We start from the raw sequence: 130,233 nt of genomic DNA on the forward strand, positions 1-130,233 counted from the left end.
CGGCTCGTCTATGTTACGGCTACGGTGCATGTGGTACGTTTCTAGCAGGCGAGCTGGTTACTCGCAGGCTACCAATTGAACTTAAGCCAAATTGAGTGACTGCTTATCTCCATCAGTCGTGTTGCTTACTCCGATGTGAGGTGGAGGATGCTCCTTGTGGGCTTAGCTGCGAATGAACACTTCGTCTGGAGTTGTCCACATTGATTATCGAAGTGTGACCCTAACTATAAATGTATGCTCGTTCATGGGCCTAACTGAGAATTCATGCTCCTCCGTGCGCTAAGACCAGAGTATATGCTATCTCGGGGACCCAAGCGGGAGTGTACACTGCCATAACACTCGGTTCGTTTCTGGTCAATAGGTTACTTGGCAAGATGTTGCTAGAAAGGTTCATCAGGACACCTTATCTGGGGCACACTGCATCTCGATGCGCTGCAAAAGCTAATTCACCAAGGTCATCTGTTATGCAAGGGCACTTGTCAACTTTATGACTTGTCGAGACAAGTGTTGTTTGCCATTTTGGGGTGGAAGAGCTTGGACGGTATGCATCTCCTTGAGTGGTGGAAGTGTAATGGACTTCAGGCGTGAGATTTAAGCTGGAATATGTCAAATCTGCATAAAAACACTAAAAAAAGGTTCGAAACACTAAAAAATGGGTCTGGAACCCGAAGAATTGTTTGCAGACCTCATCGGATGGTTGGATCGAGGAGAACGACCAGCTGAAGAGTGAGAACGTTGGATCGAGGCTTTGCTTGGTCAGTGTCAGGCCAATTTTCACAAGTTGGGTTATGTAGATCACTTCTTCGGTAGGCTGTCTGACTTTGAGTTTTGTTGGAAATGACTTTGAAACCTTCTATGTTTCTCTGAAAGACTTTCTTGCCTTTACTTTAGAGGCTTCCATTGGTGAAGTAGTCGGAGAGGTCGATGCCTAAGCTAAGGTAGCTGAGGGTAAAGTTCTAGATAATGCTGAGAGTGTAACGGATGCTGAAGGTGTAGCAACCGAGTAGTAGTGGGATGTCCAAGCTGCTGAAGAGTTGTTTCTTGCGTAGCCTTTATGATTTTCTTTATTTTCCTTGTTGTTTTTTCTTTTGCTCGAACTTTATAGGCCTTTGTTCTTAGTTTATCAATTTTGCTAGAAAATTTAATAAACTTGTTTCCTTCGTTTTTCTTCATCTTTGCTTCTTTTGTTTACGCCTAACCTTTAACCTCTAGACCAGCGGCAGATGTGCTACTTTTCTATAAGCAGACAAGCCCGCGTAGCCTATATAGTCGTAGGTTTCGATGTAGATTTTTTGCAAAGTTGTTAGCCATAGGGTTGGTAGCCAGAGGCCTTACTTATAGAAGCAGACAAGTTCACGTGACTACCTGGCTATTAGCTTCGGCTTTCTTCAATCCCTTGAGCTGTGTGGCCTGCATCACAACATAATAAAGATTTCTATGGCATGAAATTTGCTAAACTTTTGTGGCAAAAGTACATAGTTATGTGGAACTTCATGGGCAAAGGTCCAAAAGAACACTTTGCATTTTATGTAACCAATTATGTAGGTTGTGAAGCAAGTATCACAACACTTTAGGAATCAGTATAGATCTGAATGATCATTTCGCGCTTAGCAAAGATGAAGCTTATCAACTACGTAGCATGTCAACAGTACATAAAGTTTCCTATATGCATGCTAACTGTTCACCTTTTCACAAAAATGTGTAGTTGCATAAGTTTAGCTCGGCTAACTACTCGAAGGGCAAGCCATAGGCAATCTTCTGGAAACCGTAGGCTACCTTAATGCACTCAATAGCACATTTAAGGTTCCAGGGCAGCTGTCCATAGGGTGTACTGCATAATGTGCCTCCTCCGTCTTTGAGGCATGGTTTCCCACGGATTAGGCCAAGGACAAAAAATCTTTTAATTAGCTAAGCCTTGAAAAATACCACTGTGGCTAATTCTACGGATCTTGGCGCACGTCATCATTCACCTAGTTGTACCAGGGTAGCCTGACCTATCCATGTTTGGATATTCGAAATGTATATTTTACCCTCTCACATTGAAGAGTATGGTTGGTCATTAGGGGGTGCAATTCCTGCGATAAATCCCAAAAAAGGTATGATTTTCATTGAAGTGCAGATGAGTTGTTGTAAGCATGTAGCCGAGCGAAGTTGCGAATAACTTCTGAATTCTTCATTGAAAAATGAGTGAAACGAATAAAAACTTAGCTGTAAGGTAAAAATTGCATAACAACCGGATAGTTATTGGCTTGCGAGGTAGTGCCTATCGAACTGCTTGAGTCTTCAAGCTTTAATGTAGCAGAAGGTCATATATGGTACATCCTCAGATTATAGGCGTTCCATTACTTTTCGATCTCTTTGTCGTTCATGATGGCAAGGGTGCAACTACCCTTACCGCCTACTCTACGAATCTTGTACAGACCATCCTAGATAGGATCCGTCCCTTTAAAGCCTTCATTGTAGGCAATGATGAAGACTTTTCTCAAGACTAGATCTCCAGGCTAGAACTGCCAAATCTTCACCTTTTAGTTATAAGTAGAGATGAGTTGCTACTAGTAAGATGCGATTCGAGCAATGGCCTTCTTTTGTTCATCCTCTGCCAGATCTAAGTTTGTGGCCATCTATTTTTTGTTCTGCTCGATGTTTGGCAGTAGAGTGCTGATACTTGGCACAATGACATTAGGAGGATGATTGCTTCTTAACCAAATTCCAAGGAGAAATGAGTATCACCGGTTGCTCATCATTTGGTGGTGCGATACGTCCAAAGACATCCTAGAAGTTTGTCTGGCCACTTTCCCTTTTTGTTTGAGAGGGATTTTTTTGAGGCAGTCGAGGATTGTCTTGTTGGATGCCTCAACTTGCCCATTACCTTGGGGATACCTTGGCTTGGACATGTACTACTTAATGCCATATTTCTAGAAAAACTTCACCAAATCTTTGCCTACGAATTGCGAGCCATTTTCTGTGATGATGGATGGAGGGATGCTGAACCGGAAGATGATGTTCTTTCTTATGAAACGCCCTATGTCCGTTTGAGTTGTGGTTGTCATGGCCTTTGTTTTCACCCATTTAGTAAAGTAGTCAGTTGCCATAATCATCATGCATCTACCCCCAGCAACGGGCGGCATTAGCCCTACCAGGTCGATTGCCCACTGTATGAATGGCCAATGACTTAACTGCAGGTGTAGTTCGTTAACATGCAGTGTTGGTACCATCTTGTAGCGTTGGCAGCTGTCATACTTTTGTACTAACTGCTTAGCGTCATAATGCATAGTAGGCCAGTAGTTGTTTACGTTAAAATCCTTATGTGCTAAGTTCAGCCTCCAAAATAATTTCCACAAATGCCTACGTGGATTGAACTTAGAACCTTCAGGTCATCGAGAGGCTTTAGGCAGCGGAGATGTCGTCCATTGTAAGATCTTAGAACGAGAATATCATTCCACATGTAGTAACGTGCTACCTTCATTTGGAACTTTCTCGACTCCAATCTTTTTATGGGGAATGTGTTAATGACTACCCAGTTTTTTATGGGACTTTGCTAGTTCAGAGTTGTACTAACCTGTGATACCTTATGCTTGGTTTTTCCAGATACTCCACAGGAATAGAGCGTCTAAGTTGATGGTCTAAGGTGGAGCCTGGACCGGCTGGCGCATCCATGTAAGCTTTGTCTACCCACGGAACTTGAGTGAAGGTGTAAATCTGAAACACCTCAAGCTGCTTTTGTACCTTCTCTAGGTATTGTGCCATTCTCGGATGGTTTGTTGTGTACTCTTCGGTAATCTGGTTGGTGGTTAGCTAGGAATCAGGATAAATTGCGAGCTTTTTCATCGCCAAGTCTTTTGCCATTCCGAGGCCTACTAGTAGGGCTTCGTACTCTGCTTCGATGTTGGACGCTTTAAAGCCTAGAGTGACCGCTTACTCGAGCATCGAACGATCTAGGGTGACAAGGACCACGCCTGCTTTTGAGCCCTTGTAGTTGGATGTGTCGTCAACTTACAAATGCCAAAAGTCTCCATTGGGTAAGGCATGTATAGCTATAGTGTACTCGATTGCCTCAAGGGTGTCGTTGGACCGCGCTATTGCGTTGCCTAGGCTAGGCATGAATTTTGCTATGAAATCTACCAAGGCTTGGGCCTTTATTGCATTGCAAGGTCAGTAAACTAAACCGTACTGGCCAAGTTCCAACGCCCATTTCATTACTTCTTGAGAAGTGTCTAGACCATGTATGATTGATCGTAGAAGATACAGAGTCAAAATGATGATTGTATAAGCTTGAAAATATGGTCTGAGTTTCCAAGCCTCAACAACTAGTGCGAAAATTAATTTTAGATCTTCAGATATCTGATTTCCACATCGATAAGAGCTTTAAAAGTGTAGAATACCAGTTGTTGGGCCCCCAGCTCTTCTCGTATAAGAGCAGAGGTCACTGCTACTTTTGAAACTGCCAAGTAAATGTATAAGTCTTCTGCTGCTTCTAGCTTGGATACTAAAGGAGGTGATGTGAGATACTTCTTTAAGTCTTGGAAAGTTCTTTCGCACTCATCATCCCATTTATCTCCCTGTACCCTCTTGATTGCTTCAAAAAAAGCTTGCATCGATCAGTGGGCTGCAAGAAGAAACAGTTGAGTGCGGGTGCTCGTCCAGTCAAGCTTTGGGTCTCCTTTAGGGTAGTTGGAGACTTTATCTCTAGGATTGCTTGGATCTACTTAGGATGTGCTTTGATTAATTGTTGGGTTACTATGTACCATAAGAATCTGCATAATACTCTAAACGTGCATTTGGCGAGATTGAGCTTCATCTTGTACTCTCTAAGAATGCTGAAAGTTTTCGCCAAGTTGTCGATGTGGTCTGAGGGCTGCTTGCCTTTCACCATGATGTCATCGATGTAGACTTTCATAGTTACTTTAATTTACTTCTTGCGCATCATGTTTACTAGTCGTTGATAAGTAGCTCTTGCGTTCTTGAGGCCAAAAGGCATGACTTTGTAGCAGTAAGTACCTCGCTCGATCACGAACATAGTTTTCTCTTTGTTGGGCTCGTGAATGGCTATTTGGTTGTAATGTAACTAGTTTCCTGAAGTTGAATTTACTGGTAAGTCGATTTAGGGGACCGAATAAGGATCATTCGGGCATGCTTTGTTGAGGTCGGTGTAGTTTACACAAACTCTCCAATTGCCTCTATTTTTCTTCTTTACTAGCACGACATTGGCAAGTTATGCTGAGTGTGCTACCTTTTCTATTAACCCTGCCTCCAGTACCTTTTCTATGAACCCTGTCTCCAATTTGGCAGCAGGGTTAACGTGCAGCCTGTAGCAAGCTATCTTGGGGTTGATACCAGGCATGTCGGAAGGTGACAATGCGAAGATATCACAATTCTCCCTAAGGAAAGCCGTGAATTCCTCATTTTCTTTTGGACTCAACTGTGAGCCAATTCTAGTCGTCTTCTCCGTCTGCTGAGGATCAAGAAAGACGTGCTTGGTGTTTTCTTTAGGTTTTCATCCCGTCTCGCCCGCTGATGCGTTGATTTGGACACCATCTTCTTGACTCGTCTGTTGATGTGTTGATTTAGACACCATTTTCTTTGACTCCTTCAGTACTCACATAATGCATCGTCGAGATGTGGCCTGGTCAAGCTTGATTTCTCCGACTCCTCCTCCCAGGATGCGAAATCAAATCTTTTGATATTTGACAGAGGTTACAGCATCCAACTTTATCAGCCAAGGTCGCCCTAGAATCCCATTGTAGAAAGATAAGTTTCTTACTATTGTGAATGTCTGCTTTGAGACAATTGGGGATGTTCTCACGTTAAGTGTTATGTTGCCAATAACAGTCGAGGTGTGTCCGTTGAATCTGGTGAGTACCTCTACTCGACGTATGGTTGTGCTTTCCAGGTCTATTTTTTGAATTACTAAGAACTGAAGCAGGTTGATCGTACTTCCATTATCAACCATCATTCTGTCAATTATAGCGTGGGTTAGTTGGACAAATATCACAAGTGCGTCGTCATGTGGGAAGTCGACGCCTTTGGCATCCTGCTCGGTGAAGCCAACGATGGGTCCAGGTTAATTAAGTATTGATTACCTGGATCTGAGTGACCAATAAAGCCTGTTGGATCTTCCTCTTCTTGGAGTTGTTGGTGGCCCCCAAGTGCTAGGATTCAATGAAGATGCCATTGATCCGAATTATCTTGGTCGACGGCTGTTCGTCGGCGCCTGTGTTTCTTTTAGGCTACTCAACTGGCTTGTTCAAGTATTTATCGATCTTACCTTCTTTCACCAGCTTCTCTAGGTAATACCTCCAAGTGTAGCAATCGTCGGTTGTGTGACCAGGATCTCGATGGAATATGCAATACTTAGTGTGGTCCAACTTGGAGGTGTCTCCATTTGATTGCTTCGGCAGCTTAAACCATGGCTCACTCTTGATGTCGCATAAGATTTGGTGGATCGGGATCAAGAACTTAGTATAGTTCTTGGACATCGGGCCTCCTTTAGTCGGGGATCGGTCCTTGCACTTGACCTCCGGCCTATTTTTGTTGTTGTACTGCTTTTTTTCCTCTTTTTTTTGAGCTACTATCAATTCTTTGCGAGGCTGCTCTAGTGCCTTGTCTGCTCGTCAAACCTCATCCCAAAGTGCATGCTTTTCTGCCAAAGTGAATGAGACTGCCAGAGTCAGATCTTTTCTTATGGTCAATTTTTTGAATAGCCGGTGGTCTGCTCAAAGTGTTTTTTGGAAGGCTGCACAAGTTATCGAGTCGTTGTATCCGACTATCTTCACTTTCTCTGCTTTGAACTTCTTCACATAGTCACGGAGCGACTCCTTTGGGTTTTTCTTAATGTTGAATAGGTGGTCAGACTTCTTTTTGATCGAGCGATAAGTTGAATATTCCTTGGTGAAAACCAAAGAAAGCTCATCGAAACTCCAGATAGATTGTGGTGACAGGGTTTAGAACCAGTCTTGTGCCTCGCCATGCAAAGTAGTGGCTGATATCTTGCACATGAGGGCGTCATTATTCCGATAAAGGATCATTTTATTGCGGTAATGTTTTATGTGCCTCTCCAGGTCTCCATTTCCCTTGAACGATATGAAATATTACATGTTGAATTTGGCTTTTGCGAAGTGTGAATTTTAAGCATTGGTGGAGAGTGGATGGCACTACTTCATTCTTGTGGATCTAAGGCCTTCTTAAGAGCAAGTTGTAGGAAGTTCTTGCATCAATCACGTGGAATATCATGCTTGATTTGAATTCACCAATGGTCATCTCCACTAAGATCATGCCCATCGCTCTTTGTCCTTCTTAGTTAAAACCCTGGATTAGTAGATGGCTTAAGGATAGTTTATCCACCTTAATGCCGATTATGGTCATTGTTGACTTTGGCATAATGTTTATGGTCGATCCACCAACCATAAACATGCAGTTGACTTTGATCACAAAAGTAAGTCTTTGTCAGTGAAGTTGATTGAGTCATGGGCGGCACAACATATGGCATATTCATGTGGCCGAAGCTTCAAGCCTTCGTTCTTGCTTTCTTGTACCTCATGGTTATCGGGACTCGCCATGACCGCTATTAGTGCTTTTCGCATCTCCTTAGGCAATCGTAATGCTTCCTTGATGCTAAAGTGTGTCGGCAGACCTTCTCTGGTGGTGAGGGTCTTCTCCTCCTCTACCGCGATAGCTTTGCTTTTTAAAGGCTCTTCTATCTTTACATCAACCATGTGACAAGCAATGGTAGTGCACTGTTGGAAGAAGTCATTTAGGAAATACTCATGCAAGGAGACAGGAAAGCATGGCTCTTGCTCTATAAGTTCCCCAGCGTATTTTGGCTTAGCAGCTCTAATGTTTCTTTTGGGCTTCCTATTGTTGCGACGGCAGTGCTTTGTCCCTTGCTTCACCTTTGGCTTTGTGGCTTGCAGTCTTGGCTTCCTTATCTTTTTGGTGGTCACCAAAGTCCATCCTTCGTCATCGTCAGTAGGTGCATCTTGGTTGCTTGCCCCCAGTGATGGTTGTGCAGAAAATGCCATGTGATTTGAGCATTGACGGGAATGGTCATGCGTTATTTGAAGAGGCACAAGATCGAAAGATCCAAACACGATCGTAGTAGTGTGTGTTGTGGCCGTGTCTTCTAGGTCGAGTTTGATTCGCCCTTGTTAGCTTCATGATGAGTTCCTTAAAGATGAAGCACTTGCCAATGGGATGACTTACAATACGATGATATTTGCAGTACCTGGGATCGTCAAAGCGATTCATCTCTTCAGGACGCTTGCTTTCAGGCAGCTCAATTACTTTCTTCTCTAATAGGTTATTTAGCATTGCGGCCATGTCAGAGTCCGGGAAAAAGTATGTCTTCTGCTCCAGTTCCCTCAAGGTGTTTTTGTACCTATCTTGGGTGCGAGGAGGCTAACTTCTTTTCATCTCGGTCATTTTGTTCTTAGAGTAGATAATGATAGGTGCGAATGAGGTCTTGGTAGGGGTAGTGTTAATGGTAAAAGCTTCGTTGGCGGGCTTCTTCTAATGATTGTCCACCTTCGAAGCAAACACGTTGTCCTTCTTGAAGTCGATGATTGGCTCATTTTTTCCATAATGGGTGATACTCAACTTCATGTCATGGGCACAGATGGCTAACTTTTCGATGGTTCACGGTCTAATGCCTTGAAGGATGTAGTGTAATCCCCATTCCATTCCTTGAACGCACATCTCGATCAAGGAGATCCCTAAGAGTCTGTCTTTGCAGTCAAGGCTTAGAGCGTGCCATCGGTTGATGTAGTCAACGACCGGCTCGTCCTTCCATTGCTTCGTACTTGTCAACACCAACATGCTTACAGTACGGCGGGTGATGTAGAAGTAGTTCAAGAACTACCGTTTCAATTGCTCCCAATTGTTAATGGATTCAGGCTCTAGGTATGTGTACCAGTCAAACGCATTTCCCTTCAGAGAGCGGACAAACTGCTTTGCGAGGGAGTCTCCTTCAGTCCCCGTGTTGTTGCAAGTTTCGGCGAAATGGACAATATATTGCTTTGGGTTTCCATTTCTGTCAAACTGCATGAACTTTGGCAACTGATAACCCATCGGCATACGCAAGCTATCAATTCTCTTAGTGTATGGCTTCGAGTATAGTAGTGTATCCCGCGAAGTATCTCCCAACTGTGTTTTTACGGCATTGGCAATCATGTCCTGGAGTTGCTGGATGGAAAGATAGCCCATGAGAGTCGTTGCTTGGTCTGGCTTCTGCTTGACTTTTTCTATCAAAGGCTTCTCATCTTCATCATCCTCCTTCTTTAGTGGATCAACCTTTGGGTCGACCTTCACGTCGTGCTACGCATCCAGTTGGTTGACGAGTGTACCAATTTGCAAGTCTTTCTCCTTTGTGGTCCTTGTGAGTCTTACAATTGTTTCCTTTATTTGAGCCAGTTACTCTTCGATTGAAGTCGCCCCGATAGTCATGACTTACATGGCTGAGCTGCTGCTTGAGTCGATATCGGAAGGCAAGGACTCAAAGTACCTTCTCGGGCTTTCCTCCATTGGCGCACTTAGTGAGGCCAGGGTAATCATGGGCTAGTTCCTTGGGTGCTCTTGTTCCTTCGGCAGAGTTGATGCAGGGGTGGAAGACACGACGAAAAGAGTTCTTGCCTTACTTTGAGTTATGACACCCAAAGTGCCACCACTCGTGGCGAGGACGTTCTTATCCTTTGCGTTGGTTGCGAGAATAGCTTAAACCTTCCTTGACGCCATTTGTGCCCTTTTGCGGATTTGAAGATGAAGATGAGAGGTATAGAGAAGTCTCATTGGGCGTGCCAAAATTGTAAACACGAATATTCCTGCAATGAATGAGACAATAACACGTGTACAAAATAATATTTTGTATTAATTTTGCGGTTACAATCTCTTTTACAATTGGATCCTCTGATTTTATCTTCGTAAGGTGTAGATCTGTGGATGGGTTGTTAATCCAAATAGCCATCGGGGCTTGGTCTAGGGATGAATAGTGGTGCGGATTTGTTGATGTTGTTGATCCAAATGGCCATCAGGGCTTGATCTTAGGATGAACACATCTGATGACCAGATCTTCAAGGGCCTTCGGGGCTTGATCTTAATGAACAATTGTGTGGATTTCTTCGAGGGTCGTTGGGTTTGACCTTGATAAACGAGGATGAATGGATCTTCTAGGGCCTTTGGGCTTGATCTTGATGAACGATGATGAACGGGTCTTCAAGGCCCTTCGGGGCTTGATCTTGATGAACAAGGATGAACGAATCTTCAAGGGCCTTCCAGGCTTGATCTTGATGAACAGTTGTGTGGATTTCTTCAAGGATTTGACAAAGAACAAATAAAGCTTTCTTTATCCTGGATTCTTGGGAATTTGGGAGGTTGGATGCTTGAAAGTTTTAGAGTTTCATAGCTTCAAGGATTTGGGAATTTTCTACCAATTTGGGAGTAAAGAAATGTATATGTGAATTGGTCTCCTGAAATGAAAGGCTTGGCCTTCTATTTATAGAATTTTTTCAAGGCTTAATTTTGAATATAATAATTAGATGAAATAAATCATTTCTGCCAGATGTTGACATGTGTCCCTTGTTGAGTCATACACTGTGTGTAAAATTTATGTGACTCGTGAACGTTGAAATTTTAATGCATTGGTCAACATTTACTTCACTGAAATTTCAATGTCTACAACCTCAAAGTGAGAAGAATAATATAACGACTCAAAGCATTCTCTTCTTGGCACCAGAGCCAGGTCGGAAAAAAAAAAAAAAAAAAAAACATGTTCAGTGGGCAATTTAAAACCCAACTTGCCATGCACAACAGTAGCATGGTCTATGATCAGCGAGCGGTGTTTCTGTACCATTGTTGTAGAAAACTGCATTAAGCGACTAAGTGTCGTTGTTGTCCTCGAATCACAGCTAGCGATTCCTCCATCGTTGTTGTCCAGGAACATGTGTAGAAAGTCCAGCAGCCCAGAAAACTCTGTAGTGTGCAGCCTCTTGTTTCCTCTCCGCTTGTCCTCGTATTCCCTTGATCAACACCACCACCTCTCAGCTGCACCAGGGCTTCGGTATGCCGTCCTGATTCTTGATCAGCGAACAACTTTGTGTTGTTACTGCTTCGTCCTGATTCTCAAGCAGCGAGCAAGTTTCTACGTTGTTGCTACCCAGACTCAATCAACACAGCATAAGATCGTCCAGTCAATTATCTGCGTGGTTGCTCCAATAGTTGTTGTCCAATCAACTTGCTACCCAAAATTTTTGTCAACGGATTTTTTTTTTTTTTTTTTTTTTTTTTTTTGTTACCTATGAAAGGTGATACTGACAAGGCCGGGACCATTACTATGGCAGGCAAAACATGTGCTTCCATTGCCAAATCTAAAAACACATCACATTGTATTTTTCTTTTGGCGGCACAACTCCCCTTGCATTATTGGAGCGAAGCCCTAACTTCGGCAACATATCTTATCAACAGTCTTCCACCTCGCACCATTGACTTCCAAACGCCGTTGCAAGTCCTCATGTCTCAAACTAATTGTCCACCAGTTTTGAATCTTTCTCCATGTGTATTGAGATATGTAGAATTTGTCCACCTCCACCCACCATAAGGACAGAGTAGACTTGAACCTCACGTTGCTCGTTGTGTATTTTTGGGATATGCCACAACTCAAAAGGGTTATTGTTGTTATCCTCCTCCAACCAAGAAAATGTTTGTCACAGTTGATGTAGTTTTTCATGAAAATGAGATGTATTATAATTCGTCTAAGTCCTCACTTCAGAGAGAGATACGAGATGAAGAAGTTCGGACCTTTGATTATGTTATCCCGATTGGAATTGACGTGCAGCAGCCCACATTAGTTGAGGAGCCCAAGACATTTGGGCTTCAGAACAGCCAATAGAACCAACCCGCATCTTCTAGCTTTAGGAGCAACAGGATCTGCCCGTGTCTTCTGGGCTTCAAGATCAACAGGACCAGTCAGCGGTTTCTGGGCGTCAGGAACAGTAGAACCAACATGCGGTTCGCGGGCTTCAAGGCCAGCAAGGCCAACCTATGGCTTTTGGAAACATGGAGTATGACACGAATCAGCAGCAACCCATGGAATCTAGGCCTGCCCACAATATGGCATGGACCAAGTGCCAGCAGTAGAGTTGAATTCCAATGCTCCCTCGTCTTTAGTTGATACTCATAACGAATCACATTTCACTCCAGATGCTCCACCTATTCGTTGTCTTCCAGAGCGCATTAATTGAGGTATTCCTAAACCTAGTTATAAGGCTAATCCTAAATGTAAACACAAATATCCTATGAGTGAACCAAACTTAGATTCATGGTGAGATATCCATTGAACAATTATGTGTCTACTCGCCACCTGTCGTAATCAAATAAGTTATTTGATTATCAATTATCTATTGTATCTATTCCTAACAATATGCAAGAGGCTTTAGCAGATGTCCGCTGGAAAAAAGAAATGAATGAGGAATTAAGATCGTTGAGAAAGAATGCTACTTGCAAAGTAATAGACTTGCCAACTGGCAAGAAACTTGTGGGATGCAAGTGGGTCTATACGATGAAATACAAAGCAAATGGAATAGCGGACCGTTTTAAAAACAAGGTTGGTGGCAAAAAGGTATACACAAAAGTATTGGATTGACTACAATGATACCTTTGCACCAGTGGCTAAAATGAACACACTCTAGGTTTTACAATCCTTAGCAGCAAACTTAGATTAGCCACTACAACAGTTTGATGTGAAAAACTGCCTTCTTACATGGATATTTGATTGAGGAGATATACATGGAACTCCCACCAGGAAGTAACGTTCCCGCCATGCATAGACAAAAGGTGTGTAGACTCAAAAAATCATTGTATAAGTTGAAGCAGTCTCCGAAAGCATGGTTTGATAGGTTTACCAAGTTCATGAAAGCATTTGGATATAAGCAAAGTAATTATGATCACATGATATTCTTGAAGCATCGAAATGGGAAGCTTACAACACTCATTGTATATGTGGATGACAAAGTAGTCACTGGTAACGATCCCAATGAGCGTGCAGCTTTACAGAAATATTTATTTACTGAATTCGAGATGAAGGATCTTGAGTCTCTAAAATATTTTCTCGAGATTGAGGTGGCAAGAAGTAAGTCAGGAATTTTTCTATCACAAAGAAAGTATATTATTGACCTATTGAAAGAAACCGATATGTGTGCATGTAAACCTGTGACTAATCCCTTGATAGAAGGAATGAAGCTGAGTATTGATCTGAACAAAGTACCAGTTGATGAAGTGAAATATCAAAGATTAGTGGGACGATTAATGTATTTGGCACACACTAGGGCGGACCTTAAGTGTAGTTAGTCAATACATGCATGATCCAGGAGAACAACACATGAGTGTTGTTCTGAGGATATTGAGTTATTTGAAAGGAAGTCTGGGAAAAGGTATTTTGTTCAAGAAGAATGGTCATTTCAGAATTAAAGGTTATACAGATGCTGACTGGGCTAGTTCGACAGATGACAGGCGTTCTACATCTGGTTATTTTACCTTTGTTGGTGGAAACTTAGTCACATGGAGAAGTAAGAAGCAAAATGTAGTAGCAAGGTCAAGCGCAGAAGTAGAATATAGAAGTATGGCACTTGGTATCTGTGAGACATAGTCAACTGATGAAGTTGTTTTGTGACAATAAGGCTGCTCGTGATATTGCTCACAATTCAGTACAACATGATAGGACCAAGCATGTTGAGTTTGATAGGTTCTTTATTAAAGAAAAAATAGAAGGAAAAATAATTGAAGTTCCTCCGATCTGAACAGAAGATCAAGTAGCTGACATTCTCACCAAAGCAATTTCAAGTTAAAAGTTCTCTAAGTTTGTAGACAAATTGGGCATGTGTAATATATATATGCGAGTAAATTAAAGTTATGATCCCTTAACTTTATGTCAATTGTAGCTTTGGTCTATCAACTAAAAGTTCATTAGATATAGTCCTTCAATTTGCCAAGCTATGGAGCATTGGTCCTACCGTTATGTTTACCGTTAATGTGCTTGTGTGGCAGTACAATTGAACCCACAATTTTGTTAATATGGGTGCCGAATGGAATAAAGAATTAGGTATATAAGTTAGATTTTTATTATAAATATTCTACAAAAGAAACAAAAATAAAAATAAAACATGATTGCCCCCTCCCATATTTCATCCTCCCCATTCCAGGATATCCATATCTCTCATAGCTGCACACCAAAGCCATCACACACCATAGACCTACCCATTCCAAAATTAAACCACCTTCAATCTTAATTATTCGGGTAGATGGGAACCTCAGAATTACAGGTAGTGTTACTCCATTCACTGCCGATTTGGGTTTGTTCTGGGTTTTGAGAACCATATGCGGTGGGGCAAACGAATGGGGTTTATTTTTAGACCGTTTGGGAGGAGTTGGGTGAAGCAAAATTGAGAGAGATGGAGTCAATTGGTGGTAATTGTGACAGTCTTGTTATTGTACAGAGAACTATGTTTTTAGGGTTTTCAAAATTTTTTTTTTTTTTTTTGGTCAAGGGTTTTCAAATACTATTCCCTCTAACCGTACTTGTGGGTTCCATCTGCCAGCCATGTAAGCACCTCAACGGAATATTTGACAATGTTATTTTATTAAGTTCAAGGACTATATCTAATAGAATTTTAGTTAAGGGATTAAAGCTACAATTGACTTAAAGTTAAGGGATCATAGCTACCATTTACTCTATGTATGTGATGAGTCAATTTTATATAATATATTTTTCCCTATTCTTAGTATGTTTTGGTAATTATTTTGATAGAATTTTGATACTTTGTTTTATATTTTCAATATAGAACATTCGACTTCCTCTAAAGGAAAACATGATCAAACGAACGAATTTTAAAGTGATTCAAATTAGAGAACGTTCGTGAGTCCATTAGCTTGTACCTATCAAAATATTAGATTTTTCTACCCAGTGGTTATTTTCTAGCAATAAAACTTGAAAGTGACCTTTTTGTACTTAATTGTGATTTTTGGAGCTCAAGATGACCTCTGATGGGTTCGTGGCCTTTTGGAGAAGTGTTCAGAATAGTACAAGCTTTAAATCTAGGTGTTTTGGTCTAGTTTTGGAGCATATATGGGTCCAAAACATGGCCGTGCAGATTTTGGGCTGATTATCCTAATCAATTTAGGATTATGTTTCCTAATTTATTTTAATTTATTTGGCTTTCTAGTTTTGTTCTAAGTCCTTTTCCAAGAAGGATTGGATTTTCTATGTAGTATAAATAAGCCTTTTGACCGGCCCTAGCTCTTCTTCTTGATGTGATATTGGAGAGAGGAATTTGGCAAAAACTGAGAAATTTTCAGACTTTATTCTACAAGGTGTTTTCACTCTTTTTCTAGTTTAATAAAAACTCTTTTAATTTTAATTATGAATATGCGTAACTAACTTTCGCCCTAGCAGAGAGGTCATGAGTCTTAACATGAATATGTAGTTTTTATTCAATTGCTTATACATGCATACTTTGAATTATTAATCACTATGTTTATATTGTCTCTATATCTTAATGCTTAGCTACCATTAGGATATTTAGATAAGTAATCGGATGCAATTCGGTCGGAATACCACCAGAGGATTGAGTATTGCTTCTTGTGATTGATAGTTGTAATTTCACTTAGGGTGAATGTCATGTCTTAAGGATTGCATGGTTTTTCAATGAGTTTTCACAAAGCGTAACGAGTCATACATGTTTATATTTGATATGAATGTCACAGACAGATTGCATGTTTGATATACGTTCTATCTTGAATATCACAAATAGAATATACATTAGGAAAACCTAACCTTCAAAGTTGCATGGATAATTCATAAGTAATTAGTAAATCTACATAGGATTGTTAAGATGACAGCAGAACTCTAGTGTTTTTCCAAACTTATTTCTCAAAACCTATTCTTTTTTATCTGATTTCTTCTTAATTGGTTACTAGTTGTTTTTCCTAAATTGCTTTTATTAAATTTTTTTTTATTATATTTAAATTCAAAATCAACCCTTTCTAATCTTTGTTTTCAAATAATTAACTAAGATTTTGGTTTTGCTTAATTTGTTTTAGATAATTCATGTGGGAACAACCTTGCATGAGCATTTTTACTACAACTACCTTATTCTCTTAGAAGTATTTTGTGTGATTTTAACCCTCTTTGCATAGGTACTAAAAATCCTATCAAGATACACCAACTTGAGGTGGAGTGTTGACTTGTATATAGTTTCCTACGATTTAAGATTTCCTAGTTACAGTTAATCCCTTGTAATTTGGGACTGTAATTATTGTAATTATCCTTTCCTTATCATGGCAGCTCTAGAATTGTATATTATACCTCAAATTGGGAAGGATAATATAAGGATTCAAAGCATTCTCTTCTCTTTGGCAGTTGTTTAGGCCATTTTGTAGCTTCCATTAGAATTGCTTGTTCTTTAGAAGCAGAGTTGCATGCGGTTATTCATGCCGTGGATTTGGCTTGGGTTAACGGTTGGAATTATTTGTGGATCAAATGTGATTCTTCTTTAGTGGTCTTTTTTCTTTCTTCTACTTCTCACAAGATTCCTTGGCGTCTATGTGTTCGTTGGATTAACTGCCTTGCTCTTCTCTCCCGTATGCACGTTCATGTCACTCATATTTTTCAAGAGGGTAATGCAGTTGCCGATTGTTTGGCTAACTTCAGTGTGGATCATTCTGGGAGCTTATATTAGGACTCTTGTCCTCCTTGTGCAACTTCTGCTTACATTCATAACCTTTCTTCAAGACCTAATTTTAGGTTTTGCTAGTTTGGTCCTTCATGGTTACAGAAGTATTAACTTTCATTGAGGCGGTTTGTGTTGGATTTTGCACCTGCCGCCATACTCGTGACTTTGAGTTTCATCTTATTGTTTGATTTCGTTGATGTTTCTTTGTTTTTCCCTTAGCGGGTTTTGGCTCCATCCCCCCGCTTGTATTGTTTACTTTTCCTTATTTAATAAATTCGGAGATAGGGGACGAGGGGTCGTTCTATCAAGGAGTTAGCCCTTTCTCATCGCTCTAAGCAGGAAGAAAGTAGCCTATTGTAGTTGACGGCTAATCCTAGGGTTTGGTTCTTTCTTTCCACATTGTGTGGGTTTAGAGAGTAAGGTTGTAGTCCGACGACCAAGCCTTATGCGTTGCTCGACTCACCTAATCCATTATCATCCTTATTAAAAATAAATAAATAAATAAAAAAGCATTCTCTTCTCTTGACCCTCATTAGCGGTCAATCAATGCAAGTCTGGGTGGGATATGATGGCACCAAGAAGAAAATCGATGTCACTTTGGCTCCAATCGTTGTTTATAAACCCCACATTCCACTCTTATCTTTGAAGCGCGACCTTTCCATAGTCCATAACAAGATTATGTATGTTGGCATCTCCTCATCCACATGCTCACTCCTCACTTGTCATTATGTTCTAGAATGGCGGCCAAGCACAAGAAATTGTTCTCTCACAACTTCCCCCGAAAAATTATTAGGTGATATTGTAGTACCACGTCAGCTGTGATTCTTCCATTCAAATTTCGATATCTATCTGTCATTATTTTTGCACAGCTGAAATTTAATGTCATTTTAACCTGTTAAATAAATTAAAAAAAAATGAAAAAAATAAAAAAGAGAACGGAAGAGATCGGACGATCTCCATCCGGTAATCCTTTCCGCACACCACCCTGCTTTCCTTATTACACCTGTGTTTTTTTGTCTTTGGAAGAACCAAAACATGCAAGAAAGCAACCCATGATTTCGATCTCTCTCTTTCCCTCCTCTCTCTCAAAGGTTGTGTCTTTCTGCGAAACAATCATCCTCCTCTGGGCTTCCCCTGACCTCTGTACTTGCCCATACTCGGTTGAAAAAAGAAAAAACCAGGATTCTTTTCACCTCCTCACTGAAATTCAAGAACAGAGCGTAGATCACGCGGTGAATTTCGCCGTTTAAGGTTACGGTAAAAACAAAATCTAAAAATGGTAAAAGGGAAAATCCAAAACAGCCCCCCAAATTATAATTTCAACGCGTTTCTGGTCAAATTTTGGCAAGTTGGTAAAGATGGAAACTGGGTTTGATTCCCTTAAATTAGTTGGAATAAAATGCCAAAGCAATAGTATTATTATGCTTGATTAAAACTTTGAATGTAGTCTTGAAATTCGTTAGGAATTACATATATTTGTCGCTTTAAATTAGTTAAACTGGAGAAGGTGTTCAATTTTGTCTTTAATCCAAATGTTACCTTTGAATGTCAATGTAGGTTTCAATGGGGATGGTGCAATTTTGTCTTGCCCTTTTTTAGAACCTATTTCAAAATTGTGATGGTTGTCTGTCATTGTTGTGTCAGAATTAAGGCACAAATAGGCTGCCTATTTGTGCTTGCCTCTTTGAGCACAGAACATCATATTGTGCATTTTGATCAAAGGGCACATCCATAGAGGGCATATATAATATTACCATTGCTGCTGTTATAGGACACATATTGGTGTCCATAAGCCTCTTAGGGCACAACTAATTTTTTGTGCCCAGTGGCTATTTTTCTTGTAGTGAAAGGATTTGAACTCGAGGACAAGATCTTTCTGAGAAGAGGAGTATGATGCAGCCCCCAACAACTAATATGGTCTATATATTATACATGTTGTTGGTGGCTCTTTATCTTTCAAAACCATGTTTTAACTAGATATCTAGAAACCATAATCTTTAGTATTAATATTTAACCTATCAATTATTTTGATCTCCCTATCCTTATGTACTCAAAAGGATGTCAATTTAGTGAATTATAATCAATATAAGAATAGAGTGAGCTTTTCCTCTTAAATCAACTGTAAGACTTAGTTGTGTTGAGTGAATCCACGATTAGCGACATCGAGCACATCCATTACTCCTAGTTGAGTGATTCCCAAGTATTATCTCCATAGTCTTCCCTAGACCCCTTGGCTTTTTTTGCGTCATTTCCCTTTCTTTTTATGATGAATGGGGTCTTGTTCCTACATTGTATGGTGAAGAACTAACTTTGTCATTGTTGGAGGTTGCACCATCACAATCACATATAAAGTCTAAAATTAATTTGAGCTGAGAAGCGTAGAATTATCAAAGAGACGGGTCAATGACCCATTTCCAACAACATTGATATTATCCCTAACTTAATAATTACCACCAGCACAAATTGTCAAGTGTGAGGTTTTATCACATAAATATGGTCTTGTTCCTACGTTGTATGGTGAAGAACTAACTCTGTCATCGTTGGTTGTTGCACCATCACAATCACATACAAAGACTAAAATTAATTTAAGCTGAGAAGTGTAGAATTATCAAAGAGACGGGCCAAGGGCCCATTTCTAACAACACCAATATTGTCCCCAATTTAATAATTACAACATGCACAAATCGTCAGGTGTGGGGTTTTACCACAAAAGGCCTAGTATTAGTTGGAATTGGGTTAGGATATTTAAACTCTTCTTTTCGCAGAGATGCGGTCGATGTGGGATATTTCAACATGCCTTCTCTATTGGGACCCAATTAGTAGGTTACACATGGAAAATTCACACATCGACAACCACATAAAGTCAAGGGGACTCACCCTATTTGCAAGGCCAAGAGACCCACCATCATCGCGCTAGGCACAAAGGACTCACCCATCACGTGGTAGTACGATCCCACTTCCAGGCTCTGATACCATGTAAAATTATCAGAGAGACAGGCCAAGGGCCCACTTCCAACAACACCGATATTGTCCCCAACTTAGTAATTACCACCTGCACAATTTTTCAGGTGTAAAGTTTTATCACAAAAGATCTCGGTATTAGTTGGAGTGAGGTTGGAATATTTAAACTTTTTTTTTCTTAGAGATACGGTCGATGTGAGATATTTCAACAAGAAGTTGCTAACGGTGGCAGTCACTGAATAGTCTGGATTACTATTTTATTCTGCTACACAAAGACAACACATTCAATTAGTGAGGCAATGAAGGGACAGCTCAGCTAAGCTTCATTGCTTATAACAAAGTTCCCAGAGGTTTTGGAGAGAACTAGAAATGGCAGCCATGTTTTTCAAGCTTGTAATACTCATACAAGCAACCCTAGCAGCAGCTCAAAATGTTAGCTTCATCTACAAGGGTTTCAAGTCAGAAAATCTTCGCTTAGACGGTGTAGCCCAGTTCACACCCAACGGTCTTTTGATGGTTACAAATGACTCTCAAGAGATAAGGGGCCATGCCTTCTACCCTAACCCAGTCACCTTCAAGAATTCATATTCTGATACCAATGCTTTCTCATTTTCTACAACATTTGTGTTCGCTATCAGACCCTTGCTTACAACTGGTCATGGAATGGCCTTCGTCATTGCTCCAAAAATAGGGATTCCCCAAGCTGGAAACGGCCCTTTCCTAGGCCTTTTCAATTCAACCAACAATGGCAATGTCACCAATCATATTTTTGCTGTAGAGCTAGACACTACAAAGGAGATCAAGTTCAATGACATCGATTTCAATGACATCGATAACAACCATGTAGGAATTGACATTAATAGTTTGAACTCTGTGAAATCTTCTACCGCAGGATACTATGCTGAAAACAATCGTGGGTTTCGGAACTTGAACCTCACCAGTGGTCAAGCAATGCAAGTTTGGGTGGAATATGATGGTACCAAGAAGCAAATCAATGTCACGTTGGCTCCAGTCGGTGCTGGTAAACCCCATGCTCCACTTTTATCTCTGAACCATGACCTTTCCCCAATCCTACAAAAAACCATGTACGTTGGCTTCTCATCCTCCACCGGTTCTTTTCCAACGTCTCATTATGTTTTGGGCTGGAGCTTTAAAATGAATGGGCAAGCTCAAGAACTTGTTCACTCACACCTTCCCCACCTGCCTCAGATAGGATGTAAACAAGTATCTAAACTTTTAACCATCGGTGTGCCTGTGATGTCTGTGAGTTTGGTTTTGCTAGTAATTGTTGGCATTATTTATGCCATAAGATGGAAGAGGAAGTTTGCAGAGCTGCTTGAAGATTGGGAGCTTGAGTATGGACCTCAAAGGTTTAAATATAAAGAATTATATGTTGCTACAAAAGGGTTCAAGGAAAAGGAACTTTTGGGAGGGGGGGGATTTGGTAAGGTTTATAGAGGCATATTACCTGCCTCTAAAACTGAGGTCGCAGTGAAGAAGGTCTCACATGAATCAAGGCAAGGGATGAAGGAGTTTGTGGCAGAAGTTGTGAGCATTGGCCGCCTCCGTCACAGAAATTTAGTACAACTTTTGGGATATTGTAGAAGAAAAGGAGAGCTTCTTCTGGTCTATGACTACATGCCTAACGGAAGCCTAGACAAGTACCTCTACGACCAACCAGCGGCCACTCTTAATTGGAGCCAAAGGTTTAAAGTCATCAGAGGTGTGGCTTCAGGGTTGTTATATCTTCATGAAGAATGGGAGCAAGTTGTGGTCCATAGAGACATCAAGGCAAGTAATGTATTACTAGACGGGGAACTGAATGCTAGGCTAGGAGATTTTGGCCTTGCAAGATTATATGATCATGGAACAGACCCTCAAACTACTCATATTGTAGGAACACTTGGGTATCTAGCTCCAGAGCATACAAGATTAGGCCGGGCCACAACACACACCGATGTGTTCGCTTTCGGGGCATTCTTGCTTGAAGTTGCCTGTGGAAGAAGGCCAATAGAGCTAAAAGGTCCAGCTCATGATGTGATTTTGGTCGACTGGGTGTTTTCTTGTTGGAAGAAAAACAAAATTCTTGAGGCAAGAGATCAAAAGTTAAGCACGGAATTCGTAGCTGAAGAAGTGGAACTGGTGTTGAAGCTTGGGTTGTTATGCTCTCATTCAAATCCTTCAGATAGGCCAAGCATGCGCCAAGTTGTGCAGTATTTGGATCGTGACATTCCGTTGCCGGAGTTGTCAGTTCATGCGCATTCTTCCAGTGGCTTACTCTTTGCGCCCCATGAAGATTTTGATGATTCTGCAATGTCATATCGGTCTTCTTCGAGGACGGGGTTTTCTTCTGTTGAGTCGACACTTCTCTCAGGCGGTCGCTGACTGCTCTAAGCAATTAGGATTCTGTTGCAAAGTGGTATTCACATAAAATAAAGGGTGCAAACAATATGTCTGTAATGCTTTTTCTTGTTAGCATGTCAATGTAATATATGTTCATCTACTGGTTTGCAATATAGACCTAGCTATTTGCTTGTTAGCTTGTCAATCTTCTTTAATGTTTTATACACACAATTAGAAAATTAGTGCATTGTACGCTTTAGCAGAAATGATCGAAAACGATCCTGCTCAAAATTAATATAAGTCGGATTATTTTGAAGTCAATGGATAGTTTGATCACTATGTCTCGGTTTAAAATGCTCTTTTAATTGCTAATTAGTATGAGATCTTGGAACATTTAGATATCTAGCACCCGGCCGATCATACAAGATTAGGCCGGGCTACAACGAGCACTGATGTTTTATATTAGGCTTTACTGCTTTAATGTATTTTCTTCTTGAAGTTGCCTCTGAAACAAGATCGATAAAGCTATTCCGTCATGATTGTTGGTTCCTCAATGATTTTATCTTCGAGCTTCTCATTATTGACCTTGTTCTAGAGGCAAATTCAAGCAGGCAGTTAAAATAATCCTTTCTAGAGATAGGAAGAAGGTAAGGACAAATGGTTGTGTACTATGAGCTTTTTGAATCCATTTACATTAAATAAAGGGAGTTTTAACAAAATACTATTGGTATTGTTCATTTTTAACAAAAAAAATCATATTTTAACCTTTCCTGGTACCATTCACTTATACCTTTATTTGTTATTTTTCTTTAAAACTAAAGTTTTTGAGGAATTTTAGTTAGTTTACCTTTAAATTAAATAGGTAAATACAAGAACAATGTGTATATTAATTTTTAATATTCATAATATGTGAAAAAATACCTTTTCTTTTTATATATGATTGACTGGGTATTTCCAACCATCGACTGTGACGTTATAGAGAATTTAGTCTTGGTCCCATATTTAAATTAATGCGCTGCTAGTGCTACCGTCTTAAAAAAGAAAGATCAATAACCAACCAGAAAGAGCCAACACCCTTCTTTTTTTTTCTTTTTTTTTTTTTTTTTTTTTTTTTTGGAAACAAGGGAACCCAGCCAAGGCACAGAAGCCAAAAAAACAACAAGAAAGCCTACAGAGAGGCAAACACCAAGGAGACAAACCAGTAGTGAACAGGGATAGAACATAAAGACCCCTCCACCAAGTGGAAGTGTCACCTCAATCACCACCACAACGAGATTAATGTGGACATGGCAAACCATCATTGTTCAAAACATGGATCAACGAAGATGGGGCCGATCGACCCAAACAGAATCACTCATCTCCGGAAAACCAACCGACGCAATCTCATACACCGCACCATTAGCTGATCTGAGCACCCAAGACCAGCGACAATTATGGAACTCCCCCCCCCCCCCCAAGTTGCTTGACCCGAGCCAACCCAACTGCCCATATCCAGAGAACACCAACAACCTTCTTTTAGGTTGATATTTTAAGCATAGTTATGCCTCGTTTTATCTATTATTTAGTTATTATCTATATATATAAAGGGAGAAGACCAGTTTTGTGAAGCATTCAAAATGTTAAGAATGCCCTTACTTCAGGAAAAAAAAAACACAAAATCATCTTAATAGAATACGGTTAAAATCATAATACGCAACTATAATAAGGCTAAATCTATATATATAAAGGGTGACGACCGGTTTGGTGAAGCATTCAAAATGCCAAGAATGCCCTCACTTTAAGAAAGAAAAAAAACACAAAATCATCTTAATAGAATACGGTTAAAATCGTAATACGCAACTATAACAATCGTAATACACACAATATAATATGTAGAGATGTTTTTACAACCGTTAGATGAAACACATCCCCCATTCAAACAAATTGTGACCCTTCAGATGAAAGACATTCTACAAGCAGTTGCTACAATGGAAACTACAACCAACCGCATGTTCAAGAGGCCACAACAGCTTACTCAATCCCCACTATTCATAGAAAAAGGAGAAACGAACTCAACCACACATAGCCATTTCTCACATCGTCTGTTTTATGCTTCTTCTTCGTCCACTTTCATTGTCTTAAATTTCCTATTCATTTTGCTCAGTTTTTGTTTAGTTTCGACAAGGTATTACAGCTCAGAGCCGATTTGCAGATTTTAAAAATGGTGGACGCTAGGCAAAAAACGCTTGGACAGGTAATTCAATTTCACTGCCAAGACCGTTCGTTTCTTTTGGATAATTTTGATCTTCTACTGATTTCGACTAAATTCTAAAAAAAAATTAATTTGCTTAGTTTAATTTGTAGTTGTTCATTTCTGATGAAGAGCTGTGAATGTTATGAATTGCTACAGTTTTAAACTAACAATCTATTCAACAATATGAAATTGCTTTGTGTTTTAAGATCTTCATCTGAAAAAAGTTTCGTTATTTCGTACGGTAACGGACATCTATTTGCAGTTCGGAGCCGATGTGCGTATTTTGAAGATGGTGTATGCTGGGCCAAAACAGCTTGGATAGGTAATTCAATTTCAATGGCCAGACCGTTCATTTTTTTTTTTTTTTGGCGTAAGTTTGGTCTTCTTCTAATTTCGACCCAAAAAATTTAATGCTTAGTTTAATATGTAGCTTCTCTGCACGAATTATCCTCCCTCCTCCTACTACCCCACGTCACTCTCTTCTAAAAGAATTTGTTTACGAATTGAGAGATTGAATTGCTGCTTGGAAATTCGAAAAATTTATGGTCTTTGTATGGTATTTTAAGTTTAGGATACAGAAAGATTGTGTCTTTGATGTATAATTAATATTGAATTTGAGGAACTTGATTAGATTTTGCATTGTTTTAGGCCACTACATATTAAGTCTGTGATAAAAATTAGGGATTGTTTGTGTGATTTTTTCCGTATTCATAATTGTTCAGCATAATCAAAATTAGAGTTTTTTTTTGGTGTGCTGATTTTCAGGTACTCTGTATTAGTAATTGCTTATTTCAAAAGGGAATGCGGGGATATAATAGAGATGTAACCAAATTTCCAATCTTCAACCATTGACTTTTAGTATGTAAATATTTTATCTAGATACTCTATTATTTTTTGGAGTAATTAGTTTAACAATTGATATCTGTTGTTTTGGCATAGGAATATGATCGGTCAAGCACTACTACAAAAGGGTCTTATAGTGTCAGTAGGTGGTGTCGGTTTAATATAATATAGTGGCGAACAAGACAGTTGCGACACTAACTAAACATGAAGTCGGATTTACTATCGCTTATAAGCATCATAAAATGTCTACGTCGCTTTTAAACCGACATAAACATTTAATGTCGCTTATAACCGACATATGTTTTAATAATTTTAAATATTGGCGTCACTTTAAACAGAACAGTGTCGCTTTTAAGCGACACAAAGTATGGGTGTCGCTTTTAAGCGACATAAAGTATTGTTTTTAAATATTTTAAAGCCTGCGTCGGTTCTGAGCAACATAGTTTTTAGTTTTTTTTAAATATTTTGAAACCTGGCGTCGGTTGTAAGCGACAAATTGATGGTTTTTATGTACTCTCCCCCGTGTTTTCGTCTTCATCTCTTGCATTTTTCTTATTCGTTCTTCCAACTTTTCTTTTTAGTTTTTTTTTTTTTTAAATAACCGTTAAATCGTAATCTCTGAATGTTTGTTTTTCGCAATTTTTGGCGTATGCGATCTCGAAGTATATACAAATATACTTCGATTGTTGAAACTAGTTTAGTAAAATACGTTTCTCATCAAAACAATATATTAACTAACACTTAAGTGTTTATTCGTACTTTCATTAAGTATAACATAAGATTTTGTGGTATCCATTAATGTAAATATTTTAAATTGAAGATCAAGTTCATTCATTGTATTCATATAGGGTGAAGGAGTGCAGCTATAAAAAATATCAAAATCGGAGTTAAAATCACTGTTAAATTGTGGTTTTTCGTTGATAACTGTCGAAAAGTTTTGTCCCGTTACTTGATCTCTGAATGTTTGTTTTTTTACGATTTTTGGCGTATCCGATCTCGAAGCATATATAAATAAGTTTGACGGTTGGATCATTGAAATTAGTTTTGTAGAATGTGTATCCTATCAAAACAATATATTCACTAACACTTAGAATTTATTTATACTTTCATTAGGTATAACATAAGATTTTGTGGTATCCACTAGTGTAAATATTTTAAATTGAAGATCGAATTCATTCATTGTGTTCATATAGGGTCAAGGAGTGTAGCTGTAAAAAATCATCTAAATCGGAGTTAAAAAAAACCTTTAAATAGTGATTTTTCGTTTATAACCGTTGAAAAGTTTTGTCCCGTTACTTGATCTCTGAATGTTTGTTTTTTGCCATTTTTGGTGTATGTGATCTGGAAGCATATATAAACAAGTTTGATGGTTGAATCGTTGAAATTAGTTTTGTAGAATGCTTATCCCATCAAAACGATAGATTCACTAACACTTATAATTTATTTATACTTTCATTAAATATAACATAAGATTTTGTGGTATCCACTAGTGTAAATATTTTAAATTGAAGATCGAATTCATTCATTGTATTCATATAGGGTTAAGGAGTGTAGCTGTAAAAAATCATCAAAATTGGAGTTAAAATAACCGTTAAATAGTGATTTTTCGTTTATAACCGTCGAAACGTTTTGTCCCCTTACTTGATATCTGAATGTTTATTTTTTTCCATTTTTGGCGTATACGATCTTGAAGCATATACAAACAAGTCTGTCGGTTGGATCATTGAAATTAGTTTCCTAATATGCGTATCCCATCAAAACGATAGATTCACTAACACTTAGAGTTTATTTATATTTTTGTTAAGTATAACATAAGATTTTACGGTATCTACTAGTGTAAATATTTTAAATTGAAGATCGAATTCATCCATTGTATTCATATAGGATCAAGGAGTGTAGCTATAAAAAATAATCAAAATCGGAGTTAAAATAACCGTTAAATCGTGATTTTTTGTTTATAACCGTCGAAAAGTTTTGTCCCGTTACTTGATTTCTGAATTTTTATTTTTTGCGATTTTTGGAGTATACGATCTCTGAATGTTTGTTTTTTGCGATTTTTGGTGTATGCGATCTCGAAACATATACAAATAAGTTTGACAGTTGGATCGTTGAAATTAGTTTCGTAATATGCGTATCCCATCAAAACGATAGATTCACTAACACTTAGAGTTTATTTATACTTTCATTGAGTATAACATAAGATTTTGTGGTGTCCACTAGCGTAAATATTTTAAAATGAAGATTGAATTCATTTATTATATTCATATAGAATCAATAAGTGTAGCTATAAAAAATAATCAAAATCAGAGTTAAAATATATTAATTAATTTTATGTATTTTAAGTATTAATTAGACTATGTTTCAATTAGAATGTGATGATATTTTATAATAAAATTATATTTCTGTTTTTTATTAAGTATTTTATTTATTAAAATCTTAAAATGTTGGTGTCGGTTTCAAGCGACGCTATCATCTTTTAATTCAACGCGAATTTCATTAAACCGACGCTACGTGAATTTTAAAAAGTGTGTCAGAAGTTAGTGTCGGTTTAGACCGACACCAACATTAATTTAAACCGACGCTGTGATTTCCAACAAAGAATGTCAGACTTCACGTGACTCTCTCTCTCTCTCTTACACACACATCAGTGTCACATTATTTTTATTTTCTTTCTTTTTGGTCGGTTCCTCACATGGGTTCTTTATCTCTCTCTGACACACATGCCTCATTTCTCTCACATTATTATTTTTTTTTAACTGGTTCTTCTTCACCCTCTCTTTTCCGTCTCCATAATGTCTCTCTCTGTACCCATACTCAAGCTTCTTTCATCCTTCTCTCTCTCATTCCTATTCTCTCTCTTTTTCCTTGACTTCTCCATTTCTCATCCCTCCATCTCCTTCTCTTTTGGGCGGGATATTTTCCCTCCATTTTTTAAACGAAAAAGAGGATATCAGTCTCCCTATTTCAAGAGGCTCACCTCCCTCATTTATCTCTCCCTTCTTCCAAGCACACCCTAAAACTACAGCTCCTCTCTCCACATTTTCTCAAACCCTAACCTCCTTTTCTACAAACCAAACCTTAATCTTCCATCATCAACCCATAAGACCTTGCAACCATGGATTTATTGCATCACCAGAAGGGTAGCAGCACCGATCTTGGTGCCGACACACTCAGGTAAACTTCTCACCCTCCTTTGCATTCATGCACTCAGGTTCACGGATTGAAATATACCATACAAGAAAAAAATCTTCAACTCCTCATGCTCGTGTTGTTTCTTTTGCAAGGACCCGACGATGCAACCACTGGTACAGCCCCAAATCGCATCTCAAGGAAAAACCACCAGAGAATTATCTCCGTTCTAGATCCGTCATTTAAAGGTATAACAACAAAATCTATTCTAATTGGATGATTTCGTGGTGAAAAGGTAGGAAGAATAAGTGGAACTCTTGATGTATTTATAACCTTCCATGTAGCTATTAATATGTGAATGCTAAGCAGTCTAATGCATGACTCACTAAAGCTATAATCTCCACTGAGCTCCTCTTTTATGTTCTTGTTCAGTAAGATCAACAGTTCAAAAATCCATATAAAAATTCATGCATCTTCATTTTGGATCTGAAGAGCAAGGACACTGGAAATTTCAGATCCATAATTTTTGAAAGGTATAAAACCTAAATTTAATCTATAGAGATTAGAGCCCTAATGTTGAAGTAGTAAAGTATTGGAGCACTGATCTGATGGCAAGCATGGTTGCATGGAGCTACTAGTATTATATATGGCAGCATGGAGCTACAGAATATGTGGTCTTCGACAAAGGCAAGCATGGGAACGCATAATGGCAGCTGCTAGTATTATATGCAAGCATGGAGCTCTGATTAGTATTATATGTAATTGTTAGTTTTTTTATCTTCATCTTGTAACCGGTTCTCTAATAGCTTTGTACTTGTTTATATGAAATAGAATGCATTTAACAAGAAATTCTACATCCAAAGACCTCAGTTGAATTCTTGAATAAATTAATTGAAATTTATTATTTTGGTTATATAATTTTTTTTAGGTACAATTAATTGAAAACGAATGCAGAGACAGATTTCCAAATATTTTTATTACTATTAACAAAGGTGGTGGTGTCGGTTAAAACCATTACTAGTTTGCATATTTTATGTATTTAATTGTTATCTGACGTCGGTTAAGGGATATTTTATTTGTTTAATTTTATCACGATGTTGGTTAAAACCGACAGTAGGTTGAATATTTTATAGTTGAATTACTAGTACACGCCGCTTTAAACCGACGTAATGTTGAAGTATGCGTCGCTTTAAACTGACACAATGTTGAAGTATACATCGCTTTAAATCGACGTCAACATTAGTGTCGCTTTTAACCGACGTTGTGTAGTGGCGGATTAAGCGAACAAACCGACATTGAAGCCCTTTCGTGACGGTAGCATTAGCGTCGCTATTATAATCCGACATTACATTGTTTTATGTCGGATTTTTGCCATAGTTCCGACAAAAATTGGATTTCTTGTCGCTTTTTGCTTCGCCAGTGATAGCTTATATTGTAGTAGTGAAGCGATGAATATGAGGATTATGAGGACAATGAGGATGGCGAAGAATATGAAGAGGAAGAGGAGAATTCGGAAAAGTTTCACCCCCACTACATTTGCACCTTACAGTTTCCAGTTGATTGAAATCCTCCATCTTTTTCCATATGCTCACCAGTCTCCTCCAACGGAATATTCAAAAGGATAAACATGGGATGAAACTGTAAAGCAATGGGCAGTTTTGCGAGAAAGAACACAAATTGTAGAGCATAACGGGTTCCCTTGTTTCTTTGCAGATGAATGGATAACTTTAAGGCATTTATCATGTGGATTTTTCTTATAGAAAAGGTATGGTATTCTGTATGATCTTACCTACTTTTTTTTCGAGTGTCGTGTGATTGTTTTCTAATAAACTTAGGCTATCCATATTTTTTTTTTTTTAACTTATCTCTTTCCTATGTTACTTACTGTAGGGATGCATTTGAGTAGTTTTACATGAGATCTAAATGGGAAAAATAAAAATAAAAAATCCTTCTGAAGATAACAAAATGAATACTTGGCAAGAGGATCAAAGTGCTCCCACACTTCTGATTCTAATGCAATGCAATATGATTACCCAAAAACCTTACACAGTTAAAATAATTGCACTAATTATACAAGAAAAGTTAAACTGTAAATCATATTCAATCACGAGGACAAATAACCTTGCAGAAAATTGTTCATGCCCATAATGTGGTCATCCGAATTTTGTATTGACTGGTCCACAGATTTTTCTAAAGGAAATCAAAATATATGCATGTTACCTGCGATATGATTGACATAGTTTAATCAGATTGAAAATAGACATACCCATCTACTGTATATGCTGTATGCATTCGTCGTCTTTAGGGGCGTGTAGTGCCCGTGATTAAAAAAAGGCCTCTCACATGAGTGTAAGCATATGTGGAGATATAAGGTTTTGATCTCGCTCATTTTGATATATGATTGGATTTTTATTGTAGTAGATTTGAATTGCAAAATTACAATTACTTGGCTCTTAGTTATCCACGATTGTTTTATCTGTTATTGTTTCATTTCTTTTCATTCCGTGTGTTTTTTTTTTTTTTCTTGACTGGCCAGGAACCAGATAAAGCTTTTTGATTGTTTGGATCAACAAGGAACGATAAGCATTTTTGCAAGCCATATGAAGTCCATCCAAATAAGATTTCAAGACTATGTGTTGTCTTGCTTAATCAGGTTTTTGTTTTGGGTTCTATATATCTTACTTTCAAACAATTCTATATGGCTTCATTTGTATGCTTTTACTTCAATGTTTGGGTGAGAAGTTGGACGTCTTCTTCATTTGAAAAATAAATAAACAAATTTCCTCTTTTCCATGGTGATCAATGCAAAGCGGATGGACCACTGGAGATCTGCTATGCCAAAGAGAAAACAAGTATGGAAGATGGAGATTAGTTCTTGACTGCTCTCATTGTGGAGGACAAAAGTATAAACATTAAACACAAAGGTTTTTGAATTATATGTGGATTGAGGAGAAAAATATAAGAGTATATGAAATATAATTTTGCTTTCCGTGTGTAGTGAATGGAATAACAAATTTCTGTATAATTTTTGTACTTTTGCAAACAAGTACCACTTGATAGCGAATTGTCAATTTTACTTGCAATTGGTGACAAACAACATTTTTAATGTGGACAACGTTGACATGCCAATGTCTAAAACCTAATAGAAATTTATAAGTTCAATTAGCATTTGATTAAAAATTAGTGCCCGTAGAGAAAAGAATATCAAACCAATGTTTTCGGAGCAGCTGGGTGAATTCTAAAAGCCAATGCTACAAATTGCTTTTCAGTGGTAGGATTTCATTTCCTTGCAAACAAAGTTAACTTTCAATTCCAAATATTCTAGATTCTGATTCAAGATCTTTGGTTTCATTCTTATCATCAGACAAGGCCTTGAGAATTTAATGCCAGTAGAAAAAAAAATATAAAAACACTTTTTTAATTCATCGTCTTTGCATACGATTGCAATCACTTATATCTAATACGTAGATCCGACAATCAATTCAGTTTTATATTCAGAGCTTCACCATTTTCTCTTGATACATTTTTTCTGCATTTTGTACTGTAATTGCAATTGTACGCATTCCTTTGCTACACCAATTTCAGAGTGAATTAAGGTTTTTTCTGCATTTTGTACTATAATTGTAATTGCATTTTGTACATTTTTTCTACAAATTCTTTCTTCAAAAATACAATGTCCAAATTCATTTTAGTTGTACTCTATTTGTAGTGATGATGTTGCAGAATTTATTGTCATCATTGAATAAATGAATTTCAAAGATAACAATATGGGTAATGCTAGGGAGACTAAATTTGTAGACAATATTTGTGCATTTTATCTTTCTTAATAGTTGGAAAAATTCAGATTTCATACTTATTTGTTTTGGTGCGTGTGTTAAAAAACGTTTGATAATGTGGCACCAATGATAAAATAATAATAATAATAATAATAACAATAGCTACAAATTGGCATACGTGGTTTCGACATATGTAAAAGTTCTTTGGGTGTAACACCCGGAATTATAGAACAATGAGCCTTGACTATGTGCATTAATTAGAAGGCATGGTTAAAATAATAGTTTGTAACACAATCATAGAGAAAAAAAAATATCATAAGGAGATGATTGAAGAAAAGAAAATAATAAGAAATTGTAATGACATTCTCACATGCATAACCAAAGTAACACATCTTTAGGGACGCGTAACGTCCGTGATGAAAAAATGTCATGCTCGTGCGGTGAGGTTAGTAACTTATAGAAACTGCAATTTCAAACGCTAGAATCAAGGTTGTCTACTTAATGACTATGGGTAGGAAAAACATATGGAAAAGTGCTTCTTGCATAGAAGCATTCCTTAATTGTGATTATAGAGTTAGCATATATTTGGGAATATAAAGTTGTCAAGAGCAATGAAATTTCATTAATGGTAGCGCATGTTTGGCTGTCTAGAGGAGAATAGGGTGGTGCACTGGTGGGGTTTTTTTATTATTTTTTATTCAAATGATAGATTTTATTAAATTAGGTGTTAGATTAGTTACCGGTGAGGCTCGAACTCCCGTCGTCATGCAAATACCAACACTTTTCCACTACTGTGGTAAAAGGTCACATGCACATTGGTGGGTGTTGGGTTTGTTTCTTTCTTTCTTCTTCTTTTTTTCAATTTTAAATAAAGGTAAAATAGGAAGTTCAACGAGAATTCGAAAAGAAAAAAAAAGAGTGTATTCATAAGATTTAGGGTGTTAAAAAAAAAAAAAAAAAAAAAAAAAAAAAAAAAAAAAAAACCTGTTCTCATAAGTGTTGGGCTTTATTTTTGGGGCTTCTGCTCCTTTTTATGTGAGGAATAAGGAAAAGAAAGAGAAGAAGCATGTATAACTCAAGACTCAGGTCACGGTATAAGGATTGAGAGACTCTCTCAGCACCTGCACGCACATACGGAGAGGGAGAGAAAACCCAAAGAGCAAGGAGGAAGATTGGAGGTTCAAGCTTTGCCATGGAAGTGAGCCGAGATGGAGTTTCGGTTATTTCTTTCTATGCTTTTAAATTCAATTATTTTGGACTTTAATATTATGAACTAAATTTTCTTTGCTAGGTCTAAGACGTAGCTTAGCCATCGAAGTTTATAGTTATATTAATTTCTTATTAAGGAAGTATTATTGGCACTCTAAAAATTTCATTCTACGCTCTTCACAAATGTTTTTTTTTTTTTCCAAATATAGAAAGTTTGGAATGTAAAATGAAATTTTTGAAGTGCTAATAACAATTCTCTCTTATTATTATTATTTACCATTGAGTGTTCGAATCTGTTCTTAATGCTTGTCTTATTAATATATAGTTTCTAGTAATGAGTGCCATAAATAGAATAACATGATTTATGCAGTTTCTTTTGCGAATTTCCAGTTGTGCAAAATGGGTTCTTGGTTTTTTTAATTTTTTGCTTGGAAAATAATGGGTTAGTAATGGATACTTTTGGTTGAGTATGAAGGAGAATATCAAAAAATTTAGGAAAAATCAATGGTCAACATGTGTAGTAATTAGGGTTAATATGCTATAGATTTCGGATGGAATTAATTAGGTGAAATTGGCGTCGTAGTATTTTATTTATATTCATTCATCTTTCATGTTTACTTGCATAGTTTCTTTGCACGTCCAATTTTATCATCATAAACCTTGTTATATTTATTTTTATGTTGCAACTATCACGATAATAAATTTAGATTAATCCAATCATTGTTGGAACAACCACTAAACGTTTCATCATAATACTACCTTAGGGATACTGTACACTTGCAATTCTAACAGCTACGTGGCAGGAACATTCACCAAGCCAGCGAAGGATACACAGTGACTATTACGTTGAATAATTCTTCAGTCAAATCACCTTCAATAATTCATACTAGCCGATAAGCACACATTCTGTGTGTGAACAATTTCATTTTATTTTTTGTTTTTTTATTAAGGAGTGTGATTAGTTTTTAAAATTTTAAAAAGAGTATGAAAAAAATGATGATGGCACAATTTTTCTTAGAGCAACTCTACCGTGGTGGATTGCTCGGGGGGCAACCCGGAGAAAAGGGCCCGAGGCCCTGTGGATCGGCTCCAACGTGAATGAGCCCGAGTGGAGGTGGAGGCCCGAGCTCCGGGCCTGCGAAGAATTGCCAGCCCGAGAGCCCGAGTGGATGTAACGCCAGGGCTGACGTCAGGCCTTTTTTTATTTTTTTCTGTCAAGCGCGTGCACCCCACTCCCGCGTAGGGGCACATCGCCGACACAATTTCAGAAAAATCAGCCCACTTTTTCAGATTCAAATGTTACCGTTGGGAAGCAACGTGGCTTCCCACGGTCTGTTTGATCTCAACGGCTCTTTAACTTGGACAGTTCGATCAACAGTAAAAATAAATAAAAAAAAGTCTTATTTAATATTCACCGTTTGATCTGAGATCTACTGTCAATATTAATATGCTTTATAAATAAATAAATAAAAGAAAAAATAGTTTTAAAATTAAGAAAAGTTACCGTTGTGACACGTGGCACAATCTAGAGTGTTGGAATTCAATTTTTTTTATATCCAACGGCAGAGATTAATTAGTTGAATAAAAATTTTAAAAAAATTGTAAAAAATTCGATCTTCTTATTATCATCTACCTTACACCACAATTTCATATTTTCTCAACTACTTTCAATCACATTTCTTTCTTTCTCCCAAAGTTTCAATCCATTTTTTTTTTCAACAAAATGACTACTGATGCGGGTACGAATTGGTCGCTTCTTGAAGATGTTGCGTTGTGTAATAACTCGGTTGAAGTTACTCATAGTTCGCTTACGGGTAATGAGATGCAGTTGCGAGAAATGTGGAGTCTTATTCATACCAATTATCTTGAGAAAATTGGTGGGAAAAGAACCAAAGAATCGATGTCCAGTCGTTGGAAATTACTCAGCCAATTGTTTAGTACGTGGAGAGATATCTTGGCACAAGCTAGTACTAATATTTGAAGTGGGGAAAATTACTCGGATCAGGTAACAATATATTATTTATTTGTTTGTACTATACCCAAATTTACATTATAATTATTTGTTTGTATTATTTGTTTTTTACCTACTTACATTATAATTATTTGTTTGTATTATTTATTTGTTACCTATTTTCATTATAATTATTTCTTCTCCCGCATTGTGTAGGAACTTCAAGCACAAGCTTGGTACGGTGTCAAAACCAAAAGGAAAAATAAATCATTCAACTGGTGGCAATGTTGGAATATTATCAAAGATTGTCCTAAATTTAGAGTTGTGTCCGTCGGTCCAGAAGTTCTCATGAACAGCACCCCTCTACACTCTACACCCGATCATGGCTCGCATGCTCATGAAGATGATGCAGAAGAAGTGCCCAAAACGCCCTTCCCTGAACAAACGTCAGGTTCGACCCGTTATCCAATTAGGCTTCAAGGTAAGAAGGCTTCAAAGAGAAAAGGGAGTGCTTCCAAGAATGATTATGCAAAGTTCATGGAAGAACTTATTCATCAAGGTGAATTGACTTTGGCGAGGGAAATGGCGAAATATGAGGCTGATAAGGCTAGAGAGAACGCAAAAGCTGTAGCTATTGAGAGAGAATTTCAGGCTCATGAGATAGAAAGAGAGCTACTTAGGCAAGAAAGGGAACATGTTAGAGAAGAAAGACGGGCTCAACAAGATCGTGAGATTATGAACAAGCCTCTAGAAGGGAAGTCTCCAAATTTTAAATTTTTTTGGAAGTCAGAGAAAACGGACGTGGTGCAAAGGAGGCATGCAAGAGAAACGAGAGCAAGCCAAGATGGTCCTAGCACCACAAGAGAAGATCATCCTAGCACCACAAATTGGTTAAGTGATGATGAATAGAGTAGTTTTTGTAATCAAAGCCCATAATTTTCCAATCACTTTGGGTTGTAATTTATTATTTATTGAATATAGTACTTTATGTTGTTTCCAATTTATTGAATATTTATTCAAATGAATTTGGTAAGTAATTTATACTAAGAGAATATTTATTCAAATGACAAAAACACACCAAATAAAATACATAAGCATACTGAATAATAAAAAAACTCACTAAATCTGAACTAAAAAAATTACATAAACATACCAAATAATAAAACACACCAAATAAAATTACATAAACATACCAAATAATAAAAAACACACTAAATGAACTTAATTATCTTCAGCTTGTTTCAATGCCCACTGGTGCTCTATCAAGTCATTTTGTCGGGCATTGTGCATGTCTAGCATTTGAAATGCAGTATATCGTTGAATGACCCTTTCATTGTAACGTCCATCCCTTTGTAATGGCTCATGTTACACGAGCTCATCGGTGGCGTCATGAGCACAATATATACGTGTTCTTGAATTATTCATCGTGTCTAGCTCATATTAATCAACGGCTTCATAATCGTACTCATCTTTCACAATCACGTTGTGAAGAATGATGCACGTCATCATGATGGATCGAAACGACTCTACATCAAACAATCTGGCAGCACCCCTAACGATCGTCCAGCGAGCTTGGAGGATACCGAAACAACGCTCCACATCCTTCCTGCACCTCTCTTGACAGCTTGCAAAGTGTTTTTCCTTTGTACTTCGCAAACGTGGCACTGTTTTGACAAATGTTGACCACCTTGAGTAAATGTCGTTAGCTAGGTAGTATGGCCCGTCGTACATACGTCTATTGACCTTATACGTGACTTTTGGTGCCTTTTTTTGCAAGACATCGTTGAACATTGGGGATTGGGTAAGGACGTTGAGATCATTTTGAGCTCCCGAAACCCCAAAAAAGGCGTGCCAAATTCATGTATCAAAAGATGCCACCGCCTCTAAAATGATATTTTTTGCTCATTTTCTGTCCCCATAAGCACCTTACCATGCACTTGGACAGTTTTTCCACGTCCAATGCATACAATCAATGTTTCCAATCATCCCAGGAAAACCACGCATCTCGGCCCTCTTCAGAAGCCTTTGTAAGTCCATGTTTGTAGGTTTCCGGAGGTGCTCTGCGGTGTAGATAGATTCGATTGCTCAGCAAAATCTCATCAGGGACTCAAGAATGGTTGATTTCCCCATCCTCGTTATCTCATCCACTTAGTCTGCAGATGCTCCATATGCAAGCATCCGTAAGATAGCAGTCATTTTTTGTTGAGGAAGGAGACCTATAGCACCAAAAGCATCATTCTTTTGCACAAAGTAAGAATCATGGTTACAAATGGCAATCATGATTTTGTTGAACAAATGCCGTTCCATTCTAAAACGACGTCTAATGTACGTATCAGGGAATGCACTATTATGGACAAAATAATCGTCCAAGAGTTCTGTACCTCGTCGTTGCCAGCTTCTATCAAGGTTTCCAGAACAACTGGGCCTGCAGATCTAAGCAACAGCTTGGATGACTCGACGGGAATGTGAGGCTCTGCCCATTCTTGCTTCGTCATCTCTCATTCTACGCTCCTCATCCTCTTCCCTCTCATTTTTTGCCACCTAGAGATTAAACATTCTTTCTGATTGGTTAAACAATTCTTCCTTTTCCTGATCAAGTTCCCACATCATCCTTGAGGAAGAAGAAGACATTGTAAGAAAGAAGCAGAAACTATGAATAATGATAGAGATTTTTGTGAAGAATGAGGCAGAAACTATGAATAATGATAGAGATTTTGAGAAAATTGGTGTGAGATTTATGAGGATGGATGATGGATTATATGGAGGATTAAAAAAGGATTAGGTTGTAGATAATGCCACGTGGCATGTCGTCATTCGTTAAAAATCTGATGGAAATCTATCCTCAAAGATTGTAAATAGATTATGACACATGACGTGACGTGATTGGTTAATAATCTTATCAGAAATTCATCACCAATAATTGTATTTTTGGATAATGACACGTGGCCCAACGAGTACGATTAAAAATCTTATCGGAAATTCATCCCCAATAATTGTCTTTTCGGATTTTATGACAAGTGGCGCAACGATAACGATTAAAAATCTTATCCGAAATTACAAATAAAATTATTTTGTATTATTTAATAATATTCGAATAATGACACGTGGCGTAACGAGAACGATTAAAAATCTTATCTGAAATTACAATTAAAATTATTTTGTATTATTTTATAAATAAAAAAATACTAATATTTTATTGCCTATTACCAGGGCTATTGAAGTGTAACGGTGGAAATGCAAAAGGCGATTACTGTTCATTAAGGGCAGTTACTGTTCACCAGGTGGATTGAATAGTGAATAACCTGGGGGAAGGGCTCCCACGCTGGAGTTGCTCTTAATAAGTGCATATTTTATTTTACTATTACATAATTACTGTTTTTTTCATCCTTATGTAAATGTTGTGCATAAAAAGTAAAGGTAAAATAGGATAAATAGGAATATATAATTACTGTTTTTTGTCCTCCTTATATAAATGTTGTGTATCAAAAGTGAGGGTAAAATAAGAAAAATAGGGATATGATTGTCATGTTGTCAAAAGGTATAAAATTATTATTTTGACCTCCTCATATCAATATTGCGTATTCAAAAGAGGGCAAAATTGAAAAAAAATGGGAAAAATGTTGACAATGGCTCTTTTCTTGGTAGAATAGAATAGATAGATTAAGAAAATTGTTATTAGCACTCCAAAAATCTTATTTGACATTCCAAACTTTCTATAATTGAAAAGAAAAATATACTTATGAGAAGTGTAGAATGAGATTTTTTGAAACCAAATATCAGTTCCTAAATTAGTCAAACTTATCTTTAAGGTGTGATGACACAAATTTATTTACGCAATCCATTTCCAGGAAAATTCTGGAAAGCAGAACGAGTAATTAGTCCTGTTTCATCTGCCTCCTCCATTTCCCTGTCCCTCTCCATTTCTTTATGCAGAAGTATTTGATGTGTTTCAAGCTTCTAATACTACTTGTATTAATCAGCATAGCAGCTGCTGAAGATCTCAATTTCGCCTACCATGGTTTCCGGTCTGCAAATCTTAGCCTAGACGGCATAGCAAGAGTGACACCCAATGGTCTTCTGAGGCTTACAAATTACACTACATTCAAGATTGGTCATGCCTTCTATCCCAACCCAGTAATTTTCAAGAACTCATCTAACGATACAGTTCTCTCCTTCTCTACCACTTTCATCTTTGCTATGAGATATACAGGTCTCCAGGGCCACGGAATAGCCTTTGTCATCGCTCCAACAAGAGGGCTGCCCCATGCTTCTTCATCCCAACACCTAGGCCTTTTCAACCTGACAAATAATGGCAGTCCAACAAATCATATTTTTGTTGTAGAGCTTGACACTTTTCGGAACGAAGAGTTCAAGGATATCAATGATAACCATGTCGGGATTGATATTAATGGTTTGGCCTCTGAGGTGGCTTCTCCTGCCGGATATTATGTCGGAGAAAGATTGATCACCAATGGCCAACCGGTACAAGTTTGGGTGGACTATGATTGTAGCAAGAAGCAAATCAATGTCTCTTTGGCTCTAGTTAGTAATGGTAAGCCCTATATTCCACTTTTGTCTTTGACATGCGACCTTTCCCCGGTTCTTCACAAAACCATGTACGTGGGCTTCTCCTCGTCCACTGGCCAGCTTACTGCTTCTGCTTACTTGTTGGGGTGGAGCTTTAAGATGAATGGTCAGGCTGAAGAACTTGTTCTCTCACAACTTCCTAAGATGCCTCGGCTAGGACCTAAAAAAATATCTGAACTTTTGACCATTGGTCTGCCTGTGAACTTGGTGAGTGTCGCTTTGCTAGCATTTCTTTTTGGTGTAAACTATGCCTTAAGAAGAAAGAAGAAGTTTGCAGAACTGCTTGAGGACTGGGAGCTTGAATATGGGCCTCAAAGGTTTAAATACAAAGAGTTATATATTGCCACAAAAGGGTTTCGCGAAAATGAACTTTTGGGAAAGGGTGGATTCGGTAAGGTTTATAAAGGTATATTGCCCACCTCTGGGATTGAGATTGCTGTGAAGAGGGTCTCACACGAATCAAGACAGGGGATGAAGGAGTTTGTGGCAGAAATTGTCAGCAATGGACGTCTTCGTCACCGAAATTTAGTCCCATTGTTGGGCTACTGCAGGAGAAAAGGAGAGCTACTGTTGGTCTATGAGTACATGCCTAATGGAAGCCTGGACAAGTACCTCTTTGGCCAACCAGCGGTCACTCTCGATTGGAGGCAAAGATTTAGAGTCATAAGAGGTGTAGCATCAGGGTTGCTTTATTTGCACGAAGAATGGGATCAGGTTGTGGTTCACAGAGATGTCAAGGCCAGCAATGTATTACTAGATGGGGAATGGAATGGAAGACTAGGAGATTTTGGGCTTGCAAGATTATATGACCACGGCTCAGACCCTCAAACTACTCAAATAGCTGGAACATTTGGGTATCTATCTCCAGAGCATGCAAGATCAGGCCGGGCCACAACAAGCAGTGATGTGTTTTCTTTCGGTGTATTTTTGCTTGAAGTTGCAAGTGGAAGAAGGCCAATAGAGTATCACGGCTCTGAGGATGTGATTTTGGTTGATTGGGTCTTTTCTTGTTGGAAAGGAAGTAATATTCTTGAGGCGAAAGACCCAAAGTTAGGCAATGATATTGTAGCGGAGGAGGTGGAGTTGGTGTTGAAGCTTGGGCTGTTGTGCTGCCAATCAGAGCCTACAGCAAGGCCAAGGATGCGCCAAGTTGTGCAGCATTTGGAGGGTGATATTCCTTTGCCTGCAGAGTTGTCACTTCTCAGTGCCTCTGCAAGTGGCCTAGCCATTTCTCAGAATGAAGGTTTTGATGAGTCTACAATGGCCCGGGGGTCTTCAGCGTCATCATATGCTGCAGATTCGTCATTCATCTACAGTGGTCGATGAATCCAAAAGCAACAAGATCTTCTGTGTCTCTGGTATTCATAGCGTATAAAACTGAGTGGCACTCCTAGTACTTATGATTTTTGTAAATTTCAATCCATTCAAGGCCAATCATATTATCATACACAAGTTTGTTCTTTTGTTCTTTGCTATTCTATCTGCAGTCTGCACGGAGCAATATGGATTTTGTGCATTGCACAGAGCAATATAGTCATACAGTGATTGTTCTTGTTCACTCGTGTTCGTCATCAAAATTTAGTATGTCTCTTGGGCTTAGCGTTTCCTCACAAAGAAGGTTTTGACAAAATTGCAATGGGCGCGGGGTTTCCCCATTCATATGCTGTAGAGTCATCACTCCTCTCAGCCGCTCAGGTGGTCGCTGACGCCAAGCACATAGCGTTCTCTAGTAAATATTTTTATCAAGTACAACATAAAATCCACAATCGGGAATCAGAACAATCTGTTGTTTTGTATCCAAGTGCTTATTAGCTTGTCAATGTAACAGGTTCTCTCTGTCTTCGTCGAACATGTGATTGTCTCTATTTGTTCTAACGTATTCCGATGTGTTTCAAATTTCAATATGTGTGGTACGTAAACGATGATTAGTCCATTGCTCGAATATCTCGATGCTAGACCAGAGAAGATGGTGAGGTGAAGGACCAAAAGTAAAAGTACGTTTATAGCAAAAGTGATAATGGAGCACACGTACATAACTATAGTTTACTGTACTGAGATGTATTGAGAGAGAGAGCGAGAGAGACTACAGAGGTTCTACAAGATATTTTGTTAGAATGTGTCCGCTTAAGATTATGTGCAGTCAATTATGATATTATCCTCTTGTTAGAAACGAATTTTGCCCATTTCAAATTGAAAGTGGGCTATGACCCTGATTTGGACATGGCTTTTTTTTTTAAAAAAAAATACAAGAATACATTTACACCGAGTTGAAGAATAAATTGACTTCAACCTCACTATTGACAGTATTCGATGAAAAATAATGAAGTAAGAAAAGGAGGGGAAATAAAATAGTAGGCGGTTACGGGTCGGGTTCATTAGACAGGCGCGGACTCTGGATGGCATATTGGATTGGAGGTAGCGTCTGAGTCGCCTTACTCCGTTCCGATTGAATTAATCAAAGAAATGCCGGTGAGAGTGGCGGAGACCTCCGCGCCTTCTCAACTTTCAGGTACTCCTCTCCCCCCTCTTCTCTCTCGAAACCGAAGGCCACCGCAAACAGCGGTTTGCCCATTTCCTAAAGTTAGGTTTCTTGCCGAAATCTGCACTATTTGGTACATTTTGTAGGATTGAATTCTCAAAGGCACTACCTTTTCTGTAATTTTTCTTCCAATTTTTCACACACATATGTATATGTTTGTGGATGTTTCTCTGTGCAGGTTCAAATTGTGGACAGACAGCTCCTCCAGCTTGCACACTTTTAAGCGTTGGACAGGTTTCTCTTTGTCCCTGTGCCTTTGTAATTCTTAAATTTCTTTCCTTTTTCTTGAAATTGGTTAGAATTGTGGAGTATCGCCTGATCAATATTGGTTTTAAGCACAAGCACCGAAATTTGGAAGCGTAAATGTGTGCCACATTGTAGAAGTAAGTTCATGGTTCTGTGGCAGGCCTTCTCCGGTACGCAGAACGTTTCTAGTCTGCAGAAAGATGAAGCGTGGAGAGTGAATGTTTGGATACAGGGGTGTGACCTTGAGTATGGTTATCTATGTGGAACCATGGAAGCTCTTAACGTTCCTATGGCAGACACACCGGTAAGAAGTTTCTTTCTGCCTGTTGATTACCTGTCACCGTGAAATGTTTGTTTGTGTATTGGTATTGATATTAAGTATTTCCGCGAAATGATTTAAGAACAACAAAAGAGTGAACGAACTGCTGAGTTTTTATCGGACTGTTCTTTAGTTAAGGAGTTTCATTCCCTTTTAGCATTGTAGGTCCCTTTGATTTTCATACTGCTGTCAGTGTTGTGGTTGTCTAGAGTCCACATCTTGTAATATGGCTATATCTAGATGGCAAACCTCATAGTTAAATCTTAAATCAAGCATTCTTTGGGTTCATTAGGTGGCCGCGAGAAACTTGATTTGCCTGATTTTCAATCTTCCTTTCCTAAGATATCAGTACAATATTCACTGCTTATCGTGTGTCTCATAGAAGCCTGCCACTTTCATGCAAGACGTGTACATTAGATTTGACACCGTATCTAATTTTTTGTGGATATGGAAATCTAGTTACTGTAATCCCCCACACTCCCGTATTCTGATATTTTCATAACCTTCATTGGGTATCTACTTTGTTTTCCTAAATGTATGTTAGGTAGTTACCTTTTGGGAAGGAGAGATTGTTGACACCAAGAATTATACTTTCTTCACTGGAAAATGGGAAGCAACGTATGTTTCTTTTGTTCTTTTAACCTGTAATCCATAGTAGACCCTAATTAGCAATGGTTGTGGAATAACGATCTAGTGCTTATTTGTGAAACCCTTTACAGGACAGAGGATGATATAAGGCACTGGACCAAGTTTCCTTCTTTTTCCTCTCTTCTGGTATGGAGTCTATATCTTCTCAATCTATGGAAAACTTCTTTTATCGTCTGATTAATTCTATTGTTTACAGAGCCAAGTGGAAGTTGATGGTGGCAAATCATTAGATCTAAGTAATTATCCATACATATTCATGGTAAGTGATCTAATTGCTTTATTATTCCCCATATAATTACTACTTAACCATCGGATGAAACGTTGATGAATTCTTTGACATTGTCGTGGTGCAGAGATGGAAAGAGCAATACTTTGTGAATGTTGGCACAGACTGTGGGCTGACTATAGCTGGCTTTTACTATGTCTGTTTTTCTTGCAGCGATGACTCCATCAATGGCTTCTATTATGATCCTAACAGCAGGTATACTGGCCAGAGTATTTCCTTCATTTTTTTCATGGGATGTGCGTATGCTTACAAAGTATGTTGCCACTTCCATTATTATGCGCTGTCTTTCTGGTTTAGTATTTTAATCACATTGCAGCAAAGTGACTGATAAGTATTACTTGAACCAACGTGCAGCCCTTTTCAGAAGCTTGAGCTGAAATCCACTAACGAGGAACGATCAGGTTTCAGCTTTTCATCATATGAACTGCGATAGATGAGAAAATATATGTCTAGGGATATGCCTGGTAGGAATTGTACAACTTTTGGTCAATTTTCAAGAACACGCGTCTCCATTTGTAATGCAAGGATTAACGTACAAGTTGTGAAGATGTACATTTGTCTGTGCTTGTAAAAGTATGTTGCGGAGCTGTTTGGTGTTCTTGTATATTGTAATTGCCGATTGCGAGTTACTTTGGGGTGATATGAGATCTTGCATATGTGCCCAAACCTTCAGCTCAAATCTGAATTTGTGATTGTGAATACAAGCAAAAATAGGTCCAGTCAAGTTTACTTCTTTATGATTCTTGGTATTATGATTTAAAGGAAAGCTTAGCAATGCCCTGAACTTTGTACCTTGTTCCACTTTGCCCTATGATTTTTTTTAATTTGGTTGAGCACCCAAACTTTTCATTCCTACCGGTATCTCGGAGACAGTCGATAGTGTCACAATTTACCGTTAATTTCATAGCATGCAATATATAACCAACTTTTAGGAGCATATATGTCATCAAAATGCAACATGGACAAGAAAAAATAGTAAATATTTTGGAATTCTTAATTGAGCTATGAGAAAGGAAAAAGAAAGAGAGTGAAAGAAATGAAACTTAATTATGCATTAAATCAAATGCTTCTACGATACAAAATGGACGAAAATACATTTAATACGACATAATATGTGACAAAACTAACAGGAAGGGGAGAACATTGTACAATTGAAACTTAAAATTTCTTGCATTAAATCAAAGGCCTCCACAGAATGACTAGTCTAATTATGAAGTTTGTATGGTTAAATGATGTCACGTTGTCATTGAAGGAAAAATGACCCCTTATATGTAAAGAACCAAGTATTGTTCGGGTGCATTGGCATGAATAATTTTGGGGGGAGGGGGCTTAAAATGAAATTGATAGTTTACAGGCCTAAGTGGAGTGAAAAAAGCTCAGCTTTGCTTCGGCTTGAAATAGTTCAAACTTACACTAGGTTCGACTCGTTAAGAAACAAGTTAAGTTTGAATATTAATATGTTTGACTTGTCAAGAACAGAAGAAGGGAATAGTTTTCACGAGATAACTTGAATTAGGCTCTATTCAAGTAGTTTGTTTGTAATGAAAGATTATGTTTGAGATTTTTCTTTCGGATAAGATTATGTTCCCATCTTCTTCTGTTTCTAAACAAACAACAAGCATTAACAAGTATGAGGCGTCTATCACTTAAAGTATTACTTTTGAATTTTTGTTGTTGTTGTGTTGTTTATGTTCTATAGTCTTTTTATTAAAATGTGTTGTTAAGTTGTGAATTTTTTTTATAGAAAACTTCATTTTAATTCTTAAAAAATATGACTTTTAGACTATAACCTTGTGTAAGATTAAAATCCAATTTTAGTCCCTAGTACATTTAATCATATCATTTATTAGTTATATTTTGATGTTTTATTTATCGTTTTATTTTTATTTTAATGTATTAATTACATTTAAATATAATTTTTATTTCATTCATCATAATATATTTTAATGTCTACATTCAGGGAACTAATTCTTTTATAATATATATTCCGATAACAATTTTTATGTTCTTCATTTAGGTACATTAATACATTTGAATATTTCGGTATATCCATCGGTACAAACATATAATTACATTGATTCAATATAATGCATTTCGGTCAATATAATGCATTTCATTACGTACATTTTGGTACACACATTTGAATATTGACTTTTAGGTACATTAATTCAATATATTATATTTCGATACGTACATTTAGGTACATACATTTCGGTATTGACATTTAGGTACATACATTTCAGTATTGACATTTAGGTACATACATTTTGGTATTGACATTCAGGTATGTACATTTAGGTTCATTATAATATATTTCGGTACAATCATGTAGGTACAAATATTTCGGTACAAAAAATTCAATTATATATTTCGGCACAATCATTTCTGTACACTTATGTATTTATATATTTTTGTATCACAAATTTCTTTTAATATTTTCTCATTTACATTCATTTATAATTAAAAAACTAAATATGTGCATATTAATAAAATTAAAATTTAATGTGGAGAGATTAAATAAAAATACACATTAAATAACAAAAATTGAATGTAAATTTTGATAAAAGTACACTTTAAGGGATTAAATTGAATATGTAATCTAGCACCAGTTTTTTTTTTTAATTTTAATCTTTTACAAGGATTGATGTTCATAAACCCCTTTTTTTTTTATTAGAGCAAACCAACTTATTGCAATAAAAAGCTCGATACAGTTTGAGCTTGGTGTCAAGTTGAAGTTTTTAAGCTCACTCGAGTTCATATAAGAAGCAAGCCAAACCTAGTTTGAGCTTGAAAAGAATTAAACAAACCAAAAACTTTGAGCAAAGTGTTATTCGATTTGGTTCGGCTGGTTTACAAGCCTCAATGCTGCTGGTAGAGAATATGTGTTGTGGACCTTGTGGTCCCCAATCCAACTGGCCGAGGTTCAAGGATATCAACATCTAAACCATTCAATTAGCAGCTTTTGTTGGTGGAGACCGGAGAGATTCAATTCAATTCAATTCAATTACAGATCATATAGCTTGCAGTAGCGGATTGTCCCAATAGAGAACTGATGACATGAGATGAGCTGAGAATTGGCCATCACCATTCACCACCAAGTCACTCATGATCAAGCGTTGAAGACGATCACGAAGTGGGGCCCAACCCAAACACACACAACTTGTAAAATCAACATTGAAAAGTGGGGCCCACATTTGAGCCCCTAATATTATTCTCAAGTTCAGTGCCAACCAAACCAAACCACCACAGCACCAACACATTCACAAACCTTGGCATTTGCCCTCGTTTCCTGCATTGAAGGGGGACGACGATGAGATGAGAGAGAGAGGGAGAGAGAACATTTATTCCACTAAGTTGCCAACAGAAACATCCTCGTGCATGGACTCACGCAATTGGTAACCCAGGTCAAAATAAAAATAAAAATAAACCCTAATTTAAATAATACACAAAATACCAACACAATAAATAATTAAAATAAAAATCTTAACCCACCACTACTAGCCTACTACCAGAAAAACACTGCATTTACCCCATTTCATGAGGGACGTGTCCCTCTGTTTATTTCTCTATCTGTAAGTTGTAAGTTTGTAACCACCCACCAACTCCTATATAACTTCCCCTTAACTTTCCTGATCATTTCACCATCTTCCATATTTTCCTTTCGTTTTCTCAAACTGTTCATCTCTCACCCGAGTACCCTATTATTGGGGAAGAAGAAACTTATGTACTTTTTTTAGACTGGCCATAGCATCTTTTATATTATCCAAAACATGGTTTGCATGAAAAGTTTGCTTTGTGATGAGGTATGCCCTCCAAGCCCCCCTGCAGTGACTACTGAGCCTTTCGGTTGCAGTAACTTTGGATCCTCAATGTATACAACTAAGGAAGAGTATGACCAGGCTCTTACCATATGCATGGAGAAGGAGATCAGCTACATGCCTGAACCTAATTATCTAGAGAACCTATCTTCCAATTATTTGGTCATTGCTAGGTTAAAATGCATTCAGTGGTTCATCAAGGTCAGTACAATAACATATTTGCGTGTGTGTGTGTGTGTGTGTGTGTTAATATTTATCAAACTACGCTTTTTAATTAATTGAGAAAAAACTACTATATACCTTGTATTAATTAGAAGATGATTACTACGGTAATACAATATAACATTTTAATTCTTTGTTTGTGTTTTCAGTCTGCAGGTCGGTTGAACCTCTCCCTTGGAACCGTTTTCTATGCTGCAAATTACCTTGATCGGTTCATTTCCATGAACCATTGCACTGTAAGGACTATATGTTATATAGTAATAATTTAAAATCATTCGGTGATATATGTATGGAGCGAGAGAGACAGAATTCAATTGGTCTAATTTGGGAAGGGCCACATATATATTATATATATGTGTATCACTGAATGAATTTATTTAATTCAATTCTATGGTTACCTTTCATATTCTTTTTTAAATTTTCTAATTTTCCAATTTCCTAGTTATTTGTTTCGACAACATTGAAAGGATATATGAAACTAATATGTATAAAGGTGTATGTATTTTCAGGGATGGAAATATTGGATGGTTGAATTGGTGTCTGTTGCCTGCTTATCTATTGCCTCCAAGTTCAGTGATACCTGCAATCCTTCCCTGCTTGAACTTCAGGTGATAACTATTCATTAATTATGTGCGTGAGCTGCTGTTATTAATGAAGAATGTAACCATCATATGTTTCTGCATTGGTTTAATTACTGTGCTAATTCATATTGATCACAGATGGAAGATCTGGACCATTCATTTGAGCCAAGCACAATCCAACGAATGGAAATGATGGTGCTAAATGCATTAGGATGGCGCCTTGCGTCTACAACAGCTTACTCTTACCTAGAACTGTTGGAATGGATTCTGGACTCCTTGAAGCCCCAACTTCATGAAAAGCTCATAGGCCGACTTAACAAATTGCTTCTTGGAGCTATTTCAGGTATATATGTATATGCAAGCACATTTTTTATTCGTAATTATTCGATGTATGTTGTACAGTTGTAGTGTATACCCCTGTTGAATAAAGTTTTTCTTTTTAACTCACTGCGTTCTGAGTTCAAACTCTCCCTACTCTCTTTAATCAAGCTTAGAGTACTAATATTGATTATGCTAAAACACTTGTATTATTATTTGCTGATAGTACTTATAATTAATGAAACAAAAATTATTATGAAAATTCCAGATTCCAAGCTTCTGGATTTTAGGCCAAGTGTGGTTGCAATATCTGCTCTAAGGTGCAGTCTGGATAAGATTCAACTTTCAGAAGCCATATCTGATAACGCCTACCTCACGTGTCTCACAAGTCTATTGGATCATGACCAAAAGGTTAATTAATTAATTTCCATCTTCAGTATCAAATTCCCTTTTTAATTTGCCCTTTTCTTTTGCTAATTAATTTCTAACATTTTATTCCTGGTACTGTTTTATTGACTGGTTTGTCCACTACCTGTATATTATAGTGTGAGTTGGTGAAGTGCCATATGATGATGGAGGAGCAATATTCATCGGTTGATTTTTTGGACAACTTAAGAGTTCAACGGGATATTCATTACTGCCCTTCAAGTCCCACAACAGTGCTGTTGAAGAATCGTATTATTTTTTATGATTTTCATGTTGATTTCTCTCTCTTTAAGATGAGAGATCAAACTATAATCACCGGGATTAACAAGAGAAAGCGAGAAGATGACTACCCTAATTAGAAACATATCTTCTATTTATTTATAAATTCCCCGTAGATTGTACGTCAAGAAAAGTTAAATCTTGAGATAGAGTTTGACAGAACGTGTGATATATATCTATGAGAGAAGAAATAATTAAGCAAAGCTGTTTTTCTCTACCTCCTGCATGCTTATTACAACTTCTGCTGGACTGCTACCCACCTCTGGATTTTCCCTTTTTTTTATGTAATGACAGTTGGGCCACGAAAAGATATTTCTGATTGAATATATAATACCTGGTCCTCATCAAATTTTGTTAGAATTTTTCTGGTTAAACAACGCACTCATCTGAGTTTACGCACATTCTTAAATTATTGTTTGTTTAAATTTTATTACAGTTTCAAAAGACAATAAAGGGCATAACATTTTAAAAGCTAACCCTAGTCCACCTATAACCAAAGGGTAAGAAAAGAAGAAAAATGTTATTACAAACTTTGATTCTTATTCCATTGATTAAAATAAAGGAGAAGATTATAAATTGTCAAGACCGCATTATATGCTCAAAGACCGCATTTTTCCGAGATTGGACACATGAAAACAAGAACAAGGTACGAACAAAAGCGGATGCCCAAAAAAACAAGAGAAGCAAAATCGAAATAAAAAACAAAACAAACCCACGACGAAAATTGACAAATTCCCAAGATCTGAACTAGAGAAAACAAACTGAAGGTGAAGTTAAAAAAGAAAAGGAAAAAGAAATGATAAAAATTGATATACCAAACGAGGGGATTGAAGTCAAAATGATGAAACATGCTCTAATATCATGTTAACAAATCAAACGACAAGAAAATAAGAACAGAAAAATGTTAACTAATATTATTGTACTACTTATTTTTATTATAATTGCATGATTAAACATAATAAATAATAAATAAAACGTTATCAAAATTGTCAATGAACACAACCAATAACAACGTAAAATTGTCAAAACTAATAATGAACACAACCAATAACAATGTAAACAATTGATTAAAAGTTGCACACAAGATAAATATATATGTTTAGAATATACTAAAATTTTCTTATCAGAATAAGTTTGGCGGAAAGCTAAAAATTATATAAATAATAAAATAAAATAAAATAAAATAAAAAAACCGGAGAGGGTATTGAACCCGACGTGAATCGAACACGCAACCTTCTGATCTGGAGTCAGACGCGCTACCATTGCGCCACGGATCCGGTTGTTAACCATGTTACATACTATTATATATCCAATCGAATAATCTGTTTTTTATTCTCACGGCGACTTCGTTTGGTTGCTGCTCAATGCTCTCACTCTATATGGCTTATAGCCAAAACGGTTCAAACTTGAAAGAGACATCCCGCCAAGATCAAACTGTAGCTTGAACTTGAGCCTGAAACCTCAGACTTAGAGTCGTCTTCTCCAAGAAGTTTCATTCCATTCAACAAATATCGATATCTCGAGTTCAGATGAATGAGTTGTGCAGTCAGTGCGATATATCTTTATAAAAACTTTCAGTTCTTCCGACTCTGTGAAATAATTCTGAACCTATGAAATAGTGTGCAGTCTGAAATTGAAAAAGCTCATAAAACTTATGGTTTTTCCTTTTGGTGCACTAGCATTTGCGTCTGTTTTCTTGAGCTGACAGAAAGAAGAACTTAAATTTTTCCTTCAATTTATTACTACTTTTAGCTTCACGCTTAAAACTTTTAACTTGGTAAATACGATCATCTGGCTCCCGTGGCCTAATGTATAAGGCATCTGACTCCCACCGGGCGTGCTTTCTTCTCTTCGCAGCATCTGAGAACATACCTTTTAACTGAAAGACAGAAAGGGTTTCAAGTTTGTGTATAGAAAGAAAGAAAGAAAGAAAGAAAGAAAGAAAGAAAGAAAAGCCCCCGTGATTCAAAGGTTAAATGAATGAGATTAATTATGAAGAGAATGAAGAAGTTAATTTTTATGTGTTTCCGAAATACATACATGTTACTTTTTGTTGATGCACAAAATTAGTGAGACTTTGGAACAACGTAAAGTGTCAAGTTTGTGACCTTTGTTCGGTTGTTTCGGTCACCTAGTGATGATAATATGTAAAGAGATAGAGATAGGGAAGCCAACACAAGATGTATATGGTTCACCCTAAGTCTGGCTACGTCCACGAAGTAGAGGAGTACTCATTAATGGTTACAAGAGTTCTCATTAATAGTGAAGGCTTTACACAAATACATAAGTTAAGCATAATTATCATTAATGGGTTCTAATGACTAGTTAAGTACAATAATGACATTAGGGTTTAATTGTAGGGAAAAGGATCATCGTTGGATCCTTTTCATGGGGATCCTAGGGATCCCGTGATCATGACCGTTCATCGTTTATTGTACATCGTGTGGTCAGTTTTCGTTAGGTACTATTTATATTTAAATTTGAAATGATTTCTGACCACACGATGTACGATGAAAGGTCACGATTCCTTCTCCTAATTGTAGCAAAATGGTCTTCTTTTATAGTTGAGGAGAGCCTCCAGCATTTGTCCGCAGTCTATGAGCTTTATTCTGACATTAACATATGTCATGCTGTGATTGGCCTCCTGGTAGGAGGGAAACTCTTGTGCTTCGACAATGGTGCTTGAACATGAACCCCTCAGTGGGTCCTTGAAGGTATGACGTTGACCGGTGCTTAGTAGTTTCAAGATTGGTCAGGTATGGTACAAACACTTATATTCATTTAATGCAAACTAGTCTTTTACTAGCTAGTAGTTTATTTTCAATCTTCACTTAGTTGAATGAGATCTCAAGTTCAACTTACAATAATGATGAGGATGTAAGAATCAATGATTTACCAATTGAATAACCAAAACTTCAAGAACAATATTAAGTAATAAAGCTATAAACTGAAATCAAAGAGTTGCCGAGAAGCTTACCTGCAGAATTGAAACTCGAAGAAGCCATAGCAGCTTCTCAACCAAACAACCTTCTCCTCTTTTGCAAAAACAAAAGTGCTCGCCAAATAATAGGTATTCGGATCAAAACAAACAGCGATATTTGCAAGAGCAGTGATTGAGGTTATATATAGAATTATTCCAACTTATTCTCCTATTAGAATTAGTTTAGAAGTCAACAAAGTATACCTTATCATACTATGAGTGTAGAAGGTTAATCAGCGCAAAACCAAGTCCCACAATCAAGGACTACTATAAGCACCAATAATTCTATAAGGAATAGAATTCCTTTGAGCATATTAACAAGACTTTTCCATTCAAAGATTCATCCAATATTACAGCCAATTCTAAGTCATGTTTCATACTCATATTCTAACAGAGGATGATATATAGTTATCATGAGTTAGACACCTAATTGTCAGTCCTATTATTATAGACAACGGCAGATCCAAAGGTCGCGAGATTCTACAAAAATTTGGAATTATGGGGAGGAAGGATCTGAGGACCTTATGGTCATGTGGTATGAGACTTGAAAATACTCACAAATTGTTCGACAAAATATCTTTTAGGCATAATTCAACAGACCTTGACAAGTGATGCTCGACGGGCTTTGAGATAGGCTTTGAAAGTTGTCGACAGTCTTTAGTTAGTTGAATGAGATCTCAAGTTTAGCTTACATAATGATGAGGATGATATATAGTTGTCATGAGTTCGACACTTAATTGTGGGTACCGGATCCAAGGGTCCCTAGATCCTACAAAAGTTTGGAAATATGGGGAGAAAGATCCTCAGATGACCTTATGCCCATCTGGTATGGGACTTGAATACTCACAGATTGTTTGATAGAATATCTTTCGGGCATAATTTAGTAGATCTTGACAAGTGATGCTCGACACACCGTGAGATAGACTTTGAAAGTTGTCAACAGATCATGGCAATTAACAAGCCCACCCTCGTGATCGACTATATGACTCAACGAAAAAGTTGTACAATTTTCGCACTGGTACCCCTCGAGGCTTGAGTCATGGATCGCCAGTGGCTATGGCACATTGTATTAGAAAAACTCTCTTGCAACTAATATGTTGTCCCAATGGCATCACTAATAACGTAGATGATGTCATGTATTCAAATAGCACACTAGTTATCTGATAAATAGGTCTTATACAGTGTCACCGATTGTAAGAGAGAATCTCGTATTATATATATCTTATCATTTGTTAAAAAATAATTAAAAAAAAAACATATGTTGGTTGTTATTGAAAACGATAACTACACACTTTTTGTTCTTCTCCTATACACCCTTCTTTATTACTATCATAGCTACCAAATTATCAAAATTGTTTTTGGTTGAAAAAATGGTAGACCAATTTTTTCATTTCATCTCTGTGCAAATATTGAATCTCTCACGTCAATTGAAAACAACTGCTTGATTTCATTTTTGTACTTTAGCAAAAATACATTAAGATACTGATCTCTGAGGAAGACGTGCACAATTTCATAGTACAAAATCTCATGACATCTATTAAATTAGTCCAATAACATGAGTCCTCTCCCTCCTCCAGAGGCAAGGCAGCTCTACTACTGAGATCCTGACAGACCAAATCCAAAATCAAAACCATCTTCTTTTTTTTCTTTATTTTTTCCTTTTTTCCATAGATGCGATGCAACTCCTTTTGCGGCTCTAGGTCTAGGTCTACAAACACAATGGCCGGAAAGGCATCCGGAGCCTTCCTCCTGATACCAAATTTGGGGATCCAGACGATTGAAAAATGATCTAACTGCTACAGACAGAGACACACTTAAAAAGTTATAATAACTTTAGCCGTTGGATCATTTTTAATGATCCGGATCTCCAAACTTTGTAGATTAAGAGGAAGGGATCTGGAAATGATCCATTTCCACATTGGCTGACATTAATTACAGTAATTTACAGCCTTTTATAGTTCCAGGCTGCCAGCAATGATTTAAAGGTAAATTTACTCAATGACTTTTAGGTAACCATACAATTTTACTCAATTGCTCTAACAAGCATAGAAGTATAAGCAATGCCTAAACCAATGTCCTTGTTCAAAATGATTATCGGCTTTCAACAATTATTGCATCTGATTATTCGATTGGATTCTCAAGTAGGAGAGCAACTTCGAATCACCGGTACATCATTATTGACTCATTGTAGTGTCTCGTACTAATGAAACAACGTCATGTATAAGTTTTTTGTCTATACAATATTGTATGATTGATACAAAACATTATAATGCTGATATACTCGTGTATTGAAAGTTCTTTCGGAGGAGTAAAGTGCTAAGTAAAGGAATATGCATTGGCAATTGACAAGCATGCACTATAATTTGCCTGTGGCAGCATTAGCACACAAAGAAACTACAAGAATACTATACTAGTCTCTCCTTGTGTAATCAATTGCCATCTAGTGTTTGCCAATAATTATATTTAAAGAGATATTTTGTAAAGTAAATTTCAAATATACTTTGACGAAAGAAACATGTACAGGTGCCTCTATTGAGAAAATGACACGTAGCTTTAAAATGATTAAAAATTCGCATACAGTTTTCTTAGATATATCTTTATATTCTTATATTACTCATCATGTCATCGTCATATAATAATGTTACAGAGAAATATGATGTTCATTTCTGAGGACATGCAAGACTTTCCTTTAAAAGTGAACAATAGCATCAAAGATTAGTAAGGTTACTATATAAGGTTCATGATCTGAAAGTTTAATCTAAATTTGCATTATGTGGTTTAAACCTACACGTACGAAAGAGACAAACAAATTCAACCCCACACTGCAGGAAATTATTGAAATGCATTGGATTGGGACTACAGGTTTCAAACCAATGACCTTCTAAAACTAGCTATAATGAAAGTTATATATATATCATGTATTATGTATTATTGATAACATCGTTAATCACGTCTCTTATGCATGAATGTGAATTCCTTATTATGCAAGTGAATCTTATATGTATAAGAAATATGATTATGATTGAAAGGGTACTTACTAAATTTTCCACATACAGTTGGCTAAGAAGTTTTGGTGTTATTTCCTACTATGGCCTTTGATGTTACTTACATTCACTGCTACCATCGTGATCAATTAAATTATTCAAAAATGTAAAATTGCTAAATATTAGTTTTGTTCTCTTGGTCACCTATTGATCAAAGATTTATGATTATCTATTATTAAATTTAATATTATGAATTGAGATTAAAACATTAAAAGTACATCAATTTATTTCCCACCTTTAATATCAAATCTAAAAGTCATGTATTTTTTTATCATCTAATGACGAAAAGAACGTCTTTGACTTAATTATTGCAAGACTATAATGAGTTGGGTAAGGCACTCATGGTCAGAATAACAAGCACGTCGGCTATCAAAACATATATGCTTGATATCTCTACAAGCGTAATGCTAAGCACCATTGAGGTTGCAAACCATTAATTTGGCTCCATGTGGCATGCATCATGGTGTAGGACCTTATAGTAATAGAAAGCCTTCATGGAAAAAGATCCACCTAGGAACTCTCTTTTTGGAGAGAAATTATTTTAAAACTAATCTTGTTTTAGTGGCACTACCGATGACTTACGACATAGATGATAGTCAAGTAATTAAAAAATACATTTATCGTTCGTTAGATAGTTGTTACATGATGTCATCGATTGCAAAAGAAAATTTCTGCTCTTTTAGATCTTGTAGGATATAAAACCTATAAAATAAGCACTATTTTTAAATGTTCTAGCTAAGCTAGTTGATCCTTAACACACATTCACCTTGGTTGCAGAATTATGAAGATTTTTTGGAAGATTCCTCCTTTTAGGGTAAAGGGACGAATTAAAAGGCATAATCTCGTGAAGTGGGTTTTGCCCTACTTGAACCAAAAGGAAAAGAAAGATATATAGCCTGTTGCAACACTCTCATCAGCAATGTTGGTAAAGAAAAATGTCTATAAATCTAAAGTGAGATGAAGGGCAGGATTTTAACTATTTTTTACTTGGCCCCGTTCTTCAGTATCTATCATCATTTTAAAGAACCCCTACTACTTTTTTTTATACAAGTAATTTCGGTGCAATGGTTTATCTGTCCTTAACTGAGCTGATTCCTACTGCTTTGTTTCTATAAAAAGGGTATCGTCCCCCTCTCTCTCTCTCTCTCTCTCTCTCTCTCTCTCTGAGGTGTGCACTCGAGCACAAAGAAATCTTAACAAATACAGAGGAGAGAAGTCATATGTGAAGACCAATAGAGAGAGCATTTATATTGAGTGACAGCTTAGCACTCCAGATAGTAATAACAACCAAACTAATTAACAGAGTAACCAATAGTCTTTGTATAGTCCAACCACACTAATGATAATACATTCTATTCGATACAAATATATATCAGAAACTGCAGCAAACAATATCCTTGTGTCATAATTAAGCGTATAATATGTCAATTTTGAATAGAATCATGAGTAGAATAAGCGTTTTAATTGTCGATCAGGTTAAACCATGATATCGTCGTGTTTAAGGCCAAAAATGACTGTTTAGGCTTCCAAAAAAAGCGTTTTAATTTCCGTAAATGCCGATTAATGTTGTTTTAATTACTAAAGTCATTTGAGTTGTTCAAAGCAGTTGTAATCCTTTATTTAAGTCGCTGGATCCTTCAATCAAGTATCAATTAATCAATCATCCTTTGGGATTACTCTCCAAAACTGATAGCTAGATTCCAGATTATCGTTCTTCAAGGATTTACGCTTATAATCCTTTTTAGCTTCGTGTGGCGTCACATATGCAGGTCCTCGTGGAATCCCAAATTGGGTGACCTTGTACAAATTCTAGCATATAAACTATGGCTTAAGATATATTAATGTTCGATATAAAAAAATTTAGGATGTGAATGATGAAAATAATAGAATAAGATTTATATATTTTGTATATGTGGCATTGAATAGGGAACTAGATCCCCTCTGTATCCAAATATACAGAGCCTGTTGAGTAAGGAATCCAAGTTGTTGAAATTTGATCCAACAGCTACAATTATTATAACTTTTAGAGGGCCCCATGTTTGTAGTCATTTGATCAAATTTCAACAGCTTGGATCCCTTGCTTAGCAGACTTAGTTTTATTTGGTCCGAAGGGAATCTGTATATTTGGTCCGAATGGGATCTGTAGGGGATCCGGTTCCATTGAAGAGAAGGTCCCATGATTCTGCATGTTGAGTGGACAAATTTATATTGTTCTTTCTTCTAATTTATTAAAACAAATTCCGAATTTGGTAGTATTCATCTTCATTTGAAAGTAAGAGGTATTAGGTTCGAATCTCGTGAATAGCGAATTTGATATCAAATTAAGCTACCAATTATGTAACTTAGCCAAACTTTTTTTTTTTTTTAATGTAAAAATATCGACATACTAAAAAATAAAAAATCTCCGAATCTAATTACGTCTTTGACCTTTTAATGGTAAAGTTCATCAGGTTGGCCGAGAACAAAAGAAAGTGGAAGCTTACGAATATGATTATCATCCAGTTGTTTTGATTTAGCGCTGCCACATGTCCTAGTATGCTTAGAGAGATACTTTAACCTACATTTGGTTTACCTTTTTACCAAATTGGAAGTGACTTGCCCATGTCTGGATAAGTGGAGCATCTTTTCTGCTGAAAGACCATAATGCTCTTCCCAACTTTATCTTCCTTCAACTGATATACTTAAAATTTAATCTCAATTCCAAATGTAATTTTATCTTCACTCTCATCCAATATCCGATATCTAATTCAGGATCAAGAACGAAACAGAAGATGGGATAAAGGAGACTCTGAAAAGAGGAATAAAATACAAAAAAATGTGGGACTGGTGGAAATTTTTTTTTTTTTAATTTTTTGAACAAATGATATTAGGGTTGGGCTAAACCTCATAATGGGCTACCAATAATATGGTTCAAATTCGTCTTTAACGAGAATCGAACCTAAGACCTCTCACTTACAAGTGAAAAGAAACACAACTAGACTGTAATATTAAGTGACGGGAATGGTGGATTAGGGTTGAGATTTATCAAGGAAAAGAATCCTTGCCGGATCCTTTTCCTGGGGATCCGGGGGATCCCTTGATCACGTCTGTTCATCGTATATTGTGCAGTCAGAAATCATTTGAAATTTAAAATTTAAAATTAAATATAAATAGAACCTAACGAAAATTGACTGTATCAATGTACGATGAACGGCCATGATCACGGGATCCCCCGGATCCCTAAGAAAAAATGATCTGGCGAGGATCCTTTTCCATTTAATAAAAACCTAAATTGAAAACATGAGGCATGGAGGTCCAAAATTCTAGAGTAAAGGCTTCAGGATGATAGTGTTGAGAGTATAAATCATACATTAGAAAAAAGAATAAACTTTATAAGGAGTTAGGTTACTACCCACTTTTTCAGTTAATTTTATAGTGGAACCTCAACTTTCTTTAGAAAACATCTCTAACTCTCAAAAACCCTGATGCCATGACAACCCAAAACCCTTGTACCATATCCTTTGAATTTGAATTAAAATCATTCTACTCATTCCTTTGTATCATTTTCATTGTTGAGAGGGCTCTGGACCATCCAGTTGCATCCATCTAATTAAGCTCATTAAGTGGAAAATGAAACATTCTTCTGTAGAGATCGACTTTTATTCGTATTATCATGATGGGGATGGAAGGGATGCTGCTTGACCAATCTAGCCATCAAGTGCGTTTACTTTCACCTCAATCTAAAACCCTAATTTTTTTTTTTTTTTTTCCAGCTGCAGGTATTTCTCTATCATATATTTTCTACTTATTTCTTTGTGATTCTTTTTCATCTAATTTATAAGGAAAGTTCATGTTTTACCATTAATAATCAAGCAAACCCCTCAACCTACGCACCATAACCTAAATCCAATACCTGCCCTTATTTTACTTGGCAATATCTGGATTCTTGGAAGTCCTACTGTTTGGTTGGCAAGAATAGGAACTTCCTATACATACATCTGGTGGAGCTGGGTTTTTGTTGTTGTCCTTTTATTTTTTCTTATAATTATGAGATATGATGAGTGTTGCACAAGTATGCAGACTGTGAAAAATGATGTACAGAAATCACTCTCCATAATTAGTTAAAGAGTCTCTCCCGAAACTTGATCGAAAGAAAGAGAGCTATATATGTTCTTCCTCCAACTATAACAACTGGTTCAGTTGGCAATGCAGGCGTTGCTATAACGGCGAGTATGGGTACAACATCCATGGGATGGGAATCAGTAAGTGAACAGTTCGATTATTAATTACTACTGACTTGACCAGGAAAAAAATACATTCCAATCTCATGGTATTCACTGTCAAACTGAAAGTGTCTCAAGGAAAATAATTTTGAATTTAAATTCAAAATTTGTACTAGCACAATTCAAGTTGGTAACCCATAAAGTTTAGTCTAAGCTTGTTGAGTTTTTTTATGCCAAACTAGTTCATACTGTGATTCCTCAACAAAATATGTTGAAAATAAGATATTAAAGGGGGCGACAAAAACATCAAACAATAAAATTTGCCCCTGTACTAAAAGAAATTAAATTTTTTAAACACAATTAGAGATTAAATGAGAATTATTTTTGAAAATAAATGAAGATTAAAGTAGAATAAAATAAAAGCGAGTCAAACAATCGCAGCACTAATTGGAGGATAAAAACAAAAGAAAAACAAAATTCGAAAACTCTCAAAACTTCTTCTTTTTTTTTTTTTTCTTTTTTTTGAACAAACAATATTATCTATATACTAAGGGGAGGGGGTGGGCTTAGCCTCACAATGGACTAGCAATAATGTGATTCAAATTCATCTTTGTCGAGAATTAAACCTAAAACTTCTCACTTACAAGTGAAGATGAATATCACTAAACCGTAGTAAGAAAACTCTCTTAAAAGTGAAACTTTCTTAATTGTAATGTGGCGGAAAGTGCATGAAGAGTCTCACTCTTAAACAAGTTTTCTTAGCATTTCTCAAGTATGGTAGTAGCGCCACATGTTGTATTTATTCCATGTGTTATATTATACGCAGGCGACATGATTGATATGTTTTATTTGTATGTGATATAATAAAAGATACATACAAATATTTTAACTTCAATAGAATATCATAGTACACCATAAAATTACTAAAAAATTGGATGGATAAGCAATGTATATCATATGTCATCACGTTTACCCTAGACCGAAATCTAGCGAGGTACGCACATCCATGTCAATTCCCCATAACACTGGTCCTAAGCTTCTACTTCACTTTCCAATGAAATCTCAAAAGACCAAACATCCTCATAAGATATCGTATTTTTGTTTCCAAAAACACACGAGCACCCGAAAAATATAAAAACAAAGTAAAATGTCTCATACCCCAACATAATATTAGATTTCCTGGTCCCCCCGCACACCCAAAAACAACCCCCACATCAAGAAAAAAGAACCCCTTAAAAAATAAAAAATAATTAAAGATGAAATTAATATTAAATTTAAAGGAACTTATTCGTATTGTGCTTGGTAAGCCATAAACAAACATATATTTAAACATATTTAATTATAGTTGTAGATTGGATGAAGAAATTTTTATGTGTACTCGGACGTCAAAAGAAAACACTATATATTATTATAAATGTAAACGATAGAAATGATCAAACACGTGATGTACCGATTTGTATTTCAAATACACTAAACAATCTCTCGAGTGGATTGCAACACCCATGCAGTTTGATCATTTCAAACTAAGATTTACTTTCTTAGCCGTTGGATGGGTCCTTAAGGAGTACCAAATAAACGGCTGGGATTAAATTAAAGGGGCATGATTTATGAAGAAGCATCATCAATTTTTGTCACCAAGAGAAAAGAATGATTAGCAAAAACTATATATTAAAGGAAAATGTGGCCTAAAAAGACTAATTATTTATGCATGGTCAGAAGGGTTTACAAATTACAAGACACATTACATATGCAAGGAACCTCATCATTCGATTTCCAAGTCCGGAATTTGAAGTCCCCCTCCTCTTTCAAAAAAATAAACAAAACAAGACATATCTATGAAAAGCAAACCCCACAAATTTCAATAGATTAGAGGTGGATTAAGGAGCCAAGTCAGTAGCTCGAGGATGAAAAGGAGGAAGGAAGAAGCCAAACAACACTCAAATCAAAAGATTATTTAAAAAACTTACACAGAACAAATTTATTATCACGTAACGTTCTGAACTAATTGTAGACATCGAAATTTCAGTAAAACAAATGCTCACCAATGCATTAAAGTTTTGACGTGTCAAGGCATACATGGCATACGCCACGTGTTGTACAAATTGTACACATGGCGTGTGACTCAACAAAATAGGAAGAAATACCCTTGAAGGACTAAACAAGTTTTTCTTCTCATTTTGGGCAATGACAAGGCAAGTACATTTCAATCCATTGAGGATCAAAACAAGTTTTTCTTCTCATGTTGGGCAATGACAAGGCAAGCACACTTCAATCCATTACGGATCAAAGCAAGTTCTTCTCATTTTGGGCAATGACAAAGCATACACATTTCAAGTTTAAAATGGTGTTAAGTGGGAAATTAGGCCATAAGTTAGACCACTTCAAGTTTAAAATGGTATTAAGTGGGAAATTAGGCCATAAGTTACACCACTTCAATTTCAATATTGCATTAAGTGGGAAATTAGGCCATAAGTTACACCACTTCAATTTCAATATTGCATTAAGTGGGAAAATTAGGCAATGGTGCTTGGAAAGGAAAAAAATATTTTGTGGTGGTGATTCATTCTCAAAGCCTATAAATAGGCTTCTCCATCAAGGTATCAAGCATCAAGGAATTCACAAATACATTTCTCTACTCCAAAATTAGAAGAGAATTCCCCAAATCCTTGAAGCTTTGAAACTCCAAAGCTTCCAACCATCCAAATTCCCAAGAATTTCGAAGGATCAAGAAAGCTCTCTTCGTTCTTCGTTAAATCCTCTTTCAAGATCAAGCCCCGACGGCCCTTGAAGAAAGTGTTCATCCGTTCATCCTAAGCATAAGCCCCCAACGGCCCTTTGGATCAACAACCTCAACAAATCCACACATCCAATCGTTCTTCAAGATTAAGCCCAAAAGCCCTTGAAGAAATCCACACAACCATTATTCAAGATCAAGCCCCGACGGCCCTTGAAGAAAGTGTTCATCGTTCATCCTAAGATCAAGCCCCAACGGCCCCTTGGATCAACAGCACAAACAAATCCACACATCCAATCGTTCTTCAAGACTAAGCCCAAAAGCCCTTGAAGATCTGCTCATCCATCAACCTTCAAGATCAAGCCCAAAAGCCCTTGAAGAAATCCATACACCCATTCTTCAAGATCAAGCCCAACGCCCCTTGAAGATCCGTTCATCAACTGTTCATCCTTAGATCAAGCCCCGACGGCCCTTTGGATCAACAACTCATCCACAAACCTACACCCTACGAAGATAGAATCAGAGGACCAAATTTGAGAGAAATCGTAACCCCAAAATCATAAACACAAAAATATTATTTTGTACACGTTATTCTGGTTTCTTGTTTCAAGGAATCTTTCGTGTTCACAAATTTGGCACGCCCGGTGGGACAATCTCTACCTCTCATCTCTGTCTCCATTCAAGATATTCAAGCACAGTCCATGGCTTCAAACAAAGAACAAGTCGTGATTATCGGCACTACCTCCATTGAAAAACAGCTGGTTCAGATGAAAGAAACAGTTGCAAGGCTGATAAAGACTGCAGAGGAGAAAAACTTGCAAACCGCCGGACTCATCAACCGTCTGGAGGCACAGCATGGCGTCAAAATGAAACCAAGCTCTCTTCCAACTAAGAAGACCGAAGAAGGCTTTAACCCAAATGCCTACGAACTCATGTCAAAGGCTAGGCATGACTTTGCTTCCTCTTCAAATCTTGGAAAGAAGGTTTCAAACACCGTCAATGACAAAGATCGTGACCTCACCGAGACTCAAAAGAAGTTGAAGGAGCATGATTACGGAGTTGACAACAACAAAGCTGGACTTGGCTTCACACCAAATACACCCGTGAAGATTTCAAGCAAAGTGAAGAAAGCTAGCCCTCAACACATCAGCGTGAGCATTGAACAAGACCAAAAAGAGCCTAAACCCGCCCCTCGGACGTCGGTCTTCGATAGGATGAGCCATTCAAGCTCCAGAATTTCAGTGCTTAATTGCATTGGTAGTCAAGGCCGAACCTCTGTCTTCAAGAGGCTTAACGCGCCAACATCCCAAAGCTCTGTTTTTGAAAGGTTGTTAAAGCCTAAGAAACAAAGCAACATAGCTATCTCTCCTCTGCGACGATCAGCTTCGGAAAGATTTGAAGATAATGAGAAGCCTTTTGGAAAGAGGAAGACAACACCAAAGGAAGAAAAGTTCGATGGGTTAGCAGAAAAAGGCGACGTTCGAAGCTTGATTCCTTCAAGGATGAAGCGCCAAGCAATCCTAGAGGTCGACACAAAAGGACCACTGAAAGTAAGGAGGCGCATCGTCGTCCACACTGGCAAATCTTCATGCCAACAAACCCAAGAGGACGGCACTGAAGATGAAATCCCTAAGAAAGATGTCACTTCTGGCTCTTTCGACTCAAAGTCTTCACCTCGACTGTTGGGGGCATGCTCCAAGTCAAGTGAAATTGAAGGATAGACTCATGTCACTCTGAAGAAACTGCACAAGAAACATATGTCTTATCCACAAGTGCACCAATCAGAAATGAGGGAAAGCAGCTTTCGCCAACCTCCAAAGCAATGTGAAAATGTTGAAGATAAGAAAATTTCAACACAAAGATCGTTCATGCGCGATCTCTTCTTCATCGAAGACTTATTCAATTTCTCGATCAAGGCTCCTTGCTATGAAGATTGTGAGGAATGCCTTTCGAATATCGCTTCGAAGAAATTGGACAAGCAGCAACCATCTTGTCCACAAGCTCCTCGTTCGCACGAGCCTAAAAGGCGACAACCAAAAGCTCCTCGTTCGCACGAGCCTAAAAGGTGACAACAAAAGCTCCTTGTCTGCACGAGTTGAAACTGCAAACGACACCACAAGCTCCTCGTTCGCACGAGCCTAAAAGGTGACAACAAAAGCTCCTTGTCTGCAAGAGTTGAAACTGCAAACGACACCACAAGCTCCTCGTTCGCACGAGCCTAAAAGGCGACAACCAAAAGCTCCTCGTTCGCACGAGCCTAAAAGGTGACAACAAAAGCTCCTTGTCTGCACGAGTTGAAACTGCAAACGACACCACAAGCTCCTCGTTCGCACGAGCCTAAAAGGTGACAACAAAAGCTCCTTGTCTGCAAGAGTTGAAACTGCAAACGACACCACAAGCTCCTCGTTCGCACGAGCATAAAAGGCGACAACCAACGCTCCTCGTTCGCACGAGCATAAAAGGCGACAACCAATGCTCCTCGTTCGCACGAGCCTAAAAGGCGACAACCAAAAGCTCCTTGTCTGCACGAGTTGAAACTGCAAACGACACCACAAGCTCCTCGTTCGCATGAGCCTAAAAGGTGACACCAAAACGCTCATTGCCTGCACGAGCTGAAACTGCAAACGGCACCAAAACGCTCATTGCCTGCACGAGCTGAAACTGCAAACGGCACCAAACGCTCCTGGCCCGCAAGAGCATAAACTGTGTACGGCAAAATCATCAAAAAAAAAAAAAAAAAAAATCATCACTCATTTTGAACTACGTCATGACTTGATCCCTCCTCAACCAAGGGTACGTAGGCAACTTGAAACTTCAAAACTTCAAGTACAGTCACATCATCAAAAAAAAAAAAAAAAAAAAAAAAAAAAAAAAAAGAGGAAATAACACATCTTGGTGATGTATATGTTTTATCTGTATTTAGCACAATACACTAAATAAGTAAAGCATGTTCATTGATCTCCGAGAAATTACAAGTGCGTACAAAAAAAAAAAAAAAAAAAAAAAAAAAAAAAAAAAGAGATGGAGCTTTCATAAAGGTTGTTCACGTGAAGCCCCACTACTTGGGAAAACTACAGAAGCGGGAGGCATCAAAGAAGAGGCCTCAATACTTGGTGGAACGCTAGATGAGCCAGGAAAAAGGTGCCTCTGGAAAAAAGCAGCAAGCCTTTGACGGTCACTTTGAATTCGACCACTGGATTCTTGCAGCTCATCAAGCTTCCTCTTCATGCCCGTCGAATAGTTATTTGCAAGCACATGCAAACTTCTATTCTCGTGCTTAAGCTGTTTGATCTCTTGCTTAAGAGTTTCCACCTCCGCCATCAATGATTCCACTTGGCGGGATCGAGCAAGTAGGCGTTGGCCCATGTTGGATACAGAGCCTGCGCACTGAACACTAAGAGTTAGGGACTCTTGAACAGCCAACTCATCGGACCGTTCTGAAAGCAGCCTACTATCTTTTGGAGTGAGGAAGTTCCTAGCTACTATCGTAGCTGTTGTTGCGTCCTTCATCACAGAATCTTCACCTGTCAAAGGGCCATTAGAAGATAAGAAAGAAGGGCACCATACATTTACCTGACGCGGCGCACTCGGATCACTGCTGAGACTCAAATCTAAGCAAATGTTAGACGGGTTAGCCATTGTCAAAAGGTTAAAAGAGAAAGGTGGATGGAGTAAAATCAGAAAGGGCCGAAGACGATTTTCACAAACGGGCGATCTTCAAAGTGTGCATGTTGGAGGTAATCGATACCTCTATAAAAAGCCAAGGCGACACGACCACCGATTCAAAAAATCGGATTTTCCTGCGTGAAGTTCGGCGACGCTTTCGCGGCTTTTCAGATAACGCGTTCAACTTTGTCAAAAGATCTCTGACAAAGTTGAAAACACGTGAAGTTTATCATCCCAACTACGCGCCTTTGCCAACAAGCGTGGTGACAGAGCCGCACCCGTGACTATTTTTTCGAAGAGGCGCTCGCTCAGAAATCGAAGAGACGCTTGTTAAAAAATCGAAGAGACGTTTGTCGACAAGGGTAAAAGAACATAACCACCACTTGCTATTGGGAAATCCCTATATATGTCGACCTTCATCTTTTATGGCAAGGCATACCTGAAAAAAAAAAATGCCCAACTCTTCCTCACCTCTGAGGGCGCACTCCCAGCAAAGCCTTTCGAAATACTCAATTTTTTCTTCTTCCCCAAAGAAGATACTAGATGCCTGGAGTACAGATGACCCAGGAGGAAACGGTAGATTGAAGTATGTGGAGACAAGCACAACAAATACATGTGCTGATCCATTCGCCGCTTCTTCAAAAGCAAAGGTATCTCATATCATCAAGGTCGAAAGCAAAGGTATCTCATATCATGCTTTTTCCTTGTCTTTTCCTTTGTCCTTGTTCTTACTCGCATGGCAAAGTGAAAGAAGCAATCAGCCGGCACTTGGAGTCAGTCTTCCGATCTGGAACCGACTGCCTGGAATCTATTCCCTGGTTGCTTACCTAGCGTTGCTCTCGAGTAGTCATCTTCAACGGTTGATACACTTCCAGAGAAGGGACCACTTCTGCAAAGGGGAGCAAGTAAGGCAAGTGAAAATGATACATTAAAGCATGTGGAGACAAGCAACAACTGCATATGCTGAGCTATCCTCTAACCCTCTTCAATACGAATTGGAGAGATTGAACAAAGAAACAGAAAAAAAAGGAGTAAAGCTCAGACCTTTGGGGGAGACCAAAAATATCCTGCTGCCCAGTTCAAGAGTAGCACAAAAGAAAATCAACGATTGGAGGAAACCAGAAAATCTTCCAGTCGAACTCAAGATCAAGCCTCGATGGCCCTTGAAGAAATTTCCTGCTGCCCAATTCAAGAGTAGCACAAAGGAAAATCAACGATTGGAGGAAACCAGAAAATCTTCCAGTCGAACTCAAGATCAAGCCTCGATGGCCCTTGAAGAAATTTCCTGCTGCCCAGTTCAAGAGTAGCACAAAGGAAAATCAACGATTGGAGGAAACCAGAAAATCTTCCAGTCGAACTCAAGATCAAGCCTCGATGGCCCTTGAAGAAATTTCCTGCTGCCCAATTCAAGAGTAGCACAAAGGAAAATCAACGATTGGAGGAAACCAGAAAATCTTCCAGTCGAACTCAAGATCAAGCCTCGATGGCCCTTGAAGAAATTTCCTGCTGCCCAATTCAAGAGTAGCACAAAGGAAAATCAACGATTGGAGGAAACCAGAAAATCTTCCAGTCGAACTCAAGATCAAGCCTTGATGGCCCTTGAAGAAATTTCCTGCTGCCCAGTTCAAGAGTAGCACAAAGGAAAATCAACGATTGGAGGAAACCAGAAAATCTTCCAGTCGAACTCAAGATCAAGCCTCGATGGCCCTTGAAGAAATTTCCAGCCCAGTTCAAGACTAAGCTTGTGGAAAATCAACGATTGAAGGAAACCAGAAAATCTTCCAGTCAAACTCAAGATCAAGCCTCAATGGCCCTTGAAGAAATTTCCAGCCCAATTCAAGATCAAGCCTCGACGGCCCTTGGGTTGACATCTACATTAAGGGACTTCAAAACGCATCTTCTACACGTGACAAGCACATGTATACGACGCGCCTTGAAGTGGGGGCATTTGTAGACATCGAAATTTCAGTAAAACAAATGCTCACCAATGCATTAAAGTTTTGACGTGTCAAGGCATACATGGCATACGCCACGTGTTGTACAAATTGTACACATGGCGTGTGACTCAACAAAATAGGAAGAAATACCCTTGAAGGACTAAACAAGTTTTTCTTCTCATTTTGGGCAATGACAAGGCAAGTACATTTCAATCCATTGAGGATCAAAACAAGTTTTTCTTCTCATGTTGGGCAATGACAAGGCAAGCACACTTCAATCCATTACGGATCAAAGCAAGTTCTTCTCATTTTGGGCAATGACAAAGCATACACATTTCAAGTTTAAAATGGTGTTAAGTGGGAAATTAGGCCATAAGTTAGACCACTTCAAGTTTAAAATGGTATTAAGTGGGAAATTAGGCCATAAGTTACACCACTTCAATTTCAATATTGCATTAAGTGGGAAATTAGGCCATAAGTTACACCACTTCAATTTCAATATTGCATTAAGTGGGAAAATTAGGCAATGGTGCTTGGAAAGGAAAAAAATATTTTGTGGTGGTGATTCATTCTCAAAGCCTATAAATAGGCTTCTCCATCAAGGTATCAAGCATCAAGGAATTCACAAATACATTTCTCTACTCCAAAATTAGAAGAGAATTCCCCAAATCCTTGAAGCTTTGAAACTCCAAAGCTTCCAACCATCCAAATTCCCAAGAATTTCGAAGGATCAAGAAAGCTCTCTTCGTTCTTCGTTAAATCCTCTTTCAAGATCAAGCCCCGACGGCCCTTGAAGAAAGTGTTCATCCGTTCATCCTAAGCATAAGCCCCCAACGGCCCTTTGGATCAACAACCTCAACAAATGCACACATCCAATCGTTCTTCAAGATTAAGCCCAAAAGCCCTTGAAGAAATCCACACAACCATTATTCAAGATCAAGCCCCGACGGCCCTTGAAGAAAGTGTTCATCGTTCATCCTAAGATCAAGCCCCAACGGCCCCTTGGATCAACAGCACAAACAAATCCACACATCCAATCGTTCTTCAAGACTAAGCCCAAAAGCCCTTGAAGATCTGCTCATCCATCAACCTTCAAGATCAAGCCCAAAAGCCCTTGAAGAAATCCATACACCCATTCTTCAAGATCAAGCCCAACGCCCCTTGAAGATCCGTTCATCAACTGTTCATCCTTAGATCAAGCCCCGACGGCCCTTTGGATCAACAACTCATCCACAAACCTACACCCTACGAAGATAGAATCAGAGGACCAAATTTGAGAGAAATCGTAACCCCAAAATCATAAACACAAAAATATTATTTTGTACACGTTATTCTGGTTTCTTGTTTCAAGGAATCTTTCGTGTTCACACTAATAATATATTACCATGTGTAACTTTCTCTTCATGTAGCATTTCATTATAAGACTCAACACCATGGTACCACTGAACCTGCTGCAACTGAACTTCACACACTTTGTTTTGTAGAGGTGGATTGTCTGCCCTTCCATGTTCATACTCTCATCATCCCCTCCTGTTTGTGTGGTCACGGTTAAGCCACGTCAACATTTTATATTCCTATTACTTTTTGTTTTATTATTTCTATAAAAAAAAAATTAATATAAAATGTTAACGTGACTTAACCGTAACCACATATCACAGGAGGGCATGGGAAGAGTATGGAAATGGAAGGGCAAACAATCCACTTTCTTATTTTGTACAACCAACAAGATCCTCTTCGAATCTTTTTGGTGAGGATCTTAGGGATTTGTAAATCGTATCCGTTCATCGTACATTGTGCGGTCAGTTTTTGTCAAGTACTGTTTATATTTATTTTTAAATAAAAATATTTAAAATAATTTATGACCATACAATGTATGATGAATAGATACGATTTACGGATTCCTGAAATTCTTACAAAGAGAATCCGACGAAAATCCATATTCTTTGTACAACAACTTTTGGGGCCAAGGTGGGGCCGAGTAGAACCCAAATAGAATGGGTCTTACTTATTTGTCGTAGCTATCATACATATGACGTAATTAGAGGGCACAGTATGACGTAATTAGAGTGTCCTACCAAAAAATTTCTCATATTGCCTCCTCTCATGCATCTAAAATTGATGATCATGAGCTTTTTTTTTTTTTTGGAACACTGAGAATGAGCAATTGAATTTGAGCTCATGAAAATTTCTTTGTTCCTTTCGTTGTACGTCTCTCTCTCTGTCTCTCTCAATTCACAAATACACATATCTTCCTTTTTTGGGTATTTTTAGGCTAAGTTTTAATTTTTCCCACATCCTGGGGCTGGTTCGGGTCAGGATCCCATGCCGAACTGATAACCCGAATCTCAAACCAATTCATTTCTGGACGGGATCTCAAAACCGAAACTGAACCAAAATTATAGGATTCCCGAATAATTTTGGGGATTTTAGTATCGTTCGGGACAATTGTAAAAATCCAAATTCCAAAAATCAATTGCAAAAATCAAATCCAAATTGCAAAAATTACAGAAAGCCCAATTGCAGAAATCAAATCCAAATCCTAGAACCCAATTTTCAGACACCCTAGAAATCTAATTTTAATTCAAACAAAATTGCATCAACCGGAGAAAATTAGTTCCAACCAATCCGGTGCTGCTTTCGATTCTGATACTAGTGAGTTTGTGATTAGGGCCATCTCTTTCCTACTCCTTCCTGCTTGCTGGATATGCTGAACCTGATTTGCTTGTTATTTGTATGGTGGCTGGAGCGAGATGAGAGGGTATGGTGAGGTGGTCGGAGGCGAGACTCGGAGAAGGTAGTGGTGGTGGCTAGGTTCGAGATCCACTGACGGAGTGGTGGTGGTGGTGGCTAGGTTCGAGATCGACCGACAGAGTGGTGCTGGTGGCTGAGTTTGAGATCGACCGAAGGAGAATTAGAGACGGGGACTGACAGGCGAAGAAATAGGAGGAGGAGTCGAGAGAACAGAGAGAGAGCAGTCGAGAGAGAGACAGTGAGAGTGAGGCCTAGAAAGGTTAGGGTTAATTATAAATGAACGGTTGAGATTAAATCTCAACCAAATCCAACGGTTTATAATAATTAAAACTATATATTTAATTATATATAAAAATTGTTCGGTTCGGTTCGGGATTTTCGAACGAAGGCAGGTTGAATACGAAAATCCGTACCAAAAGTTTCGGTTTCGGTTCGATATGGGTAACCGATCTGTTCGGGATTTGTCGGTTGGGAATTTTTCGGTTTGGGGTTGGGAATTTTTCGGTCGGGATCGGGAAGTTTAGGAATTTTTTTCCAGCCCAACATTCATCCCATTAAAACGATGAAAACGGCATCCTTTTCCCCTCCATAGGAAACACCCATCATTGCTCCCAACAACAATCGTTTTCAACCTTGGAAACCTGAGCTTCCTCTCCTTGTAAGATTCTCCCTCCTTGCCACAATCCCATTCCATTCCCTTTCCTTTCCATCCCTCAACTCCTTCCAATCCTCGCATCATTTAAATTCAAATACCACCCTCTCTTTTTACTCCACGCACCAAAAGAAAAAGAAAACAAGCTAAAACATGGATGATCCTTCCTCCACCAACTCTGTCAATGGCTTCTTTTCCTTTCTGGCTCGTGGGGTGGACGATCTCGAAAGGGTCTATCTTTCCAGCAACTTCATGTCAATCCAATTCCTTCAAGGGGTTCTTACCCTTCTTCGATCTTTCCACTCCCAGCTGACCCTTATTGTCCAGAGGCTCCATCTGCCTGTTGGGGACAAGTGGCTTGACGAGTACATGGACGAAAGCTCCAAGCTTTGGGAAGCCTGCCATGTCCTCAAATCCGCCGTCTCTGCCATGGAGAATTTCTACACCTCCGGCCACACCATCACCTCCACCCTCCTCGACTCTCACCACCATCTCACTCCTCAGCTCTCCCGCCAGGTGGGTCTTCAATTCTGATCACAATCTTCAAACTTCTCTCAAAACTCGTATTAATTTTTTAATGACTCATGCGTTCTGTCATGTCAGCAGGTGGTGCGCGCGATTTCTCGGTGGCGGCGGGAAGCGTTTGGATTGGAGGAAGAGAACAGAGCGCTGATGGAAACGAGAATCCAACCACTCTCACTGAAATTCGACGAAAGGATCGCCGTCGAATCGAAGCTTAATGGATTCAGCGGGTTCAGGGGAGTCCTGTACGCAATGAGAAACGTGAGCTCTCTGCTTCTCATGGTCTTGCTGTACGGACTGGTCTTCTGCTCGCCGGAGGACTCAACCTTTTGCAGGGAAGGAGACGACGACTACGAGGGCCGCATGATCTTCGGATCACCGTTCATGATATCGACGGCCAGACTGCAGCAGCGGGTGGCGGCGGAGATCCAGCAGATAAGCGAGAGGCCTGGGATTCTGGTGTGGGAGTTCAGGAGGTCGAAGGCGGCGATGGAGGAGCTGAGAGGTGAACTGGAGGAGAGGAAGGGCCCACAGGGAGGAGTGATGGATTGGGAGAGTGGGATTAGAGAGAGAGTGGAGAATTTGAGAGAGTGTTTTGGGGTGTTGACTTCTGGTTCTGAGAATATTGTGAGCCAACTTGATGATTTGTTTGATGAAATTGTTGAGGGGAGGAAGAAGCTCTTGGACTTTTGCAGTCACAGGTAAAAAAAATAAATAAATAAAATAAAATTACGTAGCAGGAGGACAGGTATTTACTTGTCCTCTTGTTTTTCTCATCTCATGTTTTTAGCGGTTGATATCGAGGTTGCTAAGTTTGTTGTAATAGTGTGCTCTGTTTTTTAACTCAAGTTCGAATAGCTCATTCTGTAATTTAAACTAGATTATGATCGAATATTCTCATGTCGGAAGAGGATAAAAAGTTACTAGTCGCATATGTGCGTCAAGTCATTGGGTCAATGTGTACTTAAACCTGATCCTCTTTCAGTAGATTAAAGTATTTGGAGAAACTTTGAACTCAGGTATTGTAAAATAGAATTCATTATTAATTATTATTATATTTCATTTTTGGCAAGTGTTGGACTGCCTAGTAAGAATTTTTCTTCAACTTACTGCATTTCAAATTCTCCTACCTCTCTTTTTTTTATAATGCGAATTAAAAATGGAGTATTTTTATATTAAAAAAAAAAAAAAAAAAAAAAAAAAACTGGTGGTTATGAACGAATTATAAATTCGTATTTCACACAGCACGTTTTAGGTTCGATCCCTGGCGTGTGTGAATTACACGATAATGGCTAGGAAGAAGCTGAAAGTCTTCTTGATCTCCAGAAAAGTGAACTATCATGATAAAGCTATTATTTAATCTTTTATTTTTAAAAGAAAAAAAAAGAAAAGAAAAAAGAAATGCGATCATGGGTTGAGAAGACCTAGTCCTAAATCCAATTTTGAACTATATTTTATGCAAGTGCAAGTTCGTCAAAGAATTAATTTCAAAGAAGAAAAAGTGAAAGTAAAAACGGATTGGGTGAACAAAAGAGGAAAAAGAAGGAATGGAAGCTTCTGTCATATTATCTTTTAGACTTCAGGGCACAATCAAAATCCCATTTATTCAAACTTTTTATTTGATAATATCCCATTAATTTATCAGAGTATATGATTCTTTTGGTGATTTGGTCTGTTCTTAAAAAATAAAAAGAAAAAGAAAACAGAAGATTCTTTTGAAAATATCTCCCTTGTTGGGGTCTTGTTTGGCAATTCACTTTTTTCGGTACCTACAAACACTGAGTGTCCTTTCACAATTATTTGTTGGAGTTAATCTAGCAACTTAAAGTTAATGATCGGTGACAGTTGAACTTATCTAATAGTTAAAAAAAATATCAGCACTCAGTGCCTGTAGATGCCCAAGAAAAATCGCTTTCATGAACTGCGAAAGAGTTGGTGGTTAGTTGTGAAAGAATGATGAAAAGGGCGGCTTGGGACTGTAGTCTGATTCCTTGGTTGCTTTAATGTCAAAAAAAGCACCTTGTTTTGATCCTCAGAAGCTTTTGTCTGATTCGGTTCACTTCCAAGTTCGAAAGCAATGGTGTTCATGATGAAACCTTCTCACCACATCATCTTCTTCCTCCACGTCTCTTCTTAACCCTTCTATCCCATCACGAGAAAAACTTACATTTCACGAATTAGTCACCGAATATATAATTGTATAAAACTAATCATGTAAATTCATGCAATTCTTTGAGTCTTTAGATATAAGTTTTTGGTGGTACAACTCTTTCACGAAAAAGACTTCGTACCAGTTAATCTCGTAATAAGTCAAGATAGAGACATAATTGTATGCAACCGTCTTTCACGCAGATGATTTTCTTTCTTCCACCTTCTTTTGGAAATTTGGAGAAACATTACAAAATAAAGGGCAGAAAATTATGGGTCACTTTCTTTGTTTCTCAACCGTATCCCATGCTTCCTGTCCCTTGCCGGAAAAGAAATTCATGTCTTGCCTCCCTTGAAGGAGTCCATGGCAAGCAAAATCAATTAAATATTGGTGAAAGCAAAACAACTAAAATCAACAAAAAAAAACACACCATCCGTTACAATGAACCCTTTTTCTTTTTCAAGATGACGATGTATTAAACTACTCTAATCCACCGAGTGAGAAATTTGGTCTTCAAAGGCAAAGAGACGGGCACACTGTCCTCGTCTATTAGCCTAAACCCCCATATGCATTTATTATGATCATTTGAAGGAGGCAAAAAAATGTTGTCCATTGAAAGAACAGTGCAGCTTGAGGTTTCAGCTTCTTTACAAGGCATGACAAAAAGAACTGCAGAATGTTGAATATGACCAGCAAATGTGGTGTACGTAAAAGAGTAAAATGCTGCACACAAACTTTTGTTACATGAACTGCTGCACCAACTAGAGACCCCCGGTTCGCGTAATAAGCTGCTCGGGAACAAAAACTGAACGGACCCATAGAGGTTCGGCATTGCCAACTAGACGAAGAACAATAGCTAACAAACGAGAGCAAACTCGATACTTTTGGTTACACATTCACATAGATGCAGATTGTTAACAATTACTTTGCTATAATTTATACAAAAATCATAAAGAAATTGCCAGGCAGGGATGTGGGAACAAGGTCTACTTGTGAAAATCGGCAACATATTTTCTGGTATTCCTCTGTAATTTACACGAGATAATCGGAAAACAGAACAGGCGGTCAAAAAGTAAGGATCGTGTACGGTTACCACGAAAGCAAGGTGTAAGCCGCAGAAGCAAAGATAACAAGCTGCACATGCATGAAAGCTGTCACGCGTTTGGACATCAATCATATCCTGGCATTTCAAACTGGTACGCAAATGTTTCGACCCGATTTCTGAGCTCAACAATATCTTTGTTGTTCTGGAGACCTTGGATAAAATCTTTATGACATGTTCCATGTTCCAGCTGGACAGAAGCAGTGATCTTAGCAGCCCTTACAAGAAAGTCTGCAATTGTTTCAAAATCGGCCTCCACACAACCTCTTGTAGTCATAGCAGGCGTACCTGAAAAAACAAAATTACGCCACAGGATAATAAAAAGAAAAACAAGCTGAGAGGCATGCAAGCCGAGTAATTAAATTCATCACATCACAAAGAGACAGGAGGAAAAACAGACAAGGATCCACCGACTTTGAAAAAGAATGGGGAGATGGTTTGATCCTGATGTCCACATAATAAAAACTCAAGCGTAATCTGCAGCTTTCAGAAATAGATCAAATTCAAATGACAAAGGCTACTTACCAATTCTCACTCCCCGACGAGAAGGAGCACCATTATCACCAAATATAGCAGTTTTATTGAGAGTGATGTCGCACAACTCACAGACCTTTTCGAAGTTCTTACCTATATCATTTAAATTGTAAATAGGAAAGGGGTAAGATAGCAAAGTACAAAATTAGACCTTAAAATTACATAACATTGCAAGTTTAAGCAAAGTGAAAGAAAGAAAAAGAGGGGAGATTGGATGCGAAAATGTAGGCAAATGCTTTAAAATTGGAACAGCGAGAAAGAAGATTATATGAAAGATGTTTCTTAAACTATTGAAAAGATAAGACCTCCCACTATCATCCCCATTTGGGAATAAACTAGCTAATAAATAGACTAGTACAGAAAGTGGGCGGAGTATCATGCAGCCACAAAAATTTAAAGTATTTAGAGGATCCCAGAGCATAGACATTCAAAATGGTGATCGATCAAATGTAGCTTCCCCTAACTAGCAGCTCTGCACACATTTCCTCTCTCTATGTTAAAATTATCAATGATCAGAAGTTCACTATTAATGTTTGCAAAAAAAACATATTTATGTTGTTCTTAAAGCAACTCACCTTCTGTTTGGCTTACAAAAGCAATCATGTAATAAAAAGGGAAAAGATGTAGGGCAAACAGATCACACATGCTGCAAAAAACTTGAGCAGCAGAGTGGCCTTGAAGCCCCCAAAGCAACCCCCTTTTAAGAAAGAAGTCGGGTTGTTAATGTGAGCCCAACGCACTAACGTGCGCCACGAATAAACCTCTCCCGTGGAATACCACGCCGCCTCTTCCTTAAGAGAGAAGCGCCCGGCCTCGGGCATGTTTTTGCTTATAAAAGCAATCATGTAATGCCAACATGAAGGGGTATGTAAACTTGAATTTTGACCTAACTATAAAAAACCAATCGGATTAAAATGATAAAAAAACTGGAAAGTTAAACAGTAGATGTTCCTCTAAATGGAAATATAATTTCATAATCCTAGTTGTAAATTGGGCTTGGCTAACACTATAATACCTGTTATACCAAGACCAGTCAGATCCCAAAGCAGCAAGTGATTATCAGTACCCCCAGTAACCAATCTGCATCTTCTTCTTAACAAAGCATTAGCCAAGGCTTGTGCATTTCTCTTCACCTGGTTCATGCATGATTTATACTCTGGAGTGGCTACTTGTTTTAAGGCAATGGCAAGAGCAGCAATATAATTGTTGTGAGGACCACCTTGTAGGGAGGGGAAAACAGCGAAGTTTATCTTTTCCTCGAAATCATAATTGTTACTACCGTCATTAGTATGATGTACACCTTGCTTCCTTAATTTTGTGCCTTTCCTGTAAAAAATAATACCTCCCCTAGGACCCCGGAGGCTTTTGTGCGTTGTTGACGTAACAACATCACAATAATCAAATGGGCTTGCACATTCCTGTAATGAACAGTAGCAGGTATGTAAGAAACAGATTGCAGATACTCCTTTTTTCAACCAATATGAGTATGGCCTATTAAATAGCTAAATCCCACCTTAAGCTACAAACAGATAATCCATACAAGAGGTGAACAGCGGAACGTAAGTCATTCTAAACAAGTATTACAAATCAAAATTGGAAGGCTAACCAACATAACAAAGAAACGAGTTTCACAAACAGCATTAACAGTGTCCTCATCTATCCTAAGGGATTAAAAAAATTCATGAAGTATTATACTTTCTCAATAAATCAGATCACAGCACTAGAGCATTCATGTCATTTCATAACATGATATAATTCGGACATTTTCTCATATGAGGAACAGTTGCGATGCATAAAAAACATCACGTTGAAGAATGCACAAAATGAGACACAAGAACCAAGAAGCATGGAACACAATGCATTATGAAAAACAAGAAACCAGTTTCTAACCTAAAGCATGAAATACTGTGGAGTAGGCACCTTCAAGAAATTTATGTCCTTTGAAACGGAAATTTGACACCCATAAAGAAAACCAGCAGTTATCTAATATATTAGAAAGTCAACATAAAGTCCACTAGACCGCCATATAGCCACCAAAAGAATTACTTGCATGTTATTAACTTATTATACTACTGTTTATGAATAAACAGCTCAACCATTATACTTAATGATAAAATACCGTTTATACCAGTTTCTAACCAAGAGATCGTGATATGCTATGAAGCAATAATAACAGTAATAGCTAACGAATGAAACTTCACAAACTAAATAAAGGAGCTAGAGTTCAGATATCAAATTTCAAACCTTGGCTGCCACAAGACCACTGATATGAGCCATGTCACACATCAACACAGCTCCGCATTTATCCGCAACATGCCTAAACCTGGCATAATCCCACTCCCGGGGGTACGAACTCCCACCGCAAATAAGTATCTTGGGTCGATAATCAACCGCCCTCTCCTCAAGCTTATCATAATCAATGTACCCTGTTTGTGGGTTCACCTTATAAGGGAAACTATCAAAGAATATTGAGGCAGCCGAAACCTTCTTTCCACCAGGAATATAATATCCATGACTCATATGCCCTCCCGAAGGCGAATCCAATCCCATAATTCTATCATTTGGGAGCAAAAGACCGGTGTAGACTGCAAAATTCGCAGAGGTACAAGAATAAGGCTGGACATTGACACCCCATTTCTCTGGATCAAGACCAAAAGCTGCCAATGCGCGTTCATGACAAAGCAATTCAATCTGATCAATATGCTGATTGCCCGTGTAGTATCTCGCCCCGGGCATACCCTCCGAGTACTTATTCGTCAAGTGACTGCCCAGAGCTTCCATCACAGCTCTGCACACGAAATTCTCAGAAGCAACCAATTCAATACCTTTGACCTGCCGATGCTTCTCCTTCTCCATAATTTCATGGACCTCCGGGTCCGCAACCGAAAGGGGCTGGTTCCCCCAAGACCGAACCGCGGCCCGCCTCGCCTCCAGCCCCGCCGATTCCACCGCCAAGCACTTTGACGGGTTCGGGTTCGTAGTGAACCCGTCCCGTTGCCTTTTCAGGCAGATTGAGTGCCCTAAGAGGTTGAATTTCTCGTCCTCTTCGCGATCATCCCCATTCTCAACCCTAATTTTATCTTCTTTCTGGTCGAGCAATTGCAGCGGAACGGATTGGATTGAATTCGACGTGCTCGTACTCTGATGCGAGCTAAACCCTAGAGATAGGCCCGGCTGAGCCTCCGCGAACCTCATAACAACCGCAAAATCCCCAAAATTCTCAAATTTTCCGGATCAAAATTGGAACACAAAATTGCTAAGGAGTATCGAGATGCTATTGATACTATCGAAATTAGGTGCAGCAGCAGCAACAGTAGCATCGACAGCAGCGTCTGAAGAAGCTACAGCGACAGATACGAATCGTCGATGATTGGGCAGTCGTCGCTGATGAAGAAGCAGAGGTTTCCATGCACAAACCCTAAAAGCTTGTGAGAGATTGGCAAGCAAGTTTCAAGAGAGAGAGAGAGAGAGAGAGAGAGAGAGAGGAGCTTTTGTGTATATATGGAAATGAAGTGAATGAAGTGGCCAAAAAACAGTTGCGAATCGTTGTGTAATTCAATTAATTGGCTCGGGAGGATGAACCTGGACGGAGAAACAAGTAGGGCTGAATACGCTGACCTGTTTTCACTATTGTCCCTCGTCATTTTTATTTTGACGATTTCAGCCGTGCAATTTTGTTTTCTGGCAATGAAGTCCAACATATATAACATAAACATAGCTAGCATAAAATAGACGAATTCTTAAAAGGCATGCTTAACAATCAAATGAGAGGGACTACAGTTTAGTGATATTTTTTTTTCACTTGTAAGTGAGAAGTTTTAGGTTCGATTCTTGCCAAAGGCGAATTTGAATCATATTATTGTTAGCTCATTGTGAGACTAAACCCACTCCATTCTCATAGTTTAGATGATATCGTTTGTTTAAACAAAAATAACAATCAAAGGAATGAAAAACTAGCAACTTAGTAATACAGTTTAGTAGTATTTCTCTTTATTTGTAAGTGAGAAGTCTTAGGTTTGATTTTCGCCAAAAGTAAAGTTGAATCACATTATTATGGTTGTCTGAGTGTGAGACTTAATTCACTTCGTCACCCCTTAATGTAAATGCTATCATTTATTGGGAAAAAAATGACAAAATAAGTAGAGCTCTTGATTTTAGGTACAACTTACCTAAAATTTGAAGGTATGAGTCTATAGACAGGCACGGCCCAGGCCCAGTGCGGGTAAGGCAACCGTCTGGGGCCCAAAAAAATTGGGGGCACCAAAATTATTAAGGTGATATATTTATATATGTTTTTATAAGAATATAAATTTATAAAATTTGGTTTAGTGACAAAGAAATTTAACTACTAGTGGTTTTGTTGTTTAAAATGAATGAAGAGATCTTAGGTTCAAAAATGAATGAAGAGATCTTAGGTTCAAAACACCATGTGTGCTTATTTACATTCAATTTTTACAAATTTCTTTTCATAACAGTATAAATTTATAAAATTTGGCTAAATGATCAAGAAGTTTAATTAGAAACAATGGTTTTTGTTGTTTAAAATTAATGAGAGATCTTAAGTTCGAAATGATATGTGCATGTTTATTTTTTTCAATTTTTACAAATTTTTGTTTGGTTGTTAATTTATTTACTAACTAGTAGATTACTTATACATATCCTTAAAGACTCAAAAACATTAATATTTTTTTAGTCTTATATTGACAAGGTTAGTAAATAAGAAAAAACAACTCACGATTTATACAAAAACACTTTAAAAGTTTAGATGGAAAACAAAACTCATATTCTATCTACTTGAAAGCCCGAAGTTTTTTAGTTTCCTTCTCTTGATACAAAATAAATTAATTATTACGTATTTCTAAATTATTGAGTTTGAAGTGTTTTTCTAAATATAATTTTATCGATGTTTTACGTGTGAAAATAAATATTTTTTTATATGAAATGAGGGCACATTTTTTTACGTCGTCCCGGGCCTCAAAAATCTCTGGACCGCCCCCTTTCTATAGACAACCAAGTTGATTAGACAAGATAATCTTTCATCTTATATGATCTTTCGCTTTTAAGAGGAATTAGACAAGCTGATGGTGAATTTGATACCAAATTAGGCTGCCCATTATATGACTTAACCGTACTCTCCTTCCATTTAGTATAAAAAATATCAATGTGGTTTTTCAGAAACTACCAAACTGATAGTATTCACTTTTAACGAAAAACCACATTTTTAACGAAAAACCACATTTTTAACGAAAAACCACATTTTTACCTTTCCCAGATAGTATTCACTACATATTCATTTGTCATTTTTCATTAAAACTAAAGTTTTTTTGGACATCCTAATTTTCATTTCATTAGTCACAAAATATTTTTTTTGTAAACATTTAGGTAAACTAATGTTTCATATAATATCTCGATGCATGTTGTGTTCTTCATTTAGGTACATTTATTCATTTAATATATTTTAGTATATCCGTTTCGGTAGACATTTAGATATATTAATTCAACATAATACATCTTGGTAAATAGATATTCGCCAATTTTTTTTTGAACTCAATTAGATGTCTCAAATATTTGCTTATTTAATTATCACGTTGAAACTTCATTGTTTCTTAAAGAATGAAGTGTTTGTCAAAATTTCTTTGAATTCAATTAAATGCATCAAATATTTCGATTTGCCTAATATTTTGCAAAAATTATTTATGAAGTACAACTTGAAAAAAAACAACGATTGAAATCGGTGAAACTCGACGTGAAATGAAGCCTACAATTAATTCTTGTTTTTATCCAAAAATGAAAGTCCAGGGCCTAATACATATGTTAAATAACTTCTGGCATAAATCGATGTCAATTCATACCCCCACAAAATACTAAAGAATTACGTGGACGTGGAAAGTTGTTTGCCAATTGTTGTGTGGGGTGAAGTAGATAAGTATTGCAAAGAAGCCATAGCTTGAGAGCATGCCATATATCACAACCAAAATAACAATTAAACTAAATAAAAAAATAAAAAAACAACCATGGCAACTTCATCTACCATACTTTCATCTTCTCTCCTCACCACCAGGGTTCTAACGGCAAATCCTCAAACCCAGCAACTCTGCCCAGCTCCCAGGAGGCGTACCAGCTCCTTCACAGTTCAAGCTGCCAAGCTTCCTGCTGGGGTACGTTCTTAGGGCCGGTTTGGAAGTGTTTCTTTAAAATAACACTTCTGTTCATTACAAGCACGTTGAGAAGTTTATTTTCTCTTTAATTATTTTGAAAAGCATTTTTGGTGATCTGAAAGTTTAAAAGCGATTTCCAAACAGGTCATCCATTTGTTCATTTTTTTTTCTCATGGTGTTATAATTCGAATGAAATTTTAGAACTTGTTGCACAAGTATAATTTTGAGAAGGTAGATTAATGTGGATCAAAATTTGCAGGTGGTGGTGCCAAAAGTAGAGCCAAAGTTTAAGGCCCCTTTTGCTGGATTCACCAGGACTGCAGAAATATGGAATTCTAGAGCATGTATGATCGGACTTATCGGAACCTTCATAGTGGAACTGGTAAAATTATGTTTCTTTTGCGTTTTTATGGTTTAGTATTGATACTTCGTTGTTACAGTTGTCGAGAAAGTGCAGTTAACCCCACCCTAGAACGACTAGTTTTTGCTGATATGTTTAATATTGCTTTCATGATTTTCAGATATTGAACAAGGGAATACTGCAGTTGATTGGAGTGGAGATTGGAAAAGGATTAGATATTCCTCTGTGATCATTCAATTTGGGTATTTACTTAAAAAGTAAGATACGGTCTTTTTTGCAACGAGTACTGGTCTTAAACTCAAAGGTTCTAAAAAATAATAGGCACTAATTGGACGGCAGGTTAAAGCCTAATGCTTAAGCGGGCGCCTAGGCGGACGAGACGAATTTAAATAAATCTAATATATTTCGTGTAAATAAATGTCTGTTTATACTTTAAATATATATAATTTCGTCATACACTACAAAATAGAATGACATATATATTATGAAGTATAGGAACATAATAAAAATATAAGGAACAAGCATATAATGTGTGTTTATTTAAGTATTCAACAAGTTTTTTACAATTTATTGAAAAAAATAAAATGCAAAATGAAATTTATCTATTTTCTGTCTAAGTGAGTTGCAACCTAGGCGGGTGCCTAAGCTAGTTTGGGTGTCTAGGCGGTCTAGGTGGGCGCCTCAACAGGTGCAGACAGGGCTTCTTAATTTTCAAATGCCTAAACAAAGCTTAGACGGCGCTAGATAGAAATTTTTTGAACAGTGCCTAAACTGCAGTTTGTGCTTTCATCTTAAGTGGGTATTCCTCTGCTTTGTACCTCAATTAATGCGTCATGATCTGTCCCTTGTAATATAGGACACTTCCGATATTCCCAACTATTTATGTCCAACCCGACGAAGCTTTCTTCCAGATCCCCGGCCAATGCACGGCATAGAATCTGTAATGCTCCTGGTTTAGGTCAATCGAAACTCACACTTGATAGCACATTTATTTCCGAGGGATTGCTCATCTCACCTATATATAGTGGCCACCGTAGCTACCTCTTACATTATCCGAAAATAGGTACATAACGTTTACATTCATGCCAAGATGTCACATGGTGTAAAGATATGCTTGGTTCAAATCCTCAAATATTTGCTGCATCGTTAACGAGTGCAAAGGGCATAAGACGGAATGGGAGCACGTCTTCTCATTCCTTGTGATGTATATCACCAGAGAACCTCCAACTGCGACTGCAAGTATTGGGAATGACGACATTACAGGACCCTGCTGATTCGAGCATCTATAATTGGAACTGCTGAACTAGTATTAGATACGTCCAGTGCTTCGGCCAATGACAGCCGGCGGTTCCTCCATACAGCCTCCGCCCAACTCTTTGCTTTTTCACCTTGATCCTTTCGGTTCTGTTGGATACAAAGCACTTCAGCATACCCACCTACACAATCAATCAACCATATCAATGCAGATAACCTGGTTATAATCTTTAGATTAAAAGGTCAGCACGTCAAACATCTGCAGCGATAAAGGCCATTACAGGTTTCCAAATATCCAGAGAGACCTATTCTACTTGAATGTATTCCAATTTTACAGTATAAGCCACACCAATCAGGTGCAGGAAACAATGCGTAGATTTGATCGACCGGAAACTGGTTAACAATAACATTATGGAATAAAACCCAATTGTAAGAAATCAAGGCTGATTTTCTAAAAATAGTCATTGCTTGGGTATAATTTCTAATATGCTCATGTTGAGGAAACATTCGGATGTTTAGCCATTACCTCTTGCAAGGGCCACTATATCACTTCTATCTACCTTTGCTTCTGTACCTACACAACCCAATAAAGAGCAATGAGCAATTATTACCGGCTCTCATATGGAGAAATTTATGGCACAGTTAACACATACCTTCTGAGTCCAATGGTGGGGGTTTCAGCAACTCTATTGCCCTTCTATAAAGTCCCTGTCATTTTTATTTTTCGGGGTGGAAGAGTTAAGAATAAGGCCATAGAAATATAGTAGCAAGAACATGCAAGATTCCTAAGTTTAGAATTATAATTATACAGTATAAGTTCTAACCTCTTGAATCAAAAGAGCACTAGAATGCTCTAGCATTGCTTTGCGTCGAAACATGAGAGCTATGCAGGTTAAAATAACACCAACCTGGGGGTGACGAGAGCCTACACAGAAATCAAAGAACCAAAAGGACACCAACTTATTGTTACATAAAAATTCTAAAAAATTCCATACCAGTCATAACAAAAGTAATGCCAAAGAAACACACCAAAATGTTCCTCGGTTATAGTTAAAGCTTTAGTCAATATCTCCTCGGCATCGTCAAAGTTCCTAAAAGATCAAAGATTAATCTCTCCACCATTCTAAACAGAAAAATGATAGGGTCAACAGTAGTCAAGGACTTACCCCAAGTGAGCCTCAAGTTGTCCTAAAGCACATGTGGCAGCTAGGGAAACTTCCTCAGCAGACATATTACAGGCTGCTAATGCATTCGGATTACCATACTCTTCGTTCTTGGACAACCCTTGAATAACATTCTGGTAGACATCCTTTGCCAACGAAAAGTTCTGTGTTGCATGCAAGAATTCTCCATAGGATAAAGCAGTACTACCTACATAGCTTTCAATTAATCATCTCATGTTGAATGATGTCTTGTATTAGAGGCACTGATAACCATCACCAACAAAATGAACCTCACCAGTGATTGCCGGGTTGTCCTTAAGTCCTTGAAAGAACGATTCAGCTGCAGAGAACCCAAATTCAGAATTTTCCTTCTTTCCTGACTCTCAGCAGTGTACTAGTTGAAGCAAATGTATATAAATAGACAAAGGCTAGCCTTCAACTGTACCTGATGCAGTATTACCATGGACAAGTTCAACAAGCCCCTTTACTGCTCTAGCGCGAGCATTTATAAAATCTCCACCATTTGATCCAGGCTCATTGTTCTCCAACAGTTCTAAGCATTTATCTGCGAGCACTGATGAAGTATCATCCTATATAGGGAGAACCATTTACATATTTAACTACACAAGAACACAAATAAATATTTTTAATCGTTTTAGTGTTGACTAACCTGCTCTAACTCTAAGTGAAGTCCGACAAGAGCCTCCAAGGCGGCAACTTTAACAAAACCCAGAATGGTTTATTAGTCAACAGGTCATTGTACTAAGGCAAAACTTCACAAATATATGAAAAAAAAAATGTAAAATAATAATCTTACCTCTAACACCAACTGAAGAGTTGGTTAAATCTTGAATCTTTTGCAGCTTCTCCACTGCTTCACCGAAATTTCCTCTAAAAATTTGAAATTCAAGTAATATGAGTTTCTTATTCTTAATCCATCAAACACAAAACTTAATTGGGCTATCTAATCACCCAAAACAAACAAACTTGGCTAGAGCGGATGTTCCCATACGTACCCGAGTTCTAATCCCCCTCTCCGCTATTTAGATTAGTTTAAAGTAGAATATCGCGGGTACGAGATTAAAAGAAAAACACCAAAAAGATAAAAAAGAAACCTTTCAGATGATAAAGTGGACATGGCCAACAACACCATTCCCCTTGAATTATCACCAGCAGGGTCTTGCCCTTCGCTCGGCTGAGTCGAAAGGCACTGTTCCAGTACAAGCACACCTTGCGCATACGATTCATCTACATTTCCCACAATCCAAATTTCAAATTAAACAATTTAATTTCAAAATTTTATGAACAAATTCAAAAATTCAAATGACCGGATTGTAAAAGGACCTGATTTCTGAGACCTAGCGTGAGAGAGAGCGTAGTTGATCATCTGAAGAGCAACGGGGTTGGCGTTCAAGCCGTTGATCCCGTCGTGGACAAGTCTGGACGGCGGTGATCGATGAAGGATGGAGACCCCGAGCTTGGCGGTTCGATTGACGGTGGCCGCAGATAGCGATAGCTTAACTGCGGTGCGAATCATTTTGGGAGATGTGATTTCTCTTCCTCAATTGGATTATCCAAAAACCCTAAACTGGTTAAAATTGAAACTTTATAATATTTTTTATTTTATTTTAGAAGTTAGTCCCTGGAATTTAATTATATTTGCAAAATATTACATACTTTCATTTTGTTAAATTAAATGTTAGAAATCTCATGTCGGTCATGTAAGGATTGAACACCATTCCACTACTACGTTAAAGGGCTATTTGCTTCTTTTTTTTCTCCTAGTTGTTGACATGTTCATAATTGTTATGTTTTAAGAAAGCTGCCCTTCAAATTAGCCCAAGTACTGAAAGAATGTGATAATAAGTTAAGATTAAAATTTGTTATGAGTTCGAGTCCTTCTAATTCAACTGAAAAAATCTTCAACAAACCTGGCTTGGATACATAATTTTGATCCTTGTCTCTCCTCTTCGTAAGAGTTTCTTCTCTCCCTTCGTGAGAGTTCCTTCTCTCTTGTGAGAGTTTATTTTTAACTACTTCCTCCATCTTCCGTCGTCGGCCATGGTTGTGTCCAGAGTCGGTGGCTATCTCCCGTTTCTCTGTTTTTTCTTTTTTTCTTTTTTTCTTTTTTTTTTCTGCATGCTTGTTGGCCTACGTTTTGTCCCTGTTGTTTCGACCACTTGCACTCCTAGCTCTGGTCTCCTCTTCTTCCAATCTCAGTTTCCGTTCACATCCTTATTTCTATTCATTCACCATCCTATACCTTGCTCTGTCCTTCCTCTGTCTCAATCAATTTTGGATCTGCAAACCATTTTTCTTCACGCGACTTGTTGCGAACCTCTCGGAAGGTGCGCACAGCTCCGGCTTCGGTGGAAACACCACCACCTTCCATGTGTATGCCTTTATTGGCATTGTTACTGGTGGGATCTCCTTCCCTCTGGTTTCATTAAATATGTGGCTCAAACCATAATATGTGGCTCAGATCTATTTGGTGCTTGATGGAGGAAGGTTGGAGCTTTCTTTTCCACCACTTATGGGACATTGATTGGCTAGATCTCTAATATTTGCCGGGGATGGAGGTGCACGATCGTGGATTCCGGTCAATGGCGATTGTGCTGCAGGATGCTTAGGGATAACAACGGTTCAGTTTGGGGACGGAAATGTTATATCCATCCCCATATCCACAAAAAATAACCATATTCATAACCGCAAATTAACCATCGGGGATTATCCATAACTATACCCACGGGATAATGGATTTTTCATCTGTTAAAGGTTATATCCATCTTCGTCAAAAAACAAAAAATTATATTCATTCAATAAGTGCATAATAATTTAGTAGATACTAATTTCATCATTAAACAAACACGTCTAATAATAAAAAACATAACAATGAATGAATTTTGTAGAGTATAAAAATAAAAGTATTGAATAAAATATTGATGATGTGAGCTAAGATATCTCCCATTAGCATTATGTTTGTGCATAATGAATATAATATAGGGTTTGATGCATAAGCATTATGTTGGTATCTCCCATAAACATTATATATATATATATATATATATATATATTGTATACCCCTATATTATATATGCATAATGCATAAGCATTATGTTGATATCTCCCATAAACATTATATATATATATATATATATATATATATATATATTGTATACCCCTATAACCATATCCAAAACTATAACCGATTAAAGTTTACGGTTTTTCCTCATATCCATTATATACCCAAATTCGCTTTATTCAGATGGTTATCCACAGTTATCGGGTTTTACTGTTTGAATTGTCATCCCTAAAGCTGCTTGGCTTGTTGTCTTTTTTGTTTTTCTGTTTGGACCCAATTATCTATTTGGACTTTGTTTTGCTTGGAGGCCTTATTTTTATTTTGTGCTCGGCTTGTAATTGAGCCTCCTATTATATAGTTGTTGGGTTGTTAATGAATTCACTTTTGACTCTTTTTATTTTTATTTTTTATTTTTTAAAGTATTAGCTTCTAGTTTGTATACACAAACCAAACTTTTTTCACTCACTAAGATTCGGAAAAGAATCCCAGCCAGATCCTTTTCTTGGATCTTAAAGATTATATGATTGGAACCATTTATCGTATATCGTGTGATTAGAAATTATTTTTAAATTAAAAATTAAAAAAAATATATAAATAGTACATAACGAAAACTGATTACACGATTTACGATAAACTGCACTGATCATGAGATCCCTAGGATCCCAGGAAAAGAGGATCCTTTTTCCGAAGATTCATGCCAAATTCAGAAAAGCTGCTTGTTCTACACAAAAGAAAGATTTGATGATTTAACATAAAGAGGTGCATAGGTGTGTTTTAAGCTTCACGTCCAACAGAAATATTACTTTTCATTTAAGTACTGCTGCTACTTGTAATTTAAAAATAGTGATCATATTAGCCCTTTCCTATTACTCTGCTTCTATAGGCATTTGATTCACAGGATAAATTGACGATCACGTAATCCGAATAACAGTTGCTTCATTCAACTTCGCATTTCATGTTTTTATATCATTTCCCATTTCTACCTACGGTTTCAGAACGCACCGCCATCTAGCTTTTTTTTTTTTTTTTTTGATTGAAGAACACCGCCATCTAGTTTTTCTACAATGCAACAGAGCATTTGAATATCTAAAAATTAAATACTTAAATGTGAACATTGAGATTCAGCAGTTATACAACGATAAATCATACGGCTACAAGTCAATGCATTCAATACCACAGAGCCACACCCCACTGCTAACAAAGAGGTTTTCTTAACTTTTTGAGTGATGTAGAACACATCTAGGCGTTGATATTTACTTAGGTGGTGGTGCTATTTATATACTCTGTTTTATCTTTCACGCACCATCTTTTAATTTATATCATTTGATCAATCCAATTCATTCGATCCGACGCACCGAAAATTAAGAGGGTGTGTGAAAAGTAATGAGATGTGTGTGGATAGTACCACCCTTGCTTAGGTTAACCCACTCTGATATTACTAAAAAAAATTGAGATTTCAACCCAATACCAATTAACAATGTGGAGTAACTTCTATAAACCAATCAACTCAAATTCTTATAAACTTATTCAAGGTTTTTTTTAACTTTCCAATGTGGGACAACTCTCTGCATCCTAAGACTATGTTTCATTATTTTTTTTTATTGTTAATGCATTCTTTATTTGTAAAATGGATTATATTCTTCCCTTTGATTTTTTATACTCAGGGATACAGGGAGAAAAAGAAAGCCCTCAATGGGAAGCAATGAATATATGCCCTTTTATCATCATGAAAGTAAGAGAAAGAAATCAAAAGAGAGGATGTTACACTTAAAAAGCTTGATGTTGTTTCCAATTACATATATATGCTTGTGGTTCTGAAGAAGTATTTTCATTTCAACTACATCTACTATTCGCAGGCCCAATTTCAATCAATGCCAACTTCCTCTTTTCTCTTCCCCATACTCTATCTACTAATCTCTATCTCAATTACAAGCAAGTCTTCATCTCTTCTATGTATTTCTTCTACTTAGGGATGTCGATTGGTCGTGTTCAGATTTATCTATTTATATTATTTTCGTCTTTCTGTCTAACTCATTAGTTGATCAACACGCAAAATGACATAAAAACGAGAAAAATTATCAATTTATTAATATAATATGAGTTCAATTGTGTTAGTTATGTGTCTTCAGTTCGTGAGAATTTCAAGTTGTGTGATGTGTGATGTCCGAAATTGCCACCTTTACTGCACTGTGTCCTCGTTTCTTTGGGTTTCTAATTGTGTTTTCTTGTTTCCGCTTCTTGTTTCAGATGGGGCTCAACTGATTCTAGTGAACAACTGCAATGAAAGCATATGGCCCGGTATACTCGGCAGTGCAGGCGTAGACACTCCTCAAAGCGGCGGTTTCCATCTTGGCAGCGGCGAGGAGTCAGTTCTTGATGTACCTGAGAAGTGGTCAGGAAGAATATGGGGCAGGCAGGGTTGCTCCTTTGACAGTAATGGAAAAGGAAACTGTGAGACCGGCGATTGTTTTGGCCAATTGCATTGCCAAGGAAAAGGAGGCGTGCCTCCAGCGACCGTGGTTGAAATGACGCTGGGAACATCAACTTCACCCCTGCATTTCTATGATGTGAGTTTGGTTGATGGCTTTAACTTGCCCGTGTCAATGAAGCCGGTTGGTGGGGGAATAGGGTGCGGTGTTGCCTCATGCGAGGTTGATTTGAACGTGTGCTGCCCATCTGCGTTGGAAGTGAGGAGAGGAGGCAGGGTGGTCGGGTGTAAGAGTGCCTGCTTGGCTATGCAGTCTGCGAAGTATTGCTGCACAGGAAGCTACGCAAACCCAAACACTTGCAAACCGACCCTTTTCGCACATCTGTTTAAGGCCATATGCCCCAAGGCTTATAGTTATGCCTTTGATGACTCCTCCAGCCTTAACAAATGCCGTGCTTCGCGGTATGTCATCACTTTCTGCCCTCCCCATTGAGGAATGGCTGAAAAGGATGTAGCCAATGGCTGTACTTGGAAGAAACTGTTGTTATTCTGTTTTTTCTTTCTTGAGAAGATTGGATTTACTTTTTAAAGAAATAAGTAATGCTAAAACCAGATTACATCACTGTTAATGCTTGCGCTTTACATAAATTATCATCGCCGAATACGTAACCAAAAGAAGTGAACCTTCAGCTAATACTCCAAAGAAATTAAACAACTTTAGACGGCAGTTTCCTGTTGGTTTTGTAGTTGTCAGTATTTTAACCAAAATTCTTTGTATCTAACATGCACATGATAGGATTAGCTCGACGATAAGTGTTCGAAGCAGAGTTGCGTAGCGTCCTATACAATAAAACAGAAGGAAAGCTCCAACTGTTCGCAAATAAAGAATCTATAAACCAGGCACCATTTAGAGGTCTGGTCTATAAAACTCCGAATGCTTACAGTTATTGATGCAATTTTAAGCTGAAAAACTTTGAGAAGGGAACATGGGTTCATCCACAGATGTAGCACTCGTGCAAGAGGAGGTTGTAGTGCCCCCGACTTTTGGCTCGTCTCTGCGGACACCAAATGTTTTGGAAATAGCAAAGATCAACTCTTTGCACGTCCCTGAAAGATGCCTTCTTAAGAATCAATGCCGAAGAGCGTGGATCATATGTGTCAGCTTTCTTCGGAGATTCCTACCGTTGATTTCTCTCTGCTTTCAAGTGGGAACACGGAGGAGCTTACCAAACTAGACTTGGCTTGCAAAGAATAGGGTTTCTTCCAGGTAATTGACATCGAGTACGGCTATAATTTAATTATAACGAGTATTTCAACATTTTTACCAAATTTTGTTATGTCCAAACTTTCATTTCAATTAATTATGAGTCCACTTTAAATCTCTTTTACTTTGAACGAGTAAGACACTAACATTTGGTGATCAAATTTCGTAACTCTAGCGTTATTTTATATTAACTTTTCAATTTAATTCATTGCAGATGGGAAATCATGGAGTGGCAACAGAAGTAATGAGGGCATGAAGGATGCTGCAGCAAAGTTCTTTCAACTTCCATTAGAAGAGAAGGATAAGGTTGCTATGACATCGGACGCCATTCAAGGCTGGGCATGTATATACGATTTCGGAAGATCAGATACTGGACTAGTCTGACTTACTGGCTCTTCTTGTTTACCTATCTCTATATAGAAAGCTCAAATATTGGCCAACCACACCGAAGGAATTCCAGTATGTTTGTAAAATTTCAGGAAAAAAATAGATTGTTGTTTCTTGCGATCCAAGTATGTAACTAATATTTTAAGTTATAGTTTTTGTGAAGGGATGCAATTGAGACATATTCTAGTGAAGTTAAAAAAGTTGGAGAGGAGCTCGTAAGAGCTCTATCTTTAATTATGGGGATGGAGAAGGATGCTCTTCTCGGCCTGCATAAAGAGTTGGTCCAAGTTTGGCTTGTGAACTACTATCCGCCGTGCTGCATGCCTGATGAATTGCTAGGTAATAGTCCGCAATCTGATACGAGCACCATAACCATACTCATGCAAGAAGACAATGTGACTGGATTACAGATCCGGAAGGAAGGAGAATGGGAGCCGGTCAAGCCAATTCCAAACCCTCTAGTTGTAAACGTCGGAGATGTTATTGAGGTACTATATATAAGTAGCACCGTGGAGATGTTTCTCTAATACTATAAAACTCTTCCTAGATTAACCTGAGAAAAGTGAGCTTCACATTTGTTTTTGTCATGACAGATATGGAGTAATGGGAAGTACAGTAGTATTGAACACAGAGCTGCCACAGGCAAGGTTATCTTGTGCAACATTTCTTATACCACATGATGATGTCGAAATTGAACCATTCGATCACAAGATGGACTGTCCACGATCCGTTTGGATGTACAAGAAAGTCAGATATGGAGATTAGCTGAGGGAATCCATTATGTTTTCTATTTACAAAAGCCAGAGTAAACAAAAGAAAAGAAAAGGACTTAAAATCAAGTAGTCCTCAATAATCATGATTTTTTTTTTTTTTTTGGTTTTGTCATGTAAAAATATCAGTAGGCATTTCTTTTGGTTTCTTTCTCTGTAAGAAATCCTTTCCATTTAAATTGGATAAGTTAGCAATCCTATGCACTTCTGTACAAGGAAGAACGAAACAGTGAACTTTCTAATTCAAGCTAAAACTGCTTGGCTCCTTACATATACGGAGTCATTCTTTTATATTTGTAACTCACAATCCGACACATAAGCAAATGGAACTCGATAAAATCATACAAAGGAAAAGTTTCGGCAGACATATCGAGCAATGATTTCTTAGGGAGGAAGAGTATGACTCCTTACATATGCGAGGAGCCAAGAGTTTTCTGTTTGTCTTGTTTTTTAGTTGTCAGTATTTAAAGGAAAATGATTTGTACCTAACGATATTTATTAAGGTCGAAACAGAGTTCCATAATGTCCAATATACATGACCAATACGAAAAAAAATGGGTAAAAGGTCCAAGTATTCTGCAACTAAGGTATCTCCAACCAAAAGAACTAAAAAAAGGTTAAGAGCAACTCCAGCGTTGGAGCCCTCCCCCCTGGCAGTACACTATTCAATTCACCTAATGAACAGTAACTGCCCTTAATGAACAGTAAGTAGCCCTGGCAATAGAATTTGCATCTCCACCGTTACACTTCAATAGCCCTGGCAATAGGCAATAAAATATTAGTATTTTTTTTATTTATAAAATAATACAAAATAATTTTAATTGTAATATCGGATAAGATTTTTAATCGTTCTCGTTGCGCCACGTGTCATTATCCAAAGTATTATTACATAATACAAAATAATACAATTATTGGTGATGGATTTCTGATAAGATTATTAACCAATCACGTCGCGCCACGTGTCATAATCTGTTCACAATCTTTGAGGATAGATTTCCATCAGATTTTTAACGAATGACGGCATGCCACGTGGCATTATGCACAACCTAATCCTTTCTGAATCCTCTATATAATCCACCATCCATCCTCACAAATCTCACACCAAAATTCTCAAGATCTCTATCATTATTCATAGTTTCTGCTTCCTTATTCACAAAAATCTTTATCATTATTCATAGTTTCTGTTTCTTTCTTTCAATGTATTCTTCTTCTTCCTCAAGGATGATGTGGGAATTCAATCAGGAAGAGGAAGAATTGTTTAACGAATCAGAAGCAATGTTCAATCAACAGGGGGTAAGAAATGAGAAGGAAGAGGATGAGGAGCGTTAAATGAGAGATGACAACGTAAGAAAGGGCAGAGCCTCACATTCCCGTCGAGAAGGTAGATGATAATGAGAAGGTATTTATAGAAAAGTAAAAACAATTTTTTTTACAATTTTTTTCAGATTTTTCAGATATTTTTTTGAATTTTTTTGAATTTTTTACAATTTTTTTTAAATTTTTTTTAAATTTTTATTCAATTAATTAATCTCTGCCGTTAGATATAAAAAAATTTGAATTCCAACACTTCAGATTGTGCCACGTGTCACAACGGTAACATTTCAGATTTTTAAAACTGTTTTTTCATTTATTTTTTAATTTATAAAGCATTTTAATATCCACCGTTAAATCTAACTTAAATTTTTTTTTTTACCGTTGAGATCGAACGGTCCACATTAAGTGACCGTTAAGATCTAACGCACCGTGGGAAGCCACGTGGCTTCCCAACGGTAACTGACAGATGTTTTTTTTTTCTAATTTTTGTGTCAACGACGCGCCCCCACGCGCGGGTGGGGTGCACGCGCCTAACCCAAAAAAAAAAAATATTGCGCTGATGCCACCCTGGCGTCAGCCTGACGTCACGCCCACCTCGGGCTCTCGGGCTGGTAATCCCTCACGGGCCCGAAGCTCAGGCCTCCCCCGTCCATCTGGCTAGCCCACGCTGGAGCGACGCCACCGGCCCTTGGGCCCTTCTTTTGGAGCCTGTCCCCCGAGCAAAACCCAACGGTGGGAATGCTCTAAGAGGGACTACATTTAGCCAGCCTGATGCCCTTTGGCTAATTAATGGTCTGGTGGGCTCTATATAATTATAGTTCAATCATCGGTTGGAAATGAATTTTTGGATAAATCAGACTATTTTTTGGCTTTTTGACCTTTTAACCTTTAACCCTCTCAATTGGGGATGACCTATAGATTCTTAAAACCACACAGGCGGAAGATCCACCTTAGCTTACTAATTAACTATTCAATTTGGATGAGTTAATTAATTAAATTAATTCTGACATTCACATCATATGATTTAAATAAATGTTTTTTTTTTAATCACGACGTGCTACACGTGACTACACATTTTTTGACGAATGACTACACATTTTTTGAATCACATTATTGTTAACCTATTGTGAGGCTAAACCCATCCTCATCTCCCTTAGTGTAGGTAATATCGTTTGTTAAAAAAATAAAATAAAATAATTAATTATAAAAAAAAAACATTGTTTATATGACAAAAATACCCTTGCATTATTTGATGCATTATTTTAAGGAGCATTTTTGTTCCACTTTTTTTTTATGAAACACGCGACCTCAAATGGAGCTGCTGACTTTATATGGTAGTATATATCTTTCGTTTAAACGCTAGTGTGCAGGAAAACGAGATTGATAATATATACAACACCAATGCTACCCACATGCAACTTAAAAAATCACTCTACCATGTGGAGTTAAATAATACTATCATTATGCATCTCGACAAAAGGAAAGGTACGAATCAAGCAAGGATTGTTAATTGATCAAAAGAAATTATTTCTACCTAATTTCACTAAAGCATCAATATAGAACAAAATATAGTTCATCATCTATCACCAACACCCCAAAAACAAATCACTAAATTAAGTAACTTAGCAGCACCCTCTCTTTCTCTCCACCATTAATAATCGATCTGAAACCAATGAAGCTGAAGCATTAATATTTCTGAACAAGAAAGAAACAAGAGTGAAAAACCCTTCAACCCTAGAGATGGCATTTGCACCAAATGTTCAAGAAATGGTAAGAAGTAACCCATTGCAGGTCCCTGAAACATTCCTCGTAAGCAGGAAGGAAGAAGACGAGCCAAAGAGTACAGCAGACGCGTTTGATCTTTCATCGAAGATCCCTATCCTCGATCTTTCTCTGCTCTCGAGTGGGCACAAGGAGGAGCTCAACAAACTGGACCAAGCTTGCAAAGAATGGGGATTCTTTCAGGTATCCTAAATATATATTATACTGAACAGCTACACAAAATGTTTATGTTGACAAACAATGAACGTGGAGGTACACAAATTCTGGAAAAAAATCAACGCGATCTACTATCCAAACTTACCATGTTTTATGTTGTCGAACAGTTTGAGAAAAAGAACATTTTCCATTGTACCAGTATGATATCTAACTTGGTAGACACTTTGAGGTTATTATATAATAATATAGTTAAACATGATTGCAGGTGGTTAATCATGGAGTGGCAACAGAATTGCTGCAGGAGATGAAGGATGCAACGGCCAAGTTCTTTGAACTTCCTCTAGAAGAGAAGAATAAAATACGCATGTCAGGTGGCCGTGAGGGCTATGGGCAAGCCTATGCGATTTCCGAAGGGCAGACAATGGACTGGTCCGACACACTAATTCTAAGCCTTTATCCAGCTCAGTCAAGAGACCTTAAGTTTTGGCCAACTGCACCAAATGGGTTCAGGTATGTTTCTAAACTAAATTATTCAGGGAAATTATTTCCTGTGACTTTCTTATTTTGGGTCGATTTATTTCCGGGGACTTGAAACATTCTTTATGGATGTCCTTGTGCTAGCTACCAGCAAGCAAGCACGAGGAACATGATTCAGTTGCAAACGCAAGGATAAAGTATTTTAAGACCCCAAAAAGTCTTTCCGGTTTTTTTTGAATAACGGATTTTCACGTCGGGGAGAGGATCCTCTCTGGACCCAATACATCCGGATCCTCCTTCTTTTTTCTTCTCTACAGTTTTTCTTGTGCTTCGCCGCCTTCTTCAATTCTTCTTCTGCAATAATCCTTCTTCTCCTATTCTGCGGCTTCTTCTTCACTTTTTTTCTTTTACGTCATCCACAACTATTACGATGTTGCCAACACAACCAACTCCGGGGAAGCCACAACACCGACTCAGCCATTAAAGAAGAAGGATCCAGAGGATTCGAATGTATTGGGCCGGAGAGGATCTTCTCCCTTCAAGTCACAAGGGATTGAGGTCAAGTTATAAAAAAATGTTTAATATATAGAAGGAACTAGAAATTCCCAAGAGAGATATACAAACCAGGGGGAGGAGTCCTTTACAAATCCCTCTCACATATTGCAATGCTCATGTAGGGAAGAGTTTTTCTAATCCCTTCTATTTAACATTTTGTGATCTATACATTTCTTAAGAAACTTAAGATCAATCCCTTGAAACTTGAAAATCCCTCACCCAAACAACCTCTAGGATTACTTCTAGAGTATCCTATGATTGGAGCGTCTATATATTAGGAGTATCTCTCCAAAAAAACATCCATATTTAAAACTATTGTAAAACAACGAAAATATAAAGTTCGATAGATAAAGCTGAAATGAAAATGCGGATAATCAAATGGCTAAACAATCTCTGATACAGTTTCAATAATTACATATGTTAGACAGAAACATGATCGTCAAATGTGGACATCCTTATTCCAGAAAAACTCTTATCACTGTTAATAGATATGAACCGTAGTACTTGAGCGAGAGCCCACACGTCGGTAGAGTTATACCCAAACAAAAAATAAAAAAATTCAAATCAATTCAATTAACCACACGTGGAAGTGAACTAAACTAAACTCGCTTCCAATTTAGTGATAAGTGTGTTGATGATGATAGGGAAACTATCGAGGCATATTCAAGTGAAGTTAAAAGAATTGGGGAGGAACTCATAAGGTCTCTATCTATTATCATGGAGCTAGAGAAGGATGCTCTTCTTGGACTGCATAAAGAGGTGCTTCAAGCCTTGCGGGTGAACTACACTCCTCCATGCTCCATGCCTGATAAAGTACTAGCTCTAAGTCCGCACTCGGATACAACCACCGTAACCATACTCATGCAAGAAGATAATGTCACCGGATTACAGATTCGAAAAGAAGGCAAATGGGTGCCGGTGAAGCCGATTCCGAACGCTCTCGTTGTGAATGTCGGAGATGCTCTTGAGGTAAACATGGTTATTATTGAGTATGTAGTACAATGTTAATATTTAAACATAATTTTTATTATTTTTATGACAGATATGGAGCAATGGGAAGTACAAGAGCATTGAGCATAGAGCTGTCCCCAACGAAAGCAGGCTGAGGATATCTTATGCATCATTTCTTTTTCCACATACTGACGCGGAAGTTGGACCGTTTGATCATATGGTGGAGTCATCAAGAAAATACAAGAAATTAAAATTTGGAGATTATATGGCGAAGGCCATAAAGGGGAAACTCGATGGGAAGGCACACACTGAAATGGCAAAGATTGGAAGTTGAGCAATGATTAAATTTTTAAAAAACTAGAAGAAAAATCTAAATCCTGTCTTCTGTGATGACTTTCAGTAAGCTGCTTGTTATTAATAACTTCTAGTTTGGTGTTGGTTTTGTGATTTGATTCTGGTATATATGAGTAAGAAGAGTATGTTTATGTTATGCGTCACGTGTTCAAAAAAAACAAATAAATTACGAGAAAATTAGTAAAACGTTTGTATCCCAAATGGTTTCTAACAATGAAAATTGATGAATGTGGTCCATGACTTTGAGTCTTCGACCTTCGCATATCAATGTCGTCTTTTCCTTAGGATTTTGTTTATAATTATGTTAGTGAATCTATAATATGTTGTCATGTGAATAATATAAAAAATAATTAATTCTTGCTGTGAACTTTTCTAGTTTAAGTGTAATTGTGTAAATCCTAGATTTGATTTGATTCTAGTTATTCTTTCCTATATGAACTTGTATTCCTTAGGGATGAGGGATTTCTTCTGTCCTTTTACTACTATAAATAAAGGCACTACATAGGGGGATAACATATCCTCAATACACAATTCCCCTACGAGTTTACAAACACATCTCTTCTCTCTCTCCGCCCTTGCCGCTGGCCCCCTTCCCCTTGTCAGATAAGGCTACAATACGTTATCAGCATGCTCCTACTGCTGCGCTTGGGAATCTAACGTTGAAGATTTTTCTGCATCAAACCAGTTCATCCATATCATCACGCAATCAGGTTTTTTCAAAACAACAGTTTTTATCTCGATATTGTTGTAGCCCTGAAAGCATGAACATTCATCATAATGCATGACCCAACTTTATGTTTTTCGAATTTTAGATTCTACATAAATTGTGTATGCATTATACTCATAATTGTTGAATTATATGAATTTGATATTTGCCATGAATTGCATCAAATATATGTACATGCATTATATTATTGAATTGAATATGCATAAAATTGAATTGAATTCAACAACAACAAAAAAAAAAAAAAAAAAAAAAAAAAAAAAAAAAAGGGAAACAAACAAAGAAAAAAAAAAGAGAAATTGGAAACATGGATTGGGTTCTTTGAACCCATGACTTCGAGCCATTGAACCAAGCTTGTAGCTTGGGTGGCCAAGCCGAGCCACAAGTCCCCACCCAAAAACACCAACGCCTTCCACGGCACCTCCACCGTTGCAGGTTGGCCTGCAGCCAATCCTCACCCACAGATCATTGTGTTTTGACGACCTGCAGTTCGTCCCTGACACTGATTGACCGAGATTCTCTCGAATCTTATCGAAATTTTTCTAATTTTTCAATTCGTATTTCTAGGGTTTTGGTAGAACGTCGAGATTTTTCAAATCTCTGTTCATATTTGTGGTCTCCCTTGACCCACGGACTCGCCCCAAGCATCACTGTCCCAAACCACGGCTGCCTGAAGCGACAGCGCCAGCCTTCTTCCCCAGCGAACGCACCCAGCTGTGGCTAGGGGTCTTTGGACCTAACCCGAGCCCTATTTAGGATTTGTTACTCAGCCTTCTTTCTTTTTTCCTTTTTTTTGGGCTCACCTGTATTCGCCCAAAACCGTTTGACCGGCCCGTGAAAAAAAAAAAAGGAAAAAGAGTTCCTCTTCTTTAAGGCTTGCTTGAAATAACCCACATAAAAATAAAAATAAAAAAAATATTTAGGCTCTCCTGAAGCGGCCCAATGCTTTAGCTTGGCCCATTTTCCCTCTCTCCCTTTGGGCCTGCAACCCACCTGAGACCAAACTCGCCCAGCTTTCGGCATATGATGCATGACACCTATTTATTTAGCCCACCCGTGGGCTTAGGCCTTATTTTGGGCCCCGAGTTTAATTGCCTAATTATTTTTAGGCCCAATGGGTTTTATATTTTTTCACCCATACTTTAAATTTGGCCCGAAGTCCAAATAATTAATTAAATTACAATTTTAGACCTGAACTTCTATTTGCATATTTTCTCGTTGCATATTTATGTGTATATATTTACATTTGCCTGCATGAACATATGAATCTGAAGTTCATAATTATTTCGAAACTTGAAGTTTCTATAAACATGCCTTGTTTGAAACTTGAAGTTTTTCACTTAAAAACATCACCCATGAAAACCCGAAGCTTTTTCATTCGAATATTAGCCAATACATGTCTATTAGAACATCAATGTTCTACTCCTACATGAATGGATTGATTTTTTTTTTCTCCATTGCACTAATCACATCTTGTCCTTTATTTTGTGATAGGAACATGTCGAATTTGAACAAACTCAACTTCGCTGCTTTGGAGGTCTCTAGAAGGAACTATCTCAAGTGGGTCCAAGATGTGAAACTCCACCTCATTGCAAAGAATTTGCATCCCGCCATTGAAGATGAGATGGACAACCCTGTTGGCAAAGTTGAGAAAGCCACCGCTATAATCTTCATTCGAAGACATATCCAGGACGCCTTGCAAACTGAATATCTTTCTGAAGAGGATCCACAAGCACTATGGGTCGCTTTGGTTAATCGTTTTGATCACCAAAATGACTTCTTCTTGCCTGAAGCAAGATATGAATGGCAGCATTTGCGTTTCCAAGACTTTAAATCTGTGAATGAATAAAATTCTAAAGTTAGTCGAATCTGCTCACTTCTTAAGTTTTGTAATGAAACTTTGACTGAAGTGGATCAAGCTTATTTGCTCACTTCTGAAGAATACCTATTTGACCTTATTTGCTACTAATATTGTCCTGCAGCAACAATATAGAGCTCAGAAGTTCACTAAGAACTCAGATTTGATCTCTGTTTTACTTCTCGTTGAAAAGTATAACGAACTGTTGATGAAGAATCATCAAGCTCGACCTACTAAAGCGACTGTTGTGCCTGAAACACACTTTAACACAAACCAACGCCCAAAACACCAAAAGCAGCCAAAGGCCATCCCACCAAGGTCAACAGAGTCAAGGCCCATCCAAGGGAGGAAACAAAGCCCAGAAGCACCCAAATCTCGCTCCCAATGCCCCAAACTTTAAGAATAAGGGCAAAACACCTGAAACCATGGATGTAGACATGTGTTATCGCTGTGGTTCAAAGGACCATTTGTCTCGTGTTTGTCGAGCTCCTCAGAAGGTTGTAGTTGAATATCATTCTTATCATAAGAAGTTTGGATCAAACTTTGTGCAAGTGTACAATCCGGAAAGTACAAAGATTGAGGTTTCTGACTTTCAGGAGGCTATCACACCTATGGAAGATTAAAATCTTAGACATAGACTTATTTTTTAGATGAAATAAGACCATGGGGTCAAATTCCACGGTAGTGGCCTAACCCTCCCCTTGTTTTTTGGTTAAATTTTGAATAATTTTCCTTTATATTTGGATTATTTGTTGGTGATTTGTTTTTTGGATATTAAGTTCTTAATTAATTTCTGTCCTTGAACACTTAAAATTATTTTGAATGGATATTTTTTTTTTAGAACTTTTATGCATGTGACCGAATCAAATTAATTTTTCATTCTAAGTATGACTAGTGGGGAAGTTAGTTGTTTGGCAGATAGTGCAACCACACACACTATTTTACGCGAACACATATATTTCACTAACTTCATACCTAAGAATGTACCTCTGACAATCCTCTCAAGCCCATCCAACCTGATTGAATGATACGGTAAGGCACGTATAATATTGTCCAATGGTACAATCTTGACCATTGATGAGGCTCTTTATTCTCCACGTTCCGAAAGAACGTTGTTAAGCTTTAAGGACATTAGAGATAAAAATTACCACGCTAAAACCCACGTAGAAAACGGAGTTGAACTTTTGTGCATAACTTCCTACGAATATGGCCAGAAGCGTATTCTAGATAAGATGGAGCGTATCTTGAGTGGTCTGTATACTACGACCATACACCCCATAAAATGCCACTATATGGCCGGCCCTACATTTAGGATCGCGCACAAAATTACACTTTGGCATGATCGTTTGGGACATCTTGGACGAATAACGATGCGTCATATCCTCAAATCACACACGGGCATCCACTAACCCGAAGTTTAGGTTCGATTCAAGGAATCGCATGTCAAACATTTTCTATGGGAAAGTTTATTACTAAGCCTTCTTATGACAAGATTCGTTCGAATCCTCCCATTTTTTCTACAATAGATTCAGGGGGACATTTATGGACCGATTCACCCTTCATGCGGATCGTTTAGATATTTTATGATTTTGGTTGACACTTCCACACATTGATCACATGTGTGCTTGTTGTCCACAAGGAACGTTGCATTCTCCAAACTGTTGGCTCAGATTATCAAGCTCATGGCTCACCATCCTGATTATCCGATCAAATTTATTCAATTGGATAATGCTGGAGAATTCACATCTAAAACTTTTGATGACTATTGCATGTTGGTTGGGGTTGAAGTTAAACATCCAATACCCCATTTTCACACCCAGAACGGCTTGGCAGAGGCATTCATTAAGCGCTTACAAATGATTGTTCGATCGTTGGTCATACGTACCAAGCTCCCGATCGCTGCTTAGGGCCATGCAATATTGCACGCAGCCATGTTGGTCCCCCTGAGGCCTGTTGCGACCCAACCATATAACGCCCTTTAATTGGTTACTAGATACGAACCCGACATATCGCATCTACGTGTTTTTTATTTTGCAATCTATAGGCCAATTTCGCCGTCCTTACGTACAAAAATAGGGCCTCAGCAAATGATGGGAATCTATGTCGGATATGATTCTCCTTCAATTATTTGTTACTTAGAACCTTTGATAGGTGATCTATTTACCGCTTGACTTCTGTGAGACGGTCCCCCTATTGTTAGGGGGAGATAAGAACGTTAACGTTCCTAAAGAATGACGCGAATTATCGTGGATGACTCTCACTTTGTCTCATTTAGATCCCCATACCGCTCAGTCTAAAACTGAAGTCCAGTGCATATTAGATCTTCAGAGCATATCTCAAAGCATGCCAAATGCTTTCACTGATCTAATACGCATGACAAGATCACTTATTCCAGCTGCGAATGCGCTTGCAAAGATAGATGTACCAGGTGTACGATGGACTTCCCTCCTGGAGGCTTGGGATGCCAATCTTGGTGATCCACGTACATTAGTGTCTAGCCAATCATCTGCCCCTACACAAAAACGTGGCAGACCTCTTGGTTCAAAGGATTCACACCCCTGGAAAAGGAAACCCACAACACAAGCTTCTGAAAAGCCTACCGTGAATCTGACTGTCGCTTACTCATTCTATCCAACTCATGAGGAAATATAGATTACGGAAATGTCATTGAAGAGACAAATCCTCCTCCCGAGAATCGTGAGATTTCAATATATCATGTTAGCTTAAATAATGTGTGGTGTAGAAATGAGATGATCGTCGACGATGCATTGGCATGTGCAATAGCTACTGAGATCATGTTGAACAATGACATTGAACCTTATTCCGTGGATGAATGTCGACGTAGAACCGATTGGTCAAACTGGAAACAAGCAATCCAAGTCGAACTCGATTTGCTTATGAAACGTAAGGTGTTTAGACCTGTAACTCGTACTCCTCTACATGTGAAGCCCGTTGGCTATAAGTGGGTTTTCGTTCGGAAGCGTAATGAGAAAAACAAAATTGTGCGTTACAAAGCTCATCTTGTTGCGCAAGGTTTCTCACAATGCCTTAGGATTGACTATAACGAAACTTATTCACCCGTTATGGATATGATTACTTTTCACTACCTTATCAGTTTGGTAGTTTCTGAAAAACTGACTATGCAGCTAATAGACGTATTAACTGCGTATCTCTATGGGGATCTTGATACAAAAATCTATATGAAAATTCCCAAAGGACTTACATTGACTGGATCAAATATTTCCAAACACCGTAACATGGTCTCAATTTGGCTAAGGCGTTCACTTTACGGTTTGAAGCAATCCGGAAAATTGTGGTATAACCGTCATAGTGAGTATTTGACTAGTCAAGGATATGTAAATAATGAACTATGCCCTTGTGTGTTCATTGAGAAGTCACATTCTGGTTTTGCAATAGTTGTAGTATATGTCGATGACATGAACTTTATCGAAACTCCTGAAGAGCTCGTAAGAATTTCCGCGTACTTAAAGTCGGAATTTGAAATAAAAGATCTAGGTAAGACTCGATACTGTCTCGATCTCTAGATAGAGCATCGTTCAGATGGAATCCTAGTACATCAAATGAACTATACCCAGAATATGTTACGCCACTTTAACGAGGATAAAGCGAAGCCTTCGAGTACTCATATGGTCATTCGATCACTAGATGCAAAACGAGATCCCTTCCGTCCAAATAAGGATAATGAAGAGATTTTGGAGCCTGAAGTTCCTTATCTAAGTGTAACAGGCGCTTGATTGTACTTAGCTCAATGCACTAGACTCGACATCTCCTTCGCTGTTAATCTTTTGGCAAGATACAGTAATGCACCAACACGTAGACACTGGACTGGGGTGAAAGACATCTTCCGTTACCTTAAAGGTATTACGAGTTTGGGCTTGTTTTATCCCTACAAATCCTTGAGTGATGCCGCACCCTCTGCTTCTCGAGTTAATTCTCACCTTGATAGTTATGCCGACGCAGGATACTTATATAATCCGCACAACTCAAACGGGTTATGCCTTTACCGTTGGAGGCATCGCAATCTCTTGGAGGTCAACTAAATAGACCTTAGTTGCCACTTCGTCTAACCATGCGGAAATTCTCGCCTTACATGAAGCAACTCGGGAATGCTTTTGGTTGAGAGCAGTTGTAGGCCATATTCGAAGTTCTTGCGATCTCTACCCCACCGTAGATGTCCCTATGACGATCTTTGAAGACAACGCAACATGCATCGAACAGCTCAAGAAGGGTTACATCAAAGGAGACAACTCCAAGCACATTGTGCTGAAGTTCTTTTTTTTTCATATCAACAACAAGAGCATCAAAAGATTAAAGTCACACAAATTTGTTCAGAAGACAATTTGGCCAACCTCTTCACCAAATCACTACCAAAGACGACGTTTCAGAAGCTTGTTCAAGGAATTGGTATGTGTAAACTTTCTGAGTTGTAACATTGCTATTTATCTTTAGAACTGTGTCAAACTCAAGGGAAGTATCTTGAAGAATACTTGTTTGATCTTAATGTACTCTTTTTCCCTACGATTAGGAGAATTTTTCCCAATGAGTTTTTGCTACCTAACTAGGTTTTAACGAGGTACCCACCTTGGGTTGATCATATCCCTGATGACGTCTCATAGACGTTTCTTTTTGAATTTCTCATGCATCTTTCCTTAGACTATGGATTTTGTCCCTACTCGGGTTTTTGCCATAGCCTTAGGGTTTTTTAGTGAGACTTACTACTTTATGCAAGTTCCTACCTTATTGAGAATAAGCGTTGTTCCTTAGAATCAGTGCCGACAAGTCGACTTTCCTCAACTTCTGCATGATGTTGGATCTACCTTAAGTATTTAGAGACTCAAAGGGGAATATTGTGTACTTTCCTAGTTTAAGTGTGATTATATAAATCCTAGGTTAGATTTGATTCTAGTTATTATTTCCTATATAGACTTGTATTCCTTGGGGATGAATGATTTTTCTCTCATTTTACTACTATAAATAAAGGCACTACATAGGGGGGATAAAATATCCTCAATACACAATTCCACTATGATTCTACAAACATATCTCTTCTCTCTTTACCCTTGCCGCCGGCCCCCTTCCCCTTGTCAGATAAAATAGACTACAATAATTCTTTTAATTTATTTAAAATTCTAGAAGGAGCTTTAATGAAAATAGCTTCTCCAAATTTTTTATTAAGAAAAAAAAAATTATCTAATAACTTTATTTAATGAAAATGGTTTAAACTTTAAGTAAAATGACTTAAATTTTAATGAAATGACAAACGTTCAATATAATTAAAAAAACTAACGCGCTAGACCCTGCGCATTCGTCACACACACTCTCTTTTCTCCCTTATTATTTATTAAACTGAACACATATTATTTTTGAAACTTAACACAAGTACTACACTAGTTCTTAAAATGAACATTGACTATTTCTAAAAACTGAATACAGGTATTATCACTATTTCTTAGACTGAACACGGGTTGGCATGCACCTTGCACTCGCTTTTGGTTGGATTTTTTTTGTTTGTTTTTTTTTTTGTTTGTTTTGTCTTTATCATTAAATAAAGTTATCAGATAGAGTTTGACTAAAATTCAAAATTTTGACGTCTTTTCATTAGTTTTCCTAATTAACAAACGTTACCTCTGTTGATTGATACCTAATTCCACTAATCAACTCAACAATAAAACATGCAATATGAGTGTGAATTTGCTCACCACCCTTACTGGGTGGTAAGCACCTTTCTTAAAGAACAACGTTTCAAAAATATTTTATTTAAAAACGCTTTCAGTGTTTCAAAGTATTTGTCAAATGAGCCCCAATCATGATTAATAAATTTAATTTATACAAATACCTTTATATTAAGGTGAAAGAAAATAACCCTACTAACTGAATTACAATTCATTCTAAATTTGTTCCAATCAAATATTTAGATTTTTTTTAATATACTCCATAAATCCTTTCATTAGCATTTTTCGTGGATATATTAGTACCACATTCCTAGACTCCCCACGAGCTGCAAGTCTGCCCCGCATTTACTTTTGGGTTTCGGTTTTGTACTAGACCCATCGCCACACGTTCCGTCTTTATTAGAGAAATAGTACAAATATGTGCTAAGTAAGCAGTATTTATAAAATAATGAAAAGAAACTATGTGCCATGTCTGTCCATTTCTTTCACTACAAATGAATATGTTAATGATTTTGGATTTGTCTAATTTTTTGCAAGGATAATCTATTAATGATGTTTTAGAACATAGACGGTTCGGATTATTGAAATACATTACTAAGTAGAAGATCTTACAAAACGTATGTCAAAAGTTGTGTAAAAAAAATGGTATCACGAATCTGCCCCTATAAGCATATGCGCGCACAACAAAGTAATTCCTCTAGTTCCGTTCCGGCCTTCCTACTTAGTTCCTCTAGACGTTAGAAGCGTTGACGCTCTTTTTTCCTTATGGACATGACTACTATTTTGCTTGATTAGTTCTCGCATGACTCTTCTTCACATTGATGTCAATCCGATTCGTTGACTTATTGGCCGAATATCAATACCGTCTACTGATTATGGAAGCTAGTGTGGCCAATGTGTGAGCAAACTAATTCTTCGTCCTCAACGGATAATTGAAGGTAATCCGTCTGAACTTTAGGTACACAAAAAAAATGTAGCGTGACAAGAAAATAAATGACTAAGCACGTTAATTAGTGTGACCGTCAAATTCCGAATGCTTTCGTTGTGAATGTGGGAGATGTTAACTCATGTTACCGGGGTAGAATACGGTTGTTACTGTTATGGCAGATATGGAGTAATGGGAAGTACAAGAGTGTTGAACATGTATAGAGCGGTAGCAAACGAAACAGGGCGAGGATCTCTCATGCATCGTTTATTTATTCGCAATTTGATGCGGAAGTTGAACCTAGATCAAATAGTGGGCACGTACAAGAAAGTCAAATATGGTGATTATCTGTGGTACATAGCAATGATTTATGTACCCTGATGCGCAGTTCGAAACCCACCGATCTCTCTTCCTTTAACATCTAACAATTATCTCACTGTCGTTATCGTTTGTAAATAACAAATATGGCGATTATCTAATCACTTCCTTGATTGGGGATTACAAGGGGAAGGGACACACAGAAATAGCAAAGATTGAAAGTACGATAAATTTTGACATTGTTAAAACCCATAGCCAAATCTTCAGGACACCGGCCATCTTTCTTGCCCGCTAACTAAAAATCCAACACAGGAGGAAATGTAAGATAAATCAGAGAGAAAAGGCAAAATCTTGTGCGTACATGTGAAACTGCAATTTGTAAGCCAAACAATTTTACGATCAAATTGTAATAATTATGCAAGCAAAAATTCCTGTGAATCCAAGTAGAAATACAAGTTTTGGGGTGAGGGGGAATAAACGAAATTACAACAAAACAGTATGATACACTAAAACAAGTTCACTGAGCTAAACACAGGCAACATAAACAGCAATGGCTACGTCATTAATTCGACTGTGAGCTACCATTCGTATCATCTCTGTTACCAGAACTACCTTGAGCGTTTGCAGCCTCGGCTGGAGGACCTAATCCTAGCAGCAAAGGAGGAGCTTCTTTCGTCTCAGCAGCAGGTTTTGTATCAGCGGGATTTGGAGAAAAAGCTCTAAGACGAGGTTCAAAAAGCTTGCTTGCAACATCAGGTGGCGGTCCATCTTCCCCAGGGAGAACAAGAAGCCCCTTCTCACGAAGAGAAGATGGCTCGTTGAAGCAGGCATTCCAGAGTGAGTCCACCAGCTGCCTCTCTTCTTTAGCTGCCCCTAGATCTTCAGGAGACATCGAACTTATACCTTTAATTCGTTCTTGAAGAAGTTGCTTCAACTTCTCATCTTCATCAGCTAACCTACTATTGGCCCCATCAGTTTTGTCTTGGGCGAGCACAAGAAGGCCCCGAAGTGCAGCTTCTCGTACTTCTAGATCTTCGCTAGAGGCAAGGTGCAACATTATGCGTGGAAATCCTAGCTCCGTTGCTACGTTGCAATCAGAACTATTCTCGTGCAGTAGCAACTGAATCAAGTTCAGAGCTTTCCTGAAAAATGATTGATTTTCACAAGAAATTTCAATATTTTAGATACTAAATGAGGGAAAAATGAAGTCATAAACAACAGAAGATTTCCAAATATACAATTTAATACAAGTGAAACGAAATGAAGATATAACTAAATCCTTGTAACACACCATTACCTCTGGAATCTCACGTTGTCAGAAGCCAAAGCATCTCTCAAGGCTGCATAACCATTTGCCAGACGAAATGCAGTGATACCGGGTTTGTTGTGCCGGATTAAAGCTGCAGAGTAATTAATTTGCAAAGCAAAAGCTATACATCAATATCCTTTCAGAAGACGCGCAAAACTAAAACACAAGAACTTGCATGACTAAACAGCACAGTTCGTCATAACACCAAAAGCAGTACTTACAGGAAATTGCTCCAAGGGCTTTGGTTCGAACCGTGACATCAGGGTCAGATGCTAGATTAGTAAACAGATATTCTAAGCCATTCGCTTCCATAACCAATTGCTGGCTCTTGGGGTTGTTCTGGACAATAGTGGTCACAACTTCTGCAGCCTTTGCACGGATATTAGCATGGGAATTCTTCAGGTGACCAAGAAGAGGGACCAAACCGCCAACGGAGTGAAGATCTAAAACACATACATACATCCAATGAGACATGCCAGATTACAAATTTCAACTACCATTATGCTAGTACAAGACCTTAATATGAATAAAAAAAGAGACACCGAAAATATACGATAACAAAGTCTAGTTCAGTGGGCCACCTCTGCCCCAATTTCAAATTCTCACGTTGTTTAGATTAGATTAGAATATCGCTCGAATTAAAATGAAAAAAAATCTAGTACAAGAAAGGGGTAAGAAATGTTACCATTGGCCATGTCAATGGACTCAACATGCTCCTGCAACTCATCCAACAAATCTGCCACAAACCCAAAAGAGTTACCACCATAAAGTTAATAAATTTGTCGAAAACTCATCAGAAAAAGAACGAAAAATGAAAACTTTACTAATCAAATTCAACAAAATGGGGAGGAAAATACCTTCTATGTCAGCAGAAGTAACTCCCTGAGCTTCCAAGACGTCCTCAGGAGTCTGCATTACAAGCGATATCTCCTTCATCCTCTTTACAACATCGATACTCTGCGACTGCATCGCTTCCATAAACCACTTCCGTTCCTCCTCGCTATCAAACACAAAGCACAAATCAGTCAATGTAATCTCAACTAACTCGAAATAATTGATTAATTTATGGAACTTAGGGGCGAGGGAGAGCTAATTACCTCAAATTGCGATTGGGGGGAGTGCCATCGGAGTGAGCGAGGCTCCATTTGAGCAGTCCTTCCCAGTTGGGTCCGCCGTCCGCCATTGTTGCTTCGTCGGAAACAAAAACCCAAAACCTTAAAAAAAATCTCTGGCTTTCTCTTCTCTGCTGATAAATGAACGAACGAGAAACTATGAACGAAACGGTTTCAAGGAGCGGGAGAGTTTTATAGGATGAAGGGTCGAGGGGATACAGCACCGCTCGGACTTGAAGTTCCTGAAACCTCCAGAACGTTCTGGAATTTTTGAGATATTCTACGACTGAAAAGAAGAGACGAGTTGCTGGGCCTTGCCGCCTTGAGGGCTGCTAGTAAGATAAGGAATTTTGAGGCCCATTGAATTTATTTATTTATTTTATAAACGATAGAGTTAATTGATTAAATAGTATAAAGAGCGAGAAGTCAGTGCACAACATAGCGTACAGGCATAATTATTTTCCGTTACACTTGTGAACATGGTGTTCAACCTAATTTTTTCTTCTTATTTTTACAGATGTGGGATTGGAGAGAATAAATCGAACCAAAGACTTCAAGTCAAGTGCACGAAGTATTTATATTCACTTAAGCTATAAATTCCTAATGACAATCTAGATGTGTTAAATACTAGATGTTTTTTTTTTTTTTTTAAATTCTTCTTCTTCTTCCATCAGTTGTGTGCGTTTACAATGGCAATTTCAAACACAACGCAATACGATTAACAATTTGCGTAATTATTAAATTTGACGTTTGCAAGACACTGTTTAACAGTTTAAATATTATCATTGTAATAAAATAGTAGCTTTCTTCGTTCATTAATCAAATGAGTTATTATTATTAATTTACATCGTTTTACATGTTGATCAAGCTGTGTGTGATATAAACGTATAATTAAAAACAATATATTACCACAATGTGCTAAACAACTACTATTTCAAGGTATTGGTATGGAGATTGGATTGAAATAGATAACATACTATTTTCAAGGTATGGTGAAGGAAAAAAATTATGACCAACTTGGAGACAGAAGATGAATTACTCAAGAATAAAACTTATCACTTCCAATCGCATCATTTTCTTTATGTCTAATCCTCTAAAAATGAAAAATCATTCTCATCTTACCTTCAAATATGCTAAATTTGAAGTCTTATCCACTCTAATTCAAACCTTTGTACCAAACAACACCAAATTATCTTAGCCACAGATATATTGCAAACTAACAAAAAAGTGAGAATTGTTTTTTGATTTCATGATCGCTTACAAAGAAAGCTCTAATAATCATACATGGAATCAATCACTAGACTGGTTGTGCCATAACTCAGCTATTTTCTTTCGTTCTTGGTTATATTAGATCCTCTTTTAATCTCTATGATTGAATGGAATTGGATAGCTCACTAATTTAAGGTATGTTGAAAATAGAGGCAAATAAGTTTTTTTAACGTAAGGCATATTATTGAACAATTGTCTAATTTGAATGAATGCGTTTCCTAATGAGTAATGCATATTGTATCTTCAAATTGGGCACAATTTTTTCATTTCTTCCTTCTATATACTTTAAATATAATGAGTTATTAATCCTATATGCCCAAACAAAAATGTAGTCAATGTTTGGAGATTTAGAAGATGAACCCGCTTATCCACAGTGCTCAACCCATAACCTCATTTGAAAGGTCTTTTCGTATTTTGCTTGATACCATATAGCATGCATGTTCAGAATGAATTTGGGAAGAGAGACTTTGCATGGGCTTATAAGTAAGTTGGGTTACTCCTTCTATTCCCAATTGGTTTCATGGTAGAACTCTAACTTCCTTCATGGTATCAAAGAAGGTTGTTCCATGTATGAAGCTCAAAGGTCACAATTGCTTCACGTCATCCCATTTGTGTTGTGCATGTGTTAAGCTTGAAAATTCTTCACATGTGAGGAGGTGTTGAGAATGAATCTTACATTCATGTGATGAGGAACCTTGCATGGGTTTATAAACAAGTTTGACTATTTTTCATATTGCCAATTAATTTCATGTTAGAACCCCAACTTTCTTTATAGACAGCCACCAACTTCAAAAGTTTAAACTTTGTATTATAATAGACCGCCAATGCATATCAAACTTACAATATGCATGTGCACTATAACTATGTGTCTATCGTCTCATCACATGTAAAAACCATGTGACGGAAAGAACAAACATATAATAGATAAAATGGGGATGTGTTGAGGCTTGACAACCTACATCTGGAAAAGAAGATACCTTGCATATGTGGTTATAAGCTATGGGCTAATCTCCATATTGCCAATTGGTTTAATAATGAAACCTCAACTTTCTTCAATATATAGAATTACTAGTGAGAGTGACTCTAAAACTTAGAGGGTGTAGTCAATTAGAATTCTAAATGATCAAAAGACTTTTTATAAGTCTGAATTTTACTGAATTTTAATAGATTTTCTTAAACTCTTGTAAATTTTAGATATTTATGAGAATTTCTCTTTAAAGATTTGTATGGATTTTGAAATACTTTTTTTTGTCCTTCTATCTGGATACAAACTCTTTACAAAAACAAATAAAATCTTTTTCCCCAAATCACCACCACATTCCACCACATTCCATGCTGCCATCACCTTCCTAGCCTCCAGAGTCCCCCTCCTTGTAATTGTACCTCCACCTTTTCCCCTCTCTTTCATTGTAATTCAATTAAAATATTTTGTGTAATATAGGAGTAAGTATACTTTTCTTTTGGTGTCTTCTGTTTGTGAAATGAAGATAAAACACAAAGCAACTGATGCAATTAGACAGCAACAGCCGCAGAGTAGTAAGGAAAAGAGAAATTTTTATTTAAGCTCATATAACCTTATTCTACACAACTTACTCTTTAAATCTTTATATTTTGAATTAAGCTATTAATATCTCTATAAGCTCAACACCGCTCAGAATCTCAATTTAATATGTAAATTTATCTTTACACCTATTCAAAAAATAAAAACCCAAAATCAAAGCATACGGTTTTGCCTCTGACGTTCCCTCCTTCCAACAGTTTCTTTGTCTTTCCTTTCATTTCTTCTAAAAATCAAAACTAATAAAGAAATAGTGAGAATGAATTTACTGTTTAAGTTCCAAAAGGATGGCAGAAGGACGCTTCAAACACCAGATTCATACTTACGTTAGTCTGGGCAACATGGGTTCCGCTAAAGCGTGATGTGATGCTTGACTGTGTAGACGTGTGGCACTATGGGTCAAGCGCCACATCATGCTTTGAATGGATGATCTATGCAAAAGCTTAATATTGTAGTTGCCACAAGGTGTACAACATGGTTCAAGCGAAAATTTTGAAATTAGTTTATGCCAAGTTAAAATTTTTCAAAAACATAAAGAGCAACATATGTTGACACGTGGACAGAAGCCCAATTATGGCAAAAAAATTTACTCTTTTATTTTATTTTATTTTATTGCCAAAGAAACATTTTAATTTTTTTAATTGTTTTCATGTCACGTGGGTCCAGATTGTCACATTTCTACACAATTATCGTTCAGTCAGGTGCTAAGTCACGCTTTAATGGAGCTCCTGATGCTCAAGCTAACTAAAATATGAATTTGGGAGCAAAACGTGACTTTAGGTGTGGTAAGAAAGTGCGAATTTTACGATGCTTTAGAGTAGTAAAGTGAGAATTAGTTGGTCAAGACTCTGTCAAGTTATTAGTTAACGGCTAGGCTAACGAAATTTCTAAAGTGGCAAAAAAATCACACTTTAGGCATGAAAGTGAGATGAAAAAAGTAAAACTAGTCAAGTGTGATTTTGATAAAACTTGAGGTAAGTAAAGTGAGAATAACTCAAAATTATATATATGTATAATTGGAGAAAAATGAGAGACAAAAAATATTGGTTATTTTTATTTTTCTAAGTTAGACACATGATTTGGTGAGCAAGAAGAAAAAAGTAAAGTGAAAAATACTTTAATATCTATAATTTTTTTTTTATTTTTTGGCCAAATTGGATAAATGGTTCTCGTGGTCATAAGGTATTCGGAAGATAGCCCATGTGGTTTAAAAATTCGGATTAAACCCTTGTGGTGAAGCTTTATACCTACATTGAAACTTCTGTTTGTTACTCCGTTAGTAGAAAGCGCCACCCCTTCTTTCTCTCTCTTCCCTCTTCGTCTTCCTTTCTTTCTTCTATCTCTGCAACCTGCCGAACCAAAAACAAAACTAATGCGACAATTTCATCTTCCTGATCGGTCGATTCGATTCCCCCATCTTAAATAGAAGCTATGGAAGCTACTCATTCCTCCACTCTGTATGCCCAAACCCGTAGCCATCTCCTTTCACCGATTGAGGTTTTTGAACCACCATTCCAGCCCAGGAACATGTTGTTCACAAAGATCCTCCACTTTTGGCAGCACTTCTCTGATTTGAATTCTCATCTCCGAGCCTTCTAAATAGCTCTCAACCAACCCACCATTCTTGAATTTATTGCTCGTCTTCGATGAAATCTGTCCTCCACAATCTTGAAATTAATCTTCAGAATTTCAGCCTCATCATACATTCTTCTATCTCCATCTGGGTTTTTGAAATTTGGGTCTTTTTTTTTTCCCTTATGGGTATTGCGGGTTATCAAGATTGCAGCAATACCTGATTATTTTGGTGCAATGTCTCCATCCGCTCCTCTAAGCCATAATGTGGCTATTCAAACGTGAACTAAACCTTTCTGATTTCACTCAAAGAATTCTATTTGTGATTTCATTGCTTCAGAATTGGGAATGGGGTTTTAGTTATGAACCGCTAAACTATCGCGTTGGTTCTGTTTTTGGTTCAGCAGGTTGCAGAGACAGAAGAAAGAAGGGAAGATGAAGAGGGAAGAGAGAGAAAGAAAGGGTGGCGTTTGCAAACAGAAGTTTCAATGTGGGCATAAATCCTAACAGGCTTCACCATAAAAGTTTAAATCCGAATTTTTAAACCAGTTAGGCTATTTTTCAAATACCTTATCATCACGGGAACTATTCATCTGATTTGGCCTTTTTTTTTTTAGATATTTTATTTTAATTGTTATAGTATTTTAATTATATCATATATTATTTGATGGTGGTGGAAACGTGTAATATTCTGTGTCGGATGATAATATACCGATGTCTTTTGGTATGACCGTATGTGGTCGGTAAATTCCCCTGTAGGAGAGCCGCCACTTCCATTACTCTCTTACAAAAGCCCGTCAATGAGCTGTAACTTTGGCAACTTCAACAAAAAAATTTTGGTATTATTTATTTTAACAAAAAATCATATTTTTATATTAAAAAATCAATATTTGTACTATTCACTTCACCTTTTATTTTGTTGTTATCGTTAAAACTCAACGTTTCAAACCCTTTTCATTAGTTTTCCTAAAATAAATTCACACGATTACTTAGTACTACGATCTATTGATATATATATATATATATATATATTTTTTTTTTTTTTAACTGAAAGCTTTTAGATTTGATTTTTTCTTAAAACAAATTTGAACTGCATTATTGCTAGTCCATCGCGAAACTAAATTCACTCATTTTCTTTTAATATAAATAATATCGTTTATTTAAAAAATAAAAAATAATTAAATAATTTCCACACGACGTGTCGTCTTTGTGTGGCCCATTTGCCACGGCAGTCGAGACACTCCGTTGCGTATGCAGTTGCGTAAGCCCCACTATTGTAAGGGCTACACTCAGCTCAGCTCAAAACCATTTTTTAATTATGTTCTTTTATTTATTCATAAAGAATTATGTTTGAAAAGTAAAAACCATTTTATTGTTTTTATTTTTTTTTCATACTTATTATGTTTAAAATAGGATAGCACAATCTACGTACTTATTTATATTTTTTACATGGTTCTTTTAAATTTTTATCATCGGATTAAATGAATAGCAATATTTTTAAAATGTGCGGTTTATTTTGCACATTAACTAAGCGCTAGTCCAACACTATCACAATATTATATTTTTATTTTTTGTATATTAATCCATAAACAATCAAATCTCTTTAAAGTTATATGAGCAAGATCAAACTAATTTTATAATTTTAAAGAAGTTATAATAGAGGTGTAATTCAAAAATATTATTTGATTGACTTATTTATTATTGATGATTATTTTAGTTCTTAAATAGGATTCTTGTCCACTAAGTATTTTAATTCTTGCATATTTTTGTCTCGTGGATGACTATAACTATGTGCACGCATGAGATCAAAAAAGATAACCTATATATATATATATATATATTTTTTTTTTTTTTTCGAAAATAAAATAACTGGTGGCGAACTACGTTTATCCACCTCTTTCGGACCTGGTTGAGGCTAGTGGGAGCTGCACACTACATGTGACCACAATCAAGCAAATTCACAGCTTATAAAGTGTTGAATCGAAGACCTTCAGTTATTTACTTATTACTTTTAGTTATTTGGATTTGCCTCCCAAGTTTTTGGGATTTTTCAATTTGGTCTTTTAAGTTGGTCCTTCAGATTTTGAAAGTATTTTGATGAGGACATGAAGCTCAGACATAAGCATAGTCAAATTAGTTGGAGTTGTCATCCTTGAAACCTGGCATGTGACAACATCACATGTGTCGAGCATATAACAAGTGAGCGTTGTGTTTTCGGGTTTGAGGCACATGGCGTTGTCACATGGTCAGATTTTTGAGACGTGATAGGAGCAAATATAATTTTTTTTTTCAGTAAGTAGGATTCCCTCTGCATGAATTTCATATAAGTTCAAAATAGAACATCGCTAGTATAAAAAAAAGCCCATAAAATGAGTTTGTTTAAAAGTTAATAGAATGATGTTTTATAGACATTGTATTAACCCATCTGTTATAACCAAAATTCGATTCATACAACACATGACCTAATCATTGGGTAAGCATTTATTCTTAAAACGAACAAAACCAACCAAATCAGTTTAATTGGTCTAATTTAGAGTTGTCCTTATAATCGAAACAATATTCTCCTCACCCTCACTAGTCATTATCGCTTGTAGTATGACATCGGTGGAACAATTAAAATTTGAGAAACGCTAAAGAGATTTTTTTAAAGTGAGGCTCTTCATAAATTTTACTACATCTCATGTTTTTTACACAATATTTTATAGTGTTACAGCGGAAACTGTGCTAAAAACATGAGGTAGTGGAGAATCCATAAAAAATCCTACTTTTGAGAGCATTTTAAAATTTTGAGGACCAAAATAGAACAAGCACTAATAGTCAGGGGTATATATGTAGTTAATTCCTTTCATCTTTTATTTTTCTTAAATGATTTCATTTCATTTCATCGCTTTGGCGAATGTACAGCGTAACTACCACGCTTTATCGTTCAACGCGCTACCCTTCGCTTTGCCCACTTCAAAACCTTTTTATTCTCATTTTTCACCCTCCTCTCTCCCTACATCTCTCTCTCCTCTTTGCTCTTGGTTCACTGGGCCTCCAATCCCACTCGACGATCTGAGCTTCCGAGATTTCAATTACATTCATCTGGGTCGCGGAGCTTCGATTATACTTCAACAAAGATTCAAACTTTTCCCAATTTCGAAAACGGAAGAAAGAAAGCATCTTTCCCTCTTTCTCTGCAATTTCTAGGGTTTCCGATACCTTCATATGTCTTCCATGGCCGCATCGTCCTACTGGTGCTACACGTGTAACCGGTCGATTCATGTTAGGGTTCGGACCCAAGATTCGATCCTTTGCCCCGATTGCGGAGCTGGGTTTATTGAAGAGATCCCGACCCCGACCCGATCGTCTCCGGTCCACCACCCGTTTCCCACCGCCGCGATGTTCCTTGACAGCGCCCCGGCTTCGCAGAGTCCGAGCCCGCCTATACTTCGCCGGAATCAGAGAAGCGGCCGCGATCGGTCCCCGTTTAACCCGGTCATCGTTCTTCGGGGCCCACCCGACACAGAATCCGACCCGGGAAGTTTCGAGCTGTTCTATGACGATGGAGCTGGGATGGGTCTCCGCCCGCTGCCGTCGTCGATGTCGGATATCTTAATGGGTTCGGGTTTCGACCGGTTGCTCCACCAGTTGACCCAATTGGAAAACGGTGTCGCGCGGCTCGACCACCCTCCGGCGTCCAAAGCCGCGATTGAGTCGATGCCCGTCATCAAAATCGCCGACAGCCATGTCTCGACGGAGTTGCACTGCGCCGTTTGCAAAGAGGCTTTCGAGCTCGACTCTGAAGCGCGGGAGATGCCGTGTAAGCACATCTACCACTCAGATTGTATCTTCCCATGGCTTTCGATCCGCAATTCGTGCCCGGTTTGCCGGTACCAGCTCCCCACCGATGTGAGAGGCCCGCGTGGCAGTGGCATGGCTTCGCCAGAGAACAATGGCGTGGTTGGAGAAGAGGAGACAGTGGGGTTGACTATCTGGAGATTGCCCGGTGGCGGATTCGCTGTGGGGAGGTTCACCGGAGGCAGAAGAGCCGCGGAGCGCGAGCTTCCAGTTGTTTACACCGAGATGGATGGTGGGTTCAATACGGCCGGTGCTCCTAGGAGGATTTCATGGGCTTCTAGAAGAAGGGCTAGAGAGAGTGGGGGGTTCGCTCAGGCCTTTCGCAATTTCTTCTCTTTTTTCGGCAGGCTGAGAAGCTCGAGAAGTCGGTCTGGCAATGTGTTCAGTAGACCATCACGGAGGAGGAGCCAGCGTTGGGCTTTGGAAGACAACTGATTGAGGTTTAGTGTTGTGTCATTTCGGGTTCTTCTATTTTTGATTACGTTGTGCTAATGTCCTTGTTAAGGAAGGCAAAGTTTGTACATTTGTTATTTGTTTGGTGTAAATAGCAATACATGACAGGGAATTGAAGAGTCTCTCAATTGGGGCTCCGTCGAAGAGATAATTTTTGAATTGGTACAGAGGGAATTAGTTTCCACCCATTTGGGGAAGAGGAAGAAGAGGAGGAGGAGGAGGAGGAGGGTAAGTAAAGCCAAAGGGTTAGAGTGGCCGGTTGGCATTGCATTCGAAAGTTAGTTAACCGAGGTACTAGGCTTTGTGCTATTGTTTGTATTACTGTTAGGATTTTTGGCCCTTGCTTGTTGCTGATTTGCAGTGAATTAACCTAGAAGCTGATGGCTGTTTTTATTTTTTATTGTTGTACTTTAGCATTGTTATAGGATTGTTCTGGTTTTAGTTGAAATTGATTACTGGTTCACTTCTTGTATGCTGTTGAGTTGTATTTTTACGTTCGTGCAAGATTTGATTTGAGATGCGGTCTCTCAGTTTCGGTTGTTCTAAAATGCTCTTTATCGTTTATATTCATCCCTCGTAGATTGTGACTAATTTCCTAACTTCTGAGATTTGTATGTTCCAATTCTTATTCCAGTTGGAAATGAGGCGATCGTAATCACTCATAAATTGCAAATCCATATAAAAAACTCAATTTCAACCATTGCCACCATGATTCTAGATGACTAGGTACCAGTTCATTGAAAACCAGGAAGGATTTAGGGGTGTGAGTTTGCTCCTAATGTGTTATGTAGCATGGATTTGATGTGTTCAAGGGCTCGTTTGGTGCCTAGGCGTAATGTATTGAAGGTAGAGGTGAATGTTTTTTCATTACGAGGGGATTAGAGCATGAAGGAAACTTAGTCCCTCAAATCGTGCTATTCTGCGGGGACTGGAATCGATAAGTTTCCTTATTGAGTAATTCTTCTGCCTTCAGGTTGGACACAATGTTATCATTTCTCCTATGAACGTAGCGGTTTATCCATTCCAGTCTGAGTCCTAAACAACTAACAAAGGTAGTATTAATATCATCCCAGCTAAAGATCCTTGATGCTACCAAAGATTTCATTCCCAACCTACAAACATGAATTGGGTTACCGCTATAGGCTATAGCGAGGAGACATTTATGTGGTCTAATCTGTTTGCTTGTAAAAGAAGTATTTCTCCTTGACCATTCTTTTTTGAGCAAGTTTCTTGGTATGCAATATGCAATACCAAACCTTTATGTGTAACAGCCAAGTATCTATCTCATGAGGTGGAGAACGTTTTCCGTTTTCCGTTTCAACGAGATAAGACACATGGTTGTACACAACGGGTTCGACTAAAAAACCTCTGCGCTTCCATGGAATGTATAGTTGACCATGTGGACATTAGATGCTGAGCCATAGCAATGCTAGTCTCGTGCCATCGCCCTCATTGCTGAGGGTCCTGCTCATCCACAGCATTGCACCCCCTGGCTCTTAACGTGCCACTGCCCACAGAGTGCTGCCTCTCAATCGCTGCCACAGCCTGTCGGCAAGGTTTTACTTCATTGCTTTCACAAGCCACAGAATCTCCCAACAATTCGTTTACTTCCAACCACGAGTTGGTAGACGTCGGCTCGGACTAGGCCTCCACAAGATTGAGGAAAAGGAGAAGAGTAAGGCGCCCGTGGACCTCTGTTATTTTCCTTTTTCTACAGACGGTATTTGGGGGTGAGATTCGAACTCAGGACGTCCTATGCGGATAAATGCACTTAACTTGTTTGCTTTCTATTGAATCATTGAAGTTGGCGTCAATGGCGTGGACCCAGCCTTATCTCTAAAGCCACAGATATCTTTGAGTTGTGCTGACGTGGCCCTATCCATTTAAATTTAAGCAATATCCATAGACCCTGAACCCAAACCAGAACCTTTGCTCTTCCACCCTAAGAAACTCAAATTACCAAATTACCTCCGAGATGGGATCAATGTCTTCACCTCTGACGATGATTTCTGCACAGCCGCTGAAACAGTCGGCGGCAGTGGTTGTCCGGAGCCCCTCCCTCTTCAGAATGCACTCTGAAAAGAAGAAATCGTTGACGGTGGTTGCTGCCATTGGAGATGTATCAGCTGATGGAACGCCCTACCTGATTGCCGGTGCTGCTGCTGTTGCTTTGCTTGGCACTGCATTTCCAATCCTCTTCTCCAGGAAGGACCTGTAATTACTTATGAACACTCTTGCATTTCATTGGTTTCCTTGTTTGCTAAGCATGATTCTATTTTTATGGTTATTCAAAACCCTAAATATGGAAGCTTGAATTGTGCTTGCCGTGTTGATTTTTTAGGTGTCCCGAATGCGATGGGGCAGGTTTCGTTCGGAAGGGAGGGGCAACTTTGAGAGCAAATGCAGCGAGGAAGGACGAGGCTCAGATCGTCTGTGTTCGTTGCAATGGCCTTGGCAAGCTCAACCAAGTCGACAAAAGATAGATTTCTCTATGCCCCTTCCGTCACAACCTTCTCTGTTTTGTAACTTGAATCTCACCTGCTGTCAAAGCTTATAAACAAGATTTCTCTTCAACATTGTAGCATAAAACTTTTCGTTAATTATCAACATGCCATATACGTTGGCTGTTAGATATATAGTCCGCTTATAAAATGGATTGTTGATGTGTTCTCGATATTGTGTTGATATATCATCATAGCCAACAAAATGTATCAACATGTTATCACTTAATGACAATATCGTACAAGAAAGGGGATTGCATCCTTCACATTTTTATTAGAGAACAAATTGTTGTTATGTTCTTAAGATGGTGTTGATATCACATACTGACATGTTATCAATAATCTATAATCTATACCACCTATAAGCAAAGTGTTGATATACCCACCCCATAGTCTTGTTTCCCAATCCACTTTTTAATGAAAATTTTATTAACACATTTTTTATTTAACAAATTTTAATATCCAATTTAACCTTATGTAAAAAGACTTCAAAGGCTCTGTTACAAATTAATCCTCTTACATATTCTTTGTAGTCAAAGAACAAAACGAAGAGGAAAAAAAAAAAAAAAAAACTTAAAATGAGAAATGCATCAAACATCCCCATTTTGTCTCTTAGTCACTCACCCCTTTCTAACTTTGTCATCCCCCTCCATCTTCTCTCTCTTCCGTCCACCCCACCCACCCCAAATTCATTCTCTTATTTTCTCCCGACTTTTCAATCCTTAATTTTGTTCAGGAATAAATATGGATATGAATCTTAAAGGGAATTGTTGTTAGCACTCCAAAAAATTTATTCTACTCTCCAAACTTTCTATATTAGGAAAGAAAATTACACTTATGAGGAGTGTAAAATAAGATTTTTTGAGTGCCAATAACACTTCCCATCTTAAATGCATATCTGATAGGGGGACAAAGCAAAATGCTCTTTGTGAATAAAAAGAGAGTGAAAAACGACCCGATCCTTTATTTACAATTCAATAAAAACATTAAAAAATAAAATCATGGAAGTGAAACGACGATTTGGTCCTTTATTTAAAATTCAATAATAAATATTAACAAATAAAATGACACACCCCGACTGAAGTCGAGGCATGCTGGCTGTCATCCGAAGGTGATGTAACCAAAAAGGAAAGTGAAGCATAAAAATATGGATGAATTTAAAACCAAAGCTAACATTTATTTAATCTAAAGTAGCGAGTGCGCAGTAGTGTGAAGAACCTATAAAACACAAGTGTTCAGAGCATAGATGACATAAAAGTGTGTAGTCGAAACTAGTTAAAGTGCTTATTACACAACAGGAAGAGCTCCTACATTTATTTAGGGGTATGTCAGAATCGCCGGATATTCCTTATACGCCACGAAGTAATCATCTAACTAGGACATGGAGGGACGAAAAACAAAAGGGTGAGTGGGCAAAAACAAAGGTTTATAAAACACATTTATTATTTTTTGAACAGACTAACCCCTCGCCATAAAACTTGTATAGTTTCGAGAAAATCATATTATGTATAAGTATGAAATCAAATGTAAATCGACAATAAATCCAGCAATACGCCAAATCACAATATCTCAACAGTAGCATAATAAAATCGGGTGCTCATCAACCTATGCTAATACATGATCTCATGCAGATAAGTTCCACCATGAACATGACTGGGTGTAATCATAATATATGCTCTAGTATTACAATCACATGAAGACTAGCTCTAGGCGCATCACATACGAGTCAGAGTTGCCTATTGCAACCTGTACGACAAGATTGGCACCTACAATGAATCTAAGGTGAACGTGCGGTGCGATGTGAACATACACGTGAAGCCTGGCTGTGGCATCCCACATCGCCCAGGGAAGTGATCCTTATATGTATATTCTCATCCCTACCTAGCACAAGGCCTTTTGGGAGCTCACAGCTGGCTTTTGGTTCCGTAGGAACTCCGAAGTTAAGCGAGAAGGGGGCTAGAGCAATCCTATGATGGGTGACCCACTGGGAAATTGCTTGTGAGTTCCCAAAAACAAAACTGTGAGGGAATGGTAAGCCCAAAACAGACAATATCGTGCTACGGTGGTGGAGCGGGCCCTGGAAGTGATCCGCCCCGGGCTGGGATATGACACTGGCCCTAGCCCGGGCGAGTACTAAATCGGTGCAAGCATGTATGATGAGCATGTATAATGTATGTGAACATGCCATGACCTTGTAAATCTCCCAACTTAGGTTAGTGGTCACGGGGAGTTGTGTAGTGGCCTCCAAATCTCCCAAAACCTTGTAACACAAGCTAGAAATTGACAGGGAACCTCCACCTGAGTCGGAGCTCTGAGTTGCTCCGAGTTAGAAGCGCAAAACTCGTCCATTTTAAGAGCGGTTTGTATGAATGGACTCGTGGGGATGAGAGGAGTTTAATGGTGGTGGTTTAAGGTTCGATCTGTGAAGTTTTTTTGTGGTGTAAGGTTGTTGCAGAGAAGATAGTGACGGGTGAGGGAGAGAAGAAGAAGAAGAAGAAGAAAAGAGAGAGTGTGTGTGTGTCTAATTGGGGGAGAAAATATGGGAATAAAGTTGATTGGTGGGTAAGGTAGAGCAAGTCACGGGATAGATCTTTAAAGAGGGGAGGGATAAAATTTTTACAATATAAAATGTACATAAAATCTGTAAAATCTAACTCACCCTATCTAAAATAGTGTTTCCAACACTTAATAATTAGCACAAGCGTGTTCAAATCTACCCGTTATTAATGCACTTTAACTAAACGTAACTTTTTCGTTACAACTCCGATTCAGATCTAACTCGCGCTCACGCATTCGTAACAAAGAGTGCTATTTAATTACGATAATGAGAAAAATAATTTAAAAGCCAAATAACTACATCCACGTCAAGTTTCACTTTTGCCAAAAAGGACATAAACATCATTTTACACACTCGGGGTGCAAATTACATGGAAAATTACAGACGGGTCTCACATAAAATCATAGACAATACTGTAATTTCGTGCAAAAATATTAGCAATAAATTTGTGTATTAACAATAAATTCGTTACACGAATATGGAGTATATGACAAACCAAATTTGATTAGTATTACTAAAGGAAAAATTAGTATCCGGCTCCTAGTTACTAATGTTCATTGATTGAAACCTTATTAGTTTTCAAATTTTGATCTAAGTTCCTAGCATTAATGTAATAATGAATATACATGTCAGTTACATAATTTTTTAAAATAAAAATTAATAATTGGTTTAGAATTTTAATACTCACACCTTTATTAAACTCCTAACTAATTTTCAATTCAAAACATTTCCAAAATAAATAAATAAAATTAAAATAAGTTTGTACCCATTAGCTTTTTTCAATTTTTTAATCTTATATTTACCCATTCATGTAATTTTTTTCAAATTTTAATCTTAAAATTTACTCGTTCTTAAATATACCAATTTGTTATATGTAAAATGTACCAATATATATTTTTTTATATAAAATCTATTCAATTTTTTTTTTCTAATCCATTTTTAAACTTATATGGGTACATTCTTTTTTCTTTGAATTGAGAATGTATCCATGATAAGTTTAATTAGACAAATTTACTAATGTTATTAAGGCTAATACGTTTTTTTTTTTTTTTTTTTTTTTTTTGATTTTGAAGAATGAACCCATGTTTTGATACAATAATTTTTTTGGTTAATTTTGATGAATGTATCCATGTTTACACACACACAATAGTATATTTATATTTTAATTTTTTTAATCCCACAAATTATGGTTTTTTATTTAAAATATCATTAATATAAACAACTATAAATTTTAATTTTTAATTTAAAAAATTAGTAACATACATAGAAATAAATTATCACATTAATTATAAAAAATTGAAAAACAACAAGATTTTAATCAAAGAATATTCATAACTAGAGACCGCATCCAAAATCTTTCATTACCAAAACACAGCCTGAAGTTCGGAACGAGAGTCCAGCTGAAAGAACGAGAGCGAAATAATCGACCGACTCGCGTACGTCTTGATTCACGAAAGAGTCTAATAGCCACACACACACATACAGCAACATGCACGCTGTCATCTCCTAAAACGTAGGACTCATACGTAGATGGTGAAACCAAATTCCCCATCTGACACAACCAGTTAAGTGCTAATCTTCTTCTTCTTCCTTTCTTTTATTCTGCTCTAATCCTGATTAGGTTTTCTAATTTTCTTAGTCCGTGACGATAAGACCAAGATGCTCGTAAACATTGTGTCTTAATTAAAATTTTAATTGTGCTTGATTAAGGGTAATCACGGACAAAAGAGTGCTTGATATATCATGATGAGTGGGACGAAGATGGACGAGGATCTCGGTCCCGATCGCGGGGACGATCACTTTCACACCGAGGATGAAGAAAACCAGGCACACCGGGGGTGTGAGCAGTATGAAACCGACTCCGAATCCGATATCATCAGAGTTCCCACACCAAACTTATCACAGAACTCCATTGACATTAATACTAATGCATGGCCTCAAAGCTACAGGTAATTCCTTCACAGATTATAACATGATTAATAACATTTTAGAAGATTTTTATGCTGTGAAATTGTAAAATTATATCACGAATTCAGATGTGAATTAATTTATCAACAAGCTTTTTGTTTAGTGTATTTTTTAATATCAGATGAGTTCTAGGTATGGATCGCTTCTTCTTGATTAAATAAGAAAATAATTATTGATTCATGACCAGTATTTTACTATATTTGGTTAGTTTGTGACTAAATTTTAGAATTAAGAAATGTTTAAGGATAGAATTAATTATTGACGGGAACAAAACTATTAGGATTTTTTTTTTTTTTTTACCAGGGATATTAGAGAGGGGAATTTGAAACATTTTAACGACTTGTGTTACAAGGCGCACTTGCAAAATAAATAGGAATTTTGGATTCAAGGTCATGACCGTAAGATGACAAATAAAAAGTCTTTGGAATTTACTCTAGTAGCTAGTGAGAAAAGATGAGACAATGAGTTAGGATTACGATTGAATTTACGTTCAATTCCTTTTAATTTAACAAATAAAATAGAGCCTAATAATAGATAGTTTAATGGAAAACGTCATAGCATGGATTGATCTCACTCGTTAATGAAAATTTGTTGTATCGTCAAATAAAAGTTACAAAAGAAAAACTACAAACAAATGAAGGTACCAACAATTTTTCTTAGGGCTTTTCACATGTAAACTCTTGATAACAATTCGTTATTGCATCTGCGCAGGCAATCGATCGATATGTACACAAGTGTGACACCACCTTCCTTCGTGTTTTTACGAGCTTCTAGTATTACATCTAATTTCTCTATCCTTGACAAGAGGCACTCAATATCATCTGATTCTGATTCCAGTTCTACTAGATTACTAATCTCTCAAAATTGGTTAGACAAAGAAATTCCTCCCTCACCTTCCCAAGCTGCCAAACTTTACTCTTCCTACGTCTCAAAATGCTCCTCCCTGAATGAGTTGCCACCACCGCAAGAGCGATGCTGTTCTTTTTCTCAGGCTGTAATCAATGGTAATAACTATCAAACTTCATGCTAATTTAGATGAGAAATTCCATATTTCGCAACTGCATTCTAGCCCAGTTGGTTAGGAGTATTTATACCAATATCCTGTGTTCAACCCCACTCTACACTACCGCTTGTATTAAAAAGAAAAATGAACTTTTCTTATTTGTCATTTATGCAGGAATCAATGTGCTTTGTGGGATAGGGCTCCTTACAACCCCATATGCTATTAGGGAAGGAGGGTGGTTGAGCCTTATACTGCTTGCATTTTTTGGTGTCATCTGTTGCTATACTGGAATTTTATTGAAGAGGTGCTTAGAAAGCTGTCCGGGACTCCGAACCTACCCGGATATTGGCCAGGCAGCGTTCGGGTCAGCTGGCCGCTTTTTCCTATCTGTAAGTCCAACTTTGCAATGAATGCTTATTTTGTCAGATTGTGAATTACAACCAAGCCTTCTTTTCTATGTTTGAAGTTTGAACATTGAAGCAAAACTAACACTAGGGTTCTGGTCATGCAGATAATATTGTATCTAGAACTATATGTAAGTGCACCTCTGTGGCTTTTGAACTGTTCTCCATTTTATTAAAAGATGAGATATATTATTCCTTCTTACAATATTATGCATTAAAGGGTGATTATTTGTGTTCTAGTAGGCTGCTTGTGTAGAGTTTTTGACTATGATGAGTGATAACTTGGCATCAGCATTCCCAAACACACATATGACATTTGCTGGTATCCATCTGGATTGCCACCAAATCTTTGCCATCACATCAACCCTTGTAATTCTTCCAACAGTATGGCTTCAAAACCTTAGTTTGCTCTCTTACCTCTCAGGTTTCATGTTCTCATCACTTATCTGATAATTTCTTGTAAACTTATCTTGTAATTTTCTTTATGTTTTTGGACGTCTAATTAAACCCTAGAAAAAATGTACAATTGAACCAATGTTTTCAGTTGGAGGAGTAGTTGCTTCAATCTTGGTTGCCCTTTGCTTGCTGTGGGTGGGTGTGGTGAACCAAGTTGGATTTCATCACAAAGGATCAGCCCTAAACCTTGCAGATATCTCTGTCACAATTGGAATATATGGTTTCGGCTTCGCTGGCCATTCGGTTTTCCCTAATATCTACACATCGATGAGGGAACCATCGCAATTTTCGGCAGTTCTAATAACCAGGTGACCACCATTGGCGTTATTTTTAAGACTTGACATTTTATTTTTCAAGGTTTCAAAAATGTGTGACATAGTAATTTATATTTATCTCGTGCTGCAGTATTACTTTTTGCTTCTTCATATACACTGGCGTAGCAGTATGTGGCTTTATGATGTTTGGAGACTCAACCCACTCTCAGTTCACTCTAAACATGCCCAAACAATTTGTTGCTTCTAAAATTTCAGTGTGGACAACAGTATGGTTCAAGAAACTTGGTTCCTTTTCATATATGAATCCCAATTATCGAATTATGCCCTAGTTTCGAAATACATTTTCACCATGTCATTTTTTTTCTCGATTATACAGGTTGTGATCCCAATGACAAAGTATGCCTTGACGATGACACCAGTGGCCTTGAGTTTGGAGGAACTCTTTCCCGACGCTTGGATGGGATCTCACTTAGTTTCGATCTTCGTTCGAACACTTCTAGTTCTATCAACTTTGGTTGTGGCAATGAATTTTCCATACTTTGGTAAGTTGTTGGACTGTGAATATCAACTACTAACAAAGTTAATCTTGTTGAGTTTTAATTGATAATCGAGTGACATAGCATATCAGACTGTATAATAGCATTTCCTTTTAAAATAGGGTGGTTCTATCCATATATCCATTTTTACCACTCACACACCTCTCTCAATTTCTGGCGGTCGGATGGGATGATCGACGAAAATCAATGAATAAAAATTAATAAGGGTGTGTAAAAAGGTGTGTGAAAAGCACTACCCTTAATATAAATTCATTTTGTGAATTGGAATGCAGGCTCTGTGATGGCATTGATTGGATCCTTTGTAGCAATGCTAGTGGTGAGTATCTTCTTTCTTATATATGCGCATAAGTCATAACCCTAGAGTATTGCATGCAGTTTATCGACGAGTTAAATTAATTTACTTTTTCTTTTGTTCCTTTGCAGGCTGTTGTCTTCCCATGCATGTGTTATCTCAAGCTACACAGAGGTAGATTAACTAAGTTGCAGGTAATTAAGAAGCAAGCCATCATTGTAATTAGTTGCAATTTAATTACTGGAAGTCTTCTGTAATAAAAGGGTTTTCACAAATGTTTTCTTGTTCTAATTTTCAGATTGCAACTTGCATTATGATTATCAGTGTGGGGGTGGTGTGCTCTATTATTGGAACTTATTCTGCAATTTCAAGAATAGCTGAGCAAATTGTGGAGTGAAATAGAAGGAAGCAATTTAAAGAAATATTTCTTCCCAAGTTAAAAGTCTAATACTGAAAGGCTTCACTACACGATAGCTAGTTGAGAGAACGATTACGTGTCATTCCATTATTGGTTTGTTCGACAATGTAATACAAACTGTTGTACTTCATTAAGACTCATTATAAATAGTTAAAATAAGAGAGAAATTTTATTATAACCCAGACGTTCTCAGTTATGACGGTATCTCAAACAAAGCTTAAATACTGACATTCTAATTGTAGATATTTTTTTTTTCCCAATCTTCCCGTGCAAATAGCTTTATTCTACGCATGAAATTAACTTGGTCCCTTACCTGCTCAATAATGGGATTCCTATTCCTGATTTCAATTTTCTGATTCACGAGCCATACAGGACGCAGGAGCAATTAATTTGGAGAATTGGAGACTAATCATGCAAGAAACAACAGGAGTCCTGTTCCTGCCCTCGAACAATTCAGCATAACATTTGCAACCGCCCTGAACGTTATGTATATATTATTCACAATTTACACTGGTTGTCTATTGGATTTCGCAATTTAGTTTCAACACACGAGCGCCTAAATTTTATATATCTCTTTTATAACTTAGTTACGTATTTAAGTCAATGTTACTTTAAGATAATGGTGAAGCTTGCAAGGCTGTAATCGGAGAAAATATCTCATAAAACATGTTTAGTTTTGTCTCGCTTGTCACAAAGTGAGTGTATATAACTGTTATAGGCAAATTTTTCTTCTCCTGCAAGCAATCAGTACGATTGTGTTGCTGGTCACAAAGAGAAATACAAAATGTGATAAATAATTTTTTCTCTGGCAAGCATACTAGTTTCCTTTGTTTAAGATAGTTGCTTAATTTTTTATCATCATTTCGAACATGGCGGAGCCATGAATTGTCAGAGGGGAGGGCGAAATATAAAAGGGTAGAAGCTTCCACCTTCTTTTTATCGCACTCCATAAAAACACATTCAGTTGTGAAAACTCGTCAAAAACTTTCACAACCTCGCCCATTTCTCCACATTTG

The 130,233-nt window shown here is 37.6% G+C and overlaps 15 protein-coding genes, 1 non-coding gene and 1 pseudogene across 18 annotated transcripts; 13 read left to right on the forward strand and 4 right to left on the reverse strand.

Moving 5' to 3' along the window:
- The first annotated feature begins 19,985 nt into the window (after positions 1-19,985).
- LOC137746011 (L-type lectin-domain containing receptor kinase IV.1-like) lies at positions 19,986-22,318 on the forward strand. Its single transcript, XM_068486054.1, has one exon. It carries the CDS (start codon positions 20,043-20,045, stop codon positions 22,056-22,058), a length of 2,016 nt encoding a protein of 671 aa, XP_068342155.1. The 5' UTR covers positions 19,986-20,042; the 3' UTR covers positions 22,059-22,318.
- Positions 22,319-39,010: 16,692 nt separating this feature from the next.
- On the forward strand, positions 39,011-41,829 carry LOC137745787 (L-type lectin-domain containing receptor kinase IV.2-like). The gene is made up of 2 exons (XM_068485799.1): positions 39,011-40,987; positions 41,345-41,829. The coding sequence occupies exons 1-2, from the start codon at positions 39,085-39,087 to the stop codon at positions 41,554-41,556; spliced, it is 2,115 nt and encodes a 704-aa protein (XP_068341900.1). The 5' UTR covers positions 39,011-39,084; the 3' UTR covers positions 41,557-41,829.
- A 267-nt stretch (positions 41,830-42,096) lies between these two features.
- LOC137745937 (uncharacterized) lies at positions 42,097-44,515 on the forward strand. 3 transcript variants are annotated; one of them, XM_068485971.1, is made up of 8 exons: positions 42,097-42,253; positions 42,462-42,517; positions 42,690-42,833; positions 43,393-43,466; positions 43,568-43,622; positions 43,693-43,755; positions 43,850-44,035; positions 44,137-44,515. In XM_068485971.1, exons 1-8 carry the CDS (start codon positions 42,208-42,210, stop codon positions 44,152-44,154), a joined length of 642 nt encoding a protein of 213 aa, XP_068342072.1. In that variant the 5' UTR covers positions 42,097-42,207; the 3' UTR covers positions 44,155-44,515. The 3 variants fall into 3 exon arrangements, with proteins under 3 accessions (XP_068342072.1, XP_068342071.1, XP_068342073.1); XM_068485970.1 differs by having other exon boundaries at positions 42,098-42,253; positions 43,850-43,977; XM_068485972.1 differs by having other exon boundaries at positions 42,201-42,253; positions 42,620-42,833; positions 43,850-43,977.
- Positions 44,516-47,552: 3,037 nt separating this feature from the next.
- LOC137744321 (putative cyclin-D7-1) lies at positions 47,553-49,506 on the forward strand. The gene is made up of 6 exons (XM_068484161.1): positions 47,553-47,801; positions 47,972-48,058; positions 48,332-48,430; positions 48,542-48,746; positions 48,990-49,132; positions 49,267-49,506. The coding sequence occupies exons 1-6, from the start codon at positions 47,553-47,555 to the stop codon at positions 49,504-49,506; spliced, it is 1,023 nt and encodes a 340-aa protein (XP_068340262.1).
- A 1,125-nt stretch (positions 49,507-50,631) lies between these two features.
- On the reverse strand, positions 50,632-50,703 carry TRNAW-CCA (transfer RNA tryptophan (anticodon CCA)). Its single transcript has one exon. It is a non-coding gene; the product is annotated as a tRNA-Trp (tRNA).
- A 19,803-nt stretch (positions 50,704-70,506) lies between these two features.
- LOC137746075 (protein BPS1, chloroplastic-like) lies at positions 70,507-73,067 on the forward strand. The gene is made up of 2 exons (XM_068486135.1): positions 70,507-71,908; positions 71,999-73,067. The coding sequence occupies exons 1-2, from the start codon at positions 71,546-71,548 to the stop codon at positions 72,617-72,619; spliced, it is 984 nt and encodes a 327-aa protein (XP_068342236.1). The 5' UTR covers positions 70,507-71,545; the 3' UTR covers positions 72,620-73,067.
- A 1,848-nt stretch (positions 73,068-74,915) lies between these two features.
- On the reverse strand, positions 74,916-79,201 carry LOC137745591 (serine hydroxymethyltransferase 7-like). The gene is made up of 4 exons (XM_068485566.1): positions 77,944-79,201; positions 76,715-77,117; positions 75,691-75,792; positions 74,916-75,453 (listed from the first exon to the last, which is right to left on the reverse strand). Exons 1-4 carry the CDS (start codon positions 78,892-78,894, stop codon positions 75,233-75,235), a joined length of 1,677 nt encoding a protein of 558 aa, XP_068341667.1. The 5' UTR covers positions 78,895-79,201; the 3' UTR covers positions 74,916-75,232.
- Positions 79,202-81,669: 2,468 nt separating this feature from the next.
- On the forward strand, positions 81,670-82,580 carry LOC137744078 (light-harvesting complex-like protein OHP1, chloroplastic). Its single transcript, XM_068483939.1, has 3 exons — positions 81,670-81,857; positions 82,117-82,239; positions 82,379-82,580. The coding sequence occupies exons 1-3, from the start codon at positions 81,714-81,716 to the stop codon at positions 82,445-82,447; spliced, it is 336 nt and encodes a 111-aa protein (XP_068340040.1). The 5' UTR covers positions 81,670-81,713; the 3' UTR covers positions 82,448-82,580.
- A 618-nt stretch (positions 82,581-83,198) lies between these two features.
- On the reverse strand, positions 83,199-86,227 carry LOC137745532 (uncharacterized). Its single transcript, XM_068485494.1, has 12 exons — positions 85,980-86,227; positions 85,751-85,883; positions 85,453-85,526; positions 85,306-85,352; positions 85,081-85,225; positions 84,931-84,975; positions 84,639-84,843; positions 84,502-84,563; positions 84,297-84,397; positions 84,126-84,180; positions 83,999-84,046; positions 83,199-83,654 (listed from the first exon to the last, which is right to left on the reverse strand). The coding sequence occupies exons 1-12, from the start codon at positions 86,170-86,172 to the stop codon at positions 83,476-83,478; spliced, it is 1,287 nt and encodes a 428-aa protein (XP_068341595.1). The 5' UTR covers positions 86,173-86,227; the 3' UTR covers positions 83,199-83,475.
- A 3,643-nt stretch (positions 86,228-89,870) lies between these two features.
- LOC137744322 (thaumatin-like protein) lies at positions 89,871-90,638 on the forward strand. Its single transcript, XM_068484162.1, has one exon. The coding sequence runs from the start codon at positions 89,871-89,873 to the stop codon at positions 90,636-90,638; it is 768 nt and encodes a 255-aa protein (XP_068340263.1).
- A 639-nt stretch (positions 90,639-91,277) lies between these two features.
- LOC137744323 (protein LATERAL BRANCHING OXIDOREDUCTASE 1-like) lies at positions 91,278-92,639 on the forward strand (annotated as a pseudogene).
- A 2,964-nt stretch (positions 92,640-95,603) lies between these two features.
- Positions 95,604-98,135, forward strand: LOC137744679 (protein LATERAL BRANCHING OXIDOREDUCTASE 1-like). The gene is made up of 4 exons (XM_068484449.1): positions 95,604-95,845; positions 96,084-96,328; positions 97,495-97,819; positions 97,893-98,135. The coding sequence occupies exons 1-4, from the start codon at positions 95,621-95,623 to the stop codon at positions 98,133-98,135; spliced, it is 1,038 nt and encodes a 345-aa protein (XP_068340550.1). The 5' UTR covers positions 95,604-95,620.
- A 2,242-nt stretch (positions 98,136-100,377) lies between these two features.
- On the forward strand, positions 100,378-100,728 carry LOC137744324 (uncharacterized). The gene has a single exon (XM_068484163.1). The coding sequence runs from the start codon at positions 100,378-100,380 to the stop codon at positions 100,726-100,728; it is 351 nt and encodes a 116-aa protein (XP_068340264.1).
- Positions 100,729-108,064: 7,336 nt separating this feature from the next.
- LOC137745648 (uncharacterized) lies at positions 108,065-110,379 on the reverse strand. Its single transcript, XM_068485637.1, has 6 exons — positions 110,080-110,379; positions 109,840-109,982; positions 109,668-109,718; positions 109,204-109,425; positions 108,971-109,073; positions 108,065-108,815 (listed from the first exon to the last, which is right to left on the reverse strand). Exons 1-6 carry the CDS (start codon positions 110,163-110,165, stop codon positions 108,236-108,238), a joined length of 1,185 nt encoding a protein of 394 aa, XP_068341738.1. The 5' UTR covers positions 110,166-110,379; the 3' UTR covers positions 108,065-108,235.
- A 7,080-nt stretch (positions 110,380-117,459) lies between these two features.
- On the forward strand, positions 117,460-119,304 carry LOC137745557 (probable E3 ubiquitin-protein ligase RHC2A). Its single transcript, XM_068485519.1, has one exon. The coding sequence runs from the start codon at positions 117,701-117,703 to the stop codon at positions 118,766-118,768; it is 1,068 nt and encodes a 355-aa protein (XP_068341620.1). The 5' UTR covers positions 117,460-117,700; the 3' UTR covers positions 118,769-119,304.
- Positions 119,305-120,691: 1,387 nt separating this feature from the next.
- LOC137745008 (uncharacterized) lies at positions 120,692-121,560 on the forward strand. Its single transcript, XM_068484853.1, has 2 exons — positions 120,692-121,000; positions 121,128-121,560. Exons 1-2 carry the CDS (start codon positions 120,762-120,764, stop codon positions 121,267-121,269), a joined length of 381 nt encoding a protein of 126 aa, XP_068340954.1. The 5' UTR covers positions 120,692-120,761; the 3' UTR covers positions 121,270-121,560.
- A 4,027-nt stretch (positions 121,561-125,587) lies between these two features.
- LOC137744147 (amino acid transporter AVT1D-like) lies at positions 125,588-129,196 on the forward strand. The gene is made up of 11 exons (XM_068484017.1): positions 125,588-125,793; positions 126,524-126,816; positions 126,990-127,204; positions 127,327-127,350; positions 127,463-127,643; positions 127,764-127,983; positions 128,081-128,216; positions 128,327-128,492; positions 128,780-128,823; positions 128,931-128,993; positions 129,098-129,196. The coding sequence occupies exons 1-11, from the start codon at positions 125,588-125,590 to the stop codon at positions 129,194-129,196; spliced, it is 1,647 nt and encodes a 548-aa protein (XP_068340118.1).
- Positions 129,197-130,233: the final 1,037 nt, after the last annotated feature.

The sequence above is a fragment of the Pyrus communis genome, chromosome 9, assembly GCF_963583255.1.
Source record: "Pyrus communis chromosome 9, drPyrComm1.1, whole genome shotgun sequence".
NCBI classification, from domain to species: Eukaryota; Viridiplantae; Streptophyta; class Magnoliopsida; order Rosales; family Rosaceae; genus Pyrus; species Pyrus communis.

What these genes read in the sequence shown, in the direction of transcription:
- LOC137745557 (XM_068485519.1), top strand. Translation starts at nt 117,701, where the DNA reads ATGTCTTCCATGGCCGCATCGTCCTACTGGTGCTACACGTGTAACCGG.
- LOC137746011 (XM_068486054.1), top strand. Translation starts at nt 20,043, where the DNA reads ATGGCAGCCATGTTTTTCAAGCTTGTAATACTCATACAAGCAACCCTA.
- LOC137745591 (XM_068485566.1), bottom strand. Translation starts at nt 78,894, where the DNA reads ATGAGGTTCGCGGAGGCTCAGCCGGGCCTATCTCTAGGGTTTAGCTCG. An exon ending in GTGGTCTTGTGGCAGCCAAG is followed by an intron (nt 77,118 to 77,943) that starts GTTTGAAATTTG and finishes TGTTCATTACAG; the next exon opens with GAATGTGCAAGCCCATTTGA. An exon ending in GACTGGTCTTGGTATAACAG is followed by an intron (nt 75,793 to 76,714) that starts GTATTATAGTGT and finishes TAAATGATATAG; the next exon opens with GTAAGAACTTCGAAAAGGTC.
- LOC137744078 (XM_068483939.1), top strand. Translation starts at nt 81,714, where the DNA reads ATGGCAACTTCATCTACCATACTTTCATCTTCTCTCCTCACCACCAGG. An exon ending in CTGCCAAGCTTCCTGCTGGG is followed by an intron (nt 81,858 to 82,116) that starts GTACGTTCTTAG and finishes CAAAATTTGCAG; the next exon opens with GTGGTGGTGCCAAAAGTAGA. An exon ending in GAACCTTCATAGTGGAACTG is followed by an intron (nt 82,240 to 82,378) that starts GTAAAATTATGT and finishes CATGATTTTCAG; the next exon opens with ATATTGAACAAGGGAATACT.
- LOC137744324 (XM_068484163.1), top strand. Translation starts at nt 100,378, where the DNA reads ATGTCGAATTTGAACAAACTCAACTTCGCTGCTTTGGAGGTCTCTAGA.
- LOC137744321 (XM_068484161.1), top strand. Translation starts at nt 47,553, where the DNA reads ATGGTTTGCATGAAAAGTTTGCTTTGTGATGAGGTATGCCCTCCAAGC. An exon ending in TTTCCATGAACCATTGCACT is followed by an intron (nt 48,059 to 48,331) that starts GTAAGGACTATA and finishes ATGTATTTTCAG; the next exon opens with GGATGGAAATATTGGATGGT. An exon ending in TATTGGATCATGACCAAAAG is followed by an intron (nt 49,133 to 49,266) that starts GTTAATTAATTA and finishes TGTATATTATAG; the next exon opens with TGTGAGTTGGTGAAGTGCCA.
- LOC137746075 (XM_068486135.1), top strand. Translation starts at nt 71,546, where the DNA reads ATGGATGATCCTTCCTCCACCAACTCTGTCAATGGCTTCTTTTCCTTT. An exon ending in CTCCTCAGCTCTCCCGCCAG is followed by an intron (nt 71,909 to 71,998) that starts GTGGGTCTTCAA and finishes TCATGTCAGCAG; the next exon opens with GTGGTGCGCGCGATTTCTCG.
- LOC137744147 (XM_068484017.1), top strand. Translation starts at nt 125,588, where the DNA reads ATGATGAGTGGGACGAAGATGGACGAGGATCTCGGTCCCGATCGCGGG. An exon ending in TTTGCTCTCTTACCTCTCAG is followed by an intron (nt 127,644 to 127,763) that starts GTTTCATGTTCT and finishes CAATGTTTTCAG; the next exon opens with TTGGAGGAGTAGTTGCTTCA. An exon ending in CCTTTGTAGCAATGCTAGTG is followed by an intron (nt 128,824 to 128,930) that starts GTGAGTATCTTC and finishes GTTCCTTTGCAG; the next exon opens with GCTGTTGTCTTCCCATGCAT.
- LOC137744679 (XM_068484449.1), top strand. Translation starts at nt 95,621, where the DNA reads ATGGCATTTGCACCAAATGTTCAAGAAATGGTAAGAAGTAACCCATTG. An exon ending in AAGAATGGGGATTCTTTCAG is followed by an intron (nt 95,846 to 96,083) that starts GTATCCTAAATA and finishes ACATGATTGCAG; the next exon opens with GTGGTTAATCATGGAGTGGC. An exon ending in ATGTCGGAGATGCTCTTGAG is followed by an intron (nt 97,820 to 97,892) that starts GTAAACATGGTT and finishes TTTTTATGACAG; the next exon opens with ATATGGAGCAATGGGAAGTA.
- LOC137745648 (XM_068485637.1), bottom strand. Translation starts at nt 110,165, where the DNA reads ATGGCGGACGGCGGACCCAACTGGGAAGGACTGCTCAAATGGAGCCTC. An exon ending in CCCCCCAATCGCAATTTGAG is followed by an intron (nt 109,983 to 110,079) that starts GTAATTAGCTCT and finishes TGTGTTTGATAG; the next exon opens with CGAGGAGGAACGGAAGTGGT. An exon ending in GACAACGTGAGATTCCAGAG is followed by an intron (nt 108,816 to 108,970) that starts GTAATGGTGTGT and finishes ATCATTTTTCAG; the next exon opens with GAAAGCTCTGAACTTGATTC.
- LOC137745532 (XM_068485494.1), bottom strand. Translation starts at nt 86,172, where the DNA reads ATGATTCGCACCGCAGTTAAGCTATCGCTATCTGCGGCCACCGTCAAT. An exon ending in CAACTTGAGGCTCACTTGGG is followed by an intron (nt 84,564 to 84,638) that starts GTAAGTCCTTGA and finishes TTGATCTTTTAG; the next exon opens with GAACTTTGACGATGCCGAGG. An exon ending in CCCACCATTGGACTCAGAAG is followed by an intron (nt 84,047 to 84,125) that starts GTATGTGTTAAC and finishes TGGGTTGTGTAG; the next exon opens with GTACAGAAGCAAAGGTAGAT.
- LOC137744322 (XM_068484162.1), top strand. Translation starts at nt 89,871, where the DNA reads ATGTGTGATGTCCGAAATTGCCACCTTTACTGCACTGTGTCCTCGTTT.
- LOC137745787 (XM_068485799.1), top strand. Translation starts at nt 39,085, where the DNA reads ATGCAGAAGTATTTGATGTGTTTCAAGCTTCTAATACTACTTGTATTA. An exon ending in AGCCATTTCTCAGAATGAAG is followed by an intron (nt 40,988 to 41,344) that starts GTTTTGATGAGT and finishes TCTTGGGCTTAG; the next exon opens with CGTTTCCTCACAAAGAAGGT.
- LOC137745937 (XM_068485970.1), top strand. Translation starts at nt 42,208, where the DNA reads ATGCCGGTGAGAGTGGCGGAGACCTCCGCGCCTTCTCAACTTTCAG. An exon ending in CGCGCCTTCTCAACTTTCAG is followed by an intron (nt 42,254 to 42,461) that starts GTACTCCTCTCC and finishes TTCTCTGTGCAG; the next exon opens with GTTCAAATTGTGGACAGACA. An exon ending in TATTATGATCCTAACAGCAG is followed by an intron (nt 43,978 to 44,136) that starts GTATACTGGCCA and finishes ACCAACGTGCAG; the next exon opens with CCCTTTTCAGAAGCTTGAGC.
- LOC137745008 (XM_068484853.1), top strand. Translation starts at nt 120,762, where the DNA reads ATGGGATCAATGTCTTCACCTCTGACGATGATTTCTGCACAGCCGCTG. An exon ending in CTCTTCTCCAGGAAGGACCT is followed by an intron (nt 121,001 to 121,127) that starts GTAATTACTTAT and finishes TTGATTTTTTAG; the next exon opens with GTGTCCCGAATGCGATGGGG.